At 35.7% G+C, this 144179-nt stretch overlaps 1 protein-coding gene across 5 annotated transcripts; it reads right to left on the bottom strand.

The window, feature by feature from the left end:
* Window positions 1-24799: 24799 nt before the first annotated feature.
* LOC143243012 (cell adhesion molecule Dscam1-like) lies at window positions 24800-143544 on the bottom strand. Of its 5 annotated transcripts, none has more exons than XR_013023716.1 (33): window positions 143179-143543; window positions 110211-110531; window positions 88314-88475; window positions 82253-82402; window positions 78823-78940; window positions 76144-76319; window positions 74962-75234; window positions 68793-69200; window positions 67659-67820; window positions 67076-67363; window positions 61471-61590; window positions 60956-61129; window positions 59059-59206; window positions 57256-57404; window positions 56775-56903; window positions 55273-55437; window positions 53709-53779; window positions 52860-53103; window positions 52037-52183; window positions 49980-50138; window positions 48853-48992; window positions 46608-46761; window positions 44130-44244; window positions 40406-40563; window positions 39893-39994; window positions 36339-36524; window positions 35638-35922; window positions 33555-33707; window positions 31773-31964; window positions 30507-30667; window positions 29706-29758; window positions 28558-28708; window positions 24800-26833 (listed from the first exon to the last, which is right to left on the bottom strand). XR_013023716.1 is itself a non-coding variant. In XM_076486652.1 (33 exons), the coding sequence occupies exons 1-33, from the start codon at window positions 143282-143284 to the stop codon at window positions 26677-26679; spliced, it is 5658 nt and encodes a 1885-aa protein (XP_076342767.1). In that variant the 5' UTR covers window positions 143285-143544; the 3' UTR covers window positions 24800-26676. The 5 variants fall into 5 exon arrangements, 4 of the variants coding, with proteins under 4 accessions (XP_076342767.1, XP_076342768.1, XP_076342769.1 ...); XM_076486652.1 differs by having other exon boundaries at window positions 30526-30667; window positions 143179-143544; XM_076486653.1 differs by having other exon boundaries at window positions 28558-28705; window positions 30526-30667; window positions 143179-143544.
* Window positions 143545-144179: the final 635 nt, after the last annotated feature.

The raw sequence follows: 144179 nt of genomic DNA, 5'->3' as shown, positions 1-144179 counted from the left end.
ACAGACCAGTGGTTCTCAGACAATTGGAAATTGTTGACAGTAGATAATATTAAAATGCAAAAACCACAGCTTTCATTATCTGGGGTTCTTGCATTATTGTCTAAAGATAATGTTAAATTGAAAAAGATACCAACAATTTTCAAATCATTATTGTTGTCATTATCACAATATTATTGCAGTTTCTTGTAATATGTTACCATCTATGTCACTGATAGGTCATAATTTTCACTGGTTATTCTTTAATAAGAGTTTGAATGATAAGTAAACAAAACATTTACAAACATTTGAATTTCAGTTTAAAGTTTTTACAGTAAGGAAGAACACACGTTTGGGCCCGGCATGGCCAGTTGGTTAATAAGGTACTCGACTCCTAATCTGAGGGTCACGGGTTCGTATCCCCGTCACACCAAACATGCTCGCCCTTTCAGCCGTGGGGGCGTTATAATATGACGATCAATCCACAATTCGTTAGTAAAAGAGTAGCCCGAGAGTTGGCGGTAGGTGGTGATGACTAACTGCCTTTCCTCTGGTCTTACACTGCTAAAGTAGGACTGGCTAGCACAGATAGCTCTCGTGTAGCTTTGCGCGAAATTCAAAACAAACCAAACCAAGCATATGTTTTTAAACAAGGTCAGCTCTTCAATCACTGATGCGATAATTGTTAAGTACCGAATGTACCTGTTGTTTTTCTTCTCTTTCTTTTTTAAATTATTCCTTACTCTAAAAGCTGCAATTTGTAATAGAAGATAAACTCGAAACGAAATATTAACAGATGTTTTTATAACGTACTCATTCATATGTTTGGTTTGTATATCGCGCAAAGCTACACGTGGACTATCTGCGCTAGTCGTCCCTAATTTAGCAATGTAAGACGAGATGGAATGCAGCTAGTCATCACCACCCACCGCCAACTATTGGGCTACTCTTTTACCAACGAATAGTGGGATTGACCGTCACGTTATAACGCCCCCACGGCTGAAAGGGCGAGCATTTTTTGTGTGACGGGGACTCGAACCCACAACCTCAGATTACGAGTGTAGTGCCTTAACCACCTGGCCATGCCGGGCTGTCGTTAATAAGAGTTTAAACAACATTAGTATAGGAGATCTACGAATGTTCATTAATTTAGTTGTTAATAAGTTGAAACGATTCGTTGTAATAGTGGAATCCGAGGGTCGTTGTCTTCGAAGAATAAAAAAGTAAAAAGAAAAAAATAAAATAAAATAAACGAGCTGGAAGTTTCAGAAATTTTCTCGAATGTTCTTTCATGGCGTAAAAATGAAAGATGAGTAAAATAAAAAGCGTAAAAATGTAAAAGTGTAAGGATATCAGTTAGACAAATGTTAAGGTGTAAGGATATCAGTTAGCAAATGTAAAACTGTAAGGATATCAGTTAGACAAATGTAAAACTGTAAGGATATCAGTTAGACAAATGTAAAATTGTAAGGATATCAGTTATACAAATGTTAAGGTGTAAGGATATCAGTTAGACAAATGTAAAACTGTAAGGATATCAGTTAGACAAATGTAAAAGTGTAAGGATATCAGTTAGCAAATGTAAAACTGTAAGGATATCAGTTAGCAAATGTAAAACTGTAAGGATATCAGTTAGACAAATGTAAAAGTGTAAGGATATCAGTTAGACAAATGTAAAAGTGTAAGGATATCAGTTAGACAAAAGTAAAAGTGTAAGGATATCAGTTAGCAAATGTAAAACTGTAAGGATATCAGTTAGACAAATGTAAAAGTGTAAGGATATCAGTTAGACAAATGTAAAATTGTAAGGATATAAGGATATCAGTTATACAAATGTTAAGGTGTAAGGATATCAGTTAGACAAATGTAAAACTGTAAGGATATCAGATACACAAATGTAAAAGTGTAAGGATATCAGTTACACAAATGTAAAACTGTAAGGATATCAGTTAGACAAATGTAAAACTGTAAGGATATCAGTTAGACAAATGTAAAATTGTAAGGATATCAGTTATACAAATGTTAAAGTGTAAGGATATCAGTTAGACAAATGTGATATCAAGACAAATGTAAAAGTGTAAGGATATCAGTTAGCAAATGTAAAACTGTAAGGATATCAGTTAGACAAATGTAAAAGTGTAAGGATATCAGTTAGCAAATGTAAAACTGTAAGGATATCAGTTAGACAAATGTAAAAGTGTAAGGATATCAGTTAGACAAATGTAAAAGTGTAAGGATATCAGTTAGACAAATGTAAAAGTGTAAGGATATCAGTTAGACAAATGTAAAAGTGTAAGGATATCAGTTAGACAAATGTAAAAGTGTAAGGATATCAGTTAGACAAATGTAAAAGTGTAAGGATATCAGTTAAGGCAAATGTAAAAGTGTAAGGATATCAGTTAGACAAATGTAAAAAAATCAGTTAGATAAATGTTAAAGTGTAAGGATATCAGTTAGACAAATGTAAAACTGTAAGGATATCAGTTAGACAAATGTAAAACTGTAAGGATATCAGTTAGACGAATGAAAAACAAAAACAGAAAGAAGCGTGAAAAGAAAGATAATGGAGAAAATATGAATAAAATATGATTCGTGAGAGGAAAATGAGAAGCTGAGAAGGAAGGACACAGAGCACTCTGTAAAGATTATCTCTAGAGACAGTTGCTATAGTAACGGCAGTAAACTTAATAAAACTAATAGCAATGATATAAAACTAATACTGGGTTAATTGTGAATTACCACGGTATGTTTTAAATAATTCTAGATGGTGGCCCAGAAGGGTCATAACGATTATACACTTTGTAATAGCTACTGTTATGGAGAATGAAAGATTTTTAATCTTAACGATTGTGATTATATGATTAGCATTTCCTTTCAGAAATAAGAGGAAATATTTTCTTCTTTTTTCAGGGATTTTCGTTCATGGTTCTCATTCTTCTAATAGAAAGACTGCATGACGTGCACAGACTGATACGCTTTCTCCAGGCTGTGACGTCCTTTTGGATTCCAAACGAGTATATAATAGATAGTTCAAACACAACTAATAAAGTAGGCACGATGTCTCAGTCCACTGGGGTGACATCTAGTAGTGATTCGCAATCCTTCTCGCCTGCTGGCTTGTCTACCGTGGAGAAAATATATTTAAGCAACTTAAAGGCAGATATGGAAAACAATATTTGTAAGTATCTTACTGTCAGTGAGTATCTTACTGTCAGTGAGTATCTTACTGTCAGTAAGTATCTTACTGTCAGGCTTTTTTTCTTTTGTTTTTTTTCGATCTCTTTATATAGTTTTTAAAATTTATTTTGTAAATAACAATAAGAGATTACGCTTTAAGGTAAAACATATGGATAAAAGGTTCTTTCTTTGGGATGAATACAAAAATTAATGTGAAACAAAGGGATCATTTAACAATTTACTTTGTAATCAAAAGTGTATTTATCTGCAACATGTATAACACCACGGATCAAATTATATAAGAAAGCCATAGCAAGAATAAATCACATGGAACTGAGTGTAAGAGTACACTCAAACAAAAACTTAACTCGGTGTGTTTTATTCTCTGTGGTCACACTAACATGGATGACTTTTTAAAGTGTGTTTTATCTAGTAACGTCACGCTAACAAGTATAACTTACATGAATTGTTTTATTCTGCAAATTTAGATCAAGAACTGATTTCTTAAGTGTGTTTTATCTTGTAAAATAACTTCAATAGGAACAAATTTACTTACTGTGCTTTGTTATATAAAAATCACTTTAAGAAGGATAATGGGTAACATATAAAAGTGTATATATTTTAGTTTAGGAAAAAACAAATTATCCAAGCGTCTAATTAGCGATCTTACACAGTTTGAAGCCTTGATGTTTTATATGTTTTAGTGGAAACTGTTTACTGATGGCCCTCGGGTGTTAGCACTTTGATTCTATGTAGTAAGTAAGGGATTGTTTTTATTTGCTGATTTGTTTTGAATTTCGCTCAAAGCTATACGAGGGCTATCTGCGCTAGCCGTCCCTAATTTTGCAGTGTAAGACTAGAAGGAAGGCAGCTAGTCATCACCTCCCACCGCTAACTCTTGGGCTACTCTTTTACCCACGAATAGTGGGATTGACCATTATAATGACCCCACGGCTGAAAGGGCTACCATGTTTGGTGTGACGGGGATTCCAACCCGCGACCCTCTGATTACAAATCGAGTGCCTTAACCACCTGGCCATGCCGGGCCGTAAGTAATGGATCTTCGACTGTTGCCTTATAATGTTTTGGTATTTATGATGTCTTAAACATACTTTTATGTTTGAATGTGGTCAGTTATGAAATGAATTTCTAAGAAATATGATGATATGATGTCGTTCTCTTCTGATCTGACTTCAGTGGAATTCCTGTCTGCAAGAACAACCCTCATCATCAGTACAGTTTTTGTAGTTGTATTCATCCTCAGTTGGTGGTGGATGGCTATCTCCATTAACCAAGCCACTGAAGAAGTGAGTGTAAATCGAATTAGAACATTTCATCTTATGGATTTACTTACCTTTCTGTCTCATATTAAATAACGTAAGTTATGGCTTACTTCATTTTTCTCAGGCTACTTTCATTAATATCATTTGTTATGATACTTACAATTTTTAAAAAAAAAAAATATCGTTTTTTTTCATTTACGTGGGTAACTTGGTATGTTAATTTAAAACTAAGCTAACTCTTTAATGTTGGTCGAATCCTGTGAGATATTGTTGGGATAACGGCCGAGAATATTATAAACATTATGATTTGATTTATGACATTATGCGCTTCATTGCATTGTGTTAAATAGAATGAAATTTTAAATAACATCGTTTATAACGTATCTACTATTGTTTGATATATAATATCCAATACATGCTTACGGTCACTAATCACAAATTTATATAAAGTTAGCTCAGTGCTGAGTTAATTAATCAATTCCATCGTTATCTTACTCGTGTAAACGTGGTGGCACCTGCACAGTTTCATTAAAACCTGAATGTCACTTGATTAAGACCATTTTATAATCCTATTTATTAGTCTCAACTTATGTATTTCAAGTTTTATAACTTAATTTTGTTTGTTTTTAAATTTCGCGCAAAGCTACACGAGGGCTATCTGCGCTAGCCATCCCTAATTTAACAGTGTAAGAATAGAGGGAAGGCAGATAGTCGTCACCACTCATCACCAATTCTTGGGCTACTCTTTTACCAAAGAATAATGGGATTGACCGTCACTTATAACGCTCCATGGCTAAAAGGACTTACGAGTCACTGCTTTGCGTTTTATCATGGCATCATCCCTACACTAACAGCCTAACTTACAGCAAAATATGTGGACACACAAATATTAAAAGCAGTATCACATGATATTATTATAACATTTTCAGACGTACCGAATGTTATTTGATGTCTAACATTCGGTTTGCTTGCTTTCACACAATAATCAACAGTTTACGTAATATCGTTTTCTTTGAATGTTTTAAACGTTTTTTTCCGACTGTCACATCTTGACTGCAGATCGTCTTCAGATGCGACAACTGTAAATCTACGGAATTACAGCACTAAAATCTGGGATTTGATTCCCCACAGCAGATAGACCAGTGTTGCTCTAAAACAAAAAACAAACTAACTAACAAAACAAACACTGTTCATTATATGACGAGGAATCCGCTTTTTCTTTTCTGTAGAAAATAAAGTTTGGAGGCGGCTTGATTAGGTAATGACAAAAAATTGTGTTATAAATATAAAACATTTTGGCATGACTATGTCAGATAACAAGATACCTATACTAGACTGTGAAACAATTTCCGGTCAAGTGACCCCTTTGTTCTATATTATATACATGGTATTTATGTAAACTATTTGTACCTGAGGATGGCATACTCTTGCCGAAACGTTGCAAATCAACATTAAAGTTGCCTTCACCAATGAGTCAAATTGTTTCCAAACTTTTATTAAAATATCCGATAATCCATGCTGTACTTTACTTTCTGATGCAGGGACATCTTTCCTTACGGACAGTTTTTCTCCTGGGAGTTTTTGCCGTCGTGGACATTGCTGCAACCCTCGGATTTATCTTGCTAAGGATAGTAACGGTATGTAGACATTATATTATATACCAGAAATTTCGTGGAAAAACAAACAAACCATGACACATGTTTGTCAAAAGATCTTTAAAAAGTCCCGTGAACTATCCGAGTTGAATTCACAACTGGGATCGAATCATGAACTTTTAAGACCATAAGGCAACGCACATTTGAATAATATGTGCCACAGTCTGTCTTTCACTGTATTTACGTATTTATCTTCATTTCTTTAACACATGACAGTGTTTAATAACGTATAACCATTAAGCCACATTATACTGATTCAGTAGCTAGACATTAGATTAAGTGTCCAATAAATAATTTTGTTATGTATCTTATGATTTATAAATGAACTAGTAAGGTTGTGATTCAACTAAAGCTTTGGGCTTTGTAATCCATTCGATATAATGAGATCTGGAATTGAGAGAAATGCTCCTCGTTGTTAACACCGTACAATAAACAAGAAATATGCTTTTTTATTATTATTATTAGTTAAAGTTATGTTTTTCAAATATTTTTGCTATCTTCGCAGTGTTCCGTTAAAAATTACCACGAAGTAAGTTTTTAGTTTCAGTGTAGAACAGAATTGTAGGTTTATTTGAGACTCTGTAACCTTTTGAAAACTCAGCATACTTAGTTTGGAATTTATTATTACGAATAGAATAGATAAAAACTTTGGAAACCCACTTTTATATATAGAAGTAGCTATTTTTAGGTAACTGACTCTTAAAATGGATAACATAAACACTCGAGTTATGATCACACGTTAGTTAATTTCAGGCAACTAGTAACACAAGTTAGCTGGTTTTAGCCTCTCCGAACGGATTACTCATAAACTCAAGTTATGATTACATGTTATTGTCCAAGTGAAATGTTAGTTCTGGCTTATTAAACCAGGGAGAAAGTTCATATCAAATCGCCTCTTTTGTGTTTTTTACATTTAACGGTCTTCATCCACACTTCCTCTCACATTCTCCCCACTCGCGCTCAGTTCATTAGTTGACGTTACAAGTTCCGCAAAAACTTTGTTTTTGTCGTTCTTTACATATTGTTTTTGTTTTCTCACCCGTGAACGTGGTATTTGTTCTGTGTCTCCAGCGTGCTCTGTGCTATACAGAATACTGTGGTTTTAAATAACATTCTTGACGCTACACGTCTCACATTCTTAATTATGAAACGATATCTTCTTGTTTTGAGGAAGAGGCTTAAGTTATAGATGTGTGGTCTGCATAAAATTACACAATATACGAAGTTAGACCTCACTATTCGTTCTTCGAGTTTAGTCTTTTCGTTTTAATTAGAGGTTTGTAAAATTAATGGATACTGATTTTTCATGACGTGTACTTACACGTGTACGGGCAGGTGTTTTAACTTAGCTCGATAGATCGTGCTTTTAGTGTCATTTCTTTTTTTTTTGTATGTAGGGTTTGTCCTCTGGACTCTGTTTGTAGTTAGGGTTTGTCATCTGGATTCTGTTTTGTAGGTAGGTTTGTTCCCTGGACTTTGTTTTGTAGGTAGTTTGTCCTCTGGACTCTGTTTTGTAGGCAGGGTTTGTATTCTGGACTTTGTTTTGTAGGGAGAGCTTGTCCTCTGGACTCTTATTTTGTAAGGAGGTTTTGCCTCCTGGACTCTGTTTTGTAGGTAGGGTTTGTTCTCTGGATTCTGTTTTGTAGATAGGTTTTATCCTCTGGACTTTTCCAACCATTGTTTGCGAGTTCCTTTTGTTCAATTCTCTGATGTATAATTATTTTGTTATATCTTAGTAGTTCTTTTTGTGAGCAGTTGCTGAAAAGAAATTTGTCTCGAAAGAGTGCTTAAATGTCATTGTGTTTTTTATGACAAAACTTATTATACATTCCTCATAGAAAATATATCTGCCAGTCTCAGTACAGATGCTAGAGGAATATTGTTGTAGTTCCATTACAGTTTAAAGCATACATTGTTGTAGTTCTATAACAATTTAAAATATACAATGTTGTAGTTCCATTACAGTTTAAAGCATACATTGTTGTAGTTTCATTACAGTTTAAAGCATACATTGTTGTAATACCATTATAGGTTATAGTGTATATTATTGTAGATCCATTACAGGTAATAGTATATATATTGTAGTAGATCCACTTCAGGTAATAGTATATGTAGCTATAGTACCGTTAAAGTTAAAAGCTAACTGACCTTAATTTAGAAGTGACAGACTAAAGAGAAGGCAGTCAATTAACGTCACCCATCTCCAACCTTTGGGTTACACAAACAAAAAGTGGAATCGTTCATTTGTTATTAAGCACACAGCTGCAAAATGGACAATCTGTGCTCTGCCATCCCGGGTATTTAGTGTTGTAAATTGTGAGAATTACCGCTGGGGATTGACTGTAACATTATAATGCCCTTCACCTACTGAAAGTAATGTTCAGTAATGATTTGGAAAACGGAATGAAAGCTATATGATATTGTAATAACAGTATAGGTACTAACAAAATATTGTTGCAGTATCATTATAGTTTATAGTGAAATATTGTAAAACTACTAGTTTAGGCGTAATATTATTAATGAGCTATTATAAATGGCATGGTAATATTCTGTAGAACAATTCTAAATGGTGCAAAAACGTTCTTGAAAAACCATAAGAGACGATAGAGAGAAAATTGAAATTTATTTATAGATATTATGAACAATGTCTGTATTACAATTATATAAGCACTTTGAAATTAGTTCTTTAAATATGAATCGCTACACCTATTAATCATTGTTATACTGTGAGGAAACATTTAAGTTGCGTTGAAAATCATAGTTTTCCTAGAAGTAATGTAACTAGTTAAGAACTTAGTTTTGTTTATTGTGTAAATCCTCATGTACCTGGCCTATCAAATGCGATAAAAAATTTGGAAATAAATGGAAAGGATATATAAGCTTTCAGTTGTAGGAAAATTTGAATTTTACCGGGAAAAAAATTAAAATCAAACTGTCTACTACTGAGAAAGAAGTAGTTTAGAGTGTATCGTATACGGACTACTATAATCTTTATATAGGGAAGATTGGTAGAAAGTATTAGATTAGCAACACGTGGACATGCTAATGTCACGTTTAAAAACATTTTAAAAATACAGAAGATTGTAAGGAGAATATAACTATTAAAATTATTTATCGAGAACCTAATATTAGTAAACGCAAAATAAAAGAAGCTATTTTAATAAAGGAATGCAAACCTTTAATAAATAAAACACAAGAGGCAGGTTCATGCTTGTGATGGCTCGAGGTTCACGCTTATGATGGCTCAAGGTTCATGCTTTTGATGGCTCAAGGTTATGTGGTTCTCGTAATCAGTTAGGTGTATTTAATTAAGTGGTTTGGTTTGGTTTGAATTTCGCGCAAAGCTACACGAGGGCTATCTGCGCTAGCCATCCCTAATTTTGCAGTGTAAGACTAGAGGGAAGGCAGCTAGTCATTATCACCCATCGCCAACTCTTGGGCTACTCTTTTACCAATGAATAGTAGAATTGATCGTCATATTATAACGCCCCCACGGCTGAAAGGGCGAGCATATTTGGTGTGACGGGAATTCGAACCCGCGACCCTCAGATTACGAATCGAACTCCTTAACCCGTCTGGCCATGCCGGGCCTTATTAAGTGTCGTGTACAATTGTTCCGAGTACCTGATCATGTCACGTTAACAGTGGCGAAACGTTGGTTTTTAAATTATGTAATTATTTCTATCCTATTTTAGCTGCTTTTGAACATTTATAACTAGTATTTAGACGATATGGTAGTAGTTATAAAGGTTGTGATGTCATAGAGTATATATTGAGAGATGTTTAGATGTATATATTGATGAAAGGTAATGTATTATTACATTACTTGCTTACATTATTTGTTACCAATGGCAACCTTTTCGATTTTTCAGGGGCTTGTTTTTCGTATTTTAGCTGATTTTTCTTTCGGTATAACTTCCTATTTCTTGGAAGTAATTTTTGATATAACACTATTTACACTTTTGCTAAAAATCATTTATTAACGTATTTTATTGGATCGTTAAACGTATTTAACAACTTTTTAATAAAAAGATAATAATAATAAAACTTCTAGCTAGAAGACAGCCCACTACAAATAAACATATTTCAAATAAGATTTATTTAGGAGTATTACGTGTTATTGTAATACGCTGGTTGAGTACGTTGTACTAACACGACTTTAGAGCTTCACCACGTATGGGCATGCTCTATTTGACGGCCGTGCATCTTGACAACAGTCCTATTTTCATTGCAAAAGGCTCTGTCGTACGGTTGTTTTGTCCTGAACAACCCACCTCTCGCCCTGCATTTCTCATATAATCCATCTAGTGTACAAAAACGAGGATTTTCCAGCCACTGTTTCGACAGTCCGATCACATGGGAATTTGGAAACTCTGTTTCGGTGATTCAACCGGTTCGTCTTCGTGTGGAATAACATAAGTCCCCTAATTCATTAAGGTAATTTAATAAGTCTAGGTCAGTTTTACTTAAGGGCGTGACTCATGTAAGGCCAAGTAATTTGTTGGGGTTCCTGCTCTCTTCTAGTTTGGCTCTATTTTATTTCTATTTTCTCAATTATTTATCATAGCTCGTTATTTTGTATGGATTCTGTCAAGCAATCCATCATTTTTAGAATAATAAAAAGGTTAACATCTTGTCCAGTATTTTTACGACCAATATCAGCCTACGTTTATAGAATAATAAATAGTAATAGAAACTAAGCCTTGAAAATAATAATAAATTCCTCTTGCCCATCCTAAGTTTTCAAAACGTGAGACGACGAAAAACAATCATACATTTAATTTAACGCGATTAAAAATGGTGGAACCTTCATTTTCTTTCTTATGTCGAAACAACCATTTGCAGGCAAGACTGATTAAACCAATCAGCTTGAACCATCTTTTTCCTATTCCATTTCAATCATCTAACACTGATTTGGATCTGGTATCTGTTGAATTATAATTAACCTTGTTAATTGTTCGTCACTATTTTCCGTAAACTAACAAAACTATAAGATAATACTGATTGACGGATCATTTACAATTTTCAAAGTACCTTTTCTCAAACATTTATATTTCATTTCTTTCTCTAGCCGAGAAAAACACACTTTCTTTCAATACACAACCACTGTTTATAATCCAGATTAACGACAAACTGTTGAATAGTGAATTTGACGACTGGTTAACTAGGTTATGACGTTATAAAACATGGTTGGTAAAAATTCCAGATTCTCGAGCTGCATGAGGATCTTTTACAGCAAATTGTACAGTTTACTATGATGCATTGGCTATATAATGAGAGAATGTTCGATTTCATAAAAGAAAAATTCTAGTTTTTACCCCATGACCTGTGGTATAGAAGATAAAATACAATACAGCAGAGCAAAATTGTCTGTTGCTTATGGCATGTAAAAGGCTCTTGGCACTCATCTTTGTGTTTGTGATATCTCATCTGCTGCAAGACGCCACATCTGGAGCACGATTTATTTGCAGATCTCTTTCTGGACGGTCCTGGTGTCCCAAGTTCATCCTTTTTCCTTTGTATTTCAACGCCATTAAGCATAAGAGTTATTTCCCTCTTGAAAATTATACATCTCCAGTCTGAACACATTTTTGTAATTTGAGTATATAAATATTTTTCATCGGAGAGTGCTGTTACATACTCTTCCAAAAACTGCGATCAATGTCTGGTAACATCACACTACCAACCAAACGCCAAATAATGTCAAAATATAGTTCTTACACCGTGACTTTATACCGGTTATAAATTTGCAGTTTTGAGGATTGTAAAACGCTTTTATATAACGTACACAACTGTTTTATGTATTAACTCACTCGAATTTAATGGTATAGTGTTTGTTTGTATAAAATTCAGTTTTTTAATGTTTAATGATTTTTCAATAAAAATAAGTTCTATCCGTCGTTGTAAATTATTTATTAGTTTCTGTTTAATCATAATATTATCAGTAATTGTGGAGATATTTTTATTTTCTGTTTATCGCTGATTTATAGGATACTTACTAATTCCTATTCAATACTGATATTATTTGTTGCTATAATGTTTTAATTTCTGTTTAATACAGATATTATCAGACACTGTAAAATAACTTACTCGTTTCTGTTCAATGTTGATAGTATTACTATCAGTATAAAGTGTTTATTTCTGTTTAATAAATTGTGTTTAATATATATTTTGTCTATTTTTCGGTGACTTGGATGTTATAACCAGTACATAATGAGAGACCGTTTCTACCCTTGGGACGTGCAGGCCCTTCATCCGCAGACAGGATCCGGCCTTCTAGGAGGACACATCTCTCTTCACCTTCTAAGCCTGAAGGTAAAATGGACATGCTCCACTAGCTTTCATATGAGTCGTCGAACTTTGTTCAGGGTTTAAGAGTGAAGGAGCAACTTTTTTGCATTAATTTATGTGTATCATCCGAAGCGTAAGAAACGCTTGAGAAACGACACACCTGCCTCATTACGCATATCCAATTTTGTTGTTTTAGTTTAAAATATCATATTTGTTTTAAAGATATTGCCACGAGCTAAAAAGATTAAATTGCTTTCACAAAACACCTGTAGGAGACAAATCTGATTTTAAAGAATTAACAACTAGTTTCGGATATGTTACGAACTTACAACATTGGATCACTTTTAAAGGTTTAGTTTGTTTGTTTATGAATTTTGAGCAAAGCTACGCGAGAGTTATCTGCGCCATCCGTCCCTAATTTAGCAGTGTAAGACTGGAGGGAATGCAGTTAGTCATCACCACCCACCGCCAACTCTTGGGCTACTCTTTTACCAACGAATAGTGGGATTGACCGCACGCTATCACGCCCCCACGGCTGAAAGGGCGAGCCTCGGATTGTGGGTGGAGCGCCCTAATCACCTACAATTTAAGAGAATATATTATATTTTAAAGAAGTTAATTTAGAAATATCTGATTCGTATAAATGATTTAACGTATTTTTATTTCTTATCAAATATCTCATGTAATTATTTTAAATAAAGAACGAAATACTTCTCCTTCAGGGGTGTTGGAACCGAGGGTACTGGGGGTGTTATAGCATTACCAGTTTTTCATACACTGCTGCCCAAAACCTTAAGGCCAATGAACATAATGAAAAAATATGCATTTTGCATTGTTTGACTCAACCACTTATTTGAGTAGAGATTCGAAAGATGAAAATAAGAGAAGGTAAAATAAAAAAAAAAAACTTTTTAGCATTTAATAGGGAAAATGTGAACACTATGAAATTAGCCTAAATACTAGCTGGTCAAAGTTTAAGACCATACCAAAAAGAAGTTCTAAACAGGGTATGAAATGCCTAACAAGAAGTCTCAGTAGTGAGTTGCACGGCCGTCATTACGAATAACTTCAAACATTCGCTTTGGCATGGTCGATATAAACGTTTGCAGAAGGCTGGCTGGAATGGTATTCAAAGTAGTGAAGATGGCTTCACGAAGATCATGCACTGTTTGGAATTGACGTCCATTTCTATAGACTTCCCTTGCCACCCACCCTCAAACATTTTCAGTGGGGTTCAGTTCGGGCGAACACGCTGAATGGTCCAAAAGAATCACGTTATTCGCCATGATAAAGTCCTTTGTTCTGCGGGCATTGTGGATTGCAGCGTTGTCCTGCTGAATGATCCAGTCATTTTCACACAAGCGAGGATTTTCAGTCAATAAGGATGTTCTCTCCAACATGCAAATGTAGCCAGGTGTTGTTTGACGTTCCTGTATAACCATGGAAGGAGAAAGGACCCCAGATCATGATGGAACCTCCTCCATTGCGTCGTGCAGAAAATGTTTTCGGTGGGGTATCCTTATCATGCTAGTAACGTTGGAAGCCGTCTGGACCAGATTAAATTTTTCTCATCAGAGAACAAAACCTTCGTCCACTTTTCTATGTTCCATGTTTGGTGCTTCTCAACAAAGTTTAACCGAGCTGTTTCGTGGTGTGGCCTTTAAAGACGTTTAGGGTTTTAAAGCCTTTCTCTCGTAGATTCCGTCTTATTCTTCTTGAGCTGCATTCTGCATCCGTAAGGGCCTTAATCTGGTTCGACGATCGGCTGGTGTCTTGCCGGACGACCCGTCGAATCCTTCTGCTCAACGCCGGCGAAATTTTCTTGGGCTGACCATTTGAAATTCTCGTTCTGTATTTTTCAAGGCCTTTATGAAATTTGCAACAGCAGTTTTACTACGCCCAATCTCACCAGCTCAACAACTCTGCCACGTTCAAACTCTGTCAGGTTTTAAGTCTTTGCCATGTTTTTCTCAATGTAACACAGGAGATGTTGACAACGCTAATGCTTGAACACAAATGACTAAAGTTTGTTTTGTATGTGTTTTGAATTTCGCACAAAGCTACTCGAGGGCTATCTGCTCTAGCCGTCCCTAATTTAGCAAGGTAAGACTAGATGGAAGGTAGTCATCACCATCCACCGCCAACTCTTGGGCTACTCTTTTACCAACGAATAGTGGGATTGATCGTCACAATATAACGCCCCCACGACTCGGAGGGCGAGCATGTTTGGTGCGATCGGGATTCGAACCCGCGCCCTTCGAATTACGAGTCGAACGCCTTAACGGGCCCGGCATTTCTAAATTTCGTTACATGTTTACCGATTAACGCTTCGTTTCAGTATGGTTTTAAACTTTTGACCAGCTAGTATTTAGGCTAATTTCATAGTGTTCACATTTTCCCCTGTTAAATGCTAAAAAAAGGTTTTAATTTTTATTTTCCCTTTTTTTTTATTTTCATTTTTCGAAGCTCTACTCATATAAGTGGTTGAGTCTAGCAACTCAAAATGCATACTTTTCTTTATGTTCATTGGCTTTAAGATTTTGGCCAGCAGTGTATCTGACTTATATAGAAATTGTAAATTATATTAATTTTCTGAGTTACCTTTGGCACTAGAGCTCCATATAATTTTAAACTCTCATTCTAAAATCTGCATGTCTAGACAGGTGCCCTCACTTTGCAACATATTTCTAAATTATTACGTTTTCAAAGTAACGAGTTTCTAGTATTGACGCAGTATCACACACACACAAAAATATCAGTGTAGCCATAAACACTCATAACATAAATTCATATGACGTATTTTATGTTTGTCTTTTTCTTATGCGATATCAAGACAGCAGCATAAGTAACTCGATGTAAAATATAACAACTAAGTTAAGATATTTGAACTAATCCTTTGGACCAATAAAAGTAACGCCAGTTCTCGACTTCTGAGCTTATTGAAAAATATTTAATGATTTAAATGTATACGAAATAGGCATCTTATTTATAAACCATTATTTAAACATTGACATAAAATCTTAAGTAAAGAAGTAAAATTTGTAAAACGAGGGTAGTTTATCACAGATTACGTTTTTCTGTATTTTTTATATAGTTTTGCTGTGGGACAAACGATATTATGACAGCTGTTATCCTTGCATTTTTAACTGTACTCAGGGTAAGTATATATTAAACATATGAACTTAAAGAACGACAGTAATATATTTCTTGATTTATTGTTACACAGGAATCGTGTACGTAATAAGGCGCTTAGAATAAAGTTTTGCTGGGAGACAAAATATTTCAAATTTAAACAACTGTTCAATTGCGAAAATATAACAGACTGCAACTTGGTTTGTAAAAAAATTTTGAATCTAAATATTAAATGTATAACGAAATTATATGTTGATATGTTATACATATCTCACTTGTGGTTTGGATATATTTTAATTCTGATCGTATTTTTCACACACACACAATGATATCGCTAACAATATGAAAACCTATTACTAACAATGTTTACTGACGTAACTATTTCAGTTGTACACAGTGATTTCCGTTTTCTCATATTACAAGAAGGCAAAACGGTCTGGAGTGACGTCACTTCCGACGAGTAAGTACAAGATTTTGAATTAATATTCGCTAGTATTTATATTGGAGAATATCCCATTAAAAACCTTCCCAAAAATAAAATACCTCAAGAGGTCTCGGTTTTAATAATCCTTTTGGCTTATAGAATTATAAAAATAAAACAAAGAATGTTTTTCATATCGTATCGCGTTTTCTTTCTAGCAAATTGCCAGCAGTGTCTAGAATGTTGTGGAACTTCATTGTTTGTAGCAGTGTGACATTAGGGTTAATGTAGATGGATTGACCCAACACGTTCTAAAAATGCGCGAGAACCGCATATAAAGAAACAAGTAAAATTCAAATTTCAAGAGCTGGTAAACATTTTAGAATAAATAAATAAGCAAGTAACAAAACTTCGTTCGTTGTTGACCGAGACAGTGACTTGTACAGAGAACAACGGAAGAACATTTATAACAGTCAAATGTTGTGTTTCGTAAGATTAGTCGTGTTTATAAAAACACTGCTCTAATTGTTTCATTAGGCACTGGCTACGTTTTCAGTGTCACCGAACGTTTACAGACATTTGACGGAACAAAGACGACTAGAAACAGAAAGTCCAGCTTGGACAAAGGCCAAGTTAAACTCAACAGAATGAGCGATGGATATGAATGTATACCAAGACACACTTTGGGGATAACTACTATCCCCAGGCCAAACTTCACACCTGACAGGTAAGTTAGACAGTTTTTCTATTATTTGTAACCTAATTTCAAACCGAAACTTTCGTCCAAAACGGACCTTTGCTACTTGTTTCGACAGTAATCGTTTTGATATTTTGCAGTAGCCCTAACTTTAAATAGCAACTTTCAAACAAAAATCTTTCCCACTTGCTTCAACAGGTTCCTTCAACCAGGTTGTGTATAGTATTGTTAGAATCAGCATGAATTATTTTGTTTATAATTTTTATAATCCCATCTACAAATTTTGAATTAAAACACTTATTTGTTAGGGATTTTTCTGGAACATACCGAATGACTAATACTATTATTAAAAGTATCATTTCATAATATAAACGGATAGTTAACACGAAAATGATTTGATTAAACTTTGTTGATTTCATATTTATCAGTGAATTTTTCTCCTTATGGTCGTAAAACAAACACATCATTTTGTTGTCGTTTTTTTTTTTTTTTTCCTGGAATGATCATCTCTGCATAACCGCCCTAATTTTGAACTGCTAAGCTAAAGGGAGGAGAAGGGCAAGACAGCGGGTCGATAGCACCCATCGCGAGTGTATGGCTTATTCTTGTCTGAAAGAATAATAGAATTTGACTGTTTCTCTTTTAGCGTAAGTTTACGAAAATGACGTTCGAAGCGCATACTTGTAGAAACAGGTTATGAACCATGAATCCTCGACACACTAAACTGTTCGCTATGTCCGGCCCAAACAAAAGCGAAATTTTTATGCTTGTATTTTCGACATTGGACAAACAAGTAAATCAGTGTCTATTGATTATAAATTTGTTTCATATATAATTTTTTTTGTAATTTATCAAAAATATTCTTTAAAAAACAGCAGTCACGTTTCCACAGCGTGTAATATTTTTATTATTTTTGTATATCATACTTGTACTTAGAAATTCCTGGTTTTCGATCGAAATATTTCTTAGAAAATACTCCTCACGTATGTAATAATCACAAAACATAAAATTAACGTTTTTTCAATAACTCGAGTCGTGTACAAACCAGACTAATATCGTTCGTTCGTCGGGTCATATCTCGTGAAGCAGGAAGCATGCATTATAGTAATAAGTCACAGATCAATATAAAATAATAAAATGTAAACCTGCAAGTCTACGGAGAGGTTGAACTCGAGATATTCACTCATGGGAGAATATTTATTACATACCTACGTTCATACACACAAACATATGACATTTTAAAAGTTATTTTTGTGTTTATGGGAAATGATTTGATGAACTATATAATGTTGTAATTTTGATCATATTAGAGGAAACACCATATGGGCTTGATGTGACCAGTTGTTGCGTGCCGACTTGTCAATCCGAAAGTACACGGTTCGCGTCCCGATGTCGCAAATAAATAAAAGTCAAAGCACTCTTTGATTAGACAAGAGTATCCCAAAAGTTGGCGGCGGGCGCTATTAACTATCCTTTAGTCAGAATTGAGAACAGTTGACGCAGATAGGTCTCGTGTTTGTTTTTTTCTGAATATCGCAAAATTAGATACATATGGGCTATCTGCGCTAGCCGTTCCTAATTTAGCAGTGTGAGACTTGAAAAAAAGGCAACTAGTCATTAACACCCACCGCCAACCCTTGAGCTATTCTTTCTAGAAGAACAGTGGCATTAATCGTCACATTCTAACTCCCACACGGCTAAAAGGGCGAGCATATTTGGTACGACGGGGATTTGAACCCGCGACCCTCAAATTAGGAGTCGATCGTCTTAACCACCTGGCCATGCCGGGCTGCTGGGCTTACGGTAGCTTTGCCTGAATTTTTAATCAAATTGAAACGTTATAAAGACAGGAAGGAGAAACAGGACATCCTAAATATAAAGTATACTCTCTCTCTCTCTCTCTATATATATATATATATACTTTACTGGCACGGTACTATGGATTTGATGAAAAATGAAACCAGTTTATTTGTAGTTCATAATATACTGTTGCTTATTTTATTGCCAGTAAGCAAAGGAAACATTTTCCTTACGGCCAATCCCATAACAGTAAACCTCTTGACCACCAGGTGGATAACAACTTATCAACGTCTACAACAACAACTTCTTCCGAACAAGAAATCACACCTTACATCAGAATCTATGGAACAGATATGCCAAAACATATGCAACAGAGAGCCTTAAATAGCCTTACTCATGCAATTACGTCTTGTTCAACAGAGAAACAGATAGCCGAAAGTGTTAAACGGGACTTTGACTCACTTTACGGTGCCACGTGGCATTGTATCATTGGTCGAAACTGGAGCAGCGCAGTGGCTTCTTCCAAACAGTACTGTATAAAACTAGTGTATAAGGACTTGCAAATGTTGTTGTATAAAATAACATCGTAATGCCATTAGAAAATGTATAAATTATTACACTATACAAAATAGCTAGTGTTTTCAGAGACAGAGGAATGTTTACGGACTTGTCTAATTAGAAACCTGGTTTTGATATATTTGCTAGACAGGATATACATAGCCCATTGTGTAGCTTTGTGTTTAATTACAAACAAAATCGTTGAGTTTTGATGAGGTTATTGATTTTTATTTGCAACATCATTGGGAGGGGGCGTTACAGTGAGACATAACATCATTATGTTGTGTGAGAAATATGATTATATATACTTTTTTAATGTTTCATTTCCTCTACAATGCATAATGTATATTAATGTTCAACTTAGTAGAACACCTAAGAATAATAGTAATGATTTTCTCGTTATGCTATTGTTTTTTAATTGGTTCACGATGTACACGTCATACTAGTTTAAAATCGATTCTTTTTCATATACCATAATTAAACCAAAATAATGTTTTACTTGGTATGCCACATAAGGCGCTGTTAGTGTCTTACGTTATTTGCTATGTGTAAATGATATAATTGTTTTATTCAGTTTACCATATGTATAAATAATACTGGGGTTTTACTCGGTATACGTATCGAGAAAAATGTCAGTGCTTGTTTTGACATGTCATGCAAAACGACATTAATGTTTTATATTGTATGGATTTTGATTTTGGTGTACTATATACGTTTAAGTTATATATAGTTAACCTAAACGTACACTAGTTTCGTGTGTAGATACAAATACTGCCATACTGCAATACTCGAACTATTTTGTTCTAATTAGATTTTCCTAAAACTGTTAGAGATAAACGAGGGGCAATTATGACCCAACAATTTAATATGTAATCAGATGGCTTATGAACACATAAGTGATGTAAAGGTTTACCTGGCTTATGAACACGTAAGTAATGTAAAGGTTTACCTGGCTTATGAACACGTAAGTAATGTAAAGGTTTACCTGGCTTATGAACACGTAAGTAATGTAAAGGTTTACCTGGCTTATGAACACGTAAGTAATGTAAAGGTTTACCTGGCTTATGAACACGTAAGTAATGTAAAGGTTTACTTGACTTATGAACACGTAAGTAATGTAAAGGTTTACCTGGCTTATGAACACGTAAGTAATGTAAAGGTTTACCGAAGAATGAGAGGGTACTTCAAAAATCCAGTAGTTATTTTAACATGTATAAACCAAGAGAGATTTCTGAATCTTGTTGAAAATAGTAAATAAAAATATACTAATATTAGAAAACCTTCTAGTATATCGGTAAGGCCGATTGTAGCAAGAAACAAAAAATTACGGAATATTTGAATGATCTCATGAATGTATTAAGGAAAACATTTTTTAAACCCGTATTTCAAGTGACGCTAGGGATACTTTTGAATTTGTTGAAAATTACAAAAAAAGAAAGAATGAAATGGAATCAGATATTTTTTCTTTACATGTACTAACTTTATATCCAAGTGCTGATTATGGAAATAAATACATGGATCTCGAGAAGAATTAGTTCGTCTCTGTTATAATAAAGAGTTTGTCTTAAAAGGTTTATATCTAGTATTAAAGATTGATTTTATGAGATGGTTTATAACTAGTATTAAAGATTGATTTTATGAGATGGTTTATACCTAATATTAAGGATTGATTTTATAAGATGGTTTATATCTAGTATTAAAGATTGATTTTATGAGATGGTTTATAACTAGTATTAAAGATTGATTGTATGAGATGGTTTATAACTAGTATTAAAGATTGATTTTATGAGATGGTTTATATCTAGTATTAAAGATTGATTTTATGAGATGGTTTATACCTAGTATTAAAGATTGATTTTATCAGATGGTTTATACCTAGTATTAAAGATTGATTTTATCAGATGGTTTATATCTAGTATTAAAGATTGATTTTATCAGATGGTTTATAACTAGTATTAAAGATTGATTTTATAAGATGGTTTATAACTAGTATTAAAGATTGATTTTATGAGATGGTTTATACCTAGTATTAAAGATTGATTTTATGAGATGGTTTCCAACAATTTTCCGGAATACCAATCGCTATAAAAGTCCCTTCAACAAATCCCATAGTAATACAAAGAAGAGTAATAATTACGTAATATATTAAATAATTTAGAAATTAATTTTGTAACCAACAAAATAAAAAACGGAAACGTTTTCTGGATAATTGTTTTATATGAAAGAATATTTAAAATATTTTGTGATTTCAACAGAGAGATTAAATTGTTTGTTTTTAAGTTTCGTGCAAAGCTACACGAAGGCTATCTGCGCTAGCCGTCCCTAACTTAGCAGTGTGTAACACCAGAGGGAAGGCAGCTAGTCATCACCACCCACTACCACCACCACCATTTCTTGTGCTACTATTTTACCAACGAATTGACCGTCACTTTATAACGCCCTCACGGCCGAAATGGTGAGCATGTTTAATGCGATGGGAATTTGAACCCGCGACCCTCGGATTACGAGCCGAGTGCCTTAACCACCTGGCCCCGAGAGTCGCCGTCACACCAAACATGCTCGCCCTTTTAGCCGTTGGGAAGTTATGATGTGAAGGTCAATCCCGCTTTACGTTGATAGAAGAGTAGCCCAAGAGTTGGCGGTGAAGACAAACTGCCTTCCCTGTAGCCTTACATAAATTAAAGACAGCTGGCGCAGAGAGCTCTCGAGTAGCTTTGCGCGAAATTCAGAAGAAACAACCTGGCCATGCCGGGCCTTCCAAAAAATGAACGTGTGTTAATATATTACTAGAGCTAAAATAGTTTTAATTCAGAGATGGCATGTGGGAAATGTTACATTACGAGGTTTGGAAATTGTAATAATGAGAAAAGCTTATTTGACAAACTGATTTATTTTTTGAGAATATTTCAATCTATTTGGTTTATACAACTTGTGAATTTTGGTGTTATCTTTATGGTGCAAAGTTTCGTAATACGATATGTGCAATCTGTTCACCGCTTGGGATTGAACCACAAATGTTAGTGTTACACGCTTGGAGACATACTGCTGAGAACCTGGGAACAATGTAAATAAAGACTGTATTTATCTTTGTTCATTTGGAAGAATATCTAGTTATATCATGTTATTTATGTTTGGTTGAATATTTTTATTATCAGTAATATTACGTTCTTTGAAGCCACAGAACCGGTACAAAACAAAAGAGCTCATGTATTGTGGTGTTTTATTATATAAATGTATATAATAAACTGTTTTTAAATATTTACTTTTATTTTTACAATATCTGCAGATGTGAATACTGAAAACGATTCTAGTAATAATTGTTACAATATGATATTGTACCATCGCTGGCTTCAACAACAACTAAGACCGTGAAAAATGTTTTAAAATAGGCTTGGGGAAGTGTCTGATATGGCTTGTCTTTCTAGATGTTTCAGAAGTTTGGAAAGCCGTTGGTAAACTTAAATTTACCCGATATAACTTTTCAGATGAACCACCTTCATGTGATCCCACATGCTTAAAACCTAGGTGTAAGGCGAGCCATTTTAAAATGTTAATCCTTTAAAACCTTAGGTATCGTTTTTTTTGTTGTTGTTGTGGAAAACATTGGAGCTTCTTAAACATTGATTCAGGTTGTGGACAAAACAACAAAAACGTTGCAATATAGTATCACGGGATCCACAGGCATTGAAACCTTACAGACAGGCTTCATAACCATATCATCTTTAGAATTGTTTCACCACAACCATGGACTGTATGAACTCCAGATCCATACTCGAATATCATAATGAAATGAAATGAAGTGGCTATCGCCCCTCAAAGGGATATGTAATAAACTTCCAATATTTTAAGTCCTGAGATGACCTACTCTCTGTATATCCCAGTCCTTTTTAAGTATCCATACTCGTAGGAGAGCGTGCTCCACAAACTTCAGATGTGAAGCTGTTTACTTGTGGCCACATTAGAGGTGGTAAAGTCAATGTGAATGTTGTTAGGTTTGGAAGAACTTTCGAAGCTTGTAAACATTTATCATTCGTATTAGTGATTTGTTTGTTGGTTTTTTTTAATTTCGCGCAAAGCTACACGAAGGCTATCTGCGCTAGCCGTCCCTAATTTAGCAGTGTAAGACTAGAGGGAAGGCAGCTAGTCATCACCGCCCACCGCCAACTCACCAACGAATAGTGGAAATGACTAACATTATAACGGCTGAGAGGGTGAGCATGTTTGGTGCGATGTGGATTCGAACCCGCGACCCTCAGATTACGAGTCGAGTGCCTTAACCACCTGGCCATACTGGGCCTCGTATCAGTGGTTTCCAATCTTTTCACCAACAAAGACCTCCTTTTATTATTATGTTTTTCCATACGAACCCCATGGTTTTGAAAAATACCATCAACCTAACAAACTATTTTTATTAACTAATAATTAAATAAAACACGTATATGACTGAGTGTATAAAAAACAAACAACAGTTGTTTAATGAGATGCTGTTACCTTCCGATAGGTCCCGAGATCCCAGGTTGGGAACCACTGCTCTGTTACTGATACAGTGGAATGGCCTCACGAGAGATAACTCGTGTGTGGCTGCTTTTCACACCTATCGTTTTTTTTTTTTCACGTTTTTATCACCGTATAGTCTCTTGCTTCTTGGACGGTCAAGATTTTGAACTCCTATGTTCAAAAACATCTGTGAACATTTGGGTTTGGCTGGAAAGTTTATTATTATGAAATGATGTAGCTTACTATGGTGTTCCTTACTTAAATGTTTATAAATCGTATATGTGATATTTGAGTGATATTATTTGTTGTTCTTCGAATATTTTATTTAAATTATCTATTTTTCTTAGTTATTTAGGTGTGGTAGCAGTTGAGATATGTAAAACCATCAATTTCTTGGATTATTCTATAATCAGTGTATTACCACGGACGACAAATGAAAGTGATATGGACGGTTTATTACAAAAATATTCAAACATATGGTCTTATATTAGAGCTCTGGATTTACGAGCTGCTCAGTCAGGTTCGAACCTGTGTGATATCAGAAAGATAGAATACACAGATTCTAAAAGCGACGTTTCCTACACTAACGCTGAAAATGCTGATGTATTAACAGTAATACTGTAAACAATGTTTCTACCATATCACTGAACAATGTTTACATGTGACGCTGAAAATGGTACTTTTATGTAATTACACTTAAGGCATTGTTTTCGACAATGATTTAGAATACAGTTTTTTTCTGGAGTAATACACAGTGTATTTGTTTTATACAAAGCAACTAAAGTCGGTATTTTCTTACAGTAATACTCGATACGTCTTCCCATATTACAAGTGAGTATAGAACTTTCTTGTAATGATATTCAACGTAATCTTTACATAATAAAAGTGTTCTCTACGGTAAGTATAAGTACCACTTTTCGTATTTGGATACGAAAGCTAGGTCTCGTATTTTGATACGTCGAACTCTGTTTAAGAAAGAAAGAAAGTGTTTTGTAAAAGCTAATGATATCGGACCCCATTCTGGAGTTAAATACTGAACATAATGTTAGGTGTAGGCGTATTGTATTCAATGTATAAGTTATGCATTTATTTTGTTGATAGCTTAAGCTGTGTATAGCGACTGTTGTTCTATATATTTTTTTTACAGGAGTTTACTGACTGAGTGACTGTCGATTATATTCAGTGTTATATCTCAAATTTAGAAACGTAGTAAACATAGTGAGAAGGAACATGTGATAAAGTTTTAGAATGAAGTGTTCTTGTGTACACTTGAAATTCAAAACTGAAATAAAGTATCTCATTCTTGAAAGTTGACTTTTATAAGCACACGTGTACAACTTTATTGAAACTCTACTGGTAACGACACAATAATTCAAATATTCAGAATAATTTCAGTCCTTTTATATATATAGACATAGCCATTGAAAAGAACAATAGGACATATGAAATATGTCTTATAATATTAATAAATATTTATATTTACGAGAGCTCCCCACGTTCAATAAAAATTGCAGTTTTTTGTCACCCCAACATGACCTCTAGCCTCTCTTATTGACCCCTGAAAATGTGTTACATTCGTTACTTAATAAAAATGGTAAACAAAACTATAGAGTAAATACTGAATTCAAGGTAATAATAATAAGAAAAAGGCTTAAGAGAAAAAGGTGGTTTAATACCTGATGCACTTAAGCCTTTTTACAGATTAGCATGTTGACTCAAAGTATTGAAAAACACAAGTTAAAAATAGTGAACACTGTACATAGAGCTGGAGATTTCTATACAACTGGTTTCAGCGGATATTTTAATAGATGGTCAGTCACAAGCAGTGTCGAGATAAACGAAATCTTCACTCTTTAATACGTATTTAATACTATACGAAAGAAACTGAATACGCCCGGACTTCTTGAAATGTAAATATAAAACAAGTTTATGACACACGAGAATATTTGTAGATATATGAACAACCGCTATATCACAAGGAATTCACATGTTTACTTTTTTACAATAACAAAAACAAGCACTTTTATGTCACGTTTTTCACTTATTATTGTACGCAGATGTAGGCACGTGTATTATAACGACATAAATATACAATATCACTAATAGATCCTGTCAATTATAGTTCTTAGAGTTCCCGTCCATTTGATCGAATTTTGTTTGGAAATTCAATCTCTCTAATCACTAGCGACATCTGCCGTATCATTTTGGTAAAACAAAATGACAGAACTAGAACATTCAACACCTTGCACAATCGCACTTAAAAGTTTAAACGTGTCTGTTATATATAACCTATGAAACAATCTCACTAAAGTTAAACCTTTTGAATACTGTTATATCATACGAACGGAAAACTATTCATTCCATAGAACTTAAAAACAGTTCAGTTTCCATCATAACTTAAGAAACAATTTCACTGAAGGTAAAAAATTAGTTTTTAACACCCTACACAACAATCTGTGTTCACAAGACGTTCGGTTTCCGTAATATCCATACACAACAGTGTGTTCACAAGACGTTCGGTTTCCGTAATATCCATACACAACAGTGTGTTCACAAGACGTTCGGTTTCCGTAATATCCATACACAACAGTGTGTTCACAAGACGTTCGGTTTCCGTAATATCCATACACAACAGTGTGTTCACAAGACGTTCGGTTTCCGTAATATCCATACACAACAGTGTGTTCACAAGACGTTCGGTTTCCGTAATATCCATACACAATAGTGTGTTCACAAGACGTTCGGTTTCCGTAATATCCATACACAACAGTGTGTTCACAACATGTTCGGTTTCCGTAATATCCATACACAACAGTGTGTTCACAACATGTTCGGTTTCCGTAATATCCATACACAACAGTGTGTTTACAAGACGTTCGGTTTCCGTAATATCCATACACAACAGCGTGTTCACAACATGTTCGGTTTCTGTGATGTCCTTACACAACAGTGTGTTCACAACATGTTCGGTTTCTGTGATGTCCGTACGCAGCAATCTGTTCAAAACACATTCGGCCGGTTTCTTTGGTGCCCTACGCAACACTGCGTACAAAACACGTTCGATTTCCGTGATATCCTTCGAAACAATTCACTAGAGTTAAACAATTCGGTTTCTTTCTTGTCCTTCGAAACAACATGAATTTAAAACACACGCAGGTTATCATATCGTACGAAACAATCTCAGTATAGTTAAAAATACAATCCACTCTTCTCTCCTTGTCCACTTCCAACGTTTCGCCAGTGACTATTGCCACTTGCCAACAGCATTCCACCTGAACAAGCTTCCACGATTTTAGTCACCAAAATAAACTTTTTGTCGGCCCCACTTCCGTTTTCCAGTTTGTTACTATTATATTATAAAATGATGTAACTAAGAGAATGAAAACCACAATCAGAACGACACGTATAGGTTAACATACAATATTTTCATGTATACATCAACAAAAGCTGAATATTTCTTTACAATATTTAACTGACTTGTACACTTAAGCCACTGTCCCCTCGTGGCCCATAGGGACTAACTTACTTAAATTTCTCACCTAATGCTATTAATTTACATGTTTGTTTTAAATACTTTATGATTTTTCATAGTTATTTTAATTACCAATTTCTCTTTTATATTAATTAATAACGCCGCCATGAAATATTAGCTTATTTCTGTTTGGTCCTCCAGGCGGTAAGACTTTAGATTTAGAACGCTAAATTCAGGGGTTCGATTCTTCTCGGTGAACACAGCAGAATAACAAGATGTGACTTTACTGTAATAAGAAATCACATACGGATATTTGATAATTCTACTTAATTTGTCCCCCAGTGGCACAGCGGTATCTCTGCGAACTCACACCGCTAGAAACTGGGTTTAGATACCCGTGATGGGCAGAGCACAGATAGCCCATTGTGCAGCTTTGTGCTCAAATTCAAACAAACAAAATCTACTTAATTTCGATTAGAACGTACAGATTACCTACACTATTTTCCTGCAGGAATGGAATCCCGAATTTTAGCATCGTAAAACATTAAACCTGCCGCTGATCCACTGGAAAACTTATTACATTATTATTAAAATTTTCTGTTTTTGTTCTTTTTAACCTGTGAAATTATTTTTTTAATAATATATTTGTTAAACGTTTGGCTCATAATAAAATGCTTGCTGAATCCCCTTGGTTATTGGGTTATAATTCAGAGTTGTACACAACTTTAAACCAATTTTCACAAACATAGCTTATGACGTATATAGCCTCACTACTTCCAAAAGGAAACAAGAACAACAAAATTTTTTTTTTATTTCGCGCGAAGCTACAAGAGGGCTATCTGCACTAGCCGTCCCTAATTTTGCAGTGTAGGACTAGAGGGGAGGCAGCCAGTCATCACCACCCCCCGCCAACTGTTGGGCTACTTTTTACCGACGAATAGTGGGATTGGCCGTAACTTAATAACACCCAAACGGCTGAAAGGACGAGCATGTTTAGTGTGGCTGGGATTCGAACCCGCAACCCTCGGATTAAGAGTCAAGCGCCCCAAACCACTTTGCCATGCCGGGCCTAGAAAGACAAACATTCTGAAACAAATTAAAATCTAACCAAGCTTTTAAATTCAACTAAAAATTTTAAGAATTATCTAGAATTTTTCAACCCTTTTTTGACCGTTGAACAACATATACGATATAAGTATTTTTCTTAAATTGTATGAACCACTCTATTAATAAAAGCAAGAGCATAATATTAAGCCTTCTACAACAGCTTAAAAAAATAACAAAATCCTAAAGTTAGCAGAAGAAAATCGTTCAGATATCTGTAATAATATAACAGAAGAAATCAGGAAGTATTTGTGAAAATAAAAACTACAGTTTTACATGTTTTTATCTAATTTATTTTCTATAGTTTTCTTTCTTTTCTATCAATTTTTCGTTTACTTCTAACGGCTCCATAGCTAAACTACAGTGTCTTTACCACTTCTCACTATCCACACTTGGCACAGATAGCCTAACTGCTTTGCGCCATAAAACGCCAACCAACCATCCTCTGTCCACCCACTCACAGTTCAACTATTGTTTTTTTAACGTTTACTAACCTAAGTCTGGACGGTTCGTTGGACTTTGATAGTTGTTTTAAAGTTTCATTATAAAGTTGGACAACGGAATCTTCAGGAAGCTGAGAATCTTCCCAGAAACTTGAAGAAGGCAATTTTTGTGCGTCAGTGACGTCAAAGATCCGATACCCTACTGACAAGAAATTAAAATACAGCATAACAATCAGAGCTTTCGGTAAGAAAAACTAAGTTTAAAGACAATAAGAAGTGTTCAAAGTTATGCTTAGTGCGTTCTACGAACTAAAAACAAGGGCATGCTATACTTACATTTGTAACGTTAATCTATTATCTCACATCAGCTGTAACGTGAGTCTGTCTGTCTGTTTTGAATTTCGCGCAAAGCTACACGAGGGCTATCTGTGATAGCCGTCCCTGATTTAGAGGTCTAAGACTAGAGGGAAGGCGGCTAGTCATCACCATCCACCGCCAACTCTTGGGCTACTCTTTTATTAACGAAGAGTGGGATTGACCGTACATTATAATGCCCCCACGGCTAAAAGGACGAGCATGTTTGGTGTGATGTGGTTTCGAACCCGCGACCCTCAGATTACGAGTCGAGTGCCTTAACCACCTGGCCATACCAGGCCTTATAAGATTTGAATTATATAAATTAGTACCCGTAATACTGTTAAAACGACTGGCGGTGGGTGGTGATGACTAGCTGCCTTCCCTCTTTTCTTACACTGCTAAATTAAGGGCGGCTAGTGCAGATAGCACTCGTGTAGCTTTGCGCGAAATTAAAAGCAAACCAAAGTAATTTATTGTCATATACTCAATTCGTGTAAGCCTTTTGTTCACACTTTCATAACTCTAAAATCTTTAAAATATTATAAATAATAAAACAACAAGTAACGTATTATTTTGTCATAGCGCCATTTTAAAATCTCCTGTCTGTAATATACAAACAACTTCCAACTACAAACATTTGTGGGTATTTAAAAAAATGAGCGACGATTAGTTGAACTTATAAGGAACTGGTTAAGGGTGCAGTTGGATATTGTTGTTGTTTTTATAAAACATGTACGTTGTCATGGAGTTTCTAACGTAGCATGTTTCACTTCTTCCTACACTTCGATGCTTATTTAGTGAGTAAAAATAATTTAAGCAGGGATTAAACCGCGAATACTTACAACGTTTTGGACGATTGTCTGTTTTCACGTTTTGCCAGGTTGGATCTTCCTGCCTGAAGGTAAAATTAAAAGCTTTGGAAAACACCTAATAGACAGTGGTGATTACAATAAATAAATTAAAACAAATGATGCATTTAAAAGTGTTTCTAGTAATTTCTTGAATAAACGAGAACAGGATGACAATACAACGTATTCCAACTAATTAGCGCATGACCTGCAGAATAGCTATTGTACAGTCGGTTACTGGTTACATGTTGATGTTACACAATACAGCTGAAGGCCACCTGGTGAGAGTTTATTAATGGGTTGGACAAAAAAAAAAGTCGCCCGGTAGCTCAGCGGCAAATCAGAGGACTTATAACACTAAAAATCAGGCTTCGATAACTTTACGCTTAACAAAAACCAAATAAAATATCTTTCTAACGCAGAGCTACACAATAGACTACAGGGAATCGAATCCTGGATTTTACAGTTGTAAATCCGCAAACTCACCGTTGATCCCCGTGGGGTCAATTTCATATAATTAAAACTGGTACACTATTTTTATAAATACAAAAATATTTAAGGCACGTTTATATGCAACTTTATCATCCTGGAATTATTCCTGTTACTCTATACGAAATATTTTAGAAAATTACGATTTCAAGTTAATAATCACTCAGCACAGATTTTGTGGGAAAGAAAAATGAAACTGGAAAAGTTTTATTTTAGATATTAAAAATATCAGTCCTGATGAAGTTTAATTCGTGGTACTGTTGGGTGGTTTGGTGCCATTTTCTAATTTGATTAAAGTATGTTTACGTGAAATAGAACGTCGTACTGAGCCGAAGGATCTGGGAAAGATGACTCGTATTGGTTGTCAAAGGTCTGTAGTTCTCGAACTGTTCCCTGGGAACTTTCGGTGTCCGAATCACAACCGGGTAGCCGAAAGGTGGCGTAAGGTGCAAGTTCATCATCGTAATCTAAAGAGAATCACGAACATTATACTTTAGTATTACTTTTAAAATTACGTTACGATATATTGAACTCCATACTTACATATTGGTGAGAAACAGAGGTGTGATAAAAAGATCAAAGAAATTATTTATCAATAATTTTTATCAAAAGAAAATAAAGATGTTTACTTCTTGTGAAAACAGAACCCATAATATATTGTAGGCAAAAATTATAACATTAGTACAGAGGTTGAACTCAATAACCTATTCACCAGGGATTTTGACAGTCTATTCTATCTTCTGACAGTGGCGAGTTGCTAATCGATGTTTTTGTAATTTGTATTTATAGTCAAACTACTAAACTAGTTTCTAATTTTTAACTACTGACCGGAGGGAAAGAAGTAAGTCAACAATATTTTATCATCCAATCACTGGCTAAGAGATTGACTTTCACTCTTTATGGCATCCATAACGCGGATAATATTTTGTGGTAACGCACGCATTCGAACCCGGCATGCAAACACTGAAATTCTAAGCTTTACCAGAAAGTCAGCCTATGATGAAATATGAGCCAAATAACAAGTTGAATATAATTCATCGATATACACATTTCTCGCATTTTTTCGAAGATTTTATACGATGCAAACAACGAAATTTAAATGTTCGTCACTCGTTTTAGCGACAAATGTTTCTCTCATTCAATTTATTCAGTTTTGTACGAACGTGAATTTTTGGTTCGGTACTTTGATGTTGACCATCAGAAATCTATGCATCAACGATAAGTAAGAGCAATACTACAGTGTTCTGAAACTAGTAATCATCTTTTATTGTTGACAGTGTGGTCATTGTTTAATATTGACAATGTAATCATCTTTTATTGTTGACAATGTCGTCATCGTTTAATGTTGATATGTCGTCATCGTTTAATGTTGACAATATTGTCGTTCTTCAATGTTGACGGTGTGGTCATCCTCCAATGACCATCAAGTACTATCGGAAACATCATAAAACAAAATTCTGCTTAAGTCACAGTTTGTTTGTTTCCAAGCATAAATCTGCTTAAAGTCATTAATTTATAATAAAACTATTATCGTTATGTTTAATTCCAAATGTTATTAGAAGAATTACTTACATTGTCTCTGACAGTCATGTATCAAGTTTTCAGAGGCAGATGTAGGCTCAGGTAGATGTGTCTGTGTTTTCGGAACGCTTTGATAAATAGGAGCATCTTGGTGCTGGACGGTATCCGGATATTTCTTAGGACCACTAGGTGGCACTAGTGCAAAGCTATTTGAATTACCTCCTCTTCTTTCATAGATCTCTTCTGTAGAGAAATAACAAATAAAAATAGTTTCCTTATATTCAAATAAAGCTATATTTGTATATTTCAGTTTATCGTCCAGTTTTAAATTCAAGGAAGGAAACTACTTTCATTATTTTCAGTTATAATTTATAGATAACTACACTACCTCTTTCTTTGTGAACCTGACGATGACCGAAGAAGGTCGAAACGTTGTTCGCTCTTCTATGTAAAATATTTTCTCAACCCAAAAGAGCCGTTTTTGCATATAAATTTCTCAACAAGTGGGTTTCTCGACATCACTGGAGATAACTACACTGTTAAGGAGGTTGAGTTTTTATCCGGTCCGAAATTCCCTTGACATCTTATAAAGAGCTGACGACGAGCAAATGAATTTCTGAGTTGAATAGATACAATTCACTCAACGGGGAGCTAGCTAGCTCTTCTCTGATCACACGCGAGTTTGTAACCGCTGAAGTTACATAATGTCTTCGTAAAAATACTAATGCCCAATGTTAATCCACTGAAATTAAACGGTTTGTAATTTTCAAAATCTTATAAACGTTTATGGTCAAATATCTGAAGTCTCCGATTAATAAGCGTTAATCAGAGTAACAGCTTCTGAAGTTTCTAGTATACCAACTGCAGCAAATCAACAATATATAATGCCTCCTTGCGCGTCAGTTTATAAACATTAGGTGAGGTTATAGAGTTTTCACATAGCCCAACACTACTAAAGATTCGTTAGAGCTTTCGTTTGTTTGTTTTCGAATTTCGCGCAAAGGTACACGAGGGCTATCTGTGCTAGTCATCACCGCCTACCGCCAACTCTTGGGCTACTCTTTTACCAACGAATAATGGGACTGACCGTCACATTATAACGCGTCCATGGGTGAAATGGCGGGTATGTTTGGCTAGACGAGGAGTCGAACCCATAATCCACAGATTACGATTTAAGCGCCTTAACCACATGACTAGTGCTTTCGTAAAACATATATTGTTGATTCTTACACTCGAGAATCTTCCAATTTAGCGAATAAACGAGTATTTCGCAATACATATTTTTAACGGTATAAGTTACATTTCTAAATCTATATTAAACTGAAAGAAACGTCGATATTAATATATATGTAATATATACAACTATTCATTCACAGTGGAGTTTATCTTTGTCATTCTATTACACTGAGTGTCTGTGTTATTATGTAGGGAGGATACAAATGCCATCACAAATGTCTTGTTTTCATTGTTTTTGAAGGACTGATGTTAGCCATCTCTACACTTAGATCCTCAATGAAAAGTTTTTTTTTACTTTTATATCTATACATACAGAAAAGAAGAGAAAACCACTTTAAAATGTACTGAATTGTCATGGATAGAGTGATAAAGTCGTGTTAGATTAAAGACAATCCTACCTTACGATAGATGTCGCTCAATTCACCAAATAATTTTAAAGTTAAATCAATTCTTTCAAAAAAAGAAAAAGAAGATTTTCTGGTTTTAAAACTAACACGATATTATTAATACTTTCGTGATTACATTTTCTAGTATTTTCTGCAACTGAATGTCGGATAAACGAGTAAAAAATATCTCATTAATAAAATCAGGACATACCATGCTGGCGTTTCTTTAAGCATACGCAAATAGCGACACCTAGAACAACCGACAAAGCCACAACAGCAGCAACAATTGGAATAATGATGGTTAGATCTTCCCACAGGTTTGCTAGAGCTCGGCTACTTTCGAAGAAAACTGGAGCTACTGTGGCTGGAACAAAAAACGTTCAGTAAGGGTGCAATGTGTAACACCGTTACCTTTAGTACGTACATTATACGAAAGAGCAGAAATATGAATAATAATACTGACTGGATACTTAGAATAAGGTGGTGTGTGACGATTTGTTTGTTTGTATTGAATTTTGCACAAAGCTACACGAGGGTTATCTGAGTTAGCTGTCCCTAATTTAGTAGTGTAAGACTAGAGGGAAGGTAGCTAGCCATCACCACCCACCGCCAAATCTTAGGCTGTTCTTTTACCAATGAATAGTGGGATTGACTGTATCATTATAACGCCCCCACGGCTGAAAGGGCGAGCTACTCTTTTACCAACGAATAGTGGATTGAGCGTCGTATTTTAACGTCCAAAGGGCGAGCATGTTTGATGTGATGGGGATTCAAACCCTCGACTCTCGGATTACGAGTCGAGCGCCCTAACCACCTGGCGATGCCAGCCAGTGTGTAAAGAATAACTACAACTATAGAACAATAATAATTATTATTTCTCTTGCCGCCCGTCTTTCTTTTCTTTGTTCAATTACAAGAAAAATATTTTTTTAAATTATATTAATTTTTGATGTTATTATTGTGTAGTATTTTGACACTGGTATTTTATAAATGTCTTCTTTAAAAACATTTTATAAAAAAGGTTATGGATTCTGTACATTACATATTTGTTAATTAGTATTTGCATTTATACCATTACAAGTATACAAGGTAGGTGTCACTTATGATGGTGCGTTTTCCTAGGGACAGGTAACGAATAAATTGTTTTTCTAAAACATTTTTAAATTGAAACCTGTAAAGAAGGGTAAGAAAGCACGTGTGTGCGTGTATATATATGCGCGTGATAGAATCGTAATTAAATGCAATTAAAAGTTAGTCAACATTATTAAATAGTGAGTCACTACTTCACCATTCATATAGTGTCAGGCTTAGTGTACGAGTGCAAGATTGGAAAAGTTTCTTATTTACTTATGTGTATTTACATTTTAGAATCCAAGTTATATAATTAAGAAGGCAGAAACATAACTAGTAATAATAATAATAATACTCGTAATTATATCGAGATAAATAAATTGTTTTTAACGGTACATATAAAAAAAAGAGTATTTTTAGATAGTCACTATGATGTAAGTTTCAGACAATTCAGTTGATTATTTATACACCTTTTGTCACGAAGTTTCATTTCCTCTGAGCGGTTTTTAAAAATCTACCAATTAAAGAGAAAATCAGAAGTGTAATAAACATTAGGAAAAATTTGGATAGGCAAAACTGTGTACCAAATGAGCTCCTAATTTTTAAAAGTATAAAAATATTCTAACTAAAAACTGTTAATTTTCCTGTTTAAACAATAGTAATAGGATATTGTACTTCAAGGATGTTAGATATTTGTATATTTCGCTTGTTTTAAGGAAATGGTTCAACCATGAGCTTAATACAATGCCTTCTGTAAATGTTTCACGTTAGAAAATAAACACTCAAATAAGTTATAACAATCCTAAGTTTTTGTTGCTCGCGAATAGTTTTATTTGTTTCAATTAACCCTTTGATTAATCAAAAATGCAATAAAAATGAAACAATTGCCAATTGTGCTTATTATTATAATGTGAATTGTAATGTAATTACACATTCGTTACGTTATAATACGTGAACATGTTTGAAATGTCAGGGATAAGTTTCAGGTTTGTTTCTGACTGCCATGTACATGGAAACTGTGGTTTGTTTGAGAGAAAAAACACATTGGTTTATCTGATGTGTCCAGTGTGGGAAATCGGACCTCAGATTTTAACGTTTCACATCTGTAAATTTACTGTTGTCCAACTGGATGATAACATGGAAAACGTACAGTTATATAACGAGAATGATTCTGAGTGCAAAATGAACCTTATGCTAAAATCGTGTGAAATTGCAGTTCTTACCACCATGTAGTGTTAGCGTTGCAACGTCATATTCTGCTACAGTTGAGCCAGCTTCGTTATGTGACGTCACCCATACCTTATACCAGGTTCCGGGGGAGAGATCCCTAATAATTACATAAGATTTGGCATCATTATTTACTAATGTCCAATCAGTAGCGTAAAAACGTTTGTAGCGAATGATAAACGATCTAATTGGACAGCGTCCGTTGTTCCACGCCTCCTTGTAAAGAATCAGATATGTGGAGTTTGCGCTAATAAACGTTTCTTTTGCAGGAGCTTGTGGAGCTATGGAAAGAAGCAAAGAAAGGTGTTAAGCTTTTTAAAGCGGAAATAACACCTTAACCTAATGGTATTATAACATTAAACACGTAATTAGGCTTAACATCTGATACGGAGAAGTGTAGTTCAATTTATAGAAAACAATTTGCAGATATTAAGAAAAATAAAAGTTAGTTTTGGATTTAACATGTTGAATCTTTAAATAATAAAGCAGTTTAGGCTAAAGGTATTGCAGTATATGGACAAGAGAAAATTAAAAAGTTAGGCTTAGCATATTAGTAAACACTAAAATGTAATATATGTAATACTTTTCGAAAAAACAGTTTGTTCTGGTTGCCCCAAACGACTCTTTTCATTACTTATACAAAGATAGTTAACGATCTAGCAAGGTGATATTAAAATTTGGTAGATTTATTTCATACCTTTTCCCTCAGTTCGACCATAAATAGGCTTACTATATTCTCCTATGGAGGTCTGACTGATTGCTGCTATTCGTAAAAGATACCTTGTTCCACAGTGGAGATTTTTTATTGTTGCTGTTTGTTTGTGGGGTGGTATTTTCATCTCCTCCCAACTACCATACTCTCGTCTGTAGCTTAGGAGATAACCTTGAAAAGTAGAAGTTATTTTAGAAATAGAATAATATATTATTGAATAATTATGATACTCAACAATATATATAAGTAGAATAACTATTACTTACAACAATACTTATGTATCCAACAGTTTGTTTTGAATTTCGCGCTAAGCTACGCGAGAATTATCTTCGCTGGTCGTTTATAATTTTGCAGTATGCGACTAGAGAGAAAACAGCTAGTCATCACCGCCCACTGACAACTCTTGGGCTACTCTTTTTACCAACGAATAGTCGGACTGATCGTTACATTATAACGCCTTCACGGCTGAAAGGGCGAGCATGTTTGGTGTGACGAGGATTCGAATCCGCGACCCTCAGATTACGAATTGTGCGTCCTATCCAACTGGCCATGCAGGGCCCATGTCAAACATACATAGTAGAATTGTCTACGCGCATACAAGTCAATTATTAATATCGTTTTTCTGAATTTTTGTACATACTGGATAGATTTGGATATCGTAGCAATAAAGTTAACCAAACAAAAAAACTGATACTGCTTGATATTCACGAGACTAAAATCTAATTTTAGGGAATAGTTTTAGGACAGAACAACCTTAAAAGTGTTTCGCTCGACATGATTAGGGCACTCGACTCGTAATCTGTGGGTTGCTAGTTGGCATCCTAGTCACACTAAACATGCTTGCCCTTTCAGCCGTGGGAGGGTGGCGTTATAATATAACTATCAATCCCACTATTTATTTGTAAAACAGTAGCCTAAGAGTTGGCGGTGGGTGGTAATGACTAGCTGCCTTCCCTCTAGCCTAAATTGGGGACGGCTAAAGCAGATACCCCTCTTGTAGCTTTTTACGAAATTTAAAAACAAACAAAACGTGTTTAAATATTCGAGTATATTATAAAGAAGTTCCACCTACCCAGTATACCAGACATTAAGCCGCTTGTATATATGTGTGAGTATCGACGAATGTGTATGAGAGAACATTTTGCATATTCTTTGGGTATAACATAATCAATAAAGAATCTACATAATTTAATAGAGTTAATGTATTTGAAATAATTATGGAAACAATGGTGAGAAGAAGCACGAGAGACATACGTATCACCCCTTTATTGTTTGAAAATAAACCCCACCCGGGACAGTAGTGACGCACGACAAACGTGGAGGAGTCAAAGTTTTGGGAGGTGGGTCTACTTCAGGCGACAGGGTGGGATGCTATTTTATATTTCAGCACAGTTGCACGAAATAAGTTAGAAAATCGAAGCTTCTACGTATCTAGAGGTAAGTTTGTAAGACAAACGATGGTCAAGTACAGATCTTGTCAACGAGTTTGCTGCAGGTACAATTGTGAATATTATGTCCAGAATATTAAGGTACACATTACTAAGAAGTGATCTCAATAAACATCTGGCTTCACCCCAAAATAACTGAGACGGTGTAGCCAAACTAAAAGGTTGAAATAGAATCGAACAACAAATAGCAGTGTGAGCAAAGTTTGAGACATGTCAACTTTTCCCATGAATTCAATTTCGAATTTTTGGGCAAACCTCCACGACTACTGCTCGACAGTGGTAAGGAAAACTATAGTCAACACCTACAGGTCAACATTGTGGGGAATCAGAACATGTTCGGGTCTTCATCTCAGCCGACGGAGTCGAGGATATACATAAAATTGATGGCACCAGAAATAAATGTCGTTTTAGAGCTGCGAAGTTTGGAAAAGTATAAACCAGTGTTGTAAAACATGATTTAATCAAAGTAAGCACCATTTTGCTTCAACACACTTTTGCCAAGGTGTAACGATGTTCTTTATGTCCCTGCTGTAGAAATCAGAGTTTCTATTGTTAATGTACTGCATGAAAATTTCTTTCTGTAGTTGTCTGGTTTTGGTTTCAAAAGTTGTCAAAGTGCCTGAGAAAATGAAAATTTGTAGGAGAAACGTCTGGGGAATAAGGTGGATGAGGCAGAAACTCGATTCCCAATTTGTTCAACTTTTGGAGCGTCATCATGTGGAACCCACTTTTCCAACTTTTCATCTTTCCAATGACACTCAGGTGGTTAGCAATGCTTGAATTTATTGTGCCTAGCTTTTCTGCAAGCTCACGTACTGTTGTGTGAGGGTCTGTATTAACTACTTCCCTTAATGGCTTCCTTCCATGACCTTCGTGGTCTTTAAGAATTTCATCTCCACGTCGAAACTTTTGGAACCCACGCTGAACTGTACGTTCAGTAACAGGCCCATGGCTGAATGCCTGGTTGATGCTTTTCATCCAAGTTTGAAGTCGTAGAGGAAAATCAGACGAAAGTCCTTCTTGTCCATGCTGCCTTGGGGATTGCGAAACTTACTCTGAATAGAGTTGAAACAGCAAACAATTGAGACATCTTGTAAGTGACAACACCAACGATAAGTTACTCAATATTTAGCTTCTAAATATCATCGTGGGAATTCCGACATTTATTTCTGGACAACCTAATACATGAAGATTATTATTGTCCACTAAAACAGGGGTTGGCAACCTCTTTCCGCACAGGGGTCAGGAGGCCATATCTGTGAGCGGATGGAAGGGCCACATTCATCTCTATAGCTAATAAATGAAGGTAATAATAATAAAACACAATGAACTATGAATAATATTTATTTTATTTAAGTAATATTCATGCCGTAAAGGACACAGCGATTAGTGTGAGACTTGATGCTGTTTGTCGCTCGAAATCAAACCCGAGATAGTTACAAACTTAAATTCTTTTTTTTTTGGACCTACAGGCCGGGTAGATGTGATATTTCGTTTGGGGACTGAGGGCCGGATGTGACCAGCGGGCCGCAGGTTGCCGACCCCTGCACTAAGATATTCCTTCAAGAGAAAGTAGGACTCACTGAATGGAGATCCATCTTACAGCAAGACAGTGATCCCAAGCAGACAGAGAATATGGTGAAACGATATATTGACAGATGGCACAACCGGCACAAAGTCCAGATATGAACTTTCTTGAGTCTGTAAAGACTTGTGTAGCAACTAATAAGGTAAAAACAAGACCAAACCGCTTGACTGAATTGTAGGGAGTAACACAGGGCATTTTGAACAATACCACACGATGGTAGATTGACGAACCACATGACAACATGGTGTACTCACCGAAATGCTCTGTGCAAAGCAAAGCATTGACATACAAAACATAAGCGCACATATATTCGCTCCTATTTTTAATTTTTTTTTGTACACATGTATTTAAGTGTAATCCAAAAATGAGGAAAGACAAAAGTGCCCAACTTTGTCAACCACTTCTTCATAACAACGTGAGGTCCTCACTTGGTAAACACATTTATTATTACTACTATTTATTTATTACAATGAACAGTACAGAAGTGTGAAAAGGTTTATTACCTTCAATGTTGTAATGGCTCCGTGGATCCGCCTGCCACCTAATCTGTAACGTCGACATTGTAGCAGCAATTACTGTTAAGGATTTTGGAGGTTGTAAGACACCTGGACGATAGAACAAAGTAGTATTTAAGTTATACCGTAATATGAAAGAATACGTGAATCTGAGTTATACTGTAATATGAAAGATAAGTCAATCCGAGTTATACCGTAATATGAAAGATAGGTCAGAGTTATACCGTAATATAATACGACAGCCAATACAGCAAATAAAAACAACGAAAGTTGATATCGTTTTTTTTTAGACGTTTCGTAAAAATTATTTAAATTAATTTTATACGTAAGGCTTAAGATACTTGATTTATCATTATGAACGGTAAATACAATAAACAAATCTAAGTTTCTGCTTATATGAATGAAATAATATATCAACAGATCCATAAAATACTTGTTTTCCATATTACTTCTAAACAACTGGTCAGTTACTGGGGGGTTTAAAGTTTAGATTTTACTGACCTCTGACGGTAACAGAGAAGCTTATCTCGTCTGCTCCGTGACTGTTTTCCACGTGGCAGGTATAGTTTCCGAAGTCGTTGTCTTGGATATTTGAAATGTATAAAGAACCATTAGCTAAAACACGAAGGCGGTGTCCCCCTTCAACAACTGGACGTCCTCTAAAAATACAATGTAACAAACTATACATCTAAAATTTATAAAAGTATTCAATAAACTTATTTTCCTATAAATCAACATAGCTGTAAGGATTTCTTTCTTTTTTTTTAAGTTCGCGCAAAGCTACACGTTGGCTATCTGCGCTAGCTGTCCCTAATTTTGCAGTGTAAGACTAGAGGGAAGGCAGCTAGTCATCACCACCAACCGCCAACTCTTGGGCTACTCTTTTACCAACGAGTAGTGGGATTGACTGCAAATTATAACGCCCCTACGGCTGAAAGGGCGAGCATGTTTGGTGCGACGGGAATTCGACAGGAAATCATACTTCAGATTTTAGTTTTGTAGGTTTTACAGACTTACCACTATTTCATCAGGGAGGCCTGATGAGTTAAAGGGTAATACGAGTACTGTCTGGAATCATCTCCACTCAGGATGAGATGTTGAAAGAACTTAACTAGCTGAACCCGCGACCCTCGGATTACGAGTCGAACGCCTTAACCCACCTGGCCATGCCAGGCCTAGCACCTTTTTGTAACTTTAGAAAGTAAAAGAAAAAATATTTAATCTGCAGTCATGTGAAAAGTTAGGACACCCTATGAAAGCCTGTGTATTTTTGTAACATTTTCGGATATATAGATATTTAATCTCAATATTTAAAATACTGAGAGATTATAGGAATATAAATAAACAATTAAAACTGAAGAAAAGACTTTTCAAGATCTTCTCTAAACTTAATTCTACAAAAATGCATATTCTAACTGAAGAAAAAGTTAGGACATCCCTACATTCCCACTTAAAATGGCTCAACTCACACACAGGTGTATCACACCAGGTGTACATGATTAGAAGATCGTTACTTAGCATTTTGAATGAGGCTTGCCCTTTTTTATACCTCAGACATTTAGTTTGGTGTGCTCCTGAATGTTGAAGTGAGAATGAGCACCATGGTGAGTGCAAAAGAGCTGTCTGAGGATTTCAGAAAGAAAATTGCAGCAGCTTATGAGTCTGGTAAGGGATTTAAAAAGATCCCAAAAAATTTTGAAATCAGCCATTCCACTGTCCGGAAAATAGTCAACAAGTGAAGGGCTTTCAAAGCAACTGCCAACATTCCCAGGTCTGGTCGTCCAAGTAAGTTCACCCCGAGAGCAGACCGCAAGATGCTAAAAGAGGTCTCCAAACACCCTAACATGTCATCACGGAACCTACAGCAGGCTCTGGCTACTGTTGATGTGAAAGTGCATGCCTCTACAATCAGAAAGAGACTGCACAAGTTTAACTTGCATGGGAAGTGTGCAAGGAGGAAACCTTTGCTCTCTAAGAGAAACATCAAGACCAGACTGAAGTTTGCCAGAGAGAATGTAGACAAAGACCAGGACTTCTGGAATAATGTTCTTTTGAATAATGCTCTTTCCAACTGTGAAGCATGGAGATAGAAGTGTCATGGTTTGGGGCTGCTTTGCTGCAGCAGGACCTGGACAGCTCACGATCATAGAATGCACCATGAATTCCACTGTGTATCAGAGGGTGATTGAGGATCATGTGAGACCATCTGTACGAAATGTAAGCTGAAGCGGAACTGGACCCTGCAACACGACAATGACCCAAAACATACCAGTAAATCCAAAAGTAAATCCACAGATCTTAATCCCATTGAGATGCTGTGGGGTGACTTGAAACGGGTTGTACATGCAAGAAACCCCTCAAACATCTCACAGCTGAAAGAATTCTGCATTGAGAAGTGGGGCAAACTTTCTTCAGACCAATGTCAGAGACTGGTAGATGGCTACAAGAAGCGTCTCACTGCAGTTATTTCAACCAAAGGGGGTAACACTAGCTATTAGGGGGTAGGGTGTCCTAACTTTTTCCTCAGTTAGAATATGCATTTTTGTAGAATTACATGTGCAGAAGATCTTAAAAAGTCTTTTCTTCAGTTTTAATTGTTTAGTTATATTCCTATAATCTCTCAGTATTGTTGAAATTGAGATTAAATATCTATATATCCAAAAATGTTACAAAAATACACAGGCTTATATAGGGTGTCCTAACTTTTTCACATGACTGTAATTTCAAAGCTAAAACAGGTCTAAATTCAACACAATTTATATGGATATTTAGTGACACTTAGGTTTGCATACAATATCAAAATGTTTTTATTTATAGTTTATTACATAATCCGTATTGTTAGTTTTCGTCTAATTATGTATCTAGGTATTTGTTCTTGGAAAAACTTCAAACTAAACCAGTCACTATAATTTTGTTACTGATAAATCATTGAAATTAAATGAAAGTGTGGTACGTTTTTGTTTCTTCGATAATTTCCAGCGCAGATAGCCTTTGTGTAGCTTTGCGCGAAATTCAAAAATCGATAATTTCCCCCTAATAAACGACTGGTTGGTTGATAGGAGTCCAATGGCACAAAGAAACTTGGGTATCCTCGCCTCACCCCTTAATAACAGATCTGCTTTCTCAAATATTCTAGAGTATTCTGTTAGGGTTTTTTTAATGCAAAATACTGAGTGTCTGAAGGAAATTTGATTTTAAAATTAAAAAATAATTCTAGTCATATAAAATAATACTGATTTACTTCTTACTTCTTTAAATTAATATTGTTAACAATATTTTGGAATTTTAGCACTAATTTTACATAATTATTCTAATACCTTTCTATAGCATTAAATAATATATATTTTTTCTTTTTTATCTTTAACTTCTTTGATAATTTAGGTTTTATGTCTCCGCTAGATGCCGCTTTAATTTTAAGTTTGTTTGTTTGTTTTGAATTTCTCGCAAAGCTACTCGAGGTATATCTGAGCTAGCCGTCCCTAATTTAACAGTGTAAGACTAGAGAGAAGGCAGCTAGTCATCACCACCCACCGCCAACTCTTGGGCTACTCTTTTACCAACGAATAGTGGGATTGATTCAAACATAATAACGCCCCCCACGGCTGAAAGGGCGAGCATGTTTGGTGTGACGGGGATTCGAATCCGCGACCCTCAGATTACGAGTCGAGTGCCTTATTTTTACAGAACTGTCAGTTCGTCTATTTGCTGTTCTGAATGGCAACTCACATAACTTATTCCAGAACTTTTATTCGTTATCTCAACGTTTCGATTTATCTTGAGGTTTTGAGCACAGCGAGTGTAAAGGTTAAAATAACAAAAATTCAGGAGTGAAAAGGTCGAACCAGTTTACTTCATTACATGTCGTCCTGTCTATCGAATATCACAGTTTGACAGTTGATATCACAGAAAATTGAATAAATTACACATTACGTGGGAATTTGCCGTGGTAGTTTCCCTTAAGCGATTGCTTTGTTTTTACCCTCTTACATGAGATAGCGTTTTTAATAATTAGTTTAGAGAGTAAGATAACCTAAGTTTTGATACACATTGTTTATAACTACAATAAAACCTTTTTTTTAAAATAAGTTAAAATAAGATAACCTTGTTTCTGAAGTATTGTAGAGTAAGATAACCTTGTTTTTGTAGTATCGTAGGGTAAGTTAACCTTGTTTTTAAAGTATCTCACGTTCACAGATCTCTATTATAATGACATTATTTGGAGCACCTGAAACTCCACTTCTTCTCAGGAGTTGGTATTCCGACTGACTGACATGGAAGGAGAAGACTCGGCCCTCTGGTGACTAAGAGATGTTCAGAAAACGAAACAATACGGGCAGGAACTGTAATACATCACATCAGATGTTTTGATAATTATCGGTTTCTTACAGTTCTAATAGACGTGTTTAAACCAAACAAAATCAATATTTTACCTTCCAAACAAGACAGTAAACGAGTGTTTTTATTAACTGCACATAAACAAGGTAGAAGAAATGAATATAGCGAAAAAAACTTTCATCTGAATAAGCCTCGGGAAGTGGTTTGTTTTGAATTTCGCGCAAAGCTACACGAAGGATATCTGCGCTAATTTAATAGTGTAAGACTAGAGAGAAGGCAGCTAGTCATCACCACCCACCGCCAACTTTTGGGCTACTTTTTACTAACGAATAGTGGGGTTGACCTATAACGACCACACGGCTGAAAGGGCGAGAATGTTTGGTGTGACGGGGACTGCATCGGGAAGTGAGAGCATTTGGGAGTTAAAGCAGGCTTAACTGGCTGTATCCTTATTCCCCCCCCCCCCGCAGGGGCGATGATGTGTATGCACCTGTTTTCTTTTTTTCTTTGAGCTATTTGTTGTGTCTATCGAGGAGAATCGAACTCTGATTTTAGCGTTGTAAATCCGTAGACTGCTGACCCACTGGAGATAGGGGGCGAGAGTACCGTATTTAGGTCCCTATGTATGTATGTATGTATGTATGTACACCCTTGTGCAAACTAATTTAAACAAATGGTCATTTTACAATATTTTCAGTATGGCGGCCGGTGTAGGCTCGCTGGACCCGCTGATTTCCTTTAATAGTCATTTTTTTCACACAGACTGCGTCATTAGCTGTATTTTGCAGTACGATCGATCTATTTTTGGGATATATGACGAAATTTTGAGGAATATTACGTCATACGAAATTGCGTTAGAAGGGCAAAGAGGCCAGTCAAAAACAACTTCTTACCAACTCAATGAAGAAACAAAAGTATCAACGGGGTCTGAAATACAAGAACTGGACGCAAGAACAATGGAGGAAGGTGTTATTCAGTGACGAGACTCATTTCTTCGTACAGGGTCAAAGAAATCTGCATGTTCGCAGATCTCCAGGTGAAAAACTTCGAGAATCTCCCATCAATCAGTTCGTAAAACATCCCTTGAAGAAGATGTTTTGGGGTATTTTCAGCTACTATGGCGTCGGAGGCTTAAATATCGTAGAAAGTATGATGCAAGGACCACAGTACATCGAAGTTTTCCAGAGAAGAGTCGTTCCAGAATTGAAAAAGATTTCCAAATGGATCTGGCATTTTTTAGCAAGATCTGGCTCCGTGCCACACATCGAAATTTGTGAATAATTTTATGACTACAACTCGAATAAAGGTGCTGGACTGGTCTGGAAACTTTCCGGTCTTAAATTCTATTGAAAATCTTTGGGCGATTTGTAAAGAAAGACTTCGGGGAAAAGACTGTACTACGAAAGATAAGCTAATTGAGACCATAGTTGAGGTGTGGTATCGCGATCCAAAAATTAGTAAAGATTGCAATCAACTCGTGTACTCGATGCCAAAGCGGATTAATGAACTTCTGAAAAATAAAGGCGGTCATATCATGTATTAATTTGAGAGTACTTTTTGGATTCTCAGAAATAAAACGCAAAAAAATGAAAAAATCGTAAATTTCCGTCTTGTTTCAATTAATTTGCACAAGGGTGTACGCAAGTCCACGCGCATATTGCGAAAAATATCAAACCGAGTGGCGTGAATGTTTTTTTAAACAGGAGATAGAGTGTCCAACAGAACCGTACTCCCAAATCTGGTTCGTATCCAAATTCAAATTCTGGATGAGTGTGCAAGTGCATTACGAGTGCATTTCAGACACAAACTGAAACCCAAAATCCAAATATTTGCAGCGAGACGAAGACATACAATCTTTCTGGTTGCTGTTGATACCAATTGTGTTTACATGTTTATTTGCGAGTCTCGCTTTGTTCTATTTATCACGATTAGTAAACTACGGGTATTAACATAAACTCTAGTTCACAAGTGTACATTTCTTCACTTAATCTTATACAATAAGCAAAACGACAAAAAGGTCGTATTTAATTTTGAAAATATACCTAAAATTCTAATACAACGAGAATGTCTCATAGATGTTTAAGAAATATCATATTTTGATGCAAACTTAAAACTATTAAAACAAAATTATATATATAATTGTCAGAAACAAAACTGAATAACATTCGATGTAAAAAAATGTAATTCCATATAATCAACAAGAGAACTGGCACTGATAAAAGAAAGCCCAAACTTAAAGAGTTTAACAACTACTCATAAACAGAAAGTATCAAATAATGAAAAAAAATCACATTGGCATATTGTTAGCACATTTTTATTAAACAAAAGATATAATATTTCGACTACACTGAAAAGTCGTAGAACAAACCTGTATCGGAAGTAGTTTGTGATAAGACTCTTGTAGCCTCGCTTTCACCTTCGGCGGTGGACGCCGTAACCCAGAATTCAAAGCGCCAGTTGCGAGGCAGTTTTTGCGCTTTATAATATCTTTGGGAAGGCGGAAGTGTCATCTTGATTGTGTTCTGAAATTACGTTAAAATTAAACAACTTTTAATGATGTCAACTGTAGATTTACGATTAGAATATTCAAATAAAAATACTTAGCTAAACTAAGGCATTTAATTATTTGTTTGTTTGTTGTTAAGTACAAAGCTGCGCAATGGTTCATTTGAATTCTGCCCGAAACGGGTATAATTCAGAATTACCGCTGAACCACTGGGGACATTATAATTTGTAAGAGATTAACGTACAAAATAAATAATTTTGACATTAAACCTAAACATTCTGTTTATCTCCTTAATTAAGTGCATGAACAATCTGAGCTAGGCTCGGCGTAGGTATCAAACCCCGAACTTTTGAGGGTCAAGTTTTAAGTTTAGAGCTATTTCACTCAAACACAGTTTCCTGCAATATGTTCAAGGGTGATTTGTGACTTTGAGGTTCCAGTTTAACATTTATTAAGCCGTATAGTTATAACAGAAGTTGAACAAACTTTCTAGCATCTACACATAAAACGTATTAATATTACTCGGTTTTTAGAATCATCTATAAATTACAACACTTTCAAAGATTACGATGATTTCTTTTACGATTATTATTAATAATTACCAACAGAACTACCGAATTAATTACCCATACTATGCTCACCCGGATATTACCAACAGAGCTACCCAATTAATTATTCATGCTATGCTCACCGGGATATTACCAACAGAGCTACCCAATTAATTACCCATACTATGCTCACCCGGATATTAACAACAGAGCTACCCAATTAATTATCCATGCTATGCTCACCCGGATATTACCAACAGAGCTACCCAATTAATTATCCATGCTATGGTCACCCGGATATTAGGAACAGAACTACCCAATTAATTATCCATGCTATGGTCACCCGGATATTAGGAACAGAACTACCCAATTAATTATCCATGCTATGGTCACCCGGATACAAGGAACAGAATTACCCAACTAATTATCCATGTTATGCTCACCCGGTTTTTAACGTCATAAACCGACAGACCTATCGTTCAGACAATGGGGACTTATTTTGTTCGTTTGTTGTTACCACGAGTATAGAAGAAACACTTAGATTTACCGCTTAGCCACTGGGGGACACTGGGGTTACGACAAATTGAAAATTTTGTGGCTAGGGGCCAGTTAGATCTCAAACCGAAATACCCGACATGTTTGCTCTCTCTCCCTACATCCTAAACAGAATCAGTTACAGTTTACAAGTGTGTATGCTATACTAGTATGACGTCATATAAACTTTGTTTTACGTAGCATATTGAAATATTCAAACTATTTCACAACACTCATGAAAGTTTCCTAATTTCTAAAACCTCACAAGTGAGTGACCTAAAAACAAAAACATGTAACTGCAAGGAGGCATATTAGAACATTTTCCATGATGCCTCAAATGAAAAATACTTTCCTTGGCCATCCATCCATTGCTTTAAAAACATTTGAAGTTTTATATTTTACCGTTATTTTAACCCCTTGGAAACTGTTTCGGTTTTAAGCTGCGATGCTTAGAAATCCTCGGGTTAAATTTACCAGCAGGGCTAAAGAAAAAGACACGATAAATTTATGCTAGTTAGACCTAGAAGAATAGATTAATTTGTGATTGGTTGATTAATTTAAAGTGGATTGGGCGCTGTCTTGAGAGATGAAAATTGATGGCCAATTCTGGAAAAGTAAAATAATATATCTATCTATGTATACACACATACACACAAATTAAATGTTTAAAGTAAGGAGAACTGGAAATATAATGGGAGAAATAAAAAGGCCTTTTATAGGAAGGTGGGATCTGAAAATCCTATGCCTTGGCTGGGATCTGAGGATCCATATTCCGAGAAATAGCTGTGAGAGTACCCCGAGAAAACCCACTTTTGACAAACAGGTATAAAGATACTTAGAAGTTTTTGTAAAGTTCCGTCCCGCCTAAGTATTCTAAATGATAGAGATTTTGTTTCATTAACCTCGAAGTTAACACCTAGCATGATTAGTGACTAACATTACGTTTTAATAACATCAATAATATTGGATGAGTTTGGGCAATAAGCTTCAATCGTGATAACTTCTTTTAGCAATGTGTATCCGACCTTATTAGTTCCAGTTGAAGTCCGCTGGTACAAAGTGTATTTTCGTATGATCCCATTTGGATTCAGTGGCGGTCGCCAGCTAATCATTATAGCATCAGGTAACATTGGCATGGCTTTGATGTCCGCTGGAGGGCCAGGAACTGTAGAATTAAACAGATCTTTTATAATTATTATTATCATATATGTGCCATGTGTATTTTTGTACTGGTTCTGAGTGTGGGTATTATTAATAAAACAGAAATAAGAATTTGTTTGTGGTTTGGAAATTTCTAACTTCCATGTAATCATGTTTCTATTCGACTGGGAATATCTCTGAGAGGTTTGTTTGTACATATTTTAAATAGGTCTTTACAAACGATGATCACAACACTGGATCACATACAAAGGTTGTAATGGTTTTCAAACGAGACTCGAAACTGCATGTTTTCACATGCATTTACTTATTTTTGAATGTAGGTTTTACCAAATTAGCTACAACTTCTTACTTGAATAAAATGTTCATTTTTAAATTCATTTTATTGTTAATAAAGGATTGGGTATCTGGTGCTTTCAATCTAAACAGTATATTTACATGATGTATATCAGACCTAAAAGATTCAGACATAGCCACACCTGATTTAGAAATAATGACCAAAAAAGTCACCAGATGGCAACACCAACTCCCGAGGCATTTTTTGTCAAGTTTTCAGACCTTATCCCAAGATTCACTCTTACTTTTATCAAGCGCCCACAAGTGAGATTATGTAGTAAGTTGAGTGGAATTTTCAAGGTTCGAACCTTGGATCTTCCAATACACAGAAATATACGTGAATATTTTATGACAATATCTTAAAACAACCATGATCTAAAAACAACACTCAGAAACTTTTAAAACAATATCTTAACCATATATGCAACCCCAGAGTAAGGCATGGGCTTACTGGACTGAAGCCCAGGCCCTCACACTAATTAGAGGGCCTCAAGCTATGACTATAAATGTTTTGCACGTAGAAGTTCTGTCTCGAATGGGCCTCTATAAGTTCAAAAGCCTAGGGCCAATAAAAGCCTTAATCTGGTCTTACATATATGGATCTATTTAGAACAACATCTTAAACCAATCATGATCTAAAACCACACGTGTCTCATACCATCTTCTAAGGTTGTACAATAAACCGGCTGGCTAGGTTTGCCATCTCCTTTTCTTGTAAAAGCCAGAACAGTTATGGAATAATTGCAAAATTTGGCCAGCTTGTGCAAAATGGCTGATACTTTGTCGCCACCAACAGTTATTTCATTAGTCTGAGGGCCTAAGAGGAGAAACTAAAACAAGTTATTTAAAAAGTATAGAAATTTTCTTTTTATTTTTATTTAAACATAAAAACATTATACGATGGAGATGTGCTAACTATGGGTAATGAGCCCTGAGTTTATTAAGTTATAAGCATATTGCTGAACTATTGGTGGACAACTGCAGAAGAAATGAAATATTTATATCAGACAGAAAATAACAATTTAGAATTTTATATATTGTGAGATTTAATTTAAGAAATCTGATTTGAATTTACTCACATCACACCAATACTTGTGGACACTCAACTCACCATGGACCACTTAACTTTATGGAACAAATACATTTTACTTTGTAGTCTACTTTACTTTTTCTATGTATGCGAACGATATTGGTTGTTTAATAATAAATCGGATAATAAGTGATCGGATAAAATTTCGTAAAACAATCTGTTTAAGTTGTTTGTCTTTAAATATTCCTGTTTCTTCAAGTTATTTGAGAAATTCGACTAACAGTAGATGGAAAGCACTTTCAACTTGAACAGACCAAATGACCTAGTGGGAGATAAAAGCAGAGCCTTCCCGACTCTAAAACTGTTTAGTAGGGGGAAGGGAGGGCAACCAATCAGCCGCACCTGCTGTATGTGCGACCCCTCATAAGCGAATAACAGGATTGACTGTCATTTTTATTACAGCTACAATTGAAAGCACGGAGCGTATTCAGCAGTAACTCGTGATCTCAAACGCTGGACCTTTTGATCCGTAGCCTGGCACGTCAGCTACTAAGTCACTGAAACACGTGGTAGACCCTCATTATGACGATAGCTAAAAATGAAAGAGCATATACTGAGACGCGAAAGGGAAGTTCCTCATTGGCTGCAGATATGATGAATGTTACTTGTGATATACACTTATGGCGGGCTCACAAATTTCGTTGTTTATAAAAAACAACCTGAAAGTTAAAAACAGGAAACCAGTAATTAAAGTTTAATCAAAATCATGACGGAACTTGCACCTTTGTAAAAAAACATACGTGCACATCACAATAATACGTTCTACAATGAGGTCACTTCTTGGTATAACTAATACAATAATAAAGGAATTTTTATTATTAACTCATAAACCTCAAACCCTTTCCTTAGTCTTTTGTTATCTGCTGTATCTACCTGGAGATACTGAATCCCAGATGTCAACATTGTAAGTCCATGGACTTAGCGTTGGAAGATACAAACATAAAGATCGTTGATAGTTAATTTGTTATTATTAATAAAACTCTGTCTCAAAGATTGTTATTTTTCTTCAAGAATTCATCGAGTTCTACTTTTGAGAGATTGGTACATAAATACACAAAAAATATCTTATAATTATCAGCGCTCTGGCTACCAGAAAAATCAATATTCATGTACACGAATAAAACGATTTATTTTGGCTTGGAGTTTGGAGTTTTTAATATCCATTCCCGAAACTGTAAGTTGTATTCTAAAAATATCTCAGGAACTGTAGGTTGTATGCTGCTAATTTCTCAGTACTTGCAATTTGTACGTTATAAACATCTTAGTACGTGAACATTGTATATTAAGATATTCTCAGTAATTATAGGTTTACGGTTACAAACAGAAAATAATCTGAGGTTCGCGGGTTCGAATCTCCCTCATACCAAACATGTTCGTCCTTTCAGCCGTGGGGACGTTATAATGAGAAGGTCAATCTCACTATTCGTTGGTAAAAGAGTAGCCCAAGAGTTGGCGGTGGGTAGTGATCACTAGCTACCTTCTCTCTAGTCTTACACTGCTAAATTAGGGACGACTGGCGCAGATAGCTCTCCTGTAGCTTTGCGCGAAAATAAAAAACAAAAAAAGAAACAGAAAAATCTCAAAATACATTTATTGTTGCAAAAATTCGAAAAATCATTACCTACCGGTAAAGTCACCATTAGAAACAAAATGTATTTTATAACCTCTTAAAACACCGTTAATTGACTCGGGTGGTGGTGCTTGCCACGAGACCTTCATGCTCTGTGACGTCAACGGAATACAAGAGGGTTGTTGAGGTGGTAAACTGGGAACTAAAAATGGAGTTATTTGGTAAACTTGTATAAGTCGTGACACTTGAAACTCTATATAAGTCAGTGTATATACATTTAGGGTTAGCAATAATTCCAATGTAGCTTATAAATCATAACTATTTGTTACAAAGCCTAGACTTGCATAGGAGATTTTGTAAAACAAACTTTTAAATTCATAAAGTTAACAAAATTAATGAATCAATGTTTTACGTGGATATAACAAAATCATCTATCAACGAAAAATACATTTTTTGCATCAACATTTCTAAGAGTTCTGGTAAAAAACAATAACTAAATTTAATTTGTCAATATCTAAAACCTTTATAACCTCAGAACCTTATTGTGTTTGAATTAACATGCTAGTTAACGTTTTTACCTATACTGCCATCTAGCGAGAAAGAAGTGTAATTTAAATTATTTGAAATACAATTTTAAGAATATATAGATTTATAATTTTTGATAGCACAGTCAATCAAAATCGTATTACGTTTTCTTGAAATATTTTAAGTAACAGAGTATATATAAGATAGAGACAATTAAAAGAAGTACAACATTCAAATGACTGCACAATAAATAATTTATTAAAAACAGGGACTAGCTCGAAACACGCTACGTTTTTCGGTGTTCTAACGCCATCATCGTAAATTTGTTTAGAATAAAACATTTTTTTTTTTACCATCCTCTTGGGTTCTACCAATTACGGGATCAGAGCGTGGACCAGCACCTTTCAAGTTGAAAGCCTGAACAACTACAGTGTACGAAGTGTATTTTTCCAAACCTCGAAGCTCACATTCGATTCGGGAAATGCCTGAAGATTCGTTTTTCACAGTTTTATATTGAAAAGAGTTTGTGGTATTGGTTGCTTTGTACCCTACGTAATAGCCCTGGATTATCCCATTCCTCACACGGTAAGGTAATGCCTATAAATAAAACAATATATTGTACACAGTATAGATAAACGCTAAAAACATAACAAAAGCTGTTTCGAAATGGAAATTTAGGTTAAGTTCGTCTTTCGTTAATAAAAAAAAAGTTACATTGAATATAATTCTGCATTGGTAATTTACTTTTAAAATTAAAACACCTGGATTCTTACTTATTGGACCTCAGTTATTGTTTAGTTGTTTTAGTTCAAAGTTAAACAATGAGCTATATGTGCTCTGCCCACTGCAAGTATCTAACCCCGGATTTTAGGGCTGTAAGTCCAAGTCTACAAACTTACCGCTGAACCTGGACCTTAGACAGACTTTGCTTTTCTAACTCAGAACATGAAAATATATGCTTTTCAGTTTCTTCAGAGTTACGTATAAGATTGAAAACTCACAGATCTTATATCTAAGCTCAGCATTAAAATTTGAAATACATCATACACACACACACACACAAAGTTCTGTGCAATTACAAAATCATATAATAATGATCTAAAAACGTTAACGTTAGTAAATGAAGTTCATGATTCTTTACGTTAAAATCAACCAGTCCTCAAGATTTGGACAAGGTGATTTGCAATGCCTGACCAACTCACCTTCCAGGACACAAGCAAAGATTGTGGTTTAATAGCTTCCACTCGAACATCCTTAGGGGGACTTTCTGGTACTAAAACATTTAGAGAAAAAGAAAACTTTACTTCTTGAAAATAGTATAGTTCTAAAGTGTAATCTAGAAATATCGACAGGACTCTTACACTTTTATTAAAACGTTTAATAAATCCAAACAACTTGAATGGATTAGAGAGGATGTAATTGGATCCCTCAATAGTAATGCTTTATGGGCAACGTTATACGTAAAAACGAATAATACGGTTGCCACACAACGTGGCGTGTACAGACCATAAGTTTATTTGTTCTGTTGGATGTTGCGCAAAGCTACTCGAGGGTTATCTATGCTAACTGTCCCTAACGTAGAAGTGACAAGTTAAAGGAAGGCAAACAGTCCACGCCACTCACCGCCAACTCTTGGGTTACTCTTTCTCTAACTAACAATGGGGTTGGACCGTCACATGGCTGACATGTCCTGTGGAGCGAATACTGGTTGACAACACCAGTCCACTTATTCATATACATATCCATTTTCAACAAAGTTCTAAGTGTTCTTTGGACACGCTAATTTATAATAGAAGACAACTCATTTCAAACTAGTCATTTCTATGGAATGCGAACTACTAAACTAATTGCGAAACTAAACTGTCTCTGATTCCTTCTTCACGTGACTATATTTAAGAGTTCTTGACTGCATGATAGCAGTCAGGTTATTCGCTGATTGCTTCCACAAGTGAGCTGAACCCAATAAGCCACTTAAGTCGCCACAAGAACGAGACTTTGGGCTGCCACGTTGTCTTCAATATTTAAGAAATGAATAAGGAAACATATCCCGTGGAGTAATGTATCCAGATGCCTAGGGATTGTTTTGGGAATATAGATCTTGGTTTGATGTAACCTTGAGACTGTTTTGAAGTTCATACCTTGATTGCGGGAAGTGGTGAGGTTAATATTACAGTATTAACCTGTTTTAACAGGTTTGGTTTGGTTAAGTTAAGCGCAAAGCTACACAATAGGCTATCTGTGTTCTGCCCATCATGGTGTCGAAAACCGGTTTCTAGCGTTGTAAGTCCGCAGACATACCGTTTCGCCACTGGGGAGCAGCTGGTTTGGACAAGTCAAGATATGTCATATCATTACATTCTAGATAATACTGCACTAGTTTTGTCGATAGAATTATATGAGAACTAAGTTTCTTTCAGAGTGGTAATACATGATTCATATGACACGTCATGTTTAGCAGCAGTTTTAAACAAATAACACCTACAATTTCCCTTCACTTCCAAAAATGAGGAATATAAAAAAAGATTATCCATTCTGAAGCAGGAAAAATAAATTGAGAAAGATTCTTTAAGTTGGAACTGCTTTGTAAGGAAAATAAATTGGAGTTTATTCCACTGAATGTTTATAAAAAATATTCAAATGAGGCACAAACGGAAAAAAAACTGTTCGTATCTCATATTAGTGTTACGTGGTTCATACTTTTTTAACATTTATACAATTTTATGAAAAATACAATAAAACTCTACATTGTTAGGAACATGTCCTTACTTTCCTCTTCAGTTGAGAACATGAATATGTTTCCTGGTTGACTTGTACCGATGACGTTTCTGGCTAACATGCGAACTTCGTAAGTTTGTGCTGGATGCAAGTTACGGATTCTAAAAGATGTCTCATTTGCTAGAACAGTGCATGTTTCCCATATCGTAGAGACACCTGATAAAGTGTTTAAAAAAAGAAATAAACATCTTGTTTAGAGCTTTGTTTTATATCGATTAAATAACTTCACGTTTACGATATCGGTTTTCATTATTATTTCCCAGGTTCGCGTTTGTTTGTTTTTCAATTTCGCGCAAAGCTACAAGAGGGTTATCTGCGATAGCCGCCCATAGATTAACAGTGAAAGACTAGAAAGAAAGAAGCTATACATCATCACCCACCGCTATCTCTTATAGGCTATTATTTCACCAAGGGCCAGCGGGATTGGCCAATCATTATAACGCCCCCACGCCTAAAAGGGCGGGAATGTTTGGTGGGTAGGGGATTCAACCCACGACCACTAGATTACGAGTCTAAAGTTCTAACCACCGGGTCTTTAGAGTTATGAAACCGAGATGTAACATTTGCTCTGGATTTAGTTTTATTTTTAAGTTGCTTGAGGTCTATTTGCGTTAGCCATCCCTGATTTAGCAGTGATAGACTAGAGGGAAGGCAGCTAGTCATCACCACCCACCGTCAACTTTTGGGCTACTCATTTTACCAACGAATAGTGAGATTGACCGTCACATTATAACGTCCCCACAACTGAAAGGGCGAGCATGTTTGGTGTGACGGGGAAATCGAACCCGCGAGTCTAGAGGGAAGGCAACTAGCCAACAGCACCCACCGCCAACTCTTTAGCTACTCTTTTTACCAAAAATAGTGGAATTTATTGCAACATTATAACGCCTTCACAGTTGAAAGGGTGAATATGTTAGATGACAGAGTTTCTTCCGGAACGGTCATTTAAAAGTTTGAATAATGTTTCAGAATTTTCAGTTTATTAATATGTGTAATTAGCTCGATTTCAACGTGAATTTAACTCTAGAATGAAAATCATTTACTCAGGCAAGTTCTCGTCTGAATAGTACATTATACACACTTGGACTAAACGGTCATGTCAAAAACTACTAGGGTTCCGGTATAGATATCTTTAGCCTTGAGCTACTGGTCAGTGGTAAAGCAACAAACAAACACACTTATATCTGAAAATGTCTGTAGCGACATCGAGTTCCGAACATTAGACTCTGATCCATAGAACGTTAACTTCTAAAGTAAAGGCCACACCCGATCCACTTTCTAAATCCTCACAGGAAACGTTTCTCGTTTTAAAAAACAAATAGAATTTTCTTTTGTAACATTCTTTCTAATTGTTCCACTTGTGTTTCTCTTGACTAACATTTTGATAATGTTTAAAAGTAAATCAGCATCAAATGAAATATACTCTTGATGTACAAACAAGTAAACCAACAAACGAAACGTGTGCAGATGGAATTACGAGTGAGTGACTCTACCTTTAGCTTTCCATTGTATGGTGTAGTTGAGTATTAAACTGTTTCCGCTAAATGGTGGACTCCACGTGATTACCACTTCTCGACTTCCAGTTTCAAGCAGTTCGATTTCTTTGGGAGAATCAGGTGGTTCTGCAAATTGACACATAAACAGACATATATATGGAATTAGACACACATACATATATAGATATATATAGGTCGATGTGGCCTGTCAGTTAAACAGCCACTGTTTAACTTTAGAGGAAAATCCATTACTGTAGGCATAAACTTTCAGCCAGTCTCTAAAATATTTTTAACAGTCACTTTACGATCAGGTACGTAATAGTAAACTGCTTAACACTAAACTTTGGCGTTTAATCCTCGGGTCCATTTTTTATTTTTTCATACGACATCCAAATTAAGAAAAAACAAACTGTATTGTAAATATATAGTCTATCAAAGTCGTAACCCTGATTTACAACGAATTCCAACCATCCTTTACCTTGAATTATTAGCTGAATGTTTGTCTCATCTGATCCATAATTGTTTGATGCAGTACAGGTATACAAGGAGGAGTCGCTCCGAGTCGCCGAAAATATCTGTAGTTGAGATTTCATCCCCCGATTTTCTGCGTGTTGTCTTATTTCGATTCTGCGTGACATTAGTAAACGATAAAATTCAGGTAGACAAAATAACTGGTCAAAGTATCAATCAAGTCCCATAACATCATGTGACAGATAAAAGGAAATAACTTGTAATATGTTGTAGACCAGTGTTTCTTCAACCTATAGGTTGTCAGAATGTGTGAAAAAGTCCCGAACAAACATTGAAAATAAATAGTTTATTTATTCATTTAACAAGTCAGGCTTTTTATTTTATTATTACTTTCCAGTAACGTGATTTATTTGGTCGCGATTGAACATCAGTTTATAAATGTGTCCTATGCTTAAAAGAGTTGAGAACTACTCCGCTAGAGAGAGTATTAACGTAATTTCCTAAAAGTCAGGAAAAAAATGTTTTTTACGTTTTGGTTTGTTTGTCTGTTTGTGAATTTCGCCCAAACTACACGAGGACTATCGGCACCAGCCGACCCTAATTCAGCGACGAATAGTGGGATTGACCGTCACATTATACGGTCCTAACGGTTGAGAGGGTGACCATATTTGATGGGACGGAGATTCGAACCCACGACCCGCAGATTGTCCATCGTTGTTCAGTAGAAACACCAAATTATTACATTAATAACAATAATATACACACAGTTACATACATAAATGTCTTGTATAAAACATTTTTAAGCGCATACTTTAATCACATTAAATTACAAACACATGGACAAGTTCAGGTATTCTGTGACGTTGCTCCACTCAAAAATGATAAAAGTTACTTTATTCAAGGTTTAAACTTGATTCTTGTTCATGATTATACGTTGATGACCTTCCTAGGTCATCTTTAGGTTAACAAAGAGAGAATTTGCAACTGACCGTTGCCGAGCACGTCTTAGGGACGAGAGTATAAACGAATACGGAATTATAGGGGGTGGTTCAGTTGGATGTTAGGTTATTAATTAGTATAGATTGTTTTAATTTTGCGTGTGTTTATATTCTCGTCCCTAAGACGTGCTCGGCAACGGTCAGTTGCAAACTCTCTCTTTGCTGACCTGAAGATGACCTAGGAAGGTCGAAACGTTGTTCTCTGCTTTGTTAGTAAAAGTGTTAATACCCATACCAACCGATCTGAGATACATTTTTATTTCAAGCGGGTTTCGCTTCATCAAGAAACTCATTTTTCATGATATAAAATAACGTTAGGCAATAGATAAAATAAAAGAGTTGGAAATGTCCTATGAAGTAAGGGTAAAGAGTGACCGGAAACAATATTAACAAAACTGTTTATTCGTGTTTCAGAAGCTATCATACAGAATATCTGGACACAGTGTTTACGCATCACCCGAACCTAAGTAATAGTTGCAACATAGACTTATTACAAGTTAAGCCTACTTTCTACTTTATGATGCAGCAAACAGAAACTAGGCTTACAAGATGTTTAAAACAACTTATACTTTTTAATGTGGCAAGCACAGACTAGAATTATTACATTTTAAGCTCAATTTGTACTTTATAATGTAGCAAGCACATATTACGCTTATTGAACGTTAAGCCTACTTTATTCTCTATAACATAACAAACACAGACTAGGCTTATTTTTTTTACACGTTAGGCGTAAAATGTTACTGATGTAATCACATGTTATTAAGAAACATAGCTAGAAGATTTTTTTTGGTAATGTAGCTCATAATTACAACCTTGATTCTTGATCCATGTCCAGCGTGTGTTGATCACGTGACCAAACAACAGACATAGGCAGATCACCTGTCACATGACAGTCTATAATAAAAGTTTCTCCTTTCTGTGCCATTTGAGTTCGAAATTTGGTGCGAAACTGTGGAGCAACTGATAAAAAATTAAAAATTAATTTCTGAACACAATATTAAACAATTCATTTTTATAAACAATCTGATAACAATAGCAAAAGAAGAGTTAAAAATAGTCCCACGTTTACCGACATATGTATTTTTTAAACAATTTTTTCTAAATTGTTTGTGCACTAAATTACTTGTGGGTCCATGAATTTATTGTTTGCAACCAATAAATAATGTATTATTTATTTAATAGCGCACGAGCAACAACAGTAAATAATATTTTAACTCATCCTACCAATGGTTGCTTAGATTTCTTGTGTACATAGTAGATTAATGATTCCACATAATGCTGTTAGTCAGTCCTTAACACCTAGTGTTATAACATGTTTATTTGTTGATAACCACAAAATTACACAATTGGCTATCTGCAGATATAGAAACCCTGGTTTTTAGTGTTATAAGACATCACTAAAAACTACCTAGGTGGCGCTGTAACAGAAATGAACAAAGTTACTCAATAAGGTGTAATATATGGCCCTCTCACCAGTAATGAACGGTGTAACAGATTTATTATTATATATTTAATATCTATGTTTGTTTCACTTTAATAGTTGTATTGAGCCAAATACATAACTTGTCTTTAACCACTTTCATGTGTTATGTAATTTTATGATCATAAGTTTGTGTTGATTGTGTTATATACTGTCATGATTATTGAAGTTGTATAATTCTTTAACAATGTATGATGTTAATGTATTATTCGCAATGTATGTGTATACACATTTAAAAATGTTTAACATATACTTATAAATGCAGGTAACTTACATTGTTAAACGTGCTTTGCAAAAGTTCTGTTTATTCTCTAAATTTGAAGAAGATTTTCGAGTGTAAGAATCAACAATATACGTTTTACGAAAGCACTACGTATCTTCGAATACTATCACCAACTGAACTTTCTAGAACGTCGCCTAAATTTTATAAACCTGTGTGCCAAGAGACAGTTTTGAGAATATTGTTGGTTTGCTACAGTGAGTATACTATCAACCTCGGAAGCTATAACTGTAATAAACGCTTATTAATCGGAAAACTGTTGATATTTTACCGGGAATGTTTATAGATTTCGAACATTAAAAAACTGTTTAACTACAGTGAATTAACTTCATTCGTTAGTATTTCGACTAGGACATTAGATATTTTCGTTGAGAAAAATTCACATGTGAAGAAGCTAACTAGCTTCCCGTTTAGTGTATCTGTGCATCATCAGAAAATTAATTCGCTCATCATGAACCGTCGATAAAATATCTAATTGCAGACCAGATAGAAGACTCAGTATTGTTTACAAGTTTATAAAACGTTTGTGTATAAGTCGTTATTTGCAATAACCGTTACTATAAATTGTATTGTTGTTTTTATATTAAAATATATTTGTGTTAAGACAGAAAATTGTGTGTACCAATCTTGTTGGCAAATGCCATAAATTTAATACACATAAACATTCAATTAACATTAAAATTTCAGGCTCTTTAAAGTCGTAATACAAAACATAATAAATCGGAGATTCATCGAGGCAGATTATAACACTTAACACTTCCTAACAACTGTAGAAACCCGAGGTACAAATAAATCTGAATGGCTAAATATTATTAATGGTTTTCTTGTGTAGTAGCAACAACGTTTAACTTATACACAGACAAACTTTTCATGAATTTTCCTTTTAAAGATTTCAAAATTTGTCAACTGTCGTGAAAAAGTATGAAAAGGAAGTATTCTGTGAACGTACAGCGTACAGTAAGGTTAACCACTGTGCTCAATTCTGGTCCAATTCCATTCGTCGCTTGACACAAGTATAGCCCTGCATCTTGCTTGGTTACGCCCTCTATCGTTAATGACCCGTTTTCGAAGATCTGGTGATGATAACTTGTACTAATATGCTGGTAGCCGTTTACTTTGGATCCTAAGAAAAACCACAGACGCAAGATCAGTCTCCAGAAAATAATTATAATTCAGGGAAAATAAAAAATAACATTTAAAACGCTATATTCTGCAAATCTTACGTTTTTGAAATGTATTCTTATTGATTTAATTAGTTGTTTTCAATACCATATTAACATTTCAGATTGTGAAAAAATCCAAGAACATAAACTGAGATATATATTAGACATATATGAAACATTATATTTAAAAATTAATTTATATCTATAAGTACATGTTTTACTTCTAATGTATGTCTTTAATTAAAAAAAATACAACTTTCTTTTTAGCTATTAAGTAATACCACTTCTTTACAATGCCCACCTGTTTTTCTTTCCCAGACAATCTGGGGTTGAGGATATCCTTCGGCTTGGCAGTGTAAAGTGACACTTCTTCCCGCCACAACATTGAGGTCAGATGGTTTAATACGCCATCTTGGAGGAACTAAGTGAATATTAGTTAATTTTGGTTTTAAAAAACATTTTTAATACGCTATTTTAGAAGACATGAGTAAATAGTTTAATTTTGGTTTTAAAAAACATTTTAATACGCTATTTTAAAAGAACTGAGTAAATAGTTTAATTTTGGTTTAAAACATTTTAATACGCTATTTTAAAAGAACTGAGTAAATAGTTTAATTTTGGTTCAAAAACATTTTTAATACGCTATTTTAGAAGACCTGAGTAAATAGTTTAATTTTGATTTAAAATAACATTTTTAATACGCTATTTTAGAAGAACTGAGTAAACAGTTTAATTTTGGTTTAAAACATTTTTAATACGCTATTTTAGAAGAACTGAGTAAATAGTTTAATTTTGGTTTTAAAACATTTTTAATACGCTATTTTAGAAGAACTGAGTAAATAGTTTAATTTTGGTTTAAAACATTTTTAATACGCTATTATAGAAGAACTGAGTAAATATTTTAATTTTGGTTTAAAATAACATTTTTAATACGCTATTTTAGAAGAACTGAGTAAATAGTTTAATTTTGGTTTGAAAACATTTTTAATACGCTATTTTAGAAGAACTGAGTAAATAGTTTAATTTTGGTTTAAAACATTTTTAATACGCTATTTTAGAAGAACTGAGTAAATAGTTTAATTTTGGTTTAAAACATTTTTAATACGCTATTTTAGAAGAACTGAGTAAACAGTTTAATTTTGGTTGAAAAAACGTTTTTAATACGCTATTTAAGAAGAACTGAGTAAACAGTTTAATTGTGGTTTAAAATAACATTTTTAATACGCTATTTTAGAAGAACTGAGTAAATATTTTAATTTTGGTTTAAAATAACATTTTTAATACGCTATTTTAGAAGAACTGAGTAAATAGTTTAATTTTGGTTTAAAAATCGTTTTTAATACGCTATTTTAGAAAACTGAGTAAATAGTTTAATTTTGGTTTAAAACATTTTTAATACGCTATTTTAGAAGAACTGAGTAAATAGTTTAATTTTGGTTGAAAAAACATTTTTAATACGCTATTTTAGAAGAACTGAGTAAATAGTTTAATTTTGGTTGAAAAAACATTTTTAATACGCTATTTAAGAAGAACTGAGTAAACAGTTTAATTTTGGTTTAAAAAATGTTTTTAATACGCTATTTAAGAAGAACTGAGTAAACAGTTTAATTTTGGTTTAAAAAATTGTAGTTTGATACAAGTTTTAAATTCGAATAACATATTACGTGTAACTTCAACGTTATATTTTTCTTGATAGAAGTAAACAAGTCATAGCTCGTACAAAGAGTGCTTAAGTTTAAAGTGTTTCTGTTTTTAACAAGGAGTCTATATTTCTGTTGTTGCTCTTTTAATAAAAAAACAAAAACACGCAACAGAATGTTTGCATGGTAACAACTAAGGGTATCGAATCCCGAACTTTATCGTTATAAGTACGTATACTTACGGACTTATTACAAGAATCAAATATTCGCTAATATTTTTAAAAAATAAGTTGATAGCATCTATATCTGTAGAAAATTTCGGATCACTTGCATGTTGCTTAATGGTTGAGAGTACTCAGTAAAACAGCGTGATGTTTGCGGATTTTTCTGTTAGAAACTGGATTATGCTACCCGTGGTGAGCAAAGCGCAAACACCCCGTTTTTTAGCTTTGTGCTTAATAAGAAACAAACAAATCATGAATGAGGATTACTTAAGTCATTTTGGAGTACATATTTCTCAGTGTGTCCAAAGAGATTTATTGGTTCTATCTTATAAGTGCTAACGGAACAAACTTTTATAATTTGAAGTTGTGTTACTTATTTTGAAGCACTTAATATATATTAAAAATTACTTACTATACGTGAAGAATGTGTAATACCCTTTGCAACGTCTACATGTACTATATGAAGTAATAGTCCGGTGTTTGATTCGTAATCCGAGGGTCGCGGGTTCGAATCCCCATCATACTAAACATGCTCGCCATTTCAACCATGTGGCATTATAATGTGACGGTCAATCCCACAATTCGTTGGTAAAAGAGTAGCCCAAGAGTTGGCAGTGGGTAGTGATGACTAGCTGCCTTCCCTCTAGTCTTACACTGATAAATTAGGGGCATGTAGTTCTGAGCGAAAAAAAACAAGAAGCAAAACAGGTGATACACGTAAAAGACAACAATTTGTAACGTCCTGGTATTTTGAATTCGATTAAACAGAGCTGTAGACCTTGCTTTTATACTATTAAGTTTATCAGCAAACGGCTGTGAAACATTTTTCTTGGTGTATTATATTATTTCCAACAATCCAGCTAAATCACACGATAATTGCTTGATTTTATTAGTTTCTTTACTGTTAGTACATCGTATCACTAAATTTTACTAAAAGGTGAGAGCCTGTCCAATAAATCTTGTTTCTGAGGAAAGAAGGTGATGGGGAAACACCAGTTCGCGTATATTCCTAACACTACAATACAAGGAACTATACGTTATAAACAACACACCTCGTGTTTAAACTTGATCAAGTTGAGAAAAAACACAGTAATTTCTGGGCTCAGAAAACAAGATACAAACTTGGTGGTTGATGTACAGTCTGCGTGTTGGTTCTTGTACTACCGACTTACGATAAAAATGTTATCTTCAAAGACAAAAATATTTAAATAAACAGAATTTTAAATTAAAACCGTTCCATATTTGTACCGTTAGAAACCAGACAATTTCTGTGGTTATATCACAACAGCAGTCAACTATATTACAGTTAACACAGTTCTTTTCGGGAATGGGGAGTGAACAATTTACTTTATGAAATAATGCAGTGTTTCTGTTAATTCATACAATTTTGTATTATTATTTTTTACTGTGTAATGACTGAGATGCACCCTGGAATTGTATTAATCCCCATTTATTATTTTACAGTGTAATGACTGAGATGCACCCTGGATTTGTATTAATCCCCATTTATTATTTTACAGTGTAATGACTGAGATGCACCCTGGATTTGTATTAATCCCCATTTATTATTTTTACAGTGTAATGACTGAGATACACCCTGGATTTGTATTAATCTCCATTTATTATTTTTACAGTGTAATGACTGAGATACACCCTGGATTTGTATTAATCCCCATTTATTATTTTTTACGATGTAATGACTCAGATGCACCCTGGATTTGTATTAATCCCCATTTATCATTTTTACAGTGTAATGACTGAGATGCACCCTGGATTTGTATTAATCCCCATTTATCATTTTTACAGTGTAATGACTCAGATGCACCCTGGATTTGTATTAATCCCCATTTATTATTTTTTTACGGTGTAATGACTCAGATGCACCCTAGATTTGTATTGATCCCCATTTATCATTTTTACAGTGTAATGACTGAGATTTATTATTTTACAGTGTAATGACTGAGATGCACCCTGGATTTGTATTAATCCCCATTTATCATTTTTACAGTGTAATGACTGAGATGCACCCTGGATTTGTATTAATCCCCATTTATTATTTTTTACGGTGTAATGACACAGATGCACCCTAGATTTGTATTGATCCCCATTTATCATTTTTACAGTGTAATGACAGATTTATTATTTTACAGTGTAATGACTGAGATGCACCTTAGATTTGTATTAATCCCCATTTATTATTTTTACAGTAATCACTGAGATGCATCAGATTTGTATTGATCCGCATTTATTATTTTTTACAGTAATGACTGAGATGCACTCTAGATTTGTATTAAATGGCACAGTTTAGTAGGTCCCGGTATAACCAAGTGGTTAAAGCACTCGACTCGTAATGTGAGGGTCGCAGTTTCGAATCCCCACCACACTAAACGTGCTCACCGTTTCAGCCGTGGGGGCGTTATAATATTTCGGTCAATCCCACTATTCTTTAGTAAAAGTGTAGCCCGAAAGTTGGCGGTGGGTGGCGATGACCAGTTGCCTTCCCTCTAGTCTTACACTGCTAAATTAGGGACGGCTAGTGCAGATAGCCCTCAAATAGTTTTGCGCGAAATTCAAACCAAACCAGTTTAGCGATTGCAATTGGATAATTCTGCATGTGTGTTCCGTATTACTAAATCAATATTTTACCATCAGCGTATAGAGCGAGTTATTTACTATCAGAAAGCAGCAAGATATTCGATTATCATTAGCTGTTCCTACATTTATTTCCAATACTGCGACTATACCATGACGTTTGTATTTCAAAGGGAGTTTAGTGAAAAAAAAAAAAGATCGATATATAAAAACAAACAAGAAAAGTGACAGATATATTAATTAATTTAACTGGGATACAAACCAAGCTGTGCTAATAACTCGTCCAATGTTTGTAAATATAAACCAAGTTATGCCAACAACTCGTCCAATGTTTGTAAATACAAACCAAGTTTTGCTAATAACTCGTCCATTGTTTGTAAATAACATCACATCGGGTACTAAATTATTAAGTTTATTAACGACTAGTCAAACGTGCAATACGTTGCTAAGAGCTAAGAAATGGTTTCTTTTAGAATGTAACAAGATTCTGTGGTTATCTTTGCAACAATTCCTGATGAAAAAAAATAATTCTACGCTGGAGTTAGTTTTTATTTTACCTATCTTTCTTAAATTGAACTGGATAAGTGAAATATCACTTCTCGTCAGTATACCTGATTATTGGTAAATAAAAGTAAACTACTGATCTTTTAAGGATTTTACTGGTTGAATGTCATATTGTGTGAAACTGTGGGTGTGAAAAACAACCTAGGATCATTTAATTCTCTGAACGCATTCGTCTCTTATCAAGCTGAAATTATTTATTGGAGGTGCAGGTTGGTTGTCCAATCGATGGGAGTTTTGTGACCTATTTGAAGTTAATGATGCGTACAGAACCCTTCCAAGTCACAGTGACATCTTCCAAACTTCAGGATAAGGTTTTCCAATAAAGTTAAAATTGACGAAGGCATAGACGTTTATCGGAACGTCTAAGTTATCTTAAAATATACATAAACCATAACTTACAAGAAACTTGATAAAGGATTAATTTATAAATTTGACCTTTGATAAATTGATTTAGACCTAATTCCGGGTCAAAGTCATCCGTGAGGAAAGTCACAAAACTAATTCAAGCCAACAGCTTCCTAGTATCAAGTATTTAAGAATTATATATATGATGTTTACATTTAATAATCATGAAACTTCATTTGCATACACGCACACATCTAGAAATTTAAAATGTTACTGTCAGAAAATTTTAAATACCATTTACATCTAATGACGTCATGTTTATGATGCATTTATTATACATCAATACTAATTTCTATTAATGTTTTACCTTATAGAAATGGGACAATATTATAATTTCAATCAAAATTACAAAACGATTTCTTACATATTAATATTTAACAATCTTCTGCCCATAAATAGAGGGACAATATTGTACTTTCAATCAGAATTACAGAAACGATCCAATAAATGATGACTTTCAGTTTCTATTTATTCATCTTACCTCGGACCACAAGAGTCGACGTGTAGTTCACGGAAGACGCACTGTTCTTTACATTGCACGTGTACTGACCATTGTAGTCAGGCCTGGCAGTCTCTATAATCAAGGAGCTATAATCTTCACCCGGAAAATTTATAATGACGTCATCGCGCCCTGGCAAAAGAGGCTGTCCATCTTTGTACCAGCTCAGTTGAAATGGAGGATCACCGGCTGCGACTGTACAAAACAATCGAATCTTCATTCCTTGTTGTATCTCTCTTGGAAAGTTGAATGGTAGGATCACTGGTTTTACTTGAAGGAAGCGAGATGTTTGGAATCAGTGTCTAACCACACACAGAAATACTTAAACAACTGTATTTCTGTAAAACTCTTTGTGGGTTTTTGTATAAAACATATATTAAATTACAAGCGGTCATTCTTTGAGCAGCGTTTTGGGATTTATAGTTGACTTTTTATTTGTAAAAGATGAATGGGAAGAAAAATAACAAATTTTACTCCAGTAATTTTATTAACCATAATTTGATGTTCAGTGTAATAACCATATAAATAGCATACTTATTATACTCTTTAACTATAAAATATTTACCTCGAACAGTAACTTTCACACTTCCCATGGCTGTGGCGCCATCTCTGTGTCGCGCTATGCACAAATATATTCCTTCGTCTTCGGCTTTCTGGATGTTAATGATGACAAGGCTTGCGTTTCGAAACAGCCGTTGTCTTTTATTCGTCGGTAACCGTTTACCGCCTAAGTTAACATAAAACGCTCTAAAATAAAAACTCGTAACCAAGGGATGGAAAAAATGTTAAAAGAAATAACTAGAAATAGGCACGACATAATGGTAATTAATAGTGAGATGTGTGAATGTGTGTGAAACCTATATTAAACCACTTCAAGTAATACACCTTTATTTGGTATACGCTCATACGTACGTGTGTGTGTACAGGTTTCTATAAACTAGTTTTTGTTTAACGATATATCATATAATAACATTAATGTATAGTAGACTGCTGCACTTTTTGTAAAAGGGGTGTTTCTGTCACACACACTTAACGCATGAGTTGAGAATCTGCTGTTTACTTACTTTGTATGTGTACACGCTACAGAACAAAATATTTAATTGGAAACAAAATGTGCTACAAATAAGTAAAATTACAGTTTAAATCGCCATTGATTTATCTATTTTGATTGTTATAGTAAATACCTACAATAATTTATAGCTCGTAACGGCGCTCGCCATTTGAGAGAAACTTGCATATAAGCAATTTTTTGTCCGTTTCACACTAGTGAATATTAATATTAAAATAATTTTTCTGTTAACTTAAGTTGAGATCATAGCGGGTGAAACGCAATACTAGCCCTCACATGAACAAGGATGTTAGTGTACTCTAATGTTATTGTTGTTACCCTTAATATTACTGAATAAACGTAAAAGTTTTACTAGAACAATTCGTAAATATAATTTATAATACGACAGAAATCACAAGTAACTGATTACTTTTTATAAACACACAATATATTGTTATGGTTTATTTTGTAGTGTTACTATTCACTAGATGGCACTATATACAATTTTTCTTGAAGCTTTCACTAATTGTTGTTATTTAAGCAAGTTAAAAAGTGACATGATTATCCACTACGACTTTTTAAAATGATAAAATGAAATGCAATAGAGCGACATCTTCGAGAGAATAACAATTATACAAATTTAAACCGTACCTTTTTCCCAAGTGACCTCTTGAATAGGATAGCCAGCTACACGACAATGAAGAAGCAAGTTCTCCCCCGCTACAACTGACGTGTTCGATAATGTTGTGACTGATGGAAGTCCATAAACATTAAGCCTGGCGGAGTTTTCAATTTTCCCGACCTCGTTCGTAGCTGTACAAGTATATAAGCCACCATCTTCCACATGTGTATCAGTAATATTCACGTGACTCACAACGTCACCATTCCGACTGACGAAGTCTCCAACACGCACTCGCTCGTCGTCTTGGACGGGAAACCCATCCACTGACCACGTGACTTGAGGCAAAGGTGTTCCAGAAGCAATGCAGCGGAAAGAAACGCTAGGTCCCGGCTGAATTGTTTGTTCGTTAAAACTGTCCAAGAACACGGGTACTGTTTCTGTTTGGATGATATATTTTCTTCTTATAATTCAATGATATTAATAACATTTATCGAAACAAACGTGCGTTACAAAAGCATTTGACTGTTTATGCCCTGCCGGTATCAAAACCTGTCATTTTAGTGCCATAATCTTTCAAATTTAACGGTGAATCACTGGTTATACAGAGTGTTTTGTTTTCATTTCTAGTTTAATAATATTGGTACTGAGGGCTATTGTAAACCTGATAAGCTGAGCGAACGTCGTGAAATAATTTTAGGATTATAGTGGAGAATATGGTTAATAGTCAGGTTGCCCAACGGATGAAACTGACTGGAAGTTAATATAAATTAATGGTAAAAAAAAACAAATATAGTACGAAAGAGCTCATTTCGCTTGTCGTAAGAAAAAAGAAAATCTATTATACCAGGGGTGGCAAAACCGCGGCTCGCGGAAATATGTTGGCTTAGTTCCTTTCTGCATCACAATTAATATAAAAGATAAATAAAAAAAATTCAAGCTTTATAATTTTTTACTGGGTATAATCAGAGTCCACTAGATTAAAACGTAAGTTTATTGTTCATGGTGAGTAAATATATTTAAGAATTTAAATCCTAATTTTAATGCTAGATTTGAGTCATGAATTAAAGAAATTTCGGATCAGCAAGGATTACATGAGGAATTGTGCTGGAGAATCAGTAATAGTACAAGCTGATGCTGACAATGTTAGTTTTAGTAGGCATGGCTTGCAATCGCGCTTTTGTGACGTGTGTGGCTGTGTTGCGGGCAGTGAAATTATCGGAGTGTTAGTGTGATACTGGGCGCTGTAGAGTTTGGTTGCTTTGTCCGTGTTGGAGCTTTTGTTTCTTTTCACTTTAATTTTTAAAAGTGCGTGCGAAAATTCTGTGAAGAAAGATGGCGTCATCAAATTGTAAGAAGCGAAAGTATGAAGATGAAAACAGAAATTTTAAGCCAGAGTGGGAGGAAGATTTTGCATTCACCATTAAGGGAGGTAAACCTTTGGGTCTTATTTGCAATGTGTTACTCAGTCATTACAAAGCCGGTTACTTGAAACGACACTCTGAAACAAATCACAAAATCTTTTCGTCTGATTATCCACCTAAATTATAATTTCGGAAAAACAAGTTAATTATCTTAAAGTTATCACTAAATAGCCAGCAGACACTGTTGTAAACGTTCATTAAGGAAGTTGATACAACGACTGGAGCTAGTTTTGTTTTATCGTGAAATATTGCTCGTACTAAACGCCCATATTCTGATGGTGAACTTCTTAAGAAGAATACAGCTGAAATTGTTTCAGTGTTAGACCCAAATAACACAAAACATCACCGACTAACAGCACAAACACCAGCTTCACGCCACACTACAGAGAGACGCATCTCCCAGATCAGTGCTGATGTTGCAGGCAAAATGCAAAATGATTTAAAGAATCTCTTTGCATTCAGCTTAGCCCCTGACGAATCTACAGACATACAAGGCAACCCACAAATGGCGGTATTTGTTCGTTATGTTTCCTCTAATAAAACTGTGAAAAAAAGAGATGTTTGACTTAATGGCACTAAAAGAAACGATTCGTGGTGTTGACAGTAAAAATGCACTTGTTACAGCCTCAACAAATGCTGATATTCCACTGGATAAACTCGTCAGTGTTGCAACAGATGGAGCACCTGCAATGGTGGGGAAAAATGCAGGATTAATTGCACATATGAAAAGTGATCCCAGCTTTCCAGAGTTTCTCCCTGTTCATTGCATTATTTATCGTGAACACCTGACTGTCAGATACTTCAAGTATGAAGTTATGAAATTTGTTCTTGAAATTGCCAATTGCATATGCTTAAATGGGAAGACCCACCACACTTCAAAAATTATATTGAAGAACTGGAGCTTGAAGATAAACCTAGTGATATCTCTTTCTACTGCATTGTGAGGTGGCTGTCAACAAGCAATGTCTTAACTAGGTTTGTGAGTCTGTTGGAGCCTATTATTACTTTTCTTGAAAAAAAGAAAAGAATTCTATCCTTAACTGGGTAATGATGAATGGATGCAAGATGTAATGTTCCTTACTGATATAATGAATCATTTACAAACTCTCAACTTAACACTCCAGGAAGGATAAGACTGTTTCTGATCTTACTCAGACAGTTTTCAGCTTTCAGAATAAAATAAGACTTTTTCAAAGAGAAATATTGTCAAGAAACTTCAGTTACTTTCCCAATCTCAAAATAAGAGTAAATGCACTCACTGATATTGAAATAAAAGACCACAAAATGGAAGAATACAAAGATAAATTACAAGGACTGCTTGATAATTTCCTAGACAGGTTTGAAGATTTGCAGAAGCTAAAGCCCTGCTCTGCCTTTCTTGTAAATCCATTCATGGTTGATGTGATCAATGATGGTTGTCTAATTCTCGAACCTCTGGTTACAGAATCATCTACTATGGAAATGGAACTGATAGAACTACAGGAGGACCTGGGTCTAAAGATGATCTATAAATACCATTCTACAACTGGGTTCTGGAGGCACATTCCAGAAATAAAATATCCTGAACTGAAGAAAACCAGTGTGCGACTCATCTCAGTCTTCAACACAACATACTGCTGTGAATCATTGTACTCTATAACGAAGTTTGTGAAGTCGAAGCATTGTGCAATCCTTACAAACCAACACCTGACAGAGCTAATTCGTATAGCCTTAACAACATACCAGCTGGAATTTCAACGACTCACAAGACCTCTACTAGCAGTAAAGAGCCTGATAATTCTATCAATGTCTGTTTGTATCAGAAAAATATTATGATAAGACTAACATTTTGTAAGGTGGTATCTGATCAAAATATCTATAATTTTATTGTTTTACCCCTTTTATTTTTATTTTTAGCAGTCTAATTTAATGTTAATGATATGCAAATTTGCATATTTTTCTTGGATGTTTCCGTTGTTCATTACCGTATTAAATACGCTTAATATAGTTAAAACAATAATCAGCCAGGATTTTGAAAACGTGTACTTTATGATTATTGAAACTAATACAAATTAAGTTTAAAAACTTCATACATGAATAAATATTATTACGTACATGTATTTCGTAATATTTATATAAAACTTACGTAATAAAATGTACATGTAACAATAAAAACATGGATGTAATATTTGTTCATGTCTTGCGGCTGTCAAACATCTGAAGTTTATCGTATGTGACTCTGACGTTAAGCAAGTTTGGCCACCCCTGTATTATACCAAGGTGTACAAAACAGTTTCATTATTTTACTGTTGCGAAATGTAAACCTACTAGAAAATTTATTTACTCTTCTGGCTTTTGATGAAATGAACGTAATAGGTTTAAGAACATTAAAGTTCTCTTCAATGGTGAACTACAGTAATTGTTATTACAAAATAAACCGATAGATGACGCCATGCTACTCCATACATGTTTGTCTATAGTTAACACACGGTTAACTGCGGAAAGGTTCTAAACTAAACTTTAAACTTTCAAGAATCAGTTTAAAAAAAAACAACAAACTTTTACATACAACATGCCATTTTAAAATCTTTGTCAGGTATTGTTGACATTTTCAGCTTGATTTGCATCTTATGCGCATGCGGACTAAACGGCAAGATAAAGACACCTCAAGAATGAGGTATAGTCGTCCCAACTTTGAAATACTACTAGTACGTAGTCAGTGACTAGCATCCGCCACCAAAACGGGTTTGGTTAGCTTGGAATTAAACAATGAAGTTAAGTTTATTTTACGAATTTCGCGCATAACTACACGAAGGCCATCTGCACTAGCCGTTACTGACTTAGCATTGTAAGGTTAGAAGGAGGAAGGTAGCTAGTCATCACCATCCACCGTCAACTCCTGGGTTTCTCTTTTACCAAAATACACTAACTGGCCGAAACATTACAACTCCCACGGCTGAAACAGCGAACATGTTTGATGTGACGGGGATTCGAACCCGCGACCCTCAGATTGAAAAGATTTAAGAGCATAAGAGTAATAAAACGAAACAAAATATTACCCTTTTTACAATTACAGAGATGCCAACTATTTCAAATGACAGAGTAAGGATTGTAGACAGAGCCCTTTACCATTTGCGGCTATTAGGCCTTACCAATGTCTCTAAGCTGTTTATTATTACATTATTATAACTATTATTATTCATTACTACTATAGATTGCTCATTTATGAATGTTTTGTGTATTTAATAAATAAATTTTTAAAAAATTAATTTGAAATTATGTCTTTTATTTAGCTCAGAGTAACACACCTACTGGTAAAACAACATTGAACAAACAGTAAGCAGAAAAAGTCTTTGTGTAAGGACTAGTTTATATCATGTTTATGACACTTATTGTAATAGTTTTGCAGCTGTTACAGCCTTTGCTTTCATGAGAATGTCTCTGGATGGTTGGGAGTTATAACAACATTGTCCATTTGACTGCATACACATCTTGTGTGTTATAATACTGCTCAAAACTGAGGTGCTTAAGTTTGGTCTGAACTTGCTTTTGTGTTTAGTTACTAACTAAATATCCTTTCTCTGTCAGCATTAGAATGGAAGATTGTAAGAATTCCAAGCATAACCCTACACAGAATATCATACTTCTGGTTTCCATCCTTAACTGTAGACAGCTGAACCCAAAACTTGTCAACATTCAACTGAAGGACAGTTTCTGAGAAAGTATCAATTTGATAGTTCAAATATTGCCCTTCCAACTTGTCAACAGTGTCGTGCTCATAAATGTCATTATCTGCATCGTTTTTGACTTCGCCTCAGCCTTTTGTTGGCGAGATGCCGATTTTGTATGTCTGAAACAATCGTTTATCCCGCCATGCGCCAAAGAAAAATCGATGTGACAAACTGTACAAAACGCATGACTGTCACTGACTTTTGATGCAATGACCGGTTATTTTGCACTATACTCTTTCCTAAATGTTTGATTTACAGTTTTAGTCCTTTCAGATTTGCCAGAAACAAGACAATCTGGTGAACGAAGCTTCTTTTTTTCCATCTTGTGAACGATCGCATTGGTGTTTCTATGCCGCTTAGAAAACGAGAAATACCCATCTATGCGAGCGCTGATTGGCTGACAAGCACAGATGACGTAACTATGGATTCTCCATGTACTCAGCATGGAGAAGCACCGCACTCAAACTATTTGAAGGCGTCGGAGATACAAATATTTATTATTTCAAGCACAAACATGATTCTCGCAAGTAGCCATTTGGACTATGTCTTTTATTTATTATCAAAATTTATTTGTATCTCACTAGAAATTTTCTTTTCACCCCTTTCAAGCCCTGAGGGAACAATTTATCACTTTATTGCATAGGCCTATATAATATATAATAATTCGGGTTTGTTTGTTTTTTTTTAATTTCGCACAAAGCTACTCGAGGGCTATCTGTGCAAGCCGTCCCTAATTTAGCAGTGTAACACTAGAGGGAAGGCAGCTAGTCATCACCACCCATCGCCAACTCTTGGGCTACTCTTTTACCAACGAATAGTGGGATTGACCGTCACATTATAACGCCCCCACAGCAGAAAGGGCGAGCATGTTTGGCGCGAATAATTTGGGAGTTGCAGCAAATCGTAATATATGTCTGTATGAGCGTATAGTCGTAATGTATACAACAAAATCGTAATGATTACGCTCAAATCGTAATGGTTGGCATCTCTGCTATTATAATCTAGCACTTAGTTTAAGTTTGATATATAACAAACTCTGAAAAAAAACAACAACATTGATTTATTACCTCCCAACATCAGTTCGACAGAAGCTTGTGTGGAACCGTACTTGTTTCTGGAGTAACACTGATATATACCCTTGTCTTCTCTTTTAACCGAAGAGAGGTGTAGTGTATTATGGGAAAGTACTCTAACTCTGTCATTTCCTACTGGCAGATGGTGCTGATCTTTCATCCAGTAAATTGTTTCTAATGGATAACCAGTAACGTTACACGTTAGAGTTACAGAGCTCCCTGCATCGACTAGGAGTCGTTTAGGGCCAATAAAAGCCTGTAAAGGGGCTAAAGAAATATAAAAAATCATATTTAGCTTTTAAAAAAGAAAACTGAATTTTATACTCTCTACTTAATAAACATGTTCTTCAACAATTTCTTACTTATTGGTTATAACGTCTGATATAAAGAAGTTCTTGTCAAGTTTCAAATTCGTGGTCTTATTAAAACCTCTGAAATCTTAAGATACAAGCATCTAATCAAAGCAAGTAATCATATAAACATGGCTGTCAATTTGCTTTGACGAAAAACACACGAACCTTTTTTTTGTTAAAGTTTGACTTATTTTAAAAATAATTTGGAAAAAAGAGACTATTAATTTAATACAAAAAAATTTAACCAATAATATCACTTTAATTATACTTCACTATAAAATATACAGTGTATTTATTGATTTTTATCAACTTTTAAAACGTAGAGGGCGCCCTGTGACAGCTAGTTCTGAAATACTTGTTTAATTGATTACGGTGTCGAAAGATGTCGCTCTTATATTAGATTAAGCATTTAATTCGATATTTCTGATATTTGATTATGAGAGGAAATTTTTGTTAAAGAGAGATGAAATATCTAATGTCTAAAACCACATTCTCAACCAATCATAGGAATTTACGTCTTTTGTCGACTGGTGGTGTCCATAAACAGTTTGAATTTCACGAAGAACTATTCCAAGGTTGTATGTTCCAGCCGTCCCTAACATAGTAGTGACAGACTAGAGGAAAGGTAGAAAAAGAGGTGGGTAGCCATCACCACCCACCGCTAACTCTTAGACTACTCTTTTGCCAACGAACAGTGGAATTGACTGTCACGTATTATGACGCCCCTACGGCTGAAAGGTCAAGCGTTTTCGATGGAGGGGATTCGAACTCACGACCACCAGGCTGTGTTTTAATTAAGAAACAATAATGACCACTGTCTTACCTGTGACACTAAGTGTACTGTCCATTCTTCGTTCTCCAACACTGTTTGTGACAACACAGATGTAAGATCCCGTGTCCTGGAAGTACGTTTTTCTGAAGTACAGAGATCCACTCACTTGGCTGACTCTTCCATCTAGATCCAAGGAAACCAGTCGTCCTCCTTCATTTTTGTACCATCTGCCACGAAGAACTTTGTTTCAATAAAGGCGATTTAGGTGTTTAGATTTCGCATAATGACTTTAAACAGTTCGAACTTCCATTATACATGCCGTCAAATTAGGCGTTAGATAACTAAATTCTTTGAAACTAAGCATAAACCTATACAATTGGTTGCTTGTGCTCTGCTCATCAAAGTTATCGAAAACCGGTTTTTAACATTGTATGTCTGCAAGACATCCCGCTGTGCAACTAAGAGTGGAGTCTTTGTTAAAAAACAGAAATTCTAAAATGCTATTTAAAAAAGTGCTAAAAAGTTATAAATGGGCAGGCAGTCGGTGTAAAGTACAAATATACATAATTTACAATCAAATACATTTTATTATATTACTAATAAACACGCTTGAGATAAGATTTTCTAAAAGAATATAGTGATAAAGTTAACTTTGTAAAAACTCAAAACTCCCTCTCTCCACCTCCCACCCCCAAAAAATAAAAATTGCAAGTCAAAATTTCTGGGCTTTTAAGCAAGCAAAATTTTATGATGCAGACTTTTGAAACAAAAGTCGAGTTCAACGAGTACGTTTAGTCCATTTTATTGGTTACCACGTGCATCTCTTCAAAGTCCCTAGTTTTCAAGTGAATAAAAATTGTGTTTTTTTTCAAATATCCACCCATAGATTAGCTTGTTTTTTTAATACAAGATCCCATTTAATTCAAGAGATATCTGGCATATACGCGACACAACGAACCTTTTCTTTCTCACGATATCTGTATATATTTTTCTCTGTATTATCTTCTAGCTTCTTCGGATTTTTCAATAACTTTTAGTGTAAACGTGTGTTTTAACATTCTTTTAGTTTGAAACGTTTTGTTTGTTTAAGTAAACTAAGCTATCTGGACGAGCATGTTTGGTGTGACGGAGATTCGCACCCGCAACTCTCGGATTACGAGTCGAGTGCCTTAACCACCTGGCTTTGGCGGGCTAAGTCAGAGGGAACAACAATATTTCTCACCTAGTTATGTATAAACTACTACCCGATAATCAGATGAGAAATGGCCCGGCAAAACCAGGCGGTTAGGGCGTTCTACTAGTAATTTGAGGGTCGCCCTTTCTGTTGTGGGGACGTTATAATGTGACAATTAATACCACCATTATTTGATAAACTAAATCGGTGGACGATGCGTGAAGAAGACTAGCTGCCTTCTCTTTAGTCTTTCATCGCAAGATTAGGAATGTATAGCGCAGATAGCCCTCGTGTAGCTTTGCTCGAAATTCAAAACAAGTTAAACCAAATGAGAAATTAGTAAATGTAAGTAATTTCCTGTGTGATGTAGATTCTGTCACGTCTCTGTATGTAGTCTTTTCAAGGAGACTACTGTAAGACGTTTACACAACATAGAAGGAATACAGGAACAACTAGCACCGGAAACATAACTATGACATCAACTTTGGTCAGCTCATCTCTTCTTGTTTTACCATTCTTATATTTTTCAGCATATTTATATGGAACACGCGAAGACAGAGATAACTGTCTATAATTTACGTGCCTTTGAATGCTACTTACGTACACGCTATATCTATGAAAAAAAGTATAATTATTAGTTTACTAGTCTTTACGTTATAAACAGCTTTCCATCAACTTACTTGAAAATGCATATTATTTTTCAATTGTTTTGTTCTCATTCGCTCGTTATTGAACACATGCACACATATAAACATTGTACAATCATATACACACACATAATATAAAGTATATATGCCTACAATGCAGACATATATGCATATGTACTATTCAAATTGTATATATGTACACAATAGACAAGCTAATCTATATATAATTTCTTTTTCTTTGAGCTATACTTATACGTTAACCTCTCTCATGAAGCTGAGACGTCAACTGCACGCGGCTTAAAAACCATAATTTGACTACCCTGATTAAAATATTTTTGTTTCACCTGACAAGTTCAAAACATAATTAATTTAGTACATAACCTTTTACGATTAAAATGTATAAAACGTCATTACTATTAGTACTGCCGTTTTCTTTCTGACAACGCATATGAAAATTGAATTCAAAACTGTCCTTTAAATAAACAGTAAAAACTTGAATTATGTCAGAATATCTCCCTTTTAAAACATATAAAAACTTTTTTCTTTTCTTTTCATTTAAAAATCTGTTGCTATCTTATCTTCCTTTTTATTTCTTTGACGTGACTTGTAATCGGGAAGATTTTATTTTTTCTTTGACTTGACTTACTGGTAACTGAAAAGATCAATTATCATTTTTTATTCGACTCCATTTAATGGTAACATCTATTATTTATTTTTTATTTGACTTGACTTACTTCTAATCGGTTATATCTTTTATTTTTCTTTGACTTGACTTACTTGTAACCGGAAAGATCTATTACTTATTTTTTATTTGAATTAACTTACTTGTAATTGGTTAAATCTTTTATTTATTTTTCTTTTACTTGTAACCAGAAATATCTATTTATTTTTTTATTTGACTTGACTTACTTGTAACCAGGAAGAGGAAATGCTTGAGCAGCACACGTCAGTTCTACTGGTTCTCCTTCCTGGACGTGGATGGAGTTTCTAGTGGAAGACAGTTTTGGAGCTTGTCTCTCTTTTGCATCTATGAATGAAAATAATAACAATCAGATATAAAAATAACATATCTTAGGCTTCGCCGGAAATTGACACTACTCATAGTCAGTAGCTATGCAAGATTAAATCTTTATTCAAGTGTAAACAAATGTTTTTTTTATGAAATACCTTATGATTGAGAATTCCGAACAGACTAGCCAAAGAATAGCTGCAACATTTTTGGAAAGAAACAAATTTGAAAAATAAATTTAGTTTGCAGGAATATCGGATCTAGACTGTCATATCGTTAAAGGTACGAGTTTTCTAAAATCTCTATATACGCATTGTTTGGGTTTCGTAATTTATTTAGATAAGATGTATATTTGTTTCTTCTGGCCTCTTTTGAATATTCTACCGAGTTACTTTAACAGACACAATGGCACCCATTATTCACAAACACGACACCAGGAAACAGGGTATATAACTTGTTTATTTATTTTGAAATCGCATGCTGAGCTTCCAAGTGGATTTCTTTGTTACGACAAATTGAAACCACCTTCTCTTATAAGTTTAAAGACTTCAATCAAATTTCTGAGTAAAAGTAATTCCGGCTGCTTATATTTCAGTGTAACATATTGTGTGTTTATATATTAAGAAAAGGTGACATAAGCAACAATATTTATAACTATATAGTAATACTGTGATACTAAGCCTTTATCACAACACCAATATCTCCGACTGATATTTAGCGCAGGGGTTCTTAGACGAATTGACACAGAAGATTGTGAGAAGATGCCAAATTAAGCGCCAACTAGCGGAAATACCTACAACCGTTTTTGTTCTCGTTGTTTTGTTTTTGCCACTATTTTCCATTAAAGGTGGCGTCAACACTTGATTCTTATCTCCCACCCCCCTTGATAGCCCGGCATGTTCAGATGATTAAGGCATTGGACTCGAAATCTGAGAGTCGCGGGTTCAATCCCCGTTGCACCAAACATGCTCGCCCTTTCAGTCGTGGGGACGTTATAATGTGACGGTCAACCCCACTATTCGTTGGTAAAAAGAGTAGCCTAAGAGTTAGCGGAGGGTGGTTATGACTAACTGCCTTCCCTCTAGTCTTACCCTGCTAAATTAGGGACGGCTAGCACAGATAGCCCTTGAGTAGCTTTGTGCGAAATTAAAAAAACAAACAAACAACCCCCTGGCGGATCAGCTACAAGCTTGAGGGTACACAACACTCAAAGTAAGGGTTAACTCACTGCCGTTCGGCACAGCAAAAGTAGTCCATTGTCACATCTTACATTGATAACAAAAGAACAAACAAGATACTGCTTAGATCTCTTTCTTTCTTCCAAGCACATTTACACCGGTTTACGCAAGTAAAATAGTTATCGCACTCCATATTATTGTTATACATATTTCACAGAAAGTTTAGTTGAAAATACCACATTATCAAAGATTCACTTAAATTTGTTACTATTTGTAGAATGTTACTATTTTGAGACTGATAACTGTCGATTGTTCCTCTTCTGTTCCATATTAGAGTAAAGGAGTTAGTTAACAGATTGTTTCTCATTTCTTACTTTTAGCTATATTTGTTTGTTGAATTTCGCGTAAAGCTCCATAACAGCTTTTTGCGCTGGCCGCCCCTAACTTAACAGTGTAAGACTAGAGGGAAAGCAGCTAGTCATCACCACCACCTCTTATTGTTGGGCTACACTTTCACTAACGAATAGTGAGATTGACCGTGATATAATAATGCTCCATGGCTGAAAGGGCGAGCATGTTTGGTGTGACAGGAATTCGAAGTTGCGACCCTCTGTTTACGAATCGAGCGCCTTAACCACTTGGCCATGCCGGGCCAAACTACATTTCGAACCAAGAGGAAGTATCGAATTAAGTTATGCTTCAAATGTGATTAAAAATAGCTATTAACTCATCTTAAATTTGATATATTTTAAATCAGTCTGCTATAATGCTAGAAAAAAACAGAATTAAAACTCATTAGTGTAATTTCTCGACTCCTAAGCCTTAAAACCTTGATTTATGTTAATCGTACCAATACATTTTATATTACTCTACTTTAGAAATATTTTACACTTAATTTCACTGAAAAATAAACAACTATGATTCCGTTTAAATAGGCTAGCAAATCATCTCTTCCAACTACAAAATTAGACATTTTCTCAAGTACTATCACTTTCAATAGATTCCTCCAACAACGAAGTGATTACAGTGTGGTGGGGAGATACAATTTAAATTCGTGCTTACAATTATTAATCGTGTAAAATGGGACATTTACAACGATACCATTGTCAGCGCGTGCAACCATTTCAGCTACTCACACTCGAGTTAGATTGCTTTCGAAGATGAATTCATCGTTTCGTCTCATTATTTCTTCAAACTCTAAAAAAAAATAAAAAAATGACTTGAAACATTGTTGGATCCACTGTTATAGTTTTTTTTTTCCTCCATTAGAATGCGAAGTATCGAAAGTTGAATTAAATATTAGCGAGAATTCTTTTAATTATGACAAAAATATTTGACTTTTATTCTTCATAAAATAAAGATAACGTTGGGCAAATCAATGCTGTCTTATTTCAATAACGCGTGGCGCCTTAGAGATTAATTTGATGACTTTATAACGTTACAATCTGGGGATCGACCCTTTTAGTGGGCACAGTACAAACAGACCCATTGCACTGTGTTGCACTAAAACAAATCTTCAAAAAATTAATTAGTCTGCGCTAGCTTCATTGGCCCACCTCTTAATCGACGGTATAAACGATCTGCGTATGTTGACCACCCCGATAAACTTTCAATCGTGTAAATTCGAATCTTTGCGATTTAATTACTTATTTCATCTTACATGGAAAGCTTAATTGAACATTTCTATGAAATCCTGATAACGAGGAACCCATTTTTTAGAAAATAGAAATTTGGGAAAGGCTTGACTGGGTAATAAAAAATTATTATTAATACACGACGTTTCGACAAGATTACGTCATCCTCAGGTACAGAGTTTCACCATCCAGTCAAGTCGTCTCTGAACTTCACTCCTGCAGAATATTTTCTGTAGATGTTCCAAAAATGGTAAATCATTTTATACAAGCAAACGTATTTGATTTTGACGAACTTACGGATAAACTTTTCCAAAAAAATACATCTTTCTACAATACACACCAAACAACATTAAGTTTAACCCTACTCAGCGATTTAGGCTTAAGTTCGTAATCACCTTTTCAATGTCGGATTAGTCCCAATCAGATAATTCCCCACGAATACAACGTCGGAAACTATCATTTGATTTTCCACAGATTTACTATATACGCTTCGGAAAGAAAAAAAAAAAAAAGATTACCTATTATGATTAATCTCCCTCGAGTCACGCTGAATCGGCCTTCGCCACTCAGTGCATGTCTTGTGTGACATCTATAAAAGTGAAATCCATCGTCCACCATAGCGTCACGAATATGAAGTTCTCCATCAGCAAGAACGCTGTACCTGCCACCTGGTAGATACAATAAATATACCAGTCAACTTCAGATATTAATTAAAATAAAAATTATACATCAAATATTTCGATACATTAATAATTATTTACTTGCTTTGGGCTTTAATAATTCCTCCTCATATGATATAATTTTATTTTGTTAAGGTTTATAATACATTCGTATCTCACAAACTAAAACTCTGAAACGAAGACGGTACAGCCATAAGTTAGAGAAGCTAATTAAATAACGTTTTACATTACATACATTACATTAAGCCTCTCGATTCCATGAAGAAACATAGGGCCGCAATCGCTTGCGGATTCATTAACAGGTTGGTTTTTTAAGTGAGTAAATTGTTAGTTTACTGCACAACCCCCAACCAGGAGGAGAAACCTGAGCCGTCCCTAATTTTGCAGTGTAAGACTAGAGGGAAGGCAACTAGTCATCACCACCTACCGCCAACTCTTGGGCTACTCTTTTACCAACGAATAGCGGGATTGACCGACACACTATATCGCCCCCACGGCTGAAAGGGCGAGCATGTTTAGCGCGACTGGGATGCGAACCCGCGACCCTCGGATTACGAGTCGCACGCCTAACGCGCTCGGCCATGCCGTGCAAATAACGTTTTAGCTGATCAAAATACATTATTCTAAAACGTAAAATGTCTTATTGAAGTTAGTACGAAATAGCTTGTTGGAATTGTTCTACAACCTTCTTAAGTCGAATTAACAATATATTTTTCAAGTGATAGCAACAAGATAATTTGTTTGAATTTCATGTAAAATTACACGAGAGGTATCTGCTTTGGTTGGTTTGTTTTGAATTTCGCGCAAAGCTACTCGAGGGCTATCAGCGCTAGCCGTCCCTAATTTAGCAGTGTAAGACTAGAGAGAACGCAACTGGTCATCACCACCCACCGCCAACTCTTGGGCTAATCTTTTACCAACGAATAGTGGGATTGACCGTCGAATTATAACGCCCTCACAGCTGAAAGAGCGAGCATGATTGTTGTGACGGGGATTCGAATCCGCGACCGCCGGATTACGGATCGAGTGCCTTAACCACCGGGCCATGCCGGGCCAGCTATCTGCTCTAGCCGTTCCTAACTTAGCAGTAATAAACCAGAGGGAAGGCGCCTAGTCATTACCACCTACCGCCAAATCTTGAGCTACTGTTCTACCAGCGATTTATGAGATAAAGTGTAATATTATAACATACACACAGATAAAAGGACGAACGTGTTCGGTGTGACGAAGACTCAAACCCGTGACCGATAGATTTCGAGTCGAGCTCCTTTATTATTAGGCCTTGACAGGCCGGATACCTGGATGACAAGAAAATTTTCCTTCCGTAAGAAACGAGTAGCTCTGATACCGATTTATGTAAAGGCAAAAATTCGAGAGGCGAAAGCGATTTCCATCAAAATGTTTGTTGATGTTAAATATTAATGGTTTTTGAATTTTGCGCAAAACTACACGAGGGCTGTCTGCGCTAGCCGTTCCTAATTTTGCAGTATAAGAATAGAGGGAAAGCAGCTAGTCATCACACCCACCGCCAACTCTTGGGCTACTCTTTGACCAATGAATAGTGGGGTTGACCCTCACATTATAACGCTCCTACGGCTGAAAGAGCGAGAATGTTTGGTGCAACGGGGATACGAACCTGCGACCCTCGGATTACGAGTCGAAAGCCTTAACTTACTTAGTCATGTCAGGCCAATATTAATGGTAAATTTCTCATTTGAGAAGTTATCGTAAAGGCGTTTAAAGAGTAAAATTATATACTTTAGTATAGGTGTTGTAGATACCGAAAACCACAAATTTCTGAAAAACAGTTCATTAAGAAAAATTGTAACCTCAAAAAGTTATATCGGTGTAACCACAAATATTTGGCAGAGTAATAATATATGAAACGGTCAAACTAGTACACAAAACATATGGATTTTTAACAACTTTAATTATAGATTTCCACTAATCAGTGACTTTTTTATTATTCATAAAGACAAAATTACTAGACTATAACAAGTAACACAGTGGATTTTCTGCAGACTCACATGCCTAGAAATCGATTTTTGATACCCGTGATGGGCAGACCACAGATAGCCCATTGTGTAGCTATGTGTTTAATTCAAGAAATAATAAGAAATAGTAAATATAAAGGTATTAGATGACGAATTTAGGAAAATAAAGCCAAGAACAGAACTTGAGAGAACTTTCAATGCTTCGTAGTTTGTATTTTAAAAATTATGTCTTTATGTCATCAGCCAGTTCTTTTGTGATTTGACCTTTGGGAACTATCTCACCTTCCATGCAGCTCTTTAAATGTACATATTTGTTTTGTATAATAGCTATTCGTCTATATACACCATATGGCCAAAAGTATGTGGACATCCGACCATCACACCCATATGTGCTTGTTGAACATCTCATTCCAAAACTATGGGTATTAATATGAAGTTGGTCCCTCCTTTGCTGCTATAAAACTCTTCTGGGAAGGGTTGTCACTAGATTTTGGAATATGGCTGCTGGGATTCCCTCCAACTTAGCAACAAGAGCATTAGTGAGGCCTGACACTGATGTCGGGCGAGAAGGTCTGGCTCGCAGTCGGCGTCTCAGTTCATCCCTAAGGTGTTCAGTCGGGTTGATGAGGTCAGGGCTTTGTGCGGGCTAGTCAAGTTCTTCCACACCAACCTCGGCTAACCATGTCTTTATGGACCTCGCTTTGTGCACGGGGGCATTGCCATGCTGCAACATAAAAGGGCCTTCCCCAGACTGTTGCAACAAAGTTGGAAGTACACAATTCTCTAGAATGTCATTGTATGCTGTAACATTAAGATTTCCTTTCACTGCAACTAAAGAGCCTTGCCAAAACCATGAAAATCAGCCCCAGACCATTATTCTTCCTCCATAAAACTTTACAGATGGTACTATGCATTCAGACAGTTAGCGTTCTACTGGCGTCCGTCAAACCCAGATTCGTCTGTCAGACTTCTAGATAGTGAAGCGTGATTCACCACTCCAGAGAACGCGCTTCCACTGCTCCAGAGTCCAATGGCGGTTTGCTTTACACTACTTCACCCGAAGTGTGTAATTCATCATTACGCATGATGATCTTAGGCTTGTGTGCAGCTGCTTGGCCACGGAAATCCACTTCATGAAGCTCCCGACGAACAATTATTGTGCTGATGTTGCTTCCAGAGGCAGTTTGGAACTCGGTAGTGAGTGTTGTAACTGTGGACAGACGATTTTTACGCGCTTCAGCACTCGGCTGTTTCATTCTGTGAGTTTGCTTGGCCTACTGCTTCATAGGTGAGCTGTTATTGCTCCTAGACGTTTCCACTTTTCACAATAACAGCACTTAAAGTTGACCAGGGCAGCTCTAGCAGGACAGAAATTTGACGAACTGACTTGTTGGAAAGGTGACATCCTATGACAATGCCACGTTGAAAGTCACTGAACTGTTCAGTACAACCCATTCTACTGCCAATGTTTGTCTATGGAGATTGCATGGCTGTATGCTTGATTTTATGCACCTGTTAGCAATGGGTGTGGCTGAAATAACGGAACCCACTAATTTGAAGGGGTATCAACATACTTTTGGTCATTTAATGTATACCTGTCTGGGTATTGTTTGTTTGTTTTTGAATTTCTGCACTAGCCATTTCTAATTTAGCAGTGTAAGACTAGAGGGAAGGCAGCTAATTATCACCCTCCACCGCCGACTCTTGGGCTACTATTTTACCAACGAATAATGGGATTGACCATAACCCACTGTTGAAAGGAAGAGTATTCTTGGTGTGACGGGGATTCGAGCCCATGACCCTCGGATGACGAGTCGAGCGCCTTAACCAACTGGCCATGCCGGGCTCTATCTGGACATTCAAAAGCCGTGTGGATTAACATCTTTATCTCATAAAAGGCGCATCATGAAATACTATTACCTCATTATACATTGGCATTTCTAACGAATATTTATCCTTATTTGGTGTTTAGGTAGGAGCTACATTAAAACACATCTAGAAATTGCCACAAAAATATCTTATTGAGGAAGAAATCAGAAAAAATTAGAAATATGGAAATAATAAAAAATGCCATAAAGCTCAAAAACCTAAATCCCTAAAAGTGGTCATGTAATATACGTATGAGGGGTAAATATGTCAAGGTCATAAAATAACCTTTAAGCTTCATACAATTTGGAAATACGTGATTCCAAAGTTGGGATTTCACGACAGGAATTTTCATAAATAGCTTTAGTTAAAGTTAATGAATAATAAATATCGATTTTTGAACGCGTTTAAAACTTGTTATTGTAAGTTTCAGATTGTATTCAAATATTTCACAGGAAACTCCTTATCGCGAGGTATATATAGACAAATTTAATAGCATTATGGAGAAATCATTGTATTCACGTGGGTAAACCCATTATAAATATTTATTAAACAAGAGCGTTTTAAAAATCATCTTCCGTTAAATATTAGGTTTAAAGAAAAATCCATACATTATTTACAACTCTTTTTGTTGTTTTATTAACAAAAGGCGATCTCTCTTGGCAACGAGAAAAGTATTTGCCAGGAGCAAGATGTTTCGCTTGATTAAAAAAAAAAAACCAGAAAAAGCCCAAAAAGGAAATTTCCCTGGTCGAGTTTTGTACAGTGTTTGTATATGCAACATTACTTCGATAATTAGTGAATTATTAAACGCTAGATAGTTCTTTGGTTAAAACCCCTTCAAACTATTATTATCCGTCAGTTTGTACACTGTGCTGCACTCCATTAACTATTTAAAAATCGTATCGTATTGGCTCTTCAAGGGATAAAATAACTTCATAGATTTTAATGTTAGGAAGGCTGTGGACTTTAAACAACGCATGTAAGTAACGTATGTCTGTTGAAGGTATTTATGTTCGATTTTTTTATTTGACGGGTGTATCGAAAATTGCTGTGATTTTCGCGTCGCAATAAAAAAGAACATAAAAAATACCTACACATGCTTTTGAACACTGCAAATCAAATAAACACAACATAACCATGGAAAACACCCAGATACTAAGTGAGGAAACAAATATAAATCAATGCAAAATCAAAGAAGCCCTACTTATATAACAACTAAAACCAAAATTAAACCATAATAAAGGAACACCTTTATACCTGTACTAATTAATAACCTAACATCTAACTGTGACGCCACCTACAATCCCGTACACATTTACACACTCATCTCTGATACATGTAACCTGAATACTTTGTTAACCTGGAGATGACCTGAGAAGGTCAAAACGTTGTTTTCTGCTTTATTAATAAAAGTGTTAATACCCATACAAGCTGTCCTGAGACACAAAGAAAATTTTAATAAAATAAGGATTTCATACACCCACTACGCTGCTTATAACCCAGAAACCTGTTGCATATACAAAGTGCTGTGTATGCGTCTTGTATAAATGTTTTCAAGGATATACTTGTATATGATAATTTCATTGTATTATTAATAAACATTAGTTACACACGACTTCCATACGTTTACTACTATTTAAACTCGAGATTATGATATACCCACAAAGTTTTAAATTTGATAGCAAGGCCTCACCACTGACTTGACAATTGACTTGACACTGAATGACCAATTCACGATGTTAGAGGAACACGTAGGTTCAATAAACCTATAACCCAAGTAATTTGCTACAGAGGAAGAAAGGTTTATCTGCCGAAAGCGCTCGAGATATATAGTATAATCAATGATATTACTATATTCCCATCAGAGGGTAACCTTAGTTACTTGGAGCTCACTACAATCTAAATTTGACAACACAATATATCCCTCATGTGTTACAATTGGCAATCAAACCCTGACCACTAGTTAAACATGATATTTTAGTACGCTCCATCATGTGTTAATGTTAATCATGTGTTACTTAGAAAGCAGAACTCACCACTAGCCACATTTGATACGATTGTCATACCATCTTCTCTTTCCCATGACGTAACAGTGACGAATTCTTTCACGTATTTGGGAATATGACAGTAAAGAATTGCAGTATTTCCTCGTATAACGAGCTCGTCTTTAGTCTGAACTCGATAATCTTGCTTTAAAACTGGAAATATATAAAGCTTTAGTCAGTATTTTTTAAAAAATCAAACATTTTGATTTGGATAATTCCAGACTAGGAATTGAAGACATTTAAGTTACATAAAAAAACAAAACCTGTGATACTTAATACAAATTGACACGTGGAGTAAAAAACTTAATTTACACAAATGGTCATAGTCTTAATACTAATGAATACGTAGAAAAAATCTTCACCATCTTATAAACACGTATAGACAACACTTAGTTCATACACATTTCTACCATCTTAACACTAATGAACATCCACAGAAAAAAAAATAATTCACTGAAATTCTCATCAATGATAACAGTGTGTTTTGTACCATATATCCTATCACATTTCACGTGTTATTACAGAGCCACTTGGAATAAATGCAGAGTAAAACTGCATCTTAGTTCTTTGGTTTTGTTGTTTTTTGTTACCACACTATCACATTCATAACAAAATGTTCCAAATTAAAAAAAACCAAAAACGTTTGAATTTACTAAATGTAGGAAGGTGTAGATATTTTTAAAAGTAAAATATATGTATAGGTTAAGGTTTTAAATATCTGAACAATTGTTTTTCGTTCATATAAATTTCAGATTCTATTAGACTGGTTTGGTTTTGAATTTCACAGAAAACTACACGAGAGCTATCTGCGCTAGCAGTCCCTAATTTAGCAGTGTAAGACAAGAACGAAGGCAGCTAGTTATCCCCACTCACCGTAAACTCTGGGGCTACTTTTTATCAACAAATAGTGGGATTGACCGTAACATTATAATGCCCCCACGGCTGAAAGGGCAAGCATGTTTTGTGTGACGGGGATTTGAATCCCACAACTGTTAAATTACGAGTCGAACACCCTAAGCACCTGGCCATGCCGGACCGATTCTTCTAGAACCTTTGAATTTAGTAACACTTTTCTAATTAAGATTCAGGAGTAACTATAGAAAACAGTTCAGCGTTTGTCAAACTGGGAACACCAGAGGGGATCCACGAGTCATGTTTGGAAATTTCACAAAAAATAGTTTAAAAACACTATTCACAGAAAAATGTTTTAAAAATATGAGTTATAGAATAAAAATATGTTTTCGCGCGTGTGTATATTTCTTATTGCAAAGCCATATTAGGCTATCTGCTGAGCCAACCAAGGGAAATTGAACTCCTAATTTTAGCGTTGTAAATCCGTAGACTTACCGCTGTAATAGCGGTGGGCTATTTTTTCGCAAAATTACTTTTTTTATGAATTAAAAGATCTAGTTTTGAAATACAGCTTTTCATGTAAACTGAAAAGTTTTTTAAAAAACACCACAAAAACCATTAACAAGTTTGAAGGTCCGTAAAAACGTTTTAACTCAAAATGGGGAAAGGGAGGGGTCACCTAAATACTGAAGTTTGAGAACAGTTGAAATAGAGACCTGCAGATATTAAAACTTTCTTATAAATTGACAAAAACGTATATAGGTTGAAAAAGCATCCGTTCAATTTATATTGAGACCATCATACGTTTCTACCTTGTACAATGAGATAGCTGTTATCCTTATAAATTACATGTATAAATAAACATTTTGAAATAATGATGTATTTTTGTTGTGGTATCTTCTATAAAGTCATATCTTCAACGGAACACTTCTTTTACATGTGATGTCATCGTGTATGCTTGCGTCTTCCATCATTTAGAGTTTGTCTTTACGTAACCTTTGATCTTTTTCTGTGAACCAGTGTTTTAGTTCTCTAGGGTAAACACGTGAAATGGATGAAGTGAGTTCGTATCATACCTTGTCTTTGAAAATGTACCATAGACTCCATTTGGAAATGTACCATAGACTATTTGAAAACGTACCATAGACTCTATTTGAAAATGCACTATGGACTTCTTTGCAATGGTTTGAACCCACTAATGATTATAAATGGGCTACTAATAAGCAACATTGTTTTCAGTAGATTTTGTCAATATTGGCTTGATAACAGTTTGAAAAAAACTTAAACAAAAGTGGTTTATCTTGTTAATATTTTTAGAGACATCTCTTTGGTACAGCACAGTTTTAAGTCATGGTGATTTCAGCTAATTCATTTCATAGTGAAAAAAATCCGCCATATGAAAACAACTGGTTCTAAGCCATTCTTACTTTAGGATATCACTTACTTCTTCCAACTTGGACCAAGTTCATGTGTGACGACGCAAGCAAAGCATTCGCCGAACAGAGAACTTCCAAACGCGTATGGACACTTCGAATCAAATCTTGCCAACAAGATAACGCAATCAGCTTGGTAATAAAAGAATCGAGCACAAAGGCCAAGCTGTTTGTCCGTCGTAACCAAGTATAATATCTAACATTGTCCCCGGCTATGCAGTGGAAAAAGAATAGTTTGGGCAGACGAGACAAGGCCGAGAATATGATGGCAAAGAGCCAAAGTACTATAATGTTTTCCTTACGTCGTTTGAATGTGGCCGTTCCTTCAATGTATTTATATTTGTAAAACACGTGCTTATATACGCGTGTGTATTATTAAAGGTTGTGTTCATGTATATTCGATACATGCAAAAAATACTGATAGCTAGATTACTGTCCATTTTCTTCGCACTACTTCTATAGACTACGAAGATTACCTTAATTTTAATACCTAAATAAAAGAAAGCATAACGAAATACCAAAGACAAAAAGTAGGACCCACACAGCGGAAGGATGCATTGTCTATAATAAAAAAAAAGTCTAAGTTTTACACGTGACCGTACGGGAAAAAGTTGAACATTACTAGCAGAGTTTGATACTAAAGCCCACAGCAATTATTATTAACCGTCTGCAGCCACGTGATATAAAATAAAAGGGTTGTCTATTCCGTTCAGAATGTGTGGTTTCCACGCTAAAATCGGGATTCGATACCTACGACGACATGTAATATAGAACCCGTTTGTAGCACTGTACCTTAAATCAGACAAACAAATATTGTTTTCTAGCCATGTATACAGCGCTAAAATCAGGGGTTCGATTCCCCTCGGTGGACTCATCACATAGTCCGGTGTGGCTTTGCTATAAGAAAACACACTGACCGTGTAGCTACATATAAGAGGCAGTATAACAACTATAATGGGGTTGAGATTTTAGACACTAAACTAACCAGATCAACGTTTACCGTATAGACACGTAAAGTCGTGTTATCAAACACGAATAATGTACCACCCGCTAGAGGATAAATGCCTACCTTTATCACAAGTCATTTAGTGACCTGATGTATATTTGTCCCCAGAAGTTTGTCTTTCTTACAGGACACGCTCGGTTCATGTTTACAGTAATAACAACAAACACGCATTTCAGTAAATGTCCTTAACATCTCTATGTTGAAATATGCTCTTGGCGTCATTAGGAAACTTAACAAAATAAGTTTATGAGATAACTCCACAACGTGTTTATTAAACACAAGCTTTTGAGTTTTTATTGCATCGAACTCACGAGCATTTAACCAACGTAGTATCATTATTGAAACACTCGCCCTTGGTGATTAACGAAAGATTATTTCAGTTTTAACAAATATTCCACGAGTTAAATCTAAATGCATGGGAAAGTCATATTTAATACCTAAACACTCGCTTACAAGCACATGAATTTCTTCGTAATGTCGCATGGCCAGGTGGTTAAGGCACTCGACTCCTAATCTAAGGGTCGCGGGATCGAATCGCTGTCACACCAAACATGCTCGCCCTTTCAACCGTGGGCGTGTCATAACGTGATAGTCAATCCTATTATTCGTTGGTAAAAGAGTAGCTCAAGAGTTGGTGATGGGTGTTCATAACTTGCTGTCTTCCCTCCAGTCTTACACTGCTAAAGTAGGGACGACTAGTGCAGATAACCCTCGTGTAGCTTTGCATGAAATTCAAAAATAAACAATCATCGTAATGTCACATAGAATTATATACTTATCCAAAACAAACCTCACACATTACTGCAATATAATATTTATATTATCTAAACACCAGCTAACAAACGTATCATACTCATTATGACGTCATATCGTCTTAGCAAGTCCTAGTTCGTTTTTGTTGTTTTTTTATTTCGCGCAAAATTACACGAGGGCTATCTGCACTAGCTGTCCCTAATTTAGCAGTGTAAGACTAGAGGTAAGGTAGGTAGTCTTCACCACCCACCGCCAACTCTTGGGCTACTCTTTTACCAACGAATAGTGGGATTGACCGTCACGTTATAACGCCCCCAGAGCTGATAGGACGAGCATGTTCGGTGTGACGGGGATTCGAACCTGCCTATTACACGTCGAGCTCTACCACCAAGTTACGCCCTTTTCTTCAATTACTGTGTTAAGTACTTCTCCAGTGTATTTGTACTTGTACGATATAAGCTATTAAAATAATACCCATTTCCAAAATTTCGGTAAACATTTATTTTTTGCTATTATTCTTAATTTATTAAGTCGATAATTTAAAATAATTGGTTTTATAGGTATTGTAAATCAATCAAAAACAAAGAATTAAGGCTATATGAAGTCTGAACGGTTGATAAGAGATAATGGTATCTAATGGAACTATAATTTCGTGTGATTTTTTCCAACTGCTTAACCGTTATTTACACGTCTATTTTTTCACTAGATGTTTGAAGATATTTAGCATTTCAGTCATATTCAAGATTTATCTTTTCTATATTAACTTTATGGGTTGGTGAGAATTTTCATTACTTGGGTATTTAGATGATAGGTTTTAAAACGTAATTGTTAAAGGCTTAAATGAAAACGAGAAAAAAAAACATCTTATTTTAGGTTTAGTAGTAAAGTGGCATTGTTACGGAGGGTCAATGTATGTAACTAATATTACTAAAAAATGCTCATTTTATATTTTGAAACCTACTGGTTTTTGTTATTGTTCACAAAATTTTAACCGGGCATGGCCAGGTGGTTTAGGCACTTGATTCGTAATCTGAGGGTCACGAGTTCGAATCCCCATCACACCAAACATGCTCGCCCTTTCAGTCGTAGCAGCATTATAATGTGACGGTTAATCCCATTATTCGTTTGTAGAAAAGTATCTCAAGAGTTAGCGGTGGGTGATGATGACTAGCTGTCTTCCCTCTAGTCTTACACTGCTAATTTAGGGACGGCTAGCACAGATAGCCCTCGTGTAGCTTTGCGCGAAATTCAAACTAAACCATACAATTCTGAGGCGCTTCGCGCGACATGTTTCTACCTAAAAGCGCCTTAAATGGCGCACGAGTTAAACGACGTCAGAGACCACTTCCCTTCATGGTTCAGACACAACTATTCCAAATTTAAATTTGCTTATCAAATGGAGAGCATCCAGACAGCAGCACTCGCCGCCTCATAATTATAACCCTATGTATTTGACGGAAAATTGGTTTTCGTATCTTGGACCTTTGGATCCGCAGCCCGGCACACTAATCGTTAAATCACTCCCAACCCATTGATGAACATTAATTTCTGCAGCGTTTACTATTCGTGGCACAAATCCAGACGAATTTAAGGAAATAATTGATTTAAACATATGCACACTTGCTAATAATCATTTCTAATTTTCATCGAGTTTCGAAACTCAGTGAAACTGCGTATTGTTTAATTTGTTTGGTTGATTAGAAAGACAACACGATTTATATGTTTCGCCATCAGGTGAAGACAGAACAGAAGACAAAAGGGGCAATAACAACCATTGTATAAAAGCACACATTTCACGAAGTACCAGCACTTTAGAAGCCGTTTTAGGTACAATAATGGCTTTCAAGATAATTTATCTATTAATTTTAAATTTCTCTGCATGATTAAACGTCTTTTTAAAAACTAACACGGTAGAAACTAGATATCTGGTTGAAACTGTTGACTTAATTCGCACTTGCCACTACTACGAGGCGCTAGCAAACAGAAAATTGGAATGTTGAGCTTGACATCAATTTAAGCTGTTGGTTACAGGGAGAGTAGTCAGTCGGAACCTCCGCACAAGATAGTGCGTACTGATTGTCACCTTTATAACGCGCCAACAGCTGTGAGTGGGAAACTTGTTCAGGAAGCATTACATCTTGCACTTCTTCCGCAATGCGACACACTAACCACAAGGCCACACCCAGTTATTACCATAAATGATGATTCATATTATGAACGACGTTTTTATTTCGTAATTTTTTCAATAAAATATTTATCGATAAAAGAAATCAACCGCGAAACTCAACTCAATGTTTTAGTAGTAAGCTTCAAGTCTCATAACGTAAAAATTCGGAATTCGATCTCTGAAGAGTGCAAAGCGCTTATAGCCCACTGTTAAGCTCTCCATTTAAATAAAGAATGAACAAACAATAAATCCAGAATATTCTGACCAAGAATGAGAACCAGTAAAAACACTGTTTCTCGAACAATATTAATGAGCCATGCTGTCCTAAACAAATATGTTAGGCGAAATGCGAAGTTCGTAACAAAGTCTGGAAATATTCTCCTAAAGAAATTTCATTATAAAATTAAAACGGGTTATGGAGATTTCGCTGAAGCTGACAGATGTGAAATGTTTGCCTAATTGTATTATGTCAAAACGTTCTTAGATACAGTCGCTTGTTGTTTATAGCTCCATCTCTTTGGAAGCATCTTGGTGAGGATGTAATTATTAATTCAGTTCTTAAAGTGTTTTATATTTTTTAGTTATTTATTGAAACATAACTTTTATATACACTAATTTGGCGGAGTGTGTGTGTGTTTTCTTATAGCAAAGCCACATCGAGCTATCTGCTAAGTTCCCCGAGGGGAATCGAACCCCTGATTTTAGCGTTGTAAATCCGTATACTTACCGCTGTAGTAGTGGGGGAGTTGGCGGAGAGTAAATATTATTTTCGGGGGAAACGAAACAGTAACAGAAACGTTATGTGGTGTTTAGGCATAACTGAAAAAATCAGATGGAATTGTTAATATGGTAGCAACTTTTCAGTTTTGTTCTTTTATCAGCTTGAGTTAAAGTAACACATTCTAAATTTTAGGGTTTCTAAAGATTTACGCTGTTCTATAATCTTGTTTTTTTGTGAATTATTTCTCGTTGAAACACTTGCCTAAAGAATGTGTAATTCATAACTTTAAACAGAGCTACGAAAATTGATTTTAAAATGTTAATTAGATTAAAAGAGACTACATCAGAATTTAACCTTAGAATTACGCTAGTGTATGCACGTACAGAAACTCCTACAGTTCTGCACATGCGCTAAATGAAGACATCAATTTAAAAGCACAGTATGTCTTTCGCCAGTTTTCCGCGTAACGGAAGTGAAAATATTCGTGTTGAAAAGCGGAAAGCATGTTATTATCACGCATGTGTTTCAATAAAAAAAATAAAAGAAAAAAGAACATTCCGTCATATGGAAGCCATCCAGAACCAAAACATTATGATTTTATTTTCCTTTATTGTATTAAAAGGTCTGCAGAAATGTGTCCAAATAACACACTGTTTCTGAAGTTATATTGTAATCTCTCATAAAGGATCTATCCACCTATACATACCATAATAAACTTAAATTTTTTAAAATAAGTTTCTGGCGTCAGTATTTGATGATGTGATTGTTATCCTACCAAACTCTAGTGTAAAATGTTTCAGTCCATCACCCCTGCCTTCTGGTTGGAAAGATTGATTGATTGATTTAGTGTTTCATGGCACAAAGCAGCTAGGCTATCTGCGCCAAAAGTCCGGTAAAAAGGTAAAAACAAATTAAATGTAGAAAAATACAGAAAAGGAAATGAAGGTAAAACAAAACATTATTGAAAAACAGAAAAAGCATAAAACCAATGTTGACACCTAGTTTACAATGTTAAGAGAGAAAGCAGAGTAAGAGAAGTTGTAAAGTACTTACTATAGCAAAATGGTAATGATCATAACCCACCAGGAAGACTAACAGGTAAGTACAAGAACCACCGTCAGTCACCTGAAGTTGGCCTTTCCAATCCTGGTTCCGGGTTATGTGTCATTATGGCCATTATCAAAATGTAAAATAATAAAAGTTTTAAAAGACATATAGCAAAATCGTAATAATGAGTAGCCAAATGTCCAGTAAAAAGATAAAAATAAAGTAAATGTAGTAAAATTTGTAAAAGTAAACAAAGGTAAAAACAAAACAGCAATTAAAAACAGAAAATTGCACAAAACCGATGTTGACATCCAGTCTATAAAGTTGTAAAGGACTTCCTGTAGCAGAATGGTAATGATCATAACCCGCCAGGAAGACTAACAGACAAGTACTAGAACCACCATCAGTCACCTGAAGTTGGTCTTTCCAGTCCTGGTTCCGGGTTATGTGTCATTATGGCCAGTACCAAAGGGTAAAGCAATAAAAGTATAAAAGACATGCAGCAAAATTGGAATAACAATTCGCCAGGACAACTAACGGGTAGATCAAACGGATAGTTCAAACAGCAGCGTTATTCACCTAAAGTTGGCCTTTCCAGTCCTGGTGTCAAGTTATTTAACGTTCTGGCCATTTTCCAATTTCAAATTGAACTAGAGAAATTGAAACTTTAAAAAGGGAACCACAATTAAAAAGGTGTAATGAATAAATATCAAACACTTAAATGAGATTAAAAAAGATTAATGGCCATTAAAAAATTAAAAACTTTATCAAGGTGAACAGTGTCACCATCACCAATAACACTGTCCAATGTTACAGATAGACCCTGGGAAAAAAACATGTTTCAAATAGTGCTGTCGTTGAGAGTCGTAACGATGGCTAGAAAGTAAAATGTGGCTTACAGTGATTTGAGTGTTACACAAACTACACACTGGTGCAACAGTTCCAGATAAAAGAAAACGATGAGTTAAAAAACTGTGACTAATGCGTAGTCTAGTTAGAACAACTTCCTCCTTCCGAACCTTACGGAAGCAAGATGGCCAAACCCCAATAAAGGGTTTTATGTGGAAAAGCTTGTTGTCACGTTGCTCACTCCAAGTGGACTGCCAGCTGGCACGGAGCCGAGCCTTGAATACAGGACCATAGTCCATGTACGGAATAGGCACAGTGGTGATAGTGCCAGAGCAGAAAAATTTAGCTGCCGTGTCTGCAAACTCGTTCCCATGAATACCAACATGGCCTGGTATCCAGAAAAACTGGATAGAAGTAGCAGTTAATGAGAAATGGGACAGTCGGTTTTGAATATCAACAAGAACAGGGTGTGAGCCAACGTGTAGCAATTCCAGGCCAGTAGAGAACTAAGCAAGTCAGTATAAATAGTGCAGTTGGAGTACTGCTCAGCTTCAATATGATCCAGGGCAAGAGATATGGCATACAGTTTAGTAGTGAACACAGAAGCTGTAGAGGTGATTCTGCGCGCAACCACCAAACTGCAACAAACCATGGCAGAGCCCACTGAATTACCTGATTTGGAACCATCTGTATAAATAGAAATGAATGATTGTTTGAAATATGTTCATTAAATAAAAGACGGTACTTCCAATCTGGAGTATCTGCCTTTTTTAGGTGAATGAAAGAAAGGTCACATTTGGGGGCTGTAATAAGCCATGGTGGGATGGGCTGACCTGTGGATTCTGCAATGTTATCCAAGGACAGACCCAATTCATCCAACTACGCCTGGATGCGAAAGCCAAAAGGAGCAATGGCAGATCGTCTGTTCTGAAAAAGTACGGCCCACTGAGGAAGGAAAACACATCCCCAGGTTGGATGATTTGGTAAGGAACGAAGTTTCAAAGAATATAGTAAAGATAATTGCAAACGGCGAAGGTGCAGAGAAGGTTCATGAGATTCAACGTATAAGCTTTGAACTGGAGAGGTGCGGAAAGCCCCAGTGCAGAGTCGAAGCCCTTGGTGATAAATGGGGTCCAGCATCTTTAAGGCCGAGGGTCTGGCAGAGCCATAGACCATTGATCCATAGTCGAACATGGAACATCGATCTGCTCCCCAACTGGCAGTAGAGAGGACACGGAGGATGTTCAGTGCTCTTGTGCATTTGACCCGTAGCTGCTTTAAGTGTGGTATAAAGGTCAGCTTATGGTCAAAGATAAGCCCCAAGAACTTGGTCTCAGGGACCACTGGCAGCGAAACTTCACCGATATGAAGTTCAGGATCAGGGTGAATACCCCGTTGGCGGCAAAAGTGCATGCATACGGTTTTAGAGAGAGAGAAATTAAAGCCGTTCGCCATAGTCCACTTCAGTACATGATTGAGGGCAGTTTGTAGTTGCCACTCAATATATCTCATGTTCGACGACTGACATGAGATGTGAAAGTCGTCGACATACAGCCAATTCGCAACAGTGAGAGGGAGTTGTTCAGTGATGGCGTTTATCTTTATACTGAAAAGTGTGACACTCAAAGTACAGCCCTGAGGGACTCCAAGTTCCTGTACAAAAGAACGGGAAAGTATCGAACCCACACGAATTTGGAATCTCCTGTCCATTAAATGTTTTTAAAAATAAACATGTGTAAATGGCCACGTAACCCATATGTATGGAGGTCTCGCAAAACGCCATACCTCCATGTTGTGTCATAAGCCTTCTCAATGTCAAAAAATATTGACACAAGATGTTGGCATTTGAGAAATGCTTCTCTGATTGATGTTTCAAATCACATTAGATGGTCTGTGGTTGAGTGCTGTCGTCGGAACCCACACTGGGTGGGCGAGAGAAGGTTGTTTGATTCGAGGAACCAAACAAGACGAGCATTAACCATCCTTTCTAAGGTCTTACAGAGACAGCTCGTCAAAGCAATTGGACGGTAGTTTGAAGGAATCTTGGGATCCTTCCCTGGCTTAGAGAAAGGTAAAATAATAGCCTGGCGCCTGGCATCAGGAAAAGCATTCTCCTGCCAGATCCGGTTAAAGACAATTAGAAGGACATCAAAAGAAGCAGGAGATAGATGGTGCAGCACGTCATAGTGTACATTATCAGATCCAACAGATGTACTGCCAGACTGATGAAGGGCCATTTTCAGTTCCACCAGTGTAAAGGGACAATTATAGTCAAAGAGACAGCCAGTTCAAAAAAGAAAGAGGTGAATGCTCTGCCCGAGTCTTGATGGCCAAGAAGGCGGAGGAACAAGCAGAAGTGCTAGATACCCGGCAAAAGCTTTCATCTAGAGTATCAGCGATGCTCCGGACATCAGCCACCTCCTTACCATCAGAGAGCAAGATCGAGAGGAGGACAGAATTGTAGTGCCCACTGACCTTTCGAATCCTGTCCCATATGACCTTGGAACTGGTGGTAGAAGATATGCTAGTTGTGAACTTAATCCAAGATTCCTTCTGGCTTTGACATCTTACCCACGTAGCATGTGCACGGGCCCGTTGGAAAGCTACGCGCTTCGAAAGTGTAAGATATCTACGAAAAGTATCCCAGGCCCGTTTTTGAGCCTTCCGTGCTAAGTGGCAAGCAGGATTCCACCACGGACGAGGATATCGTGGAAAACGTGTCGAGGTTTTAGGAATACACTGAGCAGCTGCTTGTATAATACAACCAGTTACCGCTGCCATACAGTCGTCTATTGATGGCTGATTCGCGATGGCAGGATCAGGTTCTGCGAGAGTCTGCCTGATTCAGCTTCCACCGGGGCACGCGAGTAAGGTGGCATCGACCACGGCCAATCTCTCTCAAAAGTATAGGAAAATGATCACTGCCTAGTGGATTATTGTCAACCCTCTATGAAAAATGGGAGAATAATGAAGGGGAGCAAAATGAGAGATCAATAGCAGAGGACTGACTAGGTGCATGAAAATAAGTGGAAGAACCAGTATTGAAAAGAGAAAGGTTGTAATCAGAGAGCATACGCTCTACACAGCGACCCCTCCCATCAATAACAGCACTTCCCCAGAGTGGATGATGTCCATTAAAGTCCCCCAGGAGTAGAAAGGGAGACGGCAACTGTTCAACAAGAGCATCAAGGTCTGATTGATCATATGTCTCTCCAGAGGACAGGTAGAGAGAACAAACAGTGATGGTATGACCCAAGGAAACACGGATGGCTACGGCCTCCAAGGATGTGTTGAGTAACAAAGACAGGGTGGGCACATGCTGATAAACCAACAGTGCCACCCCTCCATGTACTCGTCCATCACACAGCCTGTCATTTCTGTACAGAGAAAACTGCCGAATGGTGACTGTTTCAGCAGGTTTTAGAAATGTTTCTTGTAAGGAAAAACATACAGGATGGTAGGAAGCAATCAGTGTTTTGATATCATCCAGATTAAAACGTAAACCTCGACATTTCCATTGTATCAAGGTGGCCATGTTTAATGACGGGTAGGCGAAGTGGCTGGAGAACCCTTCTGTTTATGACCACGTCTTTTTTCCTTACTGTCCTTAGTCGGAGGAGGTCTATCAATCTCCATGGATCCTGCCCTGGGTCGATTGGGCAGGTCTTTGTTATTGGAAGGGGATTCCAGTGACTGAGGACGCAAACGAATGATTGTTTTGCCTCTTGGGGTGGGATAAAAAGATGTATCAGAAGAAATGCTTGTATTTGAAACTGAAGGATGTGGATCTTGAGGTTTGTTTGAATGTATGAGAGGAACAGAGATGGGTGTGAAAGTCGATTCATCAACCTTTTTAACCATGGAGGTCAAAAGGCTTTTCATTTGTTTAGAAAACGATTCTCTTGGAGGCACAGACAGATCTGTCTGCACTCCCACTGTAGTTGTGGAACGAAGTGCAGCAGCATATGTCCGAGATAGAGTGGCGGGCAGCAATTTCCGAGCCTCAGGATAACTAATGTTATGAGTCATTTTCAAACGCTGCACCTCTTTTTCCTCCAACTATTTTGGGCAAGAACGAAAGTAGGAAGGGTGAGAAACATTGCAGTTGACGCAATGTGGATCCATGTCACATTCATAGGCATCGTGGTTCTTGCTACCACAACGAGCACATGTCAGGGAACCACGACATGATGTTTTCAAGTGGCCGAACCTCTGACATTGGAAACATCGGAGAGGGTTTGGAATGTATGGCCGAACCCTGCAAATTAGATAACCTGCCTTGATGGTGGCAGGTGCACGTGATGATGTGAATGTCAAAACAAGGGTATTTGTTTTGAATCTCTGATTCGGGGACGTTCTTCAAATCCCTCTCAACAATAACTCCTCGTGATGAATTCAAGGTAGCATGAGGGGTAACCTCAATAGGTACATCCCCAATTGCCGTTGAATTCAAGAGGAGTTCACTGTGTTGGGTTGTGGATGTTTCAACCAATATGTCTCCAGATCGAAGCTTCTTTACTGACTTTGGAGTGCCAGCAAGACTCTCTAGTCCCTTCTGAATAAAAAAGGGGGACATTTGCCCAAAAGGTTATTCTGAAAGAGTATGTAATATAAGAAAATGAGGTACGTGTGTTAAAGATGTTGAAGATTGCTGCTCAGAGTCTTCAAGACGTGGTCACTTACCTATTGACTGTTTTTTCACTATTTTATTTAAATTTTTTGAAGGAGGATCCATAGGGAAAAAGAAAAATTTCGGTACCCACTGACCCCAACCACCATGGAGCCCTAGGAGGGGACGCACTACAATGTCATGCAAGGACAATGCAGCAACGCTAGGGTTTCGTGAGCACTATACCCAAACACCAGCATCAGGCACAATGTCCACAACATCCGTTGAGAACGTCCAACACTGGTACTTGGTTGACTCTAGCCCAAGTGGACCAGCCGATTGACCCAAGGGGGGCCACCCAAAGGCCGCCCGTCTACAGGAATTCAAGGCCAAAGTGGTGTGTTAGGGTTGGACCCCTCAACCACCAGGATCCTCTCCTCCCCTTCACGGGCCGCCACGCACGGCAAACACGTGGGTGGATGTTTACATCCCAGAGAAGGTAACCAGACAAAACACAACCTTCCCTGGGAGGTCCCCTCACCACGTACAGGAATCCACACCGAGGGGGTTGGAAAGATTTTGATTCCCCCATTAATAATACAAGTTTCTGGATTTTGAGATATTTTTTATCTTTCTAGATAAAATATTTTATGAGTTTCAAAGTGTAATGTATTCATACTTCTTTTTATATATATTACACCAAAATAAACATTCTACAACAAAAGGGTATCTTCAATGTCTGCGGCTGTAACTGAGTTTCAAACCGTTCAAGAGATGGAGTCATAAGTTATAAGTCAAAACAATGGGTAATCCTCAATAACCACGGCACTTGAAATTCTTTAAGGCAGAATTAGAGTGAATTAATTTATGAGACCTTTTCTTCCTCTTTATTAGCTATAGTTTTGTGCGCCAGTAATACCAAGCGTGAGGTGCACGTATACCAGATACGATTTTATTATTCATAAGGACCCTAACAGCCTACTCTCAAAGTTAAATTATTTTACACAGACTTAGAATAAATTAATTTATGAGATCTTGGGCGTGGTCAAACACATTATTTGAAAAGGTTTTATCTAATGAGTCCAAAACTGTAATTAGATTTTAAATTCATTGAAAAGATGATAGAGCTATGAACTAACAGTTTGTACTTGAAAAATTCAGAACCATTTTATGAGCCGATTTGCCGCGGCTAAAAACGAACGGTTCTTAGAAACTATGAAGAGGATGAGAGAGAAAGAGAAAGTAAAATTTGAAAACCAGGAGGCGTTTATCAAATACAGTTATATATATATTATATGTGAGTGTGTTTGGAGATAAGCATTTTGTATCGCTTTTCTTGTACGCACATTTCATATAATCAATCTACATAAATGTTATACCTTAAAACGTTGTTACTACGTATTCCATAGAGCTGTTAATATGAATCGTACACACTAGCTTTGCTATGGTTACACTTTTCTCACGATAAACAAGAGTTGAAAAGCACGTGCTTGAACAAAAACGTCCAATACAAACGGTTTGTTTTCAAAGCGTGACTAAAGTTTCAACAATTGGAGCCCTCTATACAATTGCTCTATTATTTATTCCCAAACTCAAACAGATGATAACGTCAACAGTGTTGCAAAATCGACCCATGCAAAATAACATTTCCCCTACGTGTACGATAAGATTAGACGGAACTGTTGAAGTGAAGGGGCTTACAGAAACAAACATTCAATCTTTTAAGGCACAACAGTTATGTTAAATAAAACAAACGTAGAATGCACAGAACTATCTATCTGGCTTTCTATAAATTTTTACTCTAAGAAATATTTATCTCTTTATCTGTTTACATGCAATTTTGTGGGTATCATTCGTTATACCTTTTGTCTGTCTATTCCTTCGTGAACAAGCTCCAAGAACGTTGTATATTGGTTATTAAAAAAAGAGGAAGAAATGTTAAAAATAATCATTTGCGACAAAATAAAACGTGATTAAAACATTAATTATCAAATCTGTTTACAACGTACTTTGCTAACAAAAATAAAAATAAGAACAACCTGTGGGCTTCAGGGGTTGGTACAGAGAAACCAGATACGAACGTTGACTCCCTGGGGAAGGATTAAAGAAGAGACCGCTCGCTATAACAATACGGAAAATTGCAATATTCACCTCTGGAGAATAAATATGGTGTGAGATCAGCGCTACCAACCCCAAGGATTAAACATTTCAACTTTGATGACAATTGGTCCAACAGTTATAATATATACGTAGGTCTTGTATCATACAATGTCTACAATTATTCGTTCACAGAAACGTTTTACCTAACAAGCGCACACTTTTTTCTCTTTGTGGATCGTTCTTTCATCAAGATGAAATTAAACAACAATGAAACAAGAAAAAGGTATGTTTGAATTCCACTTTTCTGTGCTTTACAGACATTATTAATTCTTGATGACGAGAAACCCACCTGAAGTAAAAATGTATCTCAGAACGGCTGGTATGGGTATTAACACTTTTACTAATAGAGCAGACCCAGCATGGCCAGATGGTTAAGGCACACGACTCGTAATCTGAGGGTCGCGGGCTCGAATCCCCATTATACCAAACATGTTTGCCCTTTCAGCCTTGGGGACATTATAATGTAACGGTTAATCCCACTATTCGTTAGTAAAAGAGTAGCCCAAGAGTTGGCGTTGGGTGGTGATGACTAGCTGCTTTCCCTCTAGTCTTACACTGCTAAATTAGGGTCGGCTAGCGCAGATAGCCCTCGTGTAGCATTGCGCAAAATTCAAAACAAATCAACTTCAAACAAAAAAACAAACTAATAAAGCAGATGAACTAGGAAGGACGAAACGTGTTATCTGCTTTATTTGTAAAAGTGTTAATACCCATACCAGCCGTTCTGAGAAACATTATTATGGTTGAATACACGTATAAACAAAAGAGGAATTAAAATAATAACTGATAAAATTTGTGCATATTTAATTTAATAAAGATGAAAATTATGTTTTAAATATACAAGAAAGGATATAGCAATCACCCCAATACCCCAATAAATACTAAGGAGACAAATTCTGTTGTATTTTCTGACGGTTTTGTTTTGTGGGGGCTCACTGATATGATTAAGTGTGGATTGGCTCAATGATTTGCAGATACAGTTTAAGTGTGAAGAAAAGTTGATGTTATTTTTCCTCTGGTAGTTAGACTTGTTCCACACAAGAGTATCAGTTTTTTTTTTCCAATTTTCGCAAAAGGCTTTTCCACTTTTAAATCAGTCAAAGGAGAGTGAAAGAGGTTAGGTTTGAAATTCGCGAGAGCTATCTGTGCTAGCCTTCCCTAATTTAGCAGTGTAAGACTAGAGGGAAGACAGCCATCGCCAACTCTTGGGCTACTCTCTTACCAACGAATAGTGAGATTGACCGTCACATTATAACGCATGTTTGGTATGACAGGGATTTGATTCCGCGACCCTCAGATTACGAGTCGAGTGCCTTAACCACCTGGTCATGCCAGGTAAGAGAAAGAAAAACATATTATTTGTAAAAACGATTTTGAACGTGCGAATCAGCAAATCTCGTGACGATCACAGTCGGTTTTGACATTACGAAGACAGTGCAGTGGCACCGAAAATTAATTAGTTTTAGGAAGGTTGTGACGCAAAATATTCATACCGAGGTATGTGTGTTCGGATTGCTCATTTAGAATTTCCAAGATGAGAATATTCCTTGAACTCAATGGCGTTCGAAAATAAATGAATATGGATCAACTTAGGGTACCAGAACATTCCATTAAAGAGAACTGCAATAAGGCGTATCCCAACCGTGGCAAGTAAAGTGCAGAGTTTTGTAACAGATGAGAATCTTCCAACTCAAAAGTCAGTGGTTAAACTTATCTACATGACACAGGTACCAACACGCAACATAATAAAGGAGAATCTCTCTCTCTCTGGAAAAGAGACCAACAAGGTTTGATTCACCAACGTAAGACTTCCAGTTATATATACCCTATACGCTTCAAACTTCAAGTAGCTGGAGAATGAAACGGGCATGACATTCTTTACTATGACATATCATTAAAATCCCTGGATACAAATCCTATGAATTTCTCTATGATTGAAGTGTTGAAACGGCGGTATACTAGAAGAATTATGAAAGTAAGCAGGGATGGGTGGTGTGTTTTGGACAGAATAGCCTTGCAACCGATAACTTTCGATGAAATTTACCGTTTGTTTATAGTCAAAGACATGCAGTGTTCAGGTAAAACATGTCCGGACATTGCGACATGGCCTGTAACTATGCGGTGAATTTGCTTATTTGAAGTTAAACACAAAGTTATAAAATTGGCTGTATGTGCTCTGCTACCACGGGTATCGAAACCTGACTTCCAGCGTTTTACGTTCGCAGACACACTGTTGTACCATAAAATACAATACAGTGAGACTATTATAGTTTTGATATAACGTACTTCACACCTACATACGGTAATGACTAGAAAACTGTAATTCTAATATAATCATTTTATTTAGAGACATTTCAAGGTGTGTTGCTTACAAAAAGGTTCAACTTAAACGAAAATGAATCATCGGGTTTACTTTATTTATCTTGGAATGTTCGGGTAAGGCTGCAAAATAACTGTCCGTACACAAACGTTCCCAATTTAGAACCGATAGGTTAGAGAAAAGACTAATTAACAACATTTATTACTCATTTTTGACAAAGTCTTCTTTCACTGCCACTCTTATAACGCTTCCGCGTCCCCAAAGTGCTGCGCCACATTTTTTGGCAGCAACGAGAAGCGAACCACGAAACTTCAAATTAGCAATCCGAGTTTCTTAGCTAATAGATAAATCCGGTCACGATCAACAAATTGAACCGTGTATATAAATATAAAATATAACAAAACCGTGTTTCATGTAAAATCATTCCAAATACCAGAATCGTACGGTCTAGAAAATAACTTAAAATTTACTAACTAAATGTTATATATGTTATACAGTTTCGTATATAGCATTTATATGTGCACTTATGGTGTGAAAATATCTGAAGTGAGTAAAAGTATCCGTTCTCAGTGACGGAAAAAGTTTAGGTTAATTTATCAATATAAATTATTTCACGGACTTTAAAATGGTTAATTGTTAGCACTTGTGATTCGACTCAGAGTGAAATACTTAAACCGCCAACCGAAACCAGTAAGTGTTGAATATTTCAGTCATGCTAAGAGCCACTCAACTATGAAATACTGTAAACCCATATTTTTATTCTATAAGTTTTGTCACATTTCGAAATGTGAATCATAATGTGATTAGTTCCTATCAATTTAGTGGAGGATATATTACTTACAAAATAAAATTTGGCATCACCATTATTCATGTCTGAACTCCCGTCACTTCAAAAGTGAATGTTGAGCTTTGTCTGTGAGCACAGCTTTTTCAAAGGGAAGTAGACGAACGCCATCTAGCAAAACACAGCTAAGAGAACTGGCTTGGAAAAATCAAGTATTTGCAATATATATATATATAAAACACATTGTTCACTTTCTATACTTCAAGTTTACAATGATTTGACACCATCGCAACCAAGACGACCTTCGTCGTTAATTAAGAATCGTACACGACTTTTTTTAACGTTTTCGACTACGTTATTTGTATTTATATTTTGCGTGTATTAGGCGCATTTCACTCTCGACTGATAAAAACATGATTTTTTTATGTTTTCAAATTTAACCTCAATAAACACAAAATAAATCGCGTTTAAGGTTCTAACTACAACTTTTCAAATGGAAATGACGCAGTTTTTTGAAATATTGAGCGAATGCATTGGAAGCAGTAATTTAAGAACCTTACAGGCGAGATACGTCAAGTGGAACTGCTGTGATATATTCAAAGTCAGTGATCCAGTTCATTTTAAGGAATCCCACAGAGAAATGTAAAGTTGAGATTACGTTTACAGAACTCACAAACATGTCACTTTAATAAACAAAGTTAATGGACTTACAATGAATTAAAAAAAGCTCTTTACGAAACATGCATTCGGACGAAAAAACGTGCCCTTCTTGTTCGTTACTCATTTTTAAATGCACACTAAAAAACCCAGAAACTTTCGTAGTCAAGGATATTCATAAAAAAAGAAAATGCTGTCTTCAGTACTATGACTCTAAATAACCATAAAGTGAAATTTGCTTAAAAAATAAACCTTTAAATGGTTAAGTCTAAATATAATATTATCTAGTAGCCAAAAAAATGTTGAAAAAGGAAAAAAATCGAACCAACAGAGGTCGTAAGTAATGATAATAGTATGTTATCAGCTTTAAGTATATTACCGCTATTTTATGATTTTAAGTACAATTAATACACATAGATACAGTTTTTCTTGTATGGTGTGTTGAGGTCATCGCAAAAACGAGGCTGGACATTTTTTGACGAGTAAAGAAAACAAATATGTTGATTTATAGTGCCCCTAATTACAGCTAGTACGTAAATCATCAGACGGTTAAACATAAAGATCCAAACACACAAATATAACTTACTCTTTTCAAGTGTGAAGCTTAATAGTGCATTTGTGCCCTTTAAGATGAAAATAAGAGGGTTAACGGGCCATGACAAAAGTTCTTTTTAGGCCTATATCATATTTGACAGCTCTACACTTTACATCTGGCTGTATATGAACAAACCTATTACATAAAACTTCGAGCTCTCCCTTCTCATTATGTTCTAATATTTATGTTTTAGGATATATTTAGAATACCTACGACTTACAACAGGATAAAATAATAGCGTAAGAAAAGGTCACTGCTTATGTAGATGAAGGTAAGGGTTTAGATTCAGCGTATCTGGGTTTTCAGAAAGCATTTGACAAGATGCTACATAAAAAGACTTGTAAAAAAAAATTTCTATAGATGTTGAGGCAAAGTTAACTAATTGGGTAGAAGAATGATGTAATGGTTGATTACTCGTTTAAGTTATCCAAGAAGTGTGTTGTTGCTAGTGGTAGGATAAATAGGGTTTCACGTTATAGAATATAAAATTGTATCTGCTTGGATGGCTTAAGAGGTTCATCAACCACAACAACAAGATCCCTTGCTTTCATGACATAGCTAAGGTTATTCCGATTGAAATTATATTTATAATTCAAATTATTATAACCCATATCCATTGTCTTGCATTTGTTATAGTTAAGAATACCTAAATGATCTAAGTTCTTCTGTAAATCAGCAACATCCTCTTCAGAGCTTTCAACACCCATGACTTTAATATTATCTGCATATTTAAGTAATTTATTGGCTATGCCTTCACCTATATCACTAACGTAACTCAAATAGCCAAAGGCCCTAAGACTGAGCTCTGAGGTACCTCATGCGTGGCTTTAATCCAGTTTGACTGAACTCCATTTTTAATAACCCTCTGATTTCTTCCAACTAACCACCTTTCTATCCAATTTGCTAACTTATTCCCGACACCTACAGACGTATATTTTTACAAACCAAATGCTTTCAGAAAATCCAGACACACTAAATTTTGTAAGACAAAATTTTCCTTAGAGAAACCACGTTGACTATTTAACAGATTCTAAATTTGTTAAATGACTTTGCAAAGTATCTGTTATCAGATTTTCCAAAATGACTTTCGCGACTGATATTAAACTAATAGGTTTATAACACAGGCCTGCAATGATTTTATTGTCTCAACATGCTTACGTGTTCTAAATTAATTCACAGTTGCCGAATTGTGCAATGCTATTTATTTTACTTCATCATGTGCAAACTTTTTTTTCCCATAAAACATTATATTTACTTTTACACAAGTAAATAATTTTGTTATTGAAATCAGGTCACATTTTGTCATGCTTAAAATGTCGACAACCACTGGCTCTAGATTTCTTTAAACCAATCGCGACGTGAGAGTTTTATCGTAGATTTCTTTAAACCAATCGCGACGTGAGAGTCTTATCGTAGATTTCTTTAAACCAATCGCGACGTGAGAGTCTTATCGATCGTTCCAGAACCTAACTATAACACACTTATTATTAAAAAAAGAAGTTTACTGTGGTAAAGTAAATAATAATTTATCTGAGTTAGAGGATTTTTCCTTATGTGTAGAATATTATTACGTAATAGAAAAAATGAATATTATTTTTCAAATATGCGTGGCTTAAGTGTGAAAAATTCGTTATCAAAACCGAAAACAACTATTGTGAAGTTTAAATTCGTAGATCTGATGATTATTAGGTAATAATATACCCAGTAATTATTGGCACAAATGCTCTGTTATCATAATAATTACATTCATAGAGTTATAAAATTTTTGAATAATTAAATATAACAAAATAATTTGAAAGCATACAGATGGGCATTTAAGCACCATCATTATGCCTTATCAAAAACCACGTGATGGTTTGTTTACTCGTCAAAATAAACTAGGTAAGTATGGCCGCAAAACCGTGCCTCTGCAAATTAGTGTTAGTTGTAAATTACCTGCTTTCACTTGAACGTCTCTACTTCCGACTTTACCCAATGAGTTAGACGCCACACAGCGGTAAACACGTGAATGAATGTCCTGCCGGAAATTTTCCGAACGAAACGGTGGAAACACTAGTGTACCGTTAGACAAGGAAATCCGTAAACTTGGGACGTCGATAGCTTTGGTACCATCTGTGAGGACCCAGTATATATCAGGGTTAGGGTTTCCTGTAGCAGAACACTGAAGAGATGTTCCCGAAGTGTTGAGGAAAGCCACTCTTGACGGAGGTTCAAAATTTATCATGGGAGCGCTGTATTCGTTGAAAGTAGTGTCACCTACCGAAAAAAGAATTTAAATATAATAAATATTTATGATATATTAAAATAATTAAAACCAGAATTCAAACATCATAATGGCGTTATAAAAGATATGATATTTTACAATAAGACAAGTATCTTTTGCGTCGTAAATCAAGAGGCGTTGTAGTCGGAGAAGTAGCGCTCCTCGCAGAAAATATTTAAAATTTGTAAATAAATTACTTTTGTAATGCATTAAAGTAACAAAAATTGATTTAAAGGTGAATTTTCAACAAATTTAATAATTTCCTTAAAAACTATACTTTGGTTGGGTATAATTCCTGTGTGGTTGCCATATTTTTAAACACTTTGATTTTGAGTAAAAAATGAATCGAAATATGCGGGCCCTCGAACTCAAGTTCCTCTCAGTCGTTCGGCTCTTTCCGTGACGGTTTACAACTATGACGTAATAGTTGCCAAACACGCTTTGTTGCGCGCTAACCATTTTGTTCCTTCCAGTGCTGGTGTTTTATGTAAATCTATCGGTGCTTTTTCGGATTACATACTTTGTGAGACTATTTTTGTCTTGATATTGCTACTTTATGTTTGTTTTATGATAACATGGTTTACTGCGTTGCTTATGGTTGTAAAAACGGTTCAGCATCGGACAAAAGCTTCTTTTCGTTTCCGTGCAAGGAGAAGGAACCGGCAAGGAAGCGACAGTGGATGCGGATGGTCAATAGGAAGAACTGGACTCCTTCACACCGTACAAAGCTTTGTCAAGATCACTTTGAACGCTCATGTTTTGTGTCGGATCCCACTGTTTTGGATTCCGTGAGTTTCAGGCCAGGCAGGTTGAGACTGAAAAAACCATTCAAGTCAACAAATTCATAGTATGATGCTTCCAAGACATTGATATTCAGGCAATTTCCATCAAAGCCTCGAGTCTGGGTAATGCACTCTTCATCTTTTAATCGGTTTGACACCTTGTCGTATGAGCGACAACAAACGCACTCTCTCCTGGTTGGCATCTGCTCGCACCACACTTACACCTTGCACAAACATATGGAATATGTCATATAAATTATACATTAATGGTAAATATTAAATTAACTATTCAGACTGCTACATCTAGTTTGATTTTATAGACAGAATTATGACATATAATTGAAATTCATTTTGTTACGAGTCATAAATACCCGGTACAATGATTGTAGAAGGTCCCGAGTATTAGTTACCATAGTCAGCAAAGTATAAACAAATAAAACCCAGTCTGTGATACCAATAATTTATAAACACCAGACAGGTTTCGAGATGCTTAAAATTGCACGTGAAATAATACAGACCATATTTGTTGTCATGACTTAGGCTTACCATTCTTCCACTGGAGGTATGACCGACTCGCAACCGGCCTGGGTGCTATGAGTATCACTCACAGTTCCGCTACTCTCGCTCGTGGAACTGTCCTCATCACTAGAACTTGTCAGACCTGTGTCAAAAGTAACTGTTCTAGGTTCGTTCAGAGTAGGTTGGAATTGATATGGCGCTACTCAACACTGTTCAGAACACAAAGTCAAAACAGATTTCGCCTCTGTTTCTCCGTATGCACTAGCCATGTTCATTTACATTCAACGCGCTGGCGTTGGCGGTTTGTTTGGCAAATATTACGTCACAGTACTTTTCCTAGCGACATACGTAAAAACTAAAACGTTCGGATTGCCGCTCGGAAAGGGCTCTTTCTGCACCAAGTTCTATGTTTCGTTTATTAGAACATATTTTTTTATAAAAAATCTGAATCTGCAAAATTCATCAGTATGAGTAGTTCTTTCGACTGCAAAGTTTTCTTTTTGCTATAAAATTCACCTTTAAAGCTGTATATGACGTGAAAAAAAGAACAAAAACACAAGATGTAATTTGAGAAAAAGTAAATATAATATTTGTTTTGCTTGGGTTATTTGCATTCTGTCCACGGCGGGAATAGAACTGTGGATCCTATTGCTGTAAGTCCACGGGTTAGACACAGCGGGTGTCTAATTGTAATATATTTGCTTAAATAAAGAAATGTAATTCTAGCCATGAAACTCACAAAATACTGCCCTCTCCCCAGTGACACAGAGGTATGTTTGTAGACTTACAACGCTATAAACCAGGTTTCGATATCCGTGGTGGGCAGAGCACAGATAGCTCATTGTGTAGCTTTGTGCTTAATTACAAACACAAAATGTCGCTTATGCTGCCAAGCTTGCAATCAGTGTGCCCCCGGCATGACCAGGTGGTGAGAATGCTCGACTTGTAATATGAGGGTCGCTGGTTCAAATTCCCGTCAGACAGAACATGCTCGCCCTTTCAGCCAGGCGGGCGTTATAATGTGACTCTCAATCCCATTATTTGTTGGTAAAAGAGTAGTCCAAAAGTTTTCGGTGGGGGATGATAACTAGCTATCTTCCCTCTAGTCTTACACTTCTAAATTAGGGACGGCTAACGCAGATATCCCTCGTGTAGCTTTGCGCGAAATTCCAAAACAAAACAAAAAACATTTCTCTACTGAAGTGCAGACAGAAACGACGCTTTTATCACCTATGCAGTTTCCACGTTATCGATAATAATAATAAAAAGATTTACTAGAAATAAGCCAGAAACTGTCACATAGGAAAATAATTCTCGTTGGATTCCTCTGAGACCATACTGTCTCGCGCAAATCCGAGATAACATGCCGTGTTTACGCCTAACGCTGACTCGTGCAATAAATTTATGCTAGAGGGTTTTTGCAGAAGTTGAAAACAAAAAATGAATGAAGCTAATAGGCCGAAGAAAGTGGTATCTCCGCATTATTTTCCAGCGTTCTTAGACCTTCCAGCGTCAAGGAAGACGATCCAATGAAAGATAGTTTCTTTTCCTCTCTCTCCGCGCTTTGTTTCATATTGCACTTGTCAACCTGAACACTCGCTATCTGTATGCTGCAAAAGCATCACATAAGCTCATAAGAGAGAGAAATGAAGTCTCCGGGGTCGTAAACAATGTGTTAAGATTTGAGGTTATGGGCAAAGAGTAACCATTCCCTCCATGTCCATCAATCTTATTTTTCCTACTATAAAACGTAAGTCTGCGATAAGAAAAGCTACGTTCTCGTGCAACGCTTTTAGCAAGGGAAGTTTCAATCGGTTGATAACTGAACGATAGCTATTCAGAACGTAACGTTAGAGACAGAATAGTATTCAGATAAACCGCTATCCCTCTTAATTACGCGACTCTAACTTCTTATAATAGTTATTCGTATATTATGTTGTTACGCAGATGATTATGGAGGTCCAGGAGGCAACCCAAACCACATAATTAGAGTAAAGCAATTTATACATTAATTTAGCGGCTAATCAGCACCGTATTCTAAAGCACGTAAAGTTGGGCATTTTCTCGTAATCTTACACGTAATGTTCATTGTATTCTTCTTTCAGAATGATATGCATTTTTTAATCATTTTTATTATCTCTGAGTGAATGTAGATACAAAAGTTTAATTGTGTTAACTTAATTTTCAGAAAAAAATATTATTTTCGTGTGTTTTTGTTTGTTTCTTTCTTTCTATTTAGTCCATCATCCTCCGTATAACATGGTCTGGAACGTTATTTGGACTAATGGTTTGATTCATTCACACTCCGAGTTCGTTGCCCTAACGATAAGGGAATTTGAGTAATATCGTGTATTTGATTCTGTATATACTGTTGCTTTTTATTTTCCTTCCTGTGTTGAAGTGCTGTATATTCTTTGCAGAAAGTAAACATTGAATAGAACCACCTCCCCCTTTAAGAAAAATATTCGAGCCGTTCAGTTAAAGCGGGCAATCAGAAGACCTTAGTTCTTGGATTCTATAAGTGGTCAGGGCGCAGGGTCGAATCCTATCACTCGATCTTTCAGCCTTGGGGGTATAGTAATGTTAAAACCAAACCCACTATTTGTTGGTACAAGAGCAGCTCAAGACTAGGCGATGGATGGTGTTGATTAGTTGTCTTCCCTCTGATTTACCTCTTCCAAAGTAGGGTCGGCTCGAGTAACTTTATGTGAAATTAAACAAACAAATAAACCAATTCAGCATTCTGGAAAATTTAAGTAAATGCTGTTAGGTATCTATAACAAGTAATTTCGAAAATCTCCTGTTATCATTGAAAAAGAAAGTCCTACCTGTAGAGCCCCCCAGTGGCTCAGCGGTATGTATGCGGACTTACAACGCTAAAAAGCGGGTTTCGATACCCGTGGTGGGCAGAGCACAGATAGCCCATTGAGTAGCTTTGTGCTTAATTGAAAACAACAATAACCTACCCGTCGAAGTAACTTTTTTATTTTTTATTTTTAAAAAATTACCAAACATTTTAAATTCTACGTGGTTTTCAACATCATGGACATCTTTTCGTGTATTTAAAATATTTAGGAGTTATAAGAGTAAAGCCCAATCATTTAGTACATATGGTTAGTGGTATGGAGCTGTTTGCTGGCTTCATTCCTTCTAGTCAGTTGTTCAAAATTAGGGGCGATGATAGACGGCTTTAGTAGCGTTGTCATAAGGACACATACATGTCGCCTTATTCCTTAATTAGGCATCTTAAACTTCCGACACTGTATAGTATTGGAATTATGACCAGGAACCCCACTAACTCCTTTTAAAAGCAGAAATATTCAGATGTTAATTCATCGGAGTTTAATCCAAATTACACCCTTCTCCATAATTATAAATTGCAAAGCGTTCATATTTCATCTTAACTTACCGTTTAAATTTCATGTTTTTGAGCTGTATCCTAATAACTCGTTTATAGATAATTGCACATAAATGTCGAACATATATTAACAAACCTTCCACTGTAAAATATATTTTGTATGTATCCATTTTAGTTATCATTCGGATGTTTGGCTTGCTTACAATAGTAATTAAACCCATACATACTGATGAAGTAAACTTCTTACAATCCCGTAAACCGTTTAATTTCAGTACATAATGTAGAATCATGTTTAATACCTATCCTTTACCACATGGTTAATTTATTACTGGGCTTCCTGTAAAAGTTCGATAATTTAAATGGCAAGTACGAACACTACTGGGCCCAGCATGGTGTTAGTTAGTTTGTTTGTTTTTGGAATTTCGCACAAAGCTACTCGAGGGCTATCTGTGCTAGTCGTCCCTAATTTATCAGTGTAAGACTAGAGGGAAGGCAGCTAGTCATCACCACCCGCCTCCAACTCTTGGGCTACTCTTTTACCAACGAATAGTGGGATTGACCGTAACATTATACACCCCCACGGCTGGGAGGGCGAGCATGTTCAGCGCGACGCGGGCGCGAACCCGCGACCCTCAGATTACGAGTCGCACGCCTTACGCGCTTGGCCATGCCAGGCCAGCATGGTGTTAAGGCGTGCGACTCGTAATCTGAGGGTCGCGGGTTCGCATCCCCGTCGCGCCAAACATCCTCGCCCTTTCAGCCGTGGAGACGTAATAATGTTACGGTCAATCCCACTATTCGTTGATTAAAAAAGTAGCCCAAGAGTTGGCGGTGGGTGGTGATGACTAGCTGTCTTCCCTCTAGTCTTACACTGCAAAATTAGAAACCACTAGCTCAGATAGCCTCCTCAGATAGTAGCTTTGCGCGAATTTCTAAATAAACCAAACCTTTGTTTCGTAATCAAAATAAAAAAAATATTTATTTTCATTTCTCCAAATTTCAATTTACGTTTCTGAAATCAACGTTAAAACAGAAACACATACATATATAATGTATGTTTGTTTTTCAATTACAACGTGATGCATGAAACAGCAAAGACCCAAGTGTTTACCAATACTATTTGATTAGCTTTATGAATTTTGTTAAAAAACGTACATACATTTCATGGCTTACATAGGGTCGGAAAGGATATTAGTTTTCTCTCAGGATATCATTCGTTAAAAGTTTATGATATATTTTATCGATTTTATGAAAATGTATCTTTAGTAAATATCAGAAAATTTTCCTTTTCTTCGAACTAGCAAAACCTCCTTTCTACGCTACAAATTAGGTAGCCATATTGAGTGATCAATCTTCTTAAATTTAAAATTGATATCATTTAAATTTGGCTTTCTTTTTGTTTGAATCCCAGCAACTGCTACGTTATGTATACCTTACAACATGCCAGCTTCTAATTAAATCATGTCATTTTTCAAAAGGTTAGTTGCATCGTATTTCAATACAGCTGGTATGGGTATTAACAGTTTTATTGGTAAGCAGAGAACAACATTTCGACCTTTCTAGGTCATCTTTAGGTTAATAAAGGTCGAAACGTTCTTCTTAGCTTATCAATAAAAGTGTTAATAACAATACCAGTCGTTCTGTGTGTGTGTTTCTCTTATAGCAAAGCCACATCAGGCTATCTGCTGAGTTCACCAAAGGGAATCAAGCCCTTGATTTTACCGTTGTAAATCCGTAGACTTACCGCTGTACCTGCGGGGGACCCCAGTCGTTCTGAGATACATTTTTATTTCTAGTGGGTTTCTCATCATGAAGGTTTAGTTTTATTTTTAGCTTCTTGAAAAGCACGTGATTTAGGGTATTCCAACTAATACATCATCTTTCTATACTATGAATGTTTATTCTACACAATTTGTTCTTATTTGAACACTTGAATTCTGCGCTCTTCTTTGAAGCACTTGTGCAACCTTACTCAGTGTATACCATGTTCTGAATCTTATCTTGATACTATTCCAGTAGCCCATTAAATCCTTTAATTACATCTGCATATCCTTTACAGTGTAAACCATGTTCCGAATCTTATCTTGACACTATTCCACTACCCCATTAAATCCTTACATTGCATCTGTATATCCTGTACATTGTATACCATGTTCTGAATCTTATCTTGGTACCATTCCACTAACTTATGAAATCGTTACATTACGTCTGAATATTCTATACAGTATAAACCATGTAATGAATCTTATTTTCGTACTATTTTACTGGACCATTAAATCTTTACATTACATCTGTATATCCTATGCAGTGTATACCATGTTCTGAATCTTATCTTGATACTATTCCAGTAGCCAATTAAATCCTTTAATTACATCTGCATATCCTTTACAGTGTAAATCATGTTCAGAATCTTATCTTGACACTATTCCACTACCCCATTAAATCCTTACATTGCATCTGTATATCCTATACATTGTATACCATGTTCTGAATCTTATCCTGGCACCATTATGCTAGCCCATAAAATCATAACATTACATCTCTATATCACATACAGTGTATACCGTGTTCTGAATTTCATCTTCATAGTATTCCATTGGACCATTAAATACACAGTGTTTAAATGACATCTGTACCATACAACACACCACAAACAGACGTAACATTATACAACGTAAGTTTTAGTATGTTTTAACTTATGTTGAGCTATAAAGTCGACTAAAAGCACTGAAGGTAAACACTAAAATCACTTTATGATTTGATGTATAAAGTTAATTAGTTTTTTAAACGACATGTTTGATATCGTTTCTGAAAGCTTTATAAGAAAGAGTAATGGCCCATCGCGAAGACATCTTTAGAATTTAAGAAAACTCTTAAAGGTTCTACAGGTTTTTCTGCAAGAAAAAAGTAAAGTTGTCCACAAATTTTCATAATTCGAGCAGCTTTTAGAATAGCTTGTATCTTCCACTCAAACGCATAATTCTTAGTTATGTGTGTATGTATATATACTCTTCAAAACAAGAAACGCAAAAGGGATATTTTTGTTATTTTAAAGAGAAATATATGTAATAACGTTACAAGCTCAGAGTATGTGATGTTACACGTGTTAAGGCACTGATTGTCAGACCAAAATGACAATAAAAGTTGTGCACTTTGAAAACGGAGGAAAACATCGGATTTTTCGCTAAAACGCATGCGTGTCCAATAAATTAGTTTGAGAGATCTGCATGTTCTGCAAGTGCAACATGTGCAAAATCCCTATAAAAATAACGGGTTCTCGGTTTCCATAGCTCAGTGTTAAGCCACCGACACGCAATACAGTTACGCCAAGACTGACTGAAGCACAACGCAACAACGCCATTGGTCGCTTGGAAGAAGGCGAATCTCTATCAGATGTTGCCAGAGCTTTGAATGTCCACCCAAGCACCATCACAAGGCCATGGAATCGTCATCAACAACATGGATCAACTCGTGACCGTCCACGATCTGGCAGACCTCGTGTGATCACGCCCGCACAAGATCGCAACATCCGGTTAGGTCACCTTTGGGATAGGACCACCACTGCGACGTCTACTGCCTCAACCATACCAGGGCTGCGTAGGATTTCCTATCAGACCGTACGCAACCGTCGACGAGATTCTTAGGCCCCATGTGCAACCCATCATGTTGAACGTCAACGACGTTTTTCAACATGACAACGGCCGTCCTCACATAGCCCGACTCACCACTGTCTTCTTGAGACACCACAACATCAACGTTCTTCCTGGCCCTCCAGATCACCAGATTTAAACCCCATCGATCATCTTTGGGGCGAGTTGGACCGATGTCTGCGACGGCGATAACCTCAACCGCAGACTCTACTTCAGCTTGCAGCAGCTTTGCAGGCTGAGTGGACAGCCATTCCACAGGATGTCATTCATCATCTCATCGCTTCCATGGGCAGGAGATGCCAAGCAGTTATTGATGCTCACGGGGGGCATACTCGTTATTGACGTTGAGTGACGTTAAACTTCACCTAGTGAGCGTGGACTTCGCCTTTGCAGACTTTGGATGTTCAGCTGTGAATGTGCAAAGTTTCACACATGTCATACAGAACTACCCGGAATAAACTTGTTACCAATTTGTCTCATATTTTGCCTTTGCGTTTCTTTTTTTTGAAGAGTATGTATAACCAAAATAAACATTAACCCCATTAATTATTCAATTATATTTATAAAACCAATCGAAACATTAATCTCATTAATTTTACAATTATATTTATAAAATCAACCGAAAAATTAACCCTCTTCACCATAAACCCAACTGGAACATTTACCCTATTCATCATTCAATTATGTTTATAAAACCAATCGAAACGTTAACCCTATTTTTTATTCAATTATATTTATAAAACCAACCGAAATATTAACCCTATTAATTATTCAATTATATTTATAAAACCAACCGAAATATTAACCCTATTAATTATTCAAGTATATTTATAAAACCAACTGAAACATTAACCCTATTCATTACTGAATTATATTTATAAAACCGAACGAAACATTAACCCTATTCATTCTTGAATTATATTTATAAAGCCAACCGAAACATTAACCATATTCATCATTCAATTACGTTTATAAAACCAATTGAAATATTAACCCTAATAATAATTCAATTATATTTATAAAACCAAACGAAGCATTAACCCTATTCATCATCTAATTATGTTTATAAAACCAATCGAAACATTAACCCTATTAATTATTCAATTATATTTATAAAGCCAACCGATACATTAACCTATTAATTATACAATTATGTTCATAAAACCAACTGAAACATTAACCTTAGTCATTATTCAGTTATATTTATAAAACCAATCGAAATATTAACCCTATTAATTATACAATTATATTTATAAAACCAACTGAAAGACTAAGCCTATTTATTGTTCAATTATATTTATAAAGCCAACCGAAACATTAACCATATTCATCATTCAATTAAGTTTATAAAACCAATCGAAACGTTAACCCTATTTATTTTTCAATTATATTTATAAAACCAACCGAAATATTAATCCTATTCATTACTGAATTATATTTATAAAACCGAATGAAACATTAACCCTATTCATTACATAATTATATTTATAAAACCGAATGAAACATTAACCCTATTCATTATTGATTATATATACAAAGCCAACCGAAACATTAACCCTATTAATTTTCCAATTATATTTATAAAACCAACCGAAAGATTAAGCATATTTATTATTGGATTATATTTAAAAAACCAAACAAATAATTAACCCTATTTATTATTGAATTATGTATATAAAATCAATCGAAACATTTACCCCATTTATAATTCGATTGACGTAAACCTTTTAAGTACCGAGAATCAGCTAAGAAATTTAAATTTATATTTGTTTTGATTTCCACGCAAAGCTTCGCAAGGTCTGTCAGGACTAGCCGTCCATAATTTAGCAGTGAAAGAGTAGAGGGAAGGCAGCTAGTCATCATCACCCACCGCCAAATTTTGAGCTACTCTTTTGATCAAGGAACAATGGGACTGACCGAAAATTACAACGCCCCCACGGCTGAAGAAGCTGGTGTGACGGGAATTTGAATTAGTGACCCTCAGATTGCGAGTTAAACGCCCCTAATGTCATAATCATGTCGGTCCTTTTATCTGGATATACAGGGTGTCCCAAAATAACGTTTACACTCTTTGACTGTGTACAGCTAATAAACCGTTTCTTTTGTTTCAGATTTGACTTGTGTCCAAGGATGGCGGATAATCAGCTTACAATCGAGCACTTCCATTTCTTCCCGTTATGAGACGTGTCAGGAGCAGAACGGATTTCAGTTTGAATACCTGAAGTGAAGCAAGCAAATTGTGACATTTTACAATTTCAATCAAGGAGAGTTTTCCTTGGGAAGAATTGTATTTGTTATTTTTCTCTTGATTTCAGTATTAAATCTTTAAATAAATCCTTTGGTTATCATATGTATCTTGTTTCATTGTTAAAATCAATAAAGAAGGCAAGGTATAATGATCCAAAGAGCGTAAACGTTATTTTGGGACACCCTGTACTTATTGAAGGAAAATACCATTCGCAAAACCAGTTTTAACGTAAAGGCATTGTGTGTAAACGCACACTGCGCATTAACAGTTGTAATCTATGTATAGCTGAGCCACTAAGGGGCGCTGGCTATAATTCCGACGGCTTATAATGATAAAAATTAGGATGTTTTTCTTATAGCAAAGCCACATCGGGCTATCTGCTGAGCCCACCGAGGGGAATCGAACCCCTGATTTTAGCGTTGTAAATCCGTAGACTTACCGCTGTACTAGCGGGGGGAAAAATAGGGTAAGATACTCGTGGTGATCACAGCACTGATAACCCATTGCACAAGTTTGTGCTCGGCAAACAAACAAACAAATCAAACGAGCAGTTTGTAATAGTAAAGTTTGTTTTTGAATTTCGCGCAAAGCTACTCGAGGACTATTTGCGCTATCCGTTTCTAATTTAGCAGTGTAAGACAAGAGGGAAGGCAGCTAGTCATCACCACCCACCGCCAATTCTTGGGCTACTCTTTTACTAACAAATAGTGGGATTCACCGTCACATTATAACGCCCCCACGGCTGGGAGGGCGAGCATGTTTGGTGCGAGCATGATTCGAACCCGCGACTCTCGGATTACGAGTCGAACGCCTTAACACGCTTGGCCATGCCGGGCTTAATAGTAAAGTAAAGATAGCTTTAAATTATGAATTATAAGTTTGTTTGTTTGTTTATTTGCACAAAGTTACACAATGGACTATTCCCACGATGGGTATCAAAATCCGGTTTCTAGGGTTGTAAATCCGTAGACACGCCGCTGTCTCAGTCAAGGGGCGGTAAGTTACAAGTGCATTTTTTAATTTTTTTAATTACATCCTTTTTATTTTGAAAACTTCGGGACATGAGGACATTTCATTATGTGAATTAATTGCGAAATTCACTAAAATTGTTAATGAAAATATAAATAAACTCTTAATTGCTCAGAATTATATTGACTCGGGCTCTTATCTGTTGACTGAACTGTAAATAATTAGTACAAATTAGTAGGATAACTCTAAAGAAAAGTCAATTATTATATTATTTGAGTGTTAATAACTTAAAGTAGCTATTCCAATATTTTTATTAAATCATATTGATTTAATTAATACATTATTATTTTTTTACAGAATGCCAAGAATCAGAAATAGAAATTTTTGCTGAAAAAGTTTTATTTAGGAATTAGATAGAGTTAATTTACATTTCGTCTAGTAGCCTACTCACAGAAATGTCACAGCCGAGGGCTATGATTTCTAAAACTATCGAAACGTGCCGAATAATAATAACTGGTCAATCAATAATATTGATGTTATGCGAAACATCCAATTATGGCCAATTGAAACTAAAACTTTACAAACATTTCTATGATACAAAAATATATAAAAAGACAAAATGCGCCTTAAAAGTACAGTTGATAAAAACCTGTAATTGTAACGTTTTTGAAAAATAGATTTCATTCTTCCAGTAGGTTGAAGAGAAAAGAAAAGTAACATTACCAAGTTTAGCAGAACTCTATGTTACGCCCGCGCCCTCTCATTTTTCCAAACGTCTTATAATTATATATTATAATTTATTTCTTGATCTAGGTATATTTTATTTAGCGTCGTTACCAAATGTCTTCAGAAGATAAAACACAGATTTTTCTAATATAAACATTTTACATTTCATTCTTTCAATTAATACCGCTTACTTGTTAAGCATTACATTTTCACGTACCATTAACATCAGAAACAAATAAACCTGAAAGTGAAGAATATCAAACACCGTACAATTCACAAAATTGAAGCCTAATAAAGTTCAAGAAACAGGTCATAAAACTAGTATACAAGTTGTTGTTGTTTTTGAATTAAGCAAAAAGCTACACAATGGGCTATCTGTGCTCTGCCCACCACGGGTATTGAAACCCGGTTTTTAGCGTTGTAAGTCCACAGGCATACCGCTGAGTCACCGGGGGGTGGGCAGTATTCGAGTTCATTCCATGTTTGTTTATGGCCAGAAAGGTTTAAATTACGCGACCAGCGATAGTTCACGTGTTCAGTTTCGTGATCGCGGTAGAATTAAAGTACAGCAGAACATTTACATCAGGAAAGAGAAGACAAGGAAAATTATAAATTAATTTCTCTTCTCCTGTGAGAAGACAAGTATCGTATCTTGTAACGGAGATCATTTTAATGTCATCACTCGCTGCGAATCCTGAGACAGAGAAAGCACACAGCACTGAACAATGGTATATGAAAAGTAAATATCCGTTATTCTAAAAATAGTTCATTCTTTCTATTGACAATGGCAATAAGATTTATATACGCTGTTTAATAAAGTCCGTTTATATAAAAGGAACACCTCTTCAAAAGGCATGTTCGGTTAAGTACAGTCTTCGCGAATATTTCCCCTTTGAAATAATCTTTTCCCCTCGCGATTTTCTAAAAAAAAACTGTAATGACTCTCTTTTTACATTTCTGACACGTCGAATACTTTTATATGGCAAACGTAGCTAATTGTTATCATGATGGTGAAAAATTTGTTTTATGGTTAAATTATAGAACGATTTAATTTCTGTAGACGCGAAATCGCCTCGTACTGTATACGTGTTAATATATTTTACGAATTAATCAGTATACAATTTTTGTCGAATGTTAACACCGCATTAGTTACTCATCAGTTGAAGTATTATATTCACTTCACAGATTTTGCTAAATGTAAAAGTCACTTGGTTTCACTGAATGTCATATTGCTTTGACAGACTTCACTGAATGTCATATTCTCTTGAATGTTACAATAATGTCATAATGTCTTCAAGATCTCATCTTTCTCAGCAGACATGCTGCTCAAAACTACTCTTTAATAATTAGTTTGGATTAAGAAAACCGCAAATGTCACAAAATAGTTTCAATGTTGGATCACTTCCAGTCACAGTGCCTGTTCAGAAGAGTATACCATTATTAATCAACTCATGCTGTGGAACTTTTTATAGAATATTGTAGTCCAGCTGACCAACAGTAAAGAAATGTTGAAATAAACTTGGAGGGAAATGAATTGGTTGATGCACCTTGATTGTAAAGCTACACGAGGGCTATCTGCGCTAGCCGTTCCTAATTTAGCAGTGTACAACTAGAGGGAAGGCAGCTAGTCATTACCATCCACCATCAACTCTTAGGCTATTTTTATCAACAAATAGTGGGATTGACCATCATGTTATAACGCCCCCACGGCTGAAAGGACGAGCATATTTGGTGTGATGGGCATTCGAACCCGCGAACCTCGGATTACGAGTCGAGTGCCTTAACCATCTGGCCATGCCAGGCCTTTTTATAAATAAAACTAAATTTTATATTTTATATTTTAGTTTGCTTTAATCAACACGCAACCGCTTTAAGGTAAACGTTTTTCAAATATCTACTAAATTGTGGACTATAATCTATATTGTACTGATTATTTAATGTTAATTTCTTCAACAGTATAGACTAAAATGTTTAATACATATATGTATAATGTTTTATTTATATTTGTTTATTTAAGTATATTTTTACTGTATATTACTTATTATTATAATTATTAGTCTATGTAGTTAGGAATCAGCTAAATCTCTTTAGCTGGTCGTAATGTGTTAGGCATTATTAAAATTACAGCCAAAGATATCTAGTGCTAACAGTCAGCAAGTCACGTGACAGATAAGTCAGCAATGCACTCTAATCATTATTCGTTTTTTTGTTTTTTTATGACCTTTGCATATTTCTAGTGAAAACAATATATTAAGTTAATTATGCTAATGACCGGGTTTGTTTCTGGTTTTGATCATAGTAGGTAACGTGATTTGGCAAAACTCTATGTGTGTACAGTTTATTAGTAGCGAACTTCTGGACTCAGTGTCACCAAACATGTCGTTACCCTAATGGCCCTACAGGGGTGACGTGGGTGACTGTACGAATCTGTATCTGACTATTCTATGTGATTTCTGGGGTCTCTCCTGTCATCCTTTATAACTGGAGAAATGCTGGATAAATTGCCAACAAACCTGGTATTCACTGTTAGGAATCACTGTTATTCACTGTTAGGAATCACTTATAGATAATATTTCAGTTACTAGTGTCGTGTGATATGTGTATAGTTAACTCTTCAGAATTATTATATGACACATTTTGTATCAATCAACAAAATGTGAACCTTTTAACCCCCAAACTATCGCTATGTTTACTTACATCTCACTTCACTACCTTTGAGATTCCCACGTTATATCACTTTGAATAATTTTATGTTGTATATATATTTTTTATTACTGCAAGCACAAAAAATTATGTGAAATCACTCATTTTCCGCTCTCCGGTGGCGCAGCGGTAGTCTGCAGTCTTACAACGTTAAAATTTGAGTTTCGATACTCATGGCAGCCAGAGCACAGGTAGCTCATTGTGTAGCTTATTGCTTAACAACAACAAAACGATAATTTCCTTTAAAAGGTGTGTAGAGGACTCTAGAAGTACCTAGTGGAATTAATTACGACATAATTTGGTTTGTAAACAACAAAATCACAAGTCTATTTTAGTGCTTACGTTATTTAAAAAATTATGTTTAAAGGTTCGATGGAATCCATGTGTATTTTACAGCAACTGTAGTATTAATAGGTTTACAAATTCAAAATAGTTTACTCAAGTAGCCATACAATTCTCAACTTACCAGTTTGTAACATCTAATTTTATGTCAAATATAACGCTAAATTATGGGCTGAGCGTGGCGTGGCGGTTAGCATTTTCAGCAGCAATCAGAAATTCCACAGTTCTGCTGAACATCAATATGAAGGTCGTTAAGTTTATGCGTGTCATCCTGGATGCGAGGTACAAATTACAACACGCATCAGAGGGATGGCTTTACGTGATACCCCGGGGTATAACGGTACCCAGAGCATAGTGTAACGGGTCATTAGTACGATTCAAATGTATAATTTAAAAGAAGATAAAGATTGAACTTGAATGAATATGAAGTTTTAATCATCTTATGCTTACAACAAGCATATTCGTTTTATTTCGTCATGGTATAATTTCTCGGTATCTGATACGAATGCAAGTTTTATGTTTAGGAAAAAAAAAGAAAAATCTGTTTATCTGTGGATTAAACTTTCGCCAGAGCAACCTCAAAAGTGACATCCAAATCTCAAGATCACTGAATATGTTCTGCATGGTTAGGTGGCTAGAGTGCTCGACCCGTAATTGAGGGTCACGGGTTCAAATCCCCGTCACACCAAACATGCTCACTCTTTCAGCCGTGGGAGTGTTATAATGCGACCGTCAATCCAACTAATCGTTGGTGAGAGAGTAGCCCAAGAGATTTCGCAGAAGGTGGTGATGACTAGCTGCCTTCCCTCTAAGTATTACACTGTTAAATTAGGAACGGCTAACGCAGATAACCCTTGTGTAACTTTAGGCGAAATTCACAAAAACAAATTAAACGTTACCTACACAGTCTTATTTCTAAAAGAATAAAAATGCTTTAAAAAACAACTAAAATGGTCCACTCCTCCTGAACGTTACATTAGCTAAACTCTTAGGCATCAGATAAAATTATATATTAAATTGAAAAACCCATATTAACCAGATCCAAACTAAAACACGAAGATACATGCACAAAGCCAAGAACCAGTTACGTAACAATTCAAGAACCTCAAAACAGAACGTTATCAAAATATACAAACAGTATGTATAACCAATAATCGCACATGCCACTCCAGCATGGGTGAAAATCACCTCAACCCTAATCGAAAAACAACAACCCATACAACACTGTATACTTACAGCAGATTATAAAGAACCAAGAACCACAATCTTATGTTTCCTACACGTATATACAGCCAATGAACGTCAGGTTTTTACAATTCTCGTATAATTATTTTTTCAAAATATCTGAACAAGAATAAGTCATTGCCGTCACTGTCTCGCTGCATCATACTTGATGAAAATGCCAAAATACCTTTCTCCAGTTAATATGACCTTTATAAGTAACAACAGGCTATCTAATAGAGATTTTACTTGACAAGTTTGTAATAAAAGCAAATTAATTATGGTCTATTTGTATCTAATACACCCGCCATAAATCAGGAAACGAATGTATGTAATTGTTTGTAATGTGTACGACTATACACACCAAGCTAACAAATGTATATTTTGAGCATGGATATGGTAAAGGTTATAGACTGTAACAGATACATAACTCTCACATATAGTAAGTTTACCATTTAGTAGGGCCCGGCATGGCCTAGCGCGTAAGGCGTGCGACTCGTAATCCGAGGGTCGCGGGTTCGCGCCCGCGTCGCGCTAAACATGCTCGCCCTCCCAGCCGTGGGGGTGTATAATGTGACGGTCAATCCCACTATTCGTTGGTAAAGAGTAGCCCAAGAGCTGCCTTCCCTCTAGTCTTACACTGCTAAATTAGGGACGGCTAGCACAGATAGCCCTCGAGTAGCTTTGTGCGAAATTTCCAAACAAACAAACAAACAAAAACCATTTAGTAGACGCTTTGCATGTTGTAAAAATTCTGCTAGAGGGAGAAAGGGGTATTAAAGAGCACCTCTTCCCTCTCTCCCCAAAGATACGAACGTAAGGATCTAAAGCCTGATCCCAGAACCCGTCTTAATGTAGGTATTAACACTTTCTGGTTGTCAGACTAGACTCATACGCGCTCTACAAACTTTCCGATATGAAACCATTCCTTTAGGTGTATAAATGTTCATGTTTAAATTATAAACGAATACGCCTTTTCTGGTTGGCTGGAACAATAAATTAAATGAGCCCCTTGCAAAATATGATTAAACTCTTTTATATTTAAAGTAGAAAGTCTGTTTTCTAGTTAGTGGAACAGCAGTAATTAGCTTCGAGATGTCTTGAAATGGATCAAGGTTGTATATTTTGTAATAATGTACTTGCACGTGTTTAACTACCACTTAAAGCACGCCTTTAAATGAAATCTATGACTCGTTTCACTCACGTCTAAAACCTTATTTTTTAGAGTTACGACACTATACAAAAATACCACCTACAGAGAAGATACGCCTGCTTTAGAAAGCTTTTTCTCAGATAAAGATGCATGTTAGGCTATTTCAGGTTCAATAATGTATTTTAGTTCTTTTTTAAGGAACATTGTACTGATATATTAAGAATTACAATTATTAAAAATAAAACACATTGTTTTAAAGTTAGCGACGACAATACCTGAACCCCAGCGGACGTTAAACTTGTAGTTTAGCACACTTGCATAATTTAGGGGCCGTACAATTTATAAAATCATTTTCAAAATGGCGAGTTTGATGTTGACGTACTTAAAAAGTATGAGCGATGATACGATGATATCGATTTTATACGAAGTGAAAAGTTGTTGTTGTTGTTTTAAATTAAGCACAAAGCTACTCAATAAGCTATCTGTGTTCTGCCCACTACGGGTATCGAAACCCGATTTTTAGCGTTGTAAATCCGCAGATATACCGCTGAGCCACTAGAGGGCACGAAGTAAAACAACATTTTTGTTATTCATCTTATACGAAGTAAGACACCAGTTTTATTTTTATCTTACACGGAGATAAACACCGTTTTTGTTATTCATCTTATACGAAGTAAGACACCAGTTTTATTTTTATCTTACACGGAGATAAACACCGTTTTTGTTATTTATCTTATACGAAGTAAATCACTACTTCTGTATCGATCTTAAACAAATTAAAATTTTTTTCACGTTTATATTGATAAAAATAATAATGTTACAAGAACGTAAGTCACCTCTCCAAGCAGAAGCTAACAAGTATTGAGTTATTAGTTGTGTATGTAATAGTGGCAAATACTGTGAAGTTGTATGAAGGTGTTCTGACTTTGTTTTAAATTTCGCGCAAAGCTACAATAGAGTTATCTGCGTTAGCCGTCTTTAATTTCGAAGTGATAGGTTAGACTCAACACAACCCATAGCCAACTCTTGGGTTACTCTTTTACTGACAAATAATGGAATTGATCGTCACATTGCCACATCCTTACGGCTGAAAGAAAAAAGCGTGTTCACCTACGGTGACCCTAACATGGCGAGTCTAGCGCCCTCACCACCAAGACAATTTTACTTAGAACTGAAAGCATGAACCTTTTTACTTTTATTTTATGAGTCTTACTGGTGATTCGAAATTATATTTTATAGAGAATCAAATCATTCTAACCCGTATAGAGTACGGTCTGCCTCCAGTAGTTAAATGAAAGTTTCCTGCATACGGTGTCGGCTTGCAAAAGAATCTGCGCTAATTTGAAGAGCTGCAGTTATGGGTTAAAATTAGGGGTTCGTTTCTAAGTAGTCGATATGTATCGTATCCAGATACATAAGTTTTACCAACAGTTCATTACAGAGTTTGACAATCTTGTCTGTAGTTTATTCTCTACGTTACTGACACTGTCTTAATCAAGTACTTCACACTTTACAGTGATTTTTCAAACTCTCAGGTTTAATCAACTAAATAGCAGCTGGAAAGAAAAGTAAAAATTCAAACAGTTAATGTATCACTATTTTGTTATTGTTAATTTGTTATGTTACTTTTATAAAATAAATGAAGACAAGATGTAGTAGTAAGTACTCATTTTCTTTGTTGAATCATTAACGTTTAGTAAAAATAATTTATTAGAAGTTCTGATTTAGGCTGTACGTAAAAGTTGTAATGTTTACTGAAAGTCTGCCGTATTTCGTGGAGATACATAAATCGTACTTGACGATGTATCGATATCAAATCATATCACGACTTGATACTTATATCGTATTGCTTCTCGACATCACTGAGTATTGCCACACATTTAGTGTCCCCCGCTGGTACAGCGGTAAGTCTAGAGATTTACAACGCTAAGATCAGGGGTTCGTTTTCCCTAGGTGGACTCAGCAGATAAGCCGATATTGCTTTGCTATAAGAAAGCACACATATTTAACTTAAACGCATATTTTGACCTCGATTTTCATTCGGTTCTGATTAGTTCTAAGAATCACAAATTTAAAATTTGTAAAAGCCTAACCTATATAAAATTACAACAAAAGTATAACAATATATTACAAGAGACACCTTGGAGAACTAGGTTTTTCAGTCAACTTGATTCAAATTAATCATCTTAAAATATATTATAAAAAATAAAGTTATGTGCTCATTTCACCAACAAAGACCAATAAAAATGTAGATTACACAAGCCTTTTCTTATTATTGGGTAACGACTTATCGATCACTTATCGCGGGTAATGTGCATAGAAAAAAATTAACTGACCATTAATGTGCCATATCGACGAAAGTGTCACATTATGTGTCACAATACACACACAATTCTTTAAGCATAATACATACATAGAAGTATCACAATATACACACAGTTCTTTAAGCATAATACATAAACAGAAATATCACAATATACACACATTTCTTAAAACATAATACATACACAAAAGTACCACAATATATACACAATTCCTTACAAACAACATAAATACAGTATAGTAATTATTATGTTGTTGAAAACCGTTAAAGAAATGAAATTTCATTCACATCTTTCTAGGATGCTGTGATGAGGGCACGTGCGTGAGGCTCGTGCATTTAAAAACTTCCACTTGTTCTGCCCATTTCTTTTTTTAACGTCCCCTCCCAGTAGATCAAGAGGCAAATCTGCAGGCTTACGACGCTAAAAATCCCGTGTTGAGAAGAGCACAGATAATCCATTGGGTAACTTCGCACTAACAACAATGAAAATACGAACGAATCTTTTCAAATTAAGTTTAGAAATTTACCTTGTTTGTTTTCTTTACGCGAAGTAAATTATTTCGAACGAATGAGATAAACCAATAATTTAATGAATGGAGAGTTAACTGGATTGCAAGTTTTGAATTAAAATAATTCATGACGATTACAATGACATAGTGCTGGATCTAACATTGGGAATCGATCATAACTCTGAGGTGGACACAACTTATATAGCATACTATGCAGCATCGCTATATAGCACAAACGACAAAACAATAAAACGTGATGAAAGAAACAACTTCCTTAAAAGTTCTCACTGTCGAGAAAAACAAAGATCATTTAACAACAATTATCCTTCTAAGTTACGATTAACCAATCACAAGAAAGGTGATTTATACTGTCCAATGAAAGAGAAGCCTATCAGGCAGGTGATTTATACCGTATAATGAAAGTGAAGCCAAACAGGTGCTTTAACTACATTAGAGTAATCCTCTTCTTTGAAGCACTTTGCTGATTCTAAACATTGTCGTTCCCATGTTGTTGTTTTTTCAATTTACACTTCAAGTAGCACATCAAGTTTGTTCTAACAATAATAATAATAATCTGTGATGACGAGAAACAAACGTAAAATTAAAGAAGCCTTAATTATACAACAACTCAAGCCCAAAATAAAACAATACAAAGGAACACCTTTATACCTATATTAATAAATATATCCAACATCTAAGCACGCCCTCTACATTCCTACACTCAATTACACAACTGCCTTCAAACATGTGGTCAGCTACCGGTCAGTAACCTTTTCTTTCTTTGTGAACCTGACGATGACTGAAGAAGGTCGAAACGTTGTTTGCTCCTCTATTAGTGCCTTCTCTATCCATACCGGCCGTTTTTAAATAAATAATAATAATAAGAAATTCAGCTTTGCATCATTACTTCGTTATGTCCATTTTCGAGACTAAGTCCGAGTACAGCTAAGCTAAAATATTATATTATCCATGTAAAAATGTCCATAGCCGTAGTTTTAATATTCAAGCGGCTGTGTGGCTATCAAAACTTAGTGTCTTTCTGTCTGAACTCTAGTGGCATAGTTGTAAGTTTGCAGACTTGTAACGCTAAAAACTAACTCGTAGCAAGCACATAAAAACTACTCTATCGTGTAGCTTAACTACAAATAAATCATTTTGCTTGACTCATACATTTTCAAAGAGAAAAACACTGTAGATACCGATAAAATATATTACATCTCATGTTTATTATAACGAACTTAATAAACATACGTAAAACACACACATAAATTATAGTTATAAGTATTTCGTACAAAAGCGATTCTGGTGTGTCAAAAAACAATCATTTTGTTCGTCGGATCTCTTAGTTCATTATGTTCCCTTTCTACAGCTTTTGGTTATAAAATAGTAAATACGGTGTTTCACCTGTATTTTTATGTATATACTTATATGATGTTGCGTATTACAATTTATTTCGGACGAGTCTCCCACAGTCGAAAATCCTTTATAAATTTAGAGAATAGGCGGAACTTTTGCAATACAAATTTAACAACATAAGTTACATGTTCTCCTAAATATATATTAAACTGAAACAAGCAAAGATAATTAAAACAACTATATAATACTAAATCCGTTACAAGGACTTGCCAGATTAAGTTGGTGTTAGAAGTCCACTAACATTTTTGATATGCTAAAAGTCCCTCCATTTTAAATCAATTGCTTCAATCAATCTGGTGTCGCTGGTGTGAGTTGAAGCTGATACATGCCAACTTTCAGAAGCCATTCTTTATTTAATAAACGTGGTCGGGAAGCCCGTGAAAAGAGCGAGTCAACTGACTGGCTGGCTCATTGAATCTTGAAGGTAATAAACACAATTACCCCCCAACTAGCTGATTGTGTCTGCCTTGTTCGAAAGGATATATGTTTAACGACATGTTATTGTCGTCTTACGATCACTAAAATGTTGAGTAGAAAACAGATTTGTACAATTTAAGTGTTTTAAGTTAATGTTGTTAAAGTTCCAAACAGAAGTATCTATCAGTCAGAAACGACCAAACAATGAAACACGTTGAGACAAAAAACGTCCTTAAAACTTATCACTGTCGAGAAAAATAAAAATCATTAAACAACATGCAATTACAAAAATACTAGTATTAAATAAGGTATGCAACTAGTAGCTATGTAGTGAAGTCTGTACCTATTGAAGGAATACAAGTATGCAATGAGGTCTGTATCAACTGAAGGAACAATAGTATATCATGAGATTTGTATTTATTGAAGGAATACTAGTATGTAGTGAGGTCTGAATCTACTGAACGAATACTTATAGATAGTGAAGGCTGTATTTACTAAATGAATACTAGTGTGTAGTATGTATCTACTGAAGGTATGGTAGTATGCAGTGAGGTATGTATTTATTGAAGGAACATTAGTGTATAGTGAAAATCTGTAGTTACTTACTAAGTAGTGGTTGTAATGGTCTAAGAAATGTTATTCAGCAGAAAGGAACTTCCTCATATTTCAAACAATACAGATCAGGCTTAATAGAAAGGTTATTATATTGTGACTAGATTACGTGCAATCGTTCCTACTAAGAGAGCAAGCATCTCAATGAAATCACAATGTACGTCCATTACTTATTAAGAACTATAAATTGATTCGTCCGCAATGCGTCATATGTCATCCATATAACATTTTTATTACAAACCATTTGACTAATGTTAAATTAAGGACGGCTAGTGCAGATGCCCTTGTGTAGCTTTGCGCGAAATTAAAAAAAACCCCAACAAAAATCAAACCTCTGATAAGTAAGCTGATGCAGTGTAAAAACCAAAAATATATCTACAAAAATAGTTTATAAAACAATACGTTTAGAATAGACAAAAAATCCAACAAAATATGGATTCAACGCAGTTTTGAGAAACCTAAAATTGTCACTCATACAAGCAACAATTCTGTGTTTGTTTTTTTGTGAATTCCACATTTTAGTTTTCTCGGAAAACAGAAAATCTGAAACGTTCGGTAAACACAGTAACACCCTCTTACGGAGTAAAAAATAATATTTGAATAACTATACGTCAGTTAGAAATATGTTATATTTTACTGCTGTGCCAATAAATATATAGAAAATATGAAACATTAAGTTATTTTTTTTTTGTTTGATTCTTGTTAACCATAACACTACACAATGATGGGCTGGCTGTGTTCTGTTTACCATTGAATTTGAAATCCGAATTCTAGCGACGTAACATTAAATTTATAAATAAAACAAACTACAGTTGTCAAGCTACAAAATATATTGTTTCTCGTTCTGGTGAGCATACAGACAAGATAACATAATCATAGCAATTTCTTTCTTTTTTTTATTTCAGAATTATCTCGCAAACAGCACAACACCAGAAATATTTGCTCGTAGTAGTACCTAATTTTGAACTGATAGACTAGAGGGCAAATAGCCAATCAACAGCTTTCACCGACTATTGTCCAATGAAAAAGTGGAATTTGACCGTCATTCTTATAACACGCTCGTGACTGGAAGTGAAGAGTGTATTTTTACTGCAATGGTCCATGAACCATAAAAACGAACATTGATTTAAATTATTTTGGTGTTTTAACGCACATTTTTATTTATGTTTATAAGGTTAAGGAAATAAAAATATTAATAAACGTATTAAATATCCTCTGTACAGTCGAAAGAGTTGAACGCTTGTGTTGGAATGTTCACACTGTTTTCTACCACCTGACCTGAAATAGTATAAAAGGGCTCCAGAGTGCCATGTAAGTCTCTTTCAGCGTCTTTGTGTGGTTTGAATTTCGCGCAAAGCTACACGAGGGTTATCTGTGCTAGTCTTCTCTAATTTAGCAGTGTAAGATTAGAGGGAAAGCACGCAACGCCAACTCTTGGGCTACTTTTTTACCAATGAACAGTGGAATTTACCGTGACTTTATAACGACCCACGGTTGAAAGGGCTAGCACGTTCAGTGTGACAGGGATTCGAACCCGCAATCTTCAGATTCGAGTCGAGCGTCCTAACCATCTGGCTTTGCTAGACCACTCTTTTCAACGTGCACATGTACTTCTGTTTACCATAATATTTCACTTTCATGCGTAGTTTTTACTAAGAATTACTTCGAGACTGATGAACTGAGGGAAGAGTAGATGCATTTTGAAGGTACAGACAAATTCGTTGTTGTTGAGTTCTATAATTTTCGTTACTCACTCAACAACGGATAAAGGTGATGTTTTACAAGTGTTGGTATTTGATATATATGAGATTAGGGCCCGGCATGGCCAGGTGGTTAAGGCACTCGACTCGTAATCCGATGGTCGCAGGTTCGAATCCCGTCACGCAAACGATGCTCGCCCTTTAAGCTGCAGGAGCGTTATAAAGTGACGGTCAATCCCACTATTCGTGGGTAAAAGAGTAGCTCAAGAAATGGCGGTGGGTAGTGATGACTAGCTGCCTTCCTCTAGTCTTACACTGCTAAATTATGGACGGCTAGTGCAGATAGCCCTCGTGTAGATTTGCGCGAAATTCAAAAACAAACACATAAACAATAAAAGATTCAGTACTTGCTGCGAAATTTATCCTGTTTTTCAAAGACACGGTGTGGAATTGTACGGCAGATACAACGGTAATACTATGATATCCCTATGTTTATATTAGTATTTTATCTATTTCAGAGTACACGAGCAATAAACCTTTTTGTGTACCTTTAATATTTACGTATTTGCGAACGCCTTGTTTCTGAAATATCACAAAAAAAAAAGAAAAAGAGGTGACATTACGAAACAATATCATATTCAAACTTAGGAAATCTCGAGCATATGAAACAGTTGTTAACAATATCATATTCAAACTTAGAAAATCTCGAGCATATGAAACAGTTGTTGTCTTTTTTAAATATAAGATTAACAGTTTTTTGTTTGTTGTAATTAAGATTCCTCGTTTCCTTCCATTCTGAATGATCACGCATTGGTACCGGATTAAAGCCCAAAGACTCTAATTGTCATGCTAATTCATCTCTCTTTACGCATGCGCAGCGAGAGATAACAATCTTTATTCACATGCACGATGAGATTGCTGTCAGCCGGATGGCGCCGTTGTAGGCATTTAATGAATACCAGCTGAAATCGACGAAATGCTATTAGTGCACAGGTGTTTTATTAATTACAAATCGCTAATGAGAAAAGCTGTCAAATGACTTTTCGGAATGTGTGTCTATTTGCCGTTCCGTTAAACGTCTGTACGAGTGGAATAGAAAACATTTTCCATTTGGTATTGAATAACGGAAATCATTGCGCGCAGATATTATTTCCGGACGCCTTAATCTCTGATTTCATTTTCAGGCTGAAAGAAGCAATTATTATATTTAATTAAGCACCATGGCAGTGTCTTTTATTTTTAAATATTCAAACAAATAGGCATAGAAATCAAATAAAAATTCACGTGTTCCGTTGGAAACTGATGCCAATTCAGTTGAAATGAAACTGTGAGAAGATTTAGTTCAAATATCTACCGACATGAAAATTAAAGATGTAACAATAAACTACTTTCCAACAAACTTCCACTTTACTACCCCCCCCCCATAAAACGATGATTAAAATGAGGTGTTAATGTACTTAGTTATACTGAGGAAATGAAACTAATTAATCATCGGAACATTTTCATTTCTCTAATGACTTCAAATTCTGAGTCAGATTTTAACGACTCTATGTTTAATGACTTACAAGAAAGATTTCTTCATAAATTACTAAACCTGTAATATTTTAAAATATTCGTGGTTAACGATCGGGAGTAAAATGTGCTTAAAAGGTATTATATTATATTTTTGTTTTTTTCGCGCAAAGCTGCATCAAGATTGTAGGTGCATAGTGGCTAGTAATATGCACTGATAGTCTAGATGGAAGGCAGTTAGTCAACAACACCCACCGCTATTTTTTTAGACCATCCTTGTCTGGACCTAATTATGAGGTTTAACCACCACTGTTGTCGCGTATCTACGGCTCCAAAGTATGAAAGGCGGGTTTAGAGAAACGGGGCGCGAACAATAAATCCTCAGATTTTTCGACTTGGCACACAAACTAGTATATCACATTGATCTAGCATGTTATAGAAATGATTAAAGAATGAAATAATTATCTGTAAAACTGGCAACGAAAGTTCTGGAATTTCGTAATAGGTAAGTATGTGTCTGTGACTAATTTACTGGGTGTGACCGTTCTAAAACTTGATTACATCTGAGAAACAAGACACGAAATATTAAATCCCATCGCCGCGGCTCAGCGATGAACGCAAAACGTATAACGATAAAAATCTGGGCTCGATACGTCGGTAGGCACAGCGCAGATAGCCATTATTTAGCTTTGTACTTAACACAACACAGGGCAGATAGAATATTGCGTAGCTTTTCGCTTAACAACAAATAAAGGATCGGCATGGTCAGGTGGTTAAGGCGCTCGACTCGTAATCTGAGGGTTGGGGGTTCGAATCCCTGTCTCACCAAACATGTTCGCTCTTTCAGCCGTGGGGGCGCTATAATGTGACGTTCAATCCCACTATTCGTTGGTAAAAGAGTAGGCCAAGAGTTGGCGATGGGTGGTGATGACTAGCTGCCTTCCTTCTAGTCTTACACTGTAAAATTAGGGACAGCTAGCGCAGATAGCTCTTGTGTAGCTTTGCGCGAAATTCATACCAAACAAACACGGATGTACGTCTTATTTAGAAGATAGCACATTTACACTGCTAAATACCGGACTTCGATACCTGGTGGGCAGAGCACAGGCAGCCTTTTGTGCTCTATAACAAATAAGAACAATTTGAAGATAAAATGAGATAAGAAGGTGTGTGTTTTAGAGAACGACATCAAACCATAATAGAAGGCTTAAAGGATAGCAGTATTAAAATAAGAAATATGACGTACTGGCAAATGTTATGTGTTTATATAAAACATATTGTGTGTATATATATTTATATATGATATTTCTCCATAGCATTATTAATGATATTTAAATGCAACTAATGACATTACCGAAAATATTAGAGTGCATTATAAGTTTCATAGTAAGTATAATATTTCAAATATTAATTATTGAAAATAAGAATAAGCTATTGGATTGGGAAGCTGACGAATTAAACCAAAACTATTCATCACACTTTAAGGTATGAGAGTAATTCATGAGTGAAAGAAAACTCTTTAGCGTGGATGGTGGGTGATAGGTTGCACTCCCTCTGATCAGGACTCTGAAATCAGAGACGGCGGAAGACAACGCTGGTAGGTTTGACACAGATACAAGAAATAAACTGAACCGTAAGTCTAGAAACTGTTACTATGAGCGAATGATAAGAGAGAAAATAGAAACTTAATGGGAAATAATGTATTGTAAGCTCCATTCGCAAGTTTTTGATCTCGAAAAGTGTACTTAGATAATGTTACAACAACACATTTTCTCACTTTATAGATTGTATGGGCACGTATGTTTTATATTCTAGTGAACATAAGTGTTCTACTGAAATGAACGTTGGATACGACATATACGAAGTATGTAAAAATAAAAGAAACTAAAACCAATGAACGAAACACATGAAAACTACTGCCTGTTTAGTAATATGTGTGTGTGACTGTTTGCGACATATTCCTGGTATGTAACTATAAGATAAGTAGAAAATATGGAGGGTTTACTTTTTATATTCGCTTCCACATTTTATTTACCTGGGTTTTATCCTATACGAAGCCAGAAACGAGAGCTTTCCAAAAACACCTGCGCAATGTGATCTCTCTCATTATTCAATTATTAATATTATGGTTATACACTTGAGAACAAGTTGCAATTTTCGAGCTATTCGAAAAGACAGAAAAGAAATAGAATAAAGTTTATAATTTTAGTAAATAACTCTCGTCTTACGTGTATTTTGCGCAACATGCAACATCTAATCAGCGCAACCAAGAAGTTTTCAATTTATCTGAGTGACTTGATTCGCTCAAGTAACGTTTTAACAAAGTACACACATGCACGCTATTCGAATATTTCGCCTGTTAAGAAAAAAACAACTTTATTCCTTTATATTTAGTAATAATAGATATCTGGATTGTGTTTAGTAATAAACTTACCTTGTCAAAAGAAAGCGACTTCTAACCTGTTTTGATGCATTTTGTGCTTTAAGTGCTTGTATAAGTCAATTTCAAAATATAAATGCACACATCCGATGTAGAAACATAAGTAAATTAAGATATATATATATTTTTAAATTATCCTTAAATTGAAGTAGACTAGCTTTCTTTTATTAGGAAACCAATGAAAGATATGGGTTCAGAAAGGTAAGGCTTCCGGCCATATTACCCAACTGTTCAAGTGTTGCATACCACAAGCAGCCGGAGAATGAAATGAATATTCATACCATTCTATACGAGTATATACCACTCAACTCTTAGGCCCGGCATGGCCAGGTTGTTAAGGCACTCGACTCATCATTCGAGGGTCGCGGGCTCGAATCCCCGTCGCAACAAATATACTCGCCCTTTCAGCCGTGGGGTTGTTATAATGTAACGGTGAATCCCACTATTCGTTGGTAAAAGAATAGCCCAAGAATTGTCGGTGGATGGTGATGACTAGCTGCCTTCCCTCTAGTTTTACATTGCTAAATGAGGGACGCCTAGCGCAGATAACCCTCGTGTAGCTTTGCGCGAAATTCAAAACAAACCACTCAACTCGCCTAAAGCAATACATATGGATTCTAGTACAACTCGTTTGTTGAAAGTGATGTTGGAAAGCTGTCGCCTTAGTATAATATGTGATTAATGGAAAGAGTGCAGGGATGAATGGGGTGTTTTGGATATCACAATCTTTAAAGGAACATATTCCAAAGGAAACAATGTTGTAAGGCCATTGTCAAGATGCACAGTTGTCAGATGGCGTATAACCTGCCGTGGTAATGAGGACTGTAATGATGTGGTGATAATCCAAAATCATTTTAATATAACTTGTTCAACCTTTTATATTTAATTATTCATTAGAAAGTACTTAATACAAATGGTAACTCATGTAATGCCACATTTGTTTAAATAAACCAGTAATAAAGATGAATGAAAACAAAAGTGGTCACAGATATGTGCAGAACATAAGTTCAATATAACTAAAGTCACACAAAGTTTCACTTATAAATTGCACATGCAAACTACGTTTGTCCCCTTCCCATGATTCAGCGGTAAGTCTGCGAGCCAATAACTCTAAAATTTACTTTCGATACCTGTAGTGAGCAAAGCACAGGTAGTCCATTGCGTACTTTTGCGCTTAACAACAACAACAAAAAAGCAAAATACATGCGGGAAATGTGATATTCTAACATGAGTTACTTTCTAAATGAAATCACATCTGTCTGAAACAAACAAACAAAAAAAACGATTTGTAATTCTTTACATTTGTCTATATCACGTATGATAGCTCTTTTCTTTTTACTGGCTGAATTTTCTATACCCATTACGTATCAGTGTCCAATTTCTATCCATTTTTTTTTATCAATCTCATTTTGCTGATTAGAAAATATATTCGCTAAATTACCCACACCGTCTGCTTATAAATCGTTTGTTTATTTTTTTAATTTCGCCCAAAGCTACACGAAGGCTATCTGCGCTAGCCGTCACTAATTTAGCAGTGTAAGACTAGAAGGAAGGCAGCTAGTCATTATCACACACTCCCAACTCTTGGACTACTTTTCTACTATAGTGAGACTGTAACGTTATAACGACCACATGGTTAAAAGTGAGAGCAGGTTTGATGTGACTGGGATTTGAACCTGCGAGCCTCAGATTATGAGTAGAGCGCCCTAACCACCTGGCCATATCGGACCTGTTTATAAATCGTTGTGTGTCAATTTACTATTAGAGCTGCTTTAGTAGAGGACAGACAACTGATCAACTCGTGAGCTACTTTTGTCTGACCGAATAGTGAGACCACTGCCCATATGATGCATCCATGACACCCAAGTGCAGTACGCCTTTTGGCAGCAACTGTTCGTGAACAATAAAACATCAAATTCACAGTTCGGGCACACTAACCAATTAGCCACGCTGGTATTTGATCAGCGGAAGCAGTTTTTCATATTTTGGGGTGTTGTATTTTTTCAACGTCTGGTGTTATTCGAGGACAACTGTTAGTGTTAAATTAACGTTTAAATAATTCCGATTAACTATCCATTAGGCACAGCACAGCCAGATGGTTAAGACGCTCGACTCGTAACCTAAGGATCGCAGGTTCGAATCCCTGTCGCACCAAATATGCTCGCATACTTTGTCTTCTCCAATATACTTTGATAAACTTATAATTTTGCCAACTAAATTTTTAGTCCAAAATAATAACCGACAGTGAACAGATAAAGATTCTAAAATGAATTCGATAGACGGAACAAAGAGTCCGTAATCCGAGAGTTGCGGGTTCGAATCCCAGTCGCACCAAATATGCCGTGGGGGCGTTATAATGTGACGGTGAATCCCACTATTCGTTGGTAAAAGAATAGCCCAAGAGTTGGCGGTGGGTGATGATGACTAGTTGCCGTCCCTCTAGTCTTACACTGCAAAATTAGGGACGGTTAGTGCAGATAGCTTTCGTGTAGCTTTGCGCGAAATTCAAAATAATAAATGACAAAGAGTCAAAATGATAAGATGGTGAGGAATTCAGAGGCCTTGTTACAAAACGTTCCTTTACAATGTAACTCTACTGTATCAAAACAAGATCGCTATATTACAACTAGCTTTGTAATGAGTTTCTAGAGAGCATAACCACGATTATTTTAAATTTCTATCTACCTTACACGTGGAAATAGCATCATTCACTTTCAGCTTAGACCGGGGGTAGCCCAGTGGTCAACGTGCTCAGCGAGAGACAGTAGTTGACCAACTACTTTCTGTCCAGTCTATCATTTTTATAAATTAGAAAGGGACATGCGCAGGCAGTCCTTGTGTAACTTTTTGTGAAAATTTAAAACAATTACAAAAAAAAAAACCAACAACTTCCTATTCCCAAACACTCTTGTCTACCTTCCATGTTTCGTGTTCCACCAAAGAGAATTTTAACAAAAAGACGTACCAGGTGTAAATGGTCTTTTTAAGGACCTTACGAAGAAGAAAAAGAATAATTGAACTCGTATATTATAACACACTTCAGTCTAAACTATTGAAATCATATCCCCTTGTGGATCAGTAATAAGTTTATGGGCTCACAATGCTAAAATCCGAGATTAAATTTCCAGTAGTGAATAGAACACAAATATCCCATTGTGTTGTTGTGGGCTAATACAAACAAAAACACACAAACACAATCCCAAACACCACAAAGGACATAATTATACACCAGACTTTTATTTGTTACTAATTACAAAACTATACAATGGGCTATCTGTGATGTGCCCACCAAGAGTACCGAAACCCGATTTTTAGAGTTATGGTTAAGCCTTCAAACTTTTCACTGAACTACTAGTGAGTATGGAGACTAAGTCGTTTTCGTACGCCTTTTTATTTCAACTGATACTTTACTTGATCTAGAAAGATACTGATATATTGTGCATACAATACTCTGACATAGACATGGGAATGTATTTTCTGCGACGTAATACCTTTTACAAATCATATCCAATAACGCTGTTTCTGTTGGCATCGAGTAGCATCATAATAAACAACGACGTAGTGAAGTTATGAAGTGATATATTTATGGTGGAACATGCTACATGTTTAGATAGAGCATTGGTCCGTCTTCTTCAAACAGTGTTCTGTTGTAGTATGTTCCACCACAAATAAATCACATCATTATACTAATAAATCATTGTTCCCCTGTTTGTTACTACGTTAGCATAATGCGCTTCCTTACTTAAGATAGCAGCGGGATTAGCTCTTAGAACTCACTGATTCGAATGCATAGTTTCCACAGCCAGCACATCTTGTTAGAAAAACCACAAAACATTTCAGAGAAGAAAAAGTAACAATGTATAATTGTACATAATTCTAAAGATGATAAATTATTATTTGAACTACATACATATATATATATATTTAATTTATAGGAATATAGTCAACTATAATACGTTTTATATAAAATGTACTCGTCTTATATGTATGAGAATTTTTGTTAACTTTTATATCACCTGCCACAAGACCAACTCACCTACCTGTCTGTAATCTCGTGAACAGAACCAGCCAGATTATTATGGTTGATAACAGCATCCTAGAAGTGAACCTGAACAGAATGGAGAAGCCGTTGGTGTATGTCAACATTTCTCACTACATTGGCAATCAGACTAATTGATTAAAAAAACAACAACAACTGACACCTTTAACAGCTTAGTCTACACTTGAAAGTGTTGATATCTGGCTTAAGGCGATCATAAAGCCCACCAGTGTTTGGCAAATAACCCGTTTTTCACGAGGAAAGACAGTGCCGTTACAAAGCACCTAAGTAATATCAGAAAGTATGTCTTGTGGGGTTGTTTACGACATCGACGAGCGCTTGTTCTTTACTGAACGCGAGTGAACAGCGGTTCTAGGTATAAGCAATGACTGCAGATGACCGAATGGTGGCGCTAAAAAATGAACGTATATATATATATTACCTACTACTACATCACACAATACTTAGAAGTAAACAATTTACTCAAGTAAAGCCTTCATTTTTCTCTAAGGCTTAAAAGAAGCCTTAAGTTGTAGCTTTAGACATTATAAACGTATATATATATATATACTTTCATGACTCTAAGGTTTCCATCAAAGCTAAGCGTGAGATTTACAGGTTCCTTAATCACCTACAAACAGATTGACTAGCTAGTGTGTAAAATCGCTGTTAAGGATATGGCTTCAATACCTCAACTACAGGAGAATGACAAAAGATGTCGCTGTTAGATGAATTAAGTGTTTTCTAAAATCTTCTCTGATTTCTTTTTTCAGCAAAAATAATAAAAAGAAAAGGTGTTTATGTGTGAGAGAGTCAACATTTGTATCTGCTTTAATTATACATGTTCCAATAACATTGTTCCAATTTATCGATTCTCGTCTGTCAAATACGTATTTCTGAGAAGGAAATAACAGATTTCGAAATGTAAGCATAAAAATCGAAAATTACACACCGTATAAAATTATCCCTCATGAAATTTGTAAAGCCATTTTAAGAATCAAC

The sequence above is a fragment of the Tachypleus tridentatus genome, chromosome 2 (assembly GCF_004210375.1).
Source record: "Tachypleus tridentatus isolate NWPU-2018 chromosome 2, ASM421037v1, whole genome shotgun sequence".
NCBI classification, from domain to species: Eukaryota; Metazoa; Arthropoda; class Merostomata; order Xiphosura; family Limulidae; genus Tachypleus; species Tachypleus tridentatus.
The sequence above is the reverse complement of the archived record's forward strand: the minus strand, read 5'-3'. Positions and strand labels throughout refer to the sequence as shown.

What these genes read in the sequence shown, in the direction of transcription:
- LOC143243012 (XM_076486652.1), bottom strand. Translation starts at nt 143,284, where the DNA reads ATGTTGACATACACCAACGGCTTCTCCATTCTGTTCAGGTTCACTTCT. An exon ending in TGGTAGAACCCAAGAGGATG is followed by an intron (nt 52,184 to 52,859) that starts GTAAAAAAAAAA and finishes CTCCATTTTTAG; the next exon opens with TTCCCAGTTTACCACCTCAA. An exon ending in GAGAAGAAGTGGAGTTTCAG is followed by an intron (nt 40,564 to 44,129) that starts GTGCTCCAAATA and finishes TTGTATTTTTAG; the next exon opens with AGGACGTCCAGTTGTTGAAG.